Source organism: Molothrus ater, chromosome 8, assembly GCF_012460135.2.
Source record: "Molothrus ater isolate BHLD 08-10-18 breed brown headed cowbird chromosome 8, BPBGC_Mater_1.1, whole genome shotgun sequence".
NCBI lineage: Eukaryota > Metazoa > Chordata > Aves > Passeriformes > Icteridae > Molothrus > Molothrus ater.
Genome location: NC_050485.2, coordinates 1,649,350 through 1,774,861, shown reverse-complemented (window position 1 = coordinate 1,774,861; position 125,512 = coordinate 1,649,350). Strand labels below are relative to the sequence as shown.

Sequence of the window (125,512 nt, the reverse complement as noted above, 5' to 3'; positions counted from 1 at the left end):
AGCCCCAGCGTAAGGTACAGTCATACTCAGCAGTCAGACCCTCCAAGGCCAGTCAATATTCTCTCCCCAGCAGGGGTGTAAAGCAGGTACTCACCTGGCACAGTGGGGAGCAGCAGGAGCCAGGGACATCCACAGCATTGGGCTCCTCCCGTGTGGCCATGGCAGGAGCACCACTTGTTATGTCACATGGCCATCACAGGGCACTGCCAGCAAGAAAAGAGGCAGAATTGTAGGTTTTCACAGCTCCCTGCACAGCCTCAGGATATCTCTGAAAGCCACACACCCCACAGACTGCTCTGCTCTCTTAGAAACCCCTCCAGCAGCTGGGCTACAGCAGGTGCACACTCTAAAATCAGCTAAAACCACCCCAAGAAAGAGGGGAAATAGGGGACATATGGGCTATGGAGCACAGGTGTGACCCAGAAGAATGATGGGAACAGGGAACATGTCAGCTGGGCTCTGGCCCTCACACAGCCCCAAGATGCCCTGAGGTTCTGCCACACACAGAGGAGGAGGGCTTAGCAAGCTAATGTGCAACAAAACACCTGAGTCCTGTTAGCAGTTTGTTACACTAATTAAAAGAACCCACAAAGCCTTTGAAAAACCAAAACATGCACATTAAAAATCAGTGCAGGGAGACAGTCACAAATGCTGGGCTTGCTAAGCATCATCCAGGGACAACCACAGACTTTGAGCTGCTTTGTGATAATCTTGTGATACTTTTTCTTTGGTTAAAGTCCAGAGCTGTCTTAACAGAGGCAGGAGGCAGATGCAAACAGCAGCACCACTGAGCAAAATTTTGGCTTCTTCAGCTTTACAGGCTGCTGTCATGAAACATTTTAGAGTGGAATAAGAAACCCAGTGGGTCAGCCCAGCCAGGTCCTTGGGCATCTATGTGGTGTGTGTGGGGTTGTCCTCTCTCCCTACCCCAATATTTCTTCTCTTCTCAAGCCACTCTGGCTCTCTCAGGTTTTTTGGGGTGCAGTGGAACTGAAGGCTCTCTGTGAGGAAAAGTGGGAACTGCCCCAGGCTGGGCTCTTCTGCTGCTGGAGTTCCATGGGGAGGCTGTGGTGGCACAGGGTCCATCCTGGGGCATACTGGTGCACACCAGTGACACTGCTACACTGAGGAAGGTGTTCATTAGTTTTGTCTTTGTTTCTCACCATCCAAATCCATCTTAATCAATATTCCCCAAGCGGAATCACTGCTTCCCATGGTGAAGATGGGTGACCCATCTCCCATCCTTATACCCACCCATGAGCTTCTTCCTCTTATTTTGTGCCCCTTCTCACTCAGGAAGAGACTGCAGCAGGCTGGGTGGGTGTCAGGTAGCCATACCAGGTCAAATACAAATCCAGAAGAGATTCTGGACCTCTATCTTCATTCTCAGATTTTCAGACACAATGTAGAGGTGGAATTAACCATTTTCAAGAAACAAAAACTCATCTATGTGTCAGAAAGCAGGTTCTTGTTTCAATTGAATAGGTTTCTCCATCCCCCTGACCCATTCCTGGTAGGAAACCTGAGAGTCTGGCTTCACTGCATAGCTACAAAAGATGGTGATGGATATTTTTCTAATATAAAAAATCAGCTTTTCTTGTCATCTCAGTCCTTTAAATGGGGAACTCAGCTGTACTGACTTCCTGGTGAACAGCTCTGCCCCCAGATTTCAGCTGTGGTCCCAGTACTCACTGCAGCAAGAGATAACCCCACCCTGCTTGTCTCTCCCTTCCTTTCTTGAAGAAGATAGAATTTTTAGGAAAGCAGAAGTTTCCTCACAAGATCCCCTGTATCTTAGGCCCCTGCAGCTCATCCCTGCTGGCTCCTCTGACAGCTGCAGAGTCCACCAGCCCTGTCTGGGACCTGACCCAGCACTGACAGACCCATGGGCACCCCTGTGTGCCAGCAGGATATTTCTACTCTGACATTTGACATCGATACAAACAAATGTTTTAATCACAAGTTTTATCTATAACCTTGTTTTTGGACAGATGACAGCAACACCAGCCTGTGGCTACCAGTCAACATTCAGACCCAGAAAACACCCTCAGCTGTTTCACCACCTGCCTCTGTATCAGGTGCTGCCCATTCAGGTTGGCAGCCTGGGTTTCAGGTGTGGCACAGGTGAGGAGCTCTCATGCTGAGCAGGCCCAGCCCCTTCCCTCCCCTCCCAGCACTGTCATTGCACGTGGCTCAGTGATGCTCCCCTGGCTGCTGGGATCAGCACCCTCCTTGCAGGGATTTGTCAGCACCCCAGGTGCCCCCAGGGGACTGGTTCCACATTCAGAACAGCAGCTTTGGCTTGGGCTCTTAAACTTTGACCAGAGCTGGGACAAAAAATCCAAACGACTTTCAACTGCACAAGAGGAATTTGCTTTAAAAAAACCCCAAATTTTTCACATACCCTTGGCTTTATCTGGAGAGCAGTCTGGAAAGTAAGACACAACCACCAGCACAGGATCCTAAACATATTTGTTTAGGATTTGTTTGTTGTTGATCCAAACAGGATCCTAAGTATATTTGAAAAGCAAAAGAGCCTCTCTGCAGTGGGATGGTGGTGGTGCTTCATTTGGCTCTGCTTTCCAAACACTTCCACAGCAGCCCCTTCCAATCACAACATGCCACTTTGAAATGCCAGTACCACTTAGCTCCTGAGCCTATTGGACCATGAAGCAATAACAAAAATAACCCAGATACCTACTTTAGCAGCCAGTTGAGTAGACAGGTGCTATCCCGAGGGTTCCATGGCAAAAGCATCCTCAGAAATGCCATACCTTGACCTTTGCACAAGAGGTGGCATGAAGCTGCTCTCCAGAATCCGTGGTGTCTTCCCAAAAGGTGCTAATATTAACTCTAGCCCTTTGTTTCTTTGCACTCAAGGTTTCTCCCCGTCAGCTCTCTGGCATTTGCCAGCGTGGTGCACGCTTTACTGGGCAGATATTGAGCTGCAAATTCCTTCACACTTCTCTATCCACAGCATTCTGCAGCTAAAGCTCTAGCCGGCCAGCAGATGAAAATGCCACTTACTGCTTATTCCTGCTGCAGTTTGTTGAATTAAAACCTCTTTGTTTGCAAGCTGTAAACAAATTCTTCTTAATCTTTCAATAAAAAATGTCAATTATGCTCCCTAACAATGTAACTTCATTGTGATGAAAGAAGGCATTGCTATTGCTCTAATCGTGATAACATATCAGCTGCTTTTAGAGTCAATTCCTTTTTGTGCAAAATTTAATGACCATGCAATTATTCAAATTTCAGACTAACACACTGAGCTTTAGACCTACAGCTCTGAAAACCCTTTTTAGACCTTGCTCTGAAAAACACACACTTGGAAGCAACAGAAAAGGCTGGAGCAGAATTTCTGAGTTCAGAGCACCTTTACAATTCCTTCAGCACAGCCAGCCTCGGGCCCATATTAAACATTGCTCCTCCATGGGAGAGCCAGGGGAAGGAAGCCAAATTCCCAGCCAAATTCCCAGCCAAATTCTCAGCCAAATTCTCAACCAAATTCTCAGCCAAATTCCCAGCAGTTACCACAGGCACTGCCCAGGCCCTCAGCTCTCATTGGGCTTCACTGGGAACTCTGTTCATGTCCAGTTTCCTCGACTCTCTTTGGTCTCAGTGCATTTCCTGCAGAATTGCTGGCCACAGCAGATGTGCAATTCAGGCATTTCAATTTTTTTTTTTTCTTTCTCATGCCAGTATTTATCCCATTTGTTTCCAGAATCAGCTGCTGCTCCCAAATCAGCGTCCGTAACTTTCCGCTTTGAAGTGTTCAGGTGGTGCCTGCTGGGAAAGCACCTTCCTTGTTTGCCTGCTCACACCCTCCATGCCTTCCCAGCACCCATTTTCTCCTCCTGCTGCTCAGAGCTCCCCTCTAGGCCTGGGTTGTCCATCCCCAGCTGGTCTGCTCCATTAACCACTTCCATCCCAATCCTTTTTTTGTGCCTCCCTGCAGCCAGAGGTGCCCCAGGAGCTCAGCTCACCCCACAGGTGAGCCCTGGGGGCAATGCCTGGTGTGAAAAGTCCATATTATATGGCTCTATGCAGATATTTACTATATGTATTTTGTTGTATTGATTAGTAGTGCTGTATTAACATTTTAACAGTATGGTAAAGGTAGTTTTGTCGTTAAAAGGTAACTTTTGTAGTTAAAATAGGAACTTTGTATGTGGGATATATTTTCAAGAAAGGAATGAGGTACTCACACCAGATAGCAGCCACAGGACATCTGAATCTTTCAGAGAAAGAGAATTTATTGTTCCATTATCGAGTTCTTCCTGCCTCGCTCAGCCCTGAAGACTCAGTCAGGATTCAGAGGAAGAAGCTGACACTGACCAGACAGAATCCTGGGTTTGAATGGAATTTATGCATCATGGATGGGGTGTATGAATATGCAACAGGCTGTTGCTTTTAAGGGTTAATCCTTTGTTAATGTGGGTCCTTTTTCGGGCTTATTTGCCCAGAAAAGGTACCTGGACTGTCCTGTAACTCTTTGTTTCTATTGTCTCATTATATTGTCCTAATCCAAGTTGTCCAAATTACTATTACTCTAATTATATCGCTATTTTTATAACCATTTTATTATCATTAAACTTTTAACATTTTAAAGACAAGTGATTGGCGTTTTTCACACCTGGGCTAAGCTCAGCCCCACAGCTCCCATCCCCTCCACACCTCCCTGCCCTCCAACTCTCATGGCAGCACAGAGCAGCCTTTTTTTAGCTCCCAGGAGGGGACAAGCCTGACACGATGGGGACAGTCCTCTCTCCAAGGGCCTGGCAGGCAGCAGTGCCAGTGCCACACTGAACAGATGGCCCAGCATCCCTGGCCAAGGCAGCCCTATGGGGACGGGGCTTCCTGGCTGCACACAGAGCTGAACATCCAAGCAGCAAATTGAAAATAACAAAAACAGTCCTCAGAAAAGCAAAGTGAACCAATAACACCGGGGGGTTTGAGAAGAGAACCGTGTTCTGAAATGCCTGAGGCTGGGAGCTACATCTCACCTCCAAGTCCAAATAAAATGGAACAACCCTACTGCCTCCCCCCCATTAACAATAAACACATTAACCACTAATTAATGCCCTTGAATTGTCCTTGTAATTAACAGCTCTTAACGTATCACACCTTGCCCTGCTGTCATCCCTTTTCTCCAGTATTAAGACTTAGTTTAAACTTTTCCTGATATGCAGTAACAAATTTATGGAGAAACTTTCACTGTTGATGTGCCATACTCTTTACACATCTCTCCCTCTTCTCCAAACAGCCTTTCTCCTTTCCAGCAAAAGAAGAAAATAAAAAAAAAATTAAAAGAAAAAAAAACTATAAAAAAATATAGTGGCAGTGAAACAGACTCAGTCTCCCCCCCATCTCCTTTTGTTTCTGTTGGTTTTTTGGTTTTGGGTTTTTTTTGGTTGGTTTTTGTCTGGTTTTAACTTATACTTTTCTAGATAAAAGTCAGAATTTGGGTTGTTTTGGGAAGGTTGAGTTGTTTTAAGTTTCAGATTTTTAAGTCAAGAAAGATCAAGACTGAAAGGACCTCCTTCCACTCCTCCCAACAAGCTCCTCCTTGCCAAGATCCCCCAACATTTGCTTCTTTAGCTCCTGCACAGGAATCCTCCCACCTGGAGCCCTTGGTCCATTTTCCTGTAGCCCCAATTCCTTGGGCCAGTGGGAAGGGTTTTCTGGAGGAACCCAGATCTGTTCTCTCTTCACAGAACTCAGCTTTTCCTGACTCCAGAGGTGCCTGCGCTGTGTGAGGACCCCAGACACAGATGAGGTGTAATGCTGGGCAGGGATGGGACTGGCATTTGGAGGGTGTTAAAAAAGCACACAACAAGATCCAAATTATTTTGGCATTCCCCTCGCAGACAGACATGACCCATCACGTTTGCAGCACTTCAGTGTGCACATGCAAGGTGATAGTATCAATGAGAGAAAGGAAAACATTAATTAAAATTTTGGTGGTTTTATATCTTGCTCTCCACATCAGTTTACAGAGTGGATTCACTGCTAGGACAAAGAAGGTATCTGCCTCATTTCCCTTCCTCCTCCATCTCAACAGGCCACCTGTGTGCAAGAATATATTATCTTATATTATTTTATTTTATAATTTTAGAATAGTATAAAATATTATTATATTATTATTTTATACCTACATGTTATTATTTGTTATATTATTATGTCTATTATATATTATTATTTTATATCTATATCTGTATTTATCACTTGACAAGCTACTGACTTTACAAGTCTGAGAGATGCTCTGGATAAGCCTGCAGTGACAGTTCAAGGCAGTGGTGGCCCTTTCTAGAGAACCTGCAAGTTTACCCAGAACAGGACAACATTCACCAAATCTCCTGCTCTCCCTCCTCCTAATTCCTGTGGTGACCTCAAACCCAGACCAGTTCATTTCACCAAGCACAAAGAACCAAATCAAGGAAGATGGAAGGAACAATACTTTCATTTTAGTATTACCTACGTGTCAGCCTCAAACTCCTTTACACTAATCTGCTAATACCATATAATATTGACTTCTCAAGAAGGGAGATCATGCTAATCAGGATTTCTGAAGGATTTCCACATGATCCTATATTTACTTTTGAACTTTGTCAGAGTGACAAAGGGAATATGTCACCACTGAGCTGCTACTGCATTTTCTGTTATGGATTATGAGTCAAGGGCTGTCCAAACCTGCAGCCACCAAAATGTGTCTCTATCTGGCAAAACAACATATTTAGGATTATTTTTTTTCCCCGTGGATGAAAAGGTAACCATCTACTGGGAATTTCTGAAAGGCACAAACCTAATTTCCTTCTCTCAGTAATACTTCTGTCATTATACCACATCATACCTGTGATTTAAAGATCTTTCAACTTTCCAAATTACATGTATCACCTAGATGTGAAAAAAGATGTTCACGTCTTCAAGAAGCATCACAACAAAATTGATAAATTCAAGCACCAAATGTATTAACTAGAGGGAAGGCAGGTGGAAATAAAGCATCACACAGGCTATCCAGGAAGCAGTAGAAAAGTGAAAGTAGAAAAACAAAAATCTAAGATGCCATTTTATTTTATATTGGCTGACCATGTCATGTGATGAACTGCAGCACATCCTGTTCTATTAAATGTGCTACATTTAATAAAAGGCCTCTACTTTTATTGTGAGCCAGAGCTTTAAGCTGAATCACCGCCCATGATGGGACAGATGACAGAGAAGTGTTGTGCTGCAGCAGTTTAGTATCTGTACAAGGGAGACAGCACGTTTGCCCAGTGGCTGAGCTTCCATGTGCTGACATAACCAGGAACTTGCTGCTGCATCCTCCCCCAGATGGAGAATGTTCTGGGTTGGAGAAAGCCAAAGCCCTGTGTGGTTATGGGATGTCTGTGAGCCAGGAGTGGCCTTAGGCTGGAAGGTGTGGCTGGGGGTGTGGGTTCTATCCCCATCTGTCAGAGCTGGGGCAGTTCTCTGCTGGTCATGGGGCAGTTTGCTTTATCTCTCCCACAGCCAATCCTCCCTGCAGGAGATCTCTGCTGTCCATGGGCCATTAATTATTAATTATCTTCTGTCCATGGCCAGTGAGTGTCCCTGCAGGGCTGAGCCAATTCCATCATCCCATGGGGAGATGCTGCGCCCAGGGGAGGAGCCAAGCATTCCTACCTGGATCCAATCTGAGGTTTGGGACAGCCCAGCAGCCTTTGCCCAGTGCATTGCCAGAGGAGCAGCTTTCTGCTGCCCTGCATTGCCAGAGGGAGCCCAGGCCCATCTCCAGCAGCCCTGGAGCTGCAGAGGAAAACTCCCCCCTTGTGCAGGATCCCTGCTCCAGCAGAGCCACAGCTGGCACTGCAGGAGGGCTGAGCCCCCATGGGATGGGGCTGTGCCACCCCCTGACACACAGGGGGACAGGGCATGCTCTGACTCTGGCAGTGCTGTTTTGTTGTTGTTTGTGCTACTACATTTGTATTTTTCATTTTCCTAATAAAGAACTCTTATTCCTACTCCCATATCTTTGCCTGAGAGCCCCTTAATTTCAAAATTATAGCAATTCAGAGGGAGCGGGTTTGCATTTTGCATTTTCCATTTCAAGGGAGGCTCCTGCCTTCCTTAGCAGACACCTGGCTGTTCAAACCAAGACACAAGTGAAGGTTGTATTCCTGCTATGACCCCACAGTGGCCAATCCTGCCCTTCTCCAGGGCTGCCCAGCCAAGCTTTGCTCTTTGCCACCCTCCCAGCCCAGCTGCCATCTCCCTGCCCAGATGTGCATGGGGCCAGATGTGCAGCCCCAAAGCTGCCTGCAGCAAAGGCAGGAGCACCAAGGCTGGGCCTCAGGGAGCTCAGCAAGAGCTGCTGAGCACTTGGGGAGCAGTTTCAGGTCCTTGTGGTTGGATTCCATGACACCCACAGATTCACTGGGAGAAAAAAAAAACCTGCACATGCAAAAAAATATTATTGTGTGGGCCTAATCTGCTGCAGGAAAAGGAATAACTGCAGCTGAGGTGTAAGCTGAAACTGTGTGAATATTTAATTTCCCAAAAAGACTAAAAAAAAAATCAAAGCAAGACAGGATTTCTTTCTAAATGTGAGAGGTTTACCTTGTTTCGTTACAGATTTGCATTTCAGTTGTGCAGAACAGGCTTTAGAATAAAAATTCCAAATGTGTTCTGCACCATACTCACATGGCCATCCTGGGGCAAGTCTGCATCACCTCATTCCAGATGTACAGGGACATACCTCATTCACAGGAGCATTTTTGCAGATTTGCAGAATCCACTCCCCCAAAAAGGCCCAAAACCACACAGATAGTACAGGATTTCAGGTGCCAAAATACCTGTTTCTCTCATTGGGGCCTAAAACAGCCTAGAAAAGCTATTCTAGGCCTCACATAGACTCAATATCTGATTTGTTTGTTTCTACTACACCCAGCCCCTCCAAATTTAACCTGTCCATCACCAGCAACAAACTTCCACTCCAGATCACTGCCCTTACTACATAGGAAGCTTTGGTTTCTGCAGCTCTGTGGATTCTGAAATATAAAGAAACAGTAAAATACTAAGTTTCTTGACAAAAGAAGAAAAACATTAAATGTAATAGGAGTTCACAACTTGGTACAGTGAGCTCAGCACTATGAGGAATTCCTTCAGGAGTGAAAATTATTTGCAAGTATCTTCTACCCGTCCAGTAACTCCAACACAGACACAGAGCTGTTGACACATTTTGGGTTTTTTAAAAAAACTACAAAACAGCAAAAGTCTGGTGTAGCTTCCAATTTTGAATTTGGGATTGCTAAATTTAAACCCAGCAGCAGCCTTGTTACAGATCATTACATAAACCCAACTGCTCATCCCCCTGCACCACAGTTACTTTTGACCTAACTAGGCTTAAAGCACATTTCTTGGCCCCACTTTCTGCTGTCAGCCCACAAGGAAGCAAAGGAGGCATAACTGCTGTCACAAGGAATCAAATACCCACAAAGAGAGGGTTAAAAGGGATACAGGAATATTTGAGAAGAGAGAGCAGACAGGACACAGATTTGCAGCTTCTCTGTCCCATATTATTGTTTTGGTTTTTCCTGGGTAGATCAGGTCAGGGACATTTGGTCACACAAGGCCATGAGCTCTGTCCACAAACCCCCTTCACAATCACTGAAGTGCTGCTGAGCACACATACACATTTAGATTTAAAGGAAGGTTTAGGTTTAAAGATTTAGGTTTAAGAAAGCTCCCACTTGCCTGCATGTTCTTCCCACAACTCAGAAGATGCACTGGACAGAGGAGCAAAGGCTCACAACAACACAGATTTATTTACAAACAGGCAGAGCAGCAGGCAACAGAAAATGAAAACCAAGGACAAACTTCCTTTGCACAAAATGGAAACAATTCTCCCAGGAACATGCAAGAAGATAACAGAGGGAAAACAAAGAGGAGACTTTCAGAAATGTAGGTGATTTTTTTTTCCCTCTACACACTATTTTGGTGGCCTGTTTGAAACCCTCTGTGTAGCCCTGACACAGACTTTGCAGACTCTGTAGCTCCTCCCACATTCTCTGTTTCCTTCAGGATCCAAAGAATCAGTCACAGTCAGAATCCATGCAGTTTAGCTTTATGTGTCAAAATATGTCAGTGCAGCTGAGTCACAAATTGATCTTCTGTGCAATCACATTTTTTTTTCCTTTACATTCATCAATTAAACATGCCTCCTGTCCTCAGGGAAGTGTTGCATTACACCTGCAACCAGTGCAGCAGCAGGGGGACCATCACTGACCACAGTCCATTCATTTAATTCACCTCCAAATTTATTGTAAAATCTGTGAAGCATTGAACAAATACGTCCACTAGATAAGATGCAACATCAGAATCTCAATATTCTTTGAGCCAGGACAAGACAAAACTAAGCACACAAACCCTAAGAAACTGGTGATAAACTCATTTCTGGTGCAGAAGCTTAATTAAGACGTTGTAAAAAGACAAATTTGGGTTGATTTTGTTTGTTTTGTTTTCACTCTCCCACGTACATTGGAGATGCATTGCAGGAAGTACAGAACTGAGTAGGCCGTGCCATGCCAAGACATGATTCCAGTGGGGAGCAGAAACACCAGACCCAAGTTACCAAAAACCCACAATCCTGGTTGGTGAAAACCAGCTGCTCCCCCAGTAAAAGCCACCTGTGTGCTGGTGTAGGCAAAGCTGTGTGGAATCCCCACCCAGCAAACCCCTGCTGCACACGCCTGCCAGGGCTGAGGTTACTTGACCTCTCATTTCTACTTCTGTCCAACATTGTGCAATCTTTTTGCAACTGCAGTAATGAGGGCAGCTCCCTTCCCACTCCCATCTTCAGAAAGCATGAAAGTCACATCACACTGAGGGGCCAGCTCCTTCACTGTTTCCTGCAGGATCCTAGAAAAACTGAAAGGGAAGGGAGAGAAGAACAGAACGTTTTAGCAGCTGCTTTCTGATCTTTTTGTATTCACCTATAAGCAAGGAACCTCAGCCATTGCTTTCTTTTGCTTTTTCTCCTATTCATGAAAGATGGAATATCTGATTGTGTACAGAAATTTGTAATTTTTATTCCTCCACTTGACTTTTGTTCAGCATGATGCCACACACTGCCCACATCTTCAGAGATCATGAAGGAGGTTCTCTTCTCCCAACTCAAAAGCATTACTGCTTCTAGGCCTTGCTCACAGAATACTGACCCAACTCCAAAAACTCAAACAGCTTTCCATCTGGGAGACTCAGATATTGTAGAAATCTACCAAAACACTGGGAAATTTAATAAGTATTAGGTTCATTCAACATCCCAGAGAAAAGAGCCTCCCAGTGGTAACTGGAGCTGACTTTACAATTTTTGATCCTCTGGCTAGGAAAGGGAAATGACAAAATGCAGTGAAATGTGTTAGATCCTTCCCCCCTCTCAGGTTTTTAATCATCTCAGCAGAAAGCTGGCACAGGTATGTTCTCACAGTGAAAACAAGCAAACAGCAGAGGGAAGTGGCACCAAGGCACTCACTGCGGATGGAGCTTGTACAGCGTCCCATCCACTCCAACAGTGATCTGCAGGCGCTCCACACCTCGGTTCTGCCTCTTCTTCTCCACAACAGCAGCCAGCCCTGCCCCACAGAGCCGGGCAGCCCTTGTGGACACAGCTGCACACACCTCCTTGACGATGATGCTGTCCTCACAGGTGCTGTCCAGCCCCAGCTGCTGCAGGATGCGCCGCACCTGCAGCAGGGCCAGCCGGTCACTGCAGGGACACACAGAGCAGCATTCAGGGACAGCCCCACAGCTCACACAGCTCTGGGCCAAAGGAAATGGGGCCACCTCAGCTCTAACACCCCCCAGTTCTCTCAAGGCTGGTTTCTGTCTGAATTCAGACGGAAAAGCTGCTCCTGCCATGCCCTTTGCCATGTTAGGCTGCATCTCCAGAAGGCACGAGCAGTAATTATCCACCTAACCCCAAAGCCATAGGGAAGCAGACCCAGATCAGCCACAGGACTGTTACTTTCCTGAGACCCTCCTTTCAAGGCTTTCCACAGCAGAAAGGGTTTCAAATAGCCTAGGGACCATTGTAATCATACAGATATATAGGTATGCACATATTCGTGTATCACTGACTTCTTGCTTTCTTAAATAAATGCTATTTTAAGTCACACAAGAAACACTTAGCTTGATGGCTAAGGCATCCAAGATAACCCAGTTGTGTGGACAGGAAATGATAATTCATATAATTACAACAATAATTCTGTAACTTCCCCAGGTTCTTGTTTTTAATTTTTATTCTGGAGGTGGGGAATGCACAAAGAAAACTGTAATTGACTTAATCCACTTCTTGAAGGAAAGGGCTCCACACACTTTCAAAAGACTGTGTTCTAGGTGTCTCAGAAGACTTTAAGGATTTAAACCACGTAAATCTAACAACTTTACCTCTCAATCTGAGACAGGAATTTTGTTTCAAAGATGCCTCTTTTCCTGAGTGATTCCGAAATGTGTCCTCTGAACAGCAGTCCTTGTTTGGTTAAGTCAATCAAAATTTGCCTTACTATTTCACCTAGGTACATTCCACTGGTCATTTTTTCATACCTGTTGGGTCAAAAGAGGAATAAAAATGTTCATTTAAGGAGATAGCTCTGTTTAGCATGAGTGGTATGTACATGCCCTGTGAACTCAAAAAAAACGGTCCAAGCTTGCAGAGCAATAGCCATGAAACTCCATTTTTCAATCATAAAAAATCTTTTGCAGAGACTTCAAGTGCAAATACTAATTACAATATATTTACCTATGCCAAATGGTAACAGAAGTAGAAAAAAACCTTTGCAATATTAAACAGAATATAGTGTTAAAGCCAGAGTCCACACTGAAGTGAAACTCCTGCCTGTCCCCCATGCATTCACCAGTGAGTCACATCTAATCAATGCTGTCTTTACCCAACAAGCTTGAGTCTGAAAATCACCCTAAAAGTAGGAACAAAGCATGACCTAGACTTTGTAGGGAAATCTTAAAAGCTGCACTGTTTGGTAATGCTTTAAGATGAAAACAGTGCTGTGGTAACAATGTACATCTTTGGTTTTTTCTTTTTTTTTTTTTTCTTGATATCTAGGTTACTTACCAAGCAACAAAAGAAATGCAATATTAAAATTTCCTTTCTGATTATTCATTCATTCATTAAGCACATTTAAAAAGCAGCCAGTGTCTCTTGAAGACTGACTTCATCAGGCTCTTGGCATCAGGACCACCACGTTTACCTCTGTTTCCCTGGGTTTAGGGAGCCTTCATCTACTTCTCTGTCATATTTTGTCCTGATGTGGTCAATGCAGCCATTGTCACCAAATGCTCCCCATTCTGTATTAATGCACATTTTTCCTTCATTCCCTTCCACTATTTCTATGTTTTTCATGTCCTCCATGTAGCAAACATTGGTGCCTGTTCCTAGAAGGAAAGAAATGACAAGACTTCAGCTGGAAAAGTGAAGCAGTGCCAGAAACTTATGGAAGATGATTGCAGTGCTCATCTTAAGTTCTCTTTGCCTCATCTCAAATTTCAAGGCCATTCTGTGATTCTATGCTTAGATATACTTCTGGATCAAAACTTGGAGGAACATATTGGGGGAATCATCTAAAAAGCCCAACAAGAATTCATTCCGATTTTTAAAAACATTTGCTTGTTCCATGGTCTATGACCTGGCTACACAGTAACTATGCATGGATTTGTCAAAACAAGAATTGATGCTCTATCTGCTTGTACTCTTTTACCCTGCATACACTTGTTAGGCACCATCAGAGAGATGATCAAAAATCCAACAGGTTCAGGAACTTATCTGCTACAGATGTTGTTAAGTTTCCTGCTGAGTACCACACAAATCTGCCAAGAACCCCAAGCAACTAATATATCAATATACATATACTAATATATCAATATATATGTACTAATATATCAATATATATACACTAATATATCAATATATACTAATATATATCAATATATACTAATATATATAAATATATACTAATATATCAATATATACTAATATATATATATATATATATATATACACAAATATATCAAAACTCAGATAAAAGGTGCTGGTTTAGAGATGCCAAAGCCCAGCTTTACATAGGTGCTTCCTTCTCACAGTGGCCACTTGACCACCACTGTACCTGCAATAAGGCCAATTTCACAGTTTGGATCCTCATAGCCACAAGTCATCATGGTCCCAACAGTGTCATTCACCACTGCTACAATGTCCAAGTCAAACTCCTAAAACACAAGTCACAATCAGCAGTGGAATGCCAGAGGGAGGGTGCATTAAATACACCAACATGAGCAGAAAAAACAGCTCACATTTCTTCTCCTGATGGCCTCTCTTAGCATATCAACAACATCTTCCCCCTCACAGTCTGTTGCCTTGAATCCTTTTGTCCATCCCACAAGTGTTCCCTGAAACAGAAGAGAAAGAAAGCCACGAGTGAAGACAAAGAGCAGACTGTACATTGCAAGCATCAGCTTTTTCTTGCCTCCCACCCCAATGCTTTTTTTCTTTTCCCAAATAACATATTTCCCTGGACAGGTTACTGTGGGTGTCTAGTGCAGGCTGTGCTCGTGTATCTTTGTTACTCCACTGCTGGTGGCAGTGGCTCCAAGTTTACTCAGCTTTTTGTCAAGGCATTGCACTCAGTACCTTCTAAAACTCATTTGGAAAACAATTTTGCTGTAAATCATCAAACACCCATCAAACATCAATGAATCTATTGTTAATTTTTGGGTGGTTTCCTGAAGGACATTTGATATGATCCCACAGCTCCAGGCAACACTAATTTATTTCTTTTCAGACAACAACCTGGCCTGACAGAAGTTGTTTTCCAGGTTACATGAAGTAATTAGCTTTACACCTCCTAAGTGGCTCTGGACTGTCTGTCCAAAGGAAAAAAAAAAAAAAACATAGAAGACAACTGGGAGAAAAAGCTGCTATTAAGAAACACCCTCAAGCTCTAGAACAGTAGAAGACCAAACACACAGAGCAACATATCATGGGACACATGATATAGATGTGTCTCACTCAGTTTGCCATCAGTACTGTGGAATTTGCTTCCTAATCATTTGTCAAGACCTAAATGCTAAGCTGTGGGTTCAGAAGGCACATGAATTCATGTTTCCACAAAAGGCCAAGTCCTATTGCTATACTCTCAACAGTGAGCTGAAAATTGAGACAGAGCAGACTAACTTCCAGGTTTAGAAGCTATTGTGAACCCCACCTGGACATAAAAACATTCAATAAAATAGCAGTCTCTCATTTCCCCAATATCTTATATATTTGACTAGAACTAAGCAGCACAACATCCTCTGCCTCTCTTGGAAATCCATAAATCTTTTCAGATAAGATAAAAGATATCTGTCAAAAAGCCAGCTCCAAATTGAACAAGTAAGTTCAGGTCTGTCCACCGCCACTCAGCAAAAAAAGCTAATGTGGTGCAGAAGTTACACAGTCAGAGCTGTGCAGTACAGCTTGGAAAACAACCTGGGATTGTAGCTGAGCAAGCAGAAGGAGCCATTTGTTATCTCTTGCCACTGAAGAGTTAAGGCAGCATAAGGAGGTTGCTGGGTTATTAAAAATATGCACTTCATTTTGCTGTCATGAGGGCTTAGTCTTTATAGAACAAAAACAAGCTCATGTCCAGCACTTACCAGAGACAAGAAGTGAAAGTTCTGCCCCCATAGGCAGGTGGATAACATGGGATGATAATTTTCTCATGAAACACACAACTCATTTGCAAAGCAAAGTAATAAATTCTCTAAACCAACAAGTCAGCCTTGCCCAAAATGATGTCATTTACCAAGCAGATGCAGAGCTGCTACAGCTCTTACCTTGTCAATGCTGGTTTGCCTGCAGGGGAAGGAGAAGGTGAAACCCAGAGGAAGCCGAGCACCCTTTATCCCCATATACTCCAGAAATTCTGCTATGCACTGGACAATATGGTCAAAGAGCTGGAAGGAAAGAAGAGGCATAGAAATATCACAAGTAACCCCATACAATGGACCTTGGCTGCATCAGTTAAACATTCATTTCAGATTACCTCTTCTCCTGTCCCTTGCATGATCTCCAAAGGAATGGCAAAGATTTTGTTATACATTTGCACTGATCTTCTTCTCCCGCTTTTGATTTTGACCAACAGAACCCTGAAATTTGTGCCACCAAGGTCAAGGGCAAGGAACTTTCCTTTCTCTGAAGGAGAAGAAAGTTATTTCATTTTGGTGCTCCTCCTAGCACGTTTGCCAGTCAGAACAACATACCAATGACAGCACTCTGTTCCCTATGGCATTTATCCCATCAAGCCTACCAGCATGGGGCTGAAGATAACAGATAACACAGCAGGAAGCACCAGTTGGGCAACATAAATCCCCCTGGCCTGTGCCAAATTAATTAGCATACCCCTTCCCACCAAAAACAGAGAAGCAGCTTTCCTGCCCCGCCTCCAGGTGCTCATGAGCCAACCTCACCTGTTCCATCCGGCATCCCGCACACGTACGTGGGCAGCATCTTCACCGTGGCCTGGGCTTGCGTCTCCCTCTTCAGCCCATACTCCAGCTCAGCCCTCATGCTGTCCCTCACCTCCTGCAGGATGCTGGGGGGCAGCAGGAAGGGGGCGAGGGCGGCGTCGAGGCGCCGGCGCTGGGCTGCCAGCCTGTGTGCCACCGCCGTGACCACGGCGGCCCCGCGGCCGCTGCCGCTCTGCGACAGCAGGAACCGCACGTCACACGTGGGCACCAGCCTCCTCACCACCTTGTGCAGGCGCTTGGCGTACCTGGCAGGGACACAGAGTTCCTCCTTGAGCCTCTCACAGGCCTTTGGGGCATGGTTTACTATTGGTGTCACCAATACTGTGTGCAGGACGTGCCTTGGCTTGTCTGACCCTGCTGCTGAACCAAATAGCAGCACTGTGGTGTTTTGTAGCTATGATATTTTCTGAAAAGTCCTTTCCTGAGGATTTTTTCTCTTGAGAAGTTGAGAAGCCTCGGGAACAAAATGTAACCAATGGTTATCTGCTGCTGTGGAATGCAACAGGTGGATCTGTGATTGGTCTCATGTGGTTGTTTCTAATTAATGGCCAATCACAGTCAGCTGGCTCAGACTCTCTGTCCGAGACACAAGCTTTTGTTATCATTCCATTCCATTTCTATTCTTAGCCAGCCTTCTGATGAAATCCTTTCTTCTATTATTTTAGTATAGTTTTAATATAATATATATCATAAAATAATAAGTCGATCCTTCTGAAACATGGAGTCAGATCCTCGTCTCTTCCCTCATCCTGGGACCCCTGCGAGCACCGTCACAATGTTTTCACCCCACAGACACTTTTGGCTGCCTGGGTGTGTGGTGTTTCACCCCAGAGACACTTTTGGCTGCCTGGGTGTTGTGTCTGGGCACTTGGGGACAAGTCCAGGCCTGCAGGAGCTCTGGTGGTGCTGGGACGGAGCTTCCCCCCATAACAGGGGCTGCTCCTCAGGTTTCCCTCTGGTGGAGAAGCTTTGAGGTGATGGTGAAGGAAAGGAATCGGTTCTGATGGAGGGTTTGGATCCAGAGCTTTATTCTGGCCCACAGGCCTCTGGATCCAGCACCAGCTCCAACAGAACTCCCAAACCATGTGGTTGGGTGATCTTTTACCCCGGGGAGAGGGGCAGGGAAGGGGTAGGGAGCCACCAAGCAGGTACAGGAGGGGAGGGACAAAGGGACAAAGGACACCTGGATGGCCCAATGCCCCCCCAGGGGTAGAGGGCATCCTTTGAATCTGCCAATCACTCGAGGCCCCTCTGGAATGCCAGGACTGACAGACAGTGCTGGGAGGGGAAAGGAGAGGAGACTGACACACCTGGGAGGGAATCTTCAGGGGAGGGACCCGAGGTTCTGAGGTAAACCATGAAATCACACCATGACAGTTTACTTCATCTCTGGCTGCAATCAGACCTTCAGCCAGTTTGGGGGAATGGTTGGAGGAGGTTTCCGGTTTGGGAAAGCACAGGTGGAAAAACAGGGAAGTAGTAAAGGGAGAAAGGGAAGGAAGGGAAGGGAGGGAAGGGAGGGAGGAAAGGAAGGAAAGGAAGGAAAGGAAGGAAAGGAAGGAAAGGAAGGAAAGGAAGGAAAGGAAGGAAAGGAAGGAAGGAAGGAAGGAAGGAAGGAAGGAAGGAAGGAAGGAAGGAAGGAAGGAAGGAAGGAAGGAAGGAAGGAAGGAAGGAAGGAAGGAAAGGAAGGAAAGGAAGGAAAGGAAGGAAGGAAGGAAGGAAGGAAGGAAGGAAGGAAGGAAGGAAGGAAGGAAGGAAGGAAGGAAGGAAGGAAGGAAGGAAGGAAGGAAGGAAGGAAGGAAGGAAGGAAGGAAGGAAGGAAGGAAGGAAGGAAGGAAGGAAGGAAGGAAGGAAAAAACCCATAGTGAACTGCAAGTGTCCTAGGGGCCCAGGAGTCAGTTGAGAAATCAGCTGCATTCCCTCCAACACCATTATTCCAGGTGTCATGTCTCACAGAATTCACAGAATGATGAGGTTGGAAGAGACCTTCAAGATCATCGAGTCCAACCCAGCCCCAACCCCTCAACTAAACCCTGGCACCCAGTGCCACATCCAGGCTTTGTTAAACACACCCAGGGATGGGGACTGCACCACATCCCTGGGCAGACCATTCCAGAACTTTATCACTCTCTCTATGAAAATTTTTTCCTAATATCCAACCTATATATCCCTTGGTGTAGCTTGAGACTCTGTCCTCTGGTTCTGTCAGTGCTGCCTGGAGAGAGAGCCCAACCCCACCTGAGCCACCTTTCAGGGAGTTGTAGAGTGATAAGCTCACCTCTGTGTCTCCTTTTCTCCAGGCTAAACACCCTCAGCTCCCACGCAACCCCAAATTCTAAAGCTCCTGGGACATCTTTGCAATACCGAAGCCACTTAGACCTCACCCCAAAGCTGAAGCAAAACCGGCACTTCTCTGAAAAGCCACACACACGTGCAGATGGAGGCTATTAGCCATTATCAAATCCTCTTTGTTACTCACTTGGGGTGTGTTTTGTAGAGTCCCCCATCAATCCCAACAGTGGTTCTCATCCTCAGCAGCTTTTTGTTGTCCCTGAGGCGGGTCAGGATGGCTGCCAGGGCGGCGGCGCACAGGTTGGCCGAGCGGAAGGAGACGATGGTGCAGACGTGCTGAACAGCAACACAGTCCTCCTCAGAGGGAAACAGCTTCAGCTCTGTAAGGATCTCTCTTGTGTTGCTCAGGCCTTCCTTGTACCTATCCCCAAAACAAAAGAATACATCACCAAATGCAAAAACATACAAATCAATACCTTGGCTCAAAAAGAAATGAGAGGAGACCACGACACAACCCATCAGACAGTATCACAATTGATTCCCATAAACCAGCAATGTGCTTCCCACAGCATTCCCAGAAGTACCCAGGGGAGAGAGTTCAAATGCTGAACTTCCTGGGGTTCAGCATTTGGTGACACCAATCAATTAGTCAAGAAGAGAAAGGGATAAAACAGCCCAAAGAAAGAGAGCACAAGGACAGATATACAGCTTTACTCAGTACAACAAAGAAAATAATTCCTGGAGTGACAATGAGGACCAGCTTCCCAGTTTTCCATGCAGTCATCCATTAGCTGTTTTATAATCTGTACTGCATCTCCACAGCCCCAGTATTCCCACATCAGAGAGGCTGAAAACTGCAGCAGTCATCCCACACACTCAGGTCTCCAAAGAGGTTATTTGAACAACCTGTGATGTTTACCAACACACTTGCGACTGTGGCACTTTGCTAAAACTATCTTACACCAATTCCCACTTACAGAAAGGTCAACTTTTTTCCTGGGCAAAAGCAAACTCAAGCTGAACTGTTCAGAATTGTTCCCAGCACTCACAGATTTTAACTACACTTTCATTATTGCTGCTGTGCTAGTGAAAGACTAACTTTGAGAGTGGCTACTCTCAAAGAGTGTATTGCAAGTTCTTACTTTTCCATTGCAGACACGTGTTTCATTTCAATCTTGCCCTTAGTAAGCAGAGCTGTTGACACTTTCCCATTGAAGAGCAGACCTTCCTTTGTCATTTTAAGGAGAATGAGTCTCACAAGTTCCCCCAAATACAGGCTGCTGATCATCTTCTCAAACCTGGAATGGAGCACAGGAAGGAATCAGGAGGTGTTCACCAGCTCCTCTCTTTAGCCCTCCACAGCATCATAGCACAGCAACCACCTGGATTTAGCAACACATGGGCAGCTATAGCAGCAATCTCTTGGCCTGTTATATTGGAATTTACCAATATTGTACAGGATGTGCCTGGGCTTGTCTGGCCCTTGGCACTGAACCAAACAGCGGCACTGTGGTGTTTCACCCCACAGACACTTTTGGCTGGCTGGGTGTGTGGTGTTTCACCCCACAGACACTTTTGGCTGGCTGGGTGTGTGGTGTTTCACCCCACAGACACTTTTGGCTGGCTGGGTGTGTGGTGTTTCACCCCACAGACACTTTTGGCTGGCTGGATGTTGTGTCTGGGCACTTGGGACAAGTCCAGGCCTGCAGGAGCTCTGGTGGTGCTGGGATGGAGCTTCCCCCCATAACAGGTTTCCTCAGGTTTCCCTCTGGTGGAGAAGCTTTGAGGTGATGGTGAAGGAAAGGAATCGGTTCTGATGGAGGGTTTGGATCCAGAGCTTTATTCTGGCCCACAGGCCTCTGAATGCAGCAACTGCACCCAACCATGTGGTTGGGTGATCTTTTACCCCGGGGAGAGGGGCAGGGAAGGGGTAGGGAACCACCAAGCAGGTACAGGAGGGGAGGGACAAAGGGACAAAGGACACTTGGATGGCCCAATGCCCCCCAGGGGTAGAGGGCATCCTTTCAATCTGCCCAATCACTCAACGCTGTGGAATTCCAGGATTGATAGGCAGTGCTCAGCAGGGGTCAGGGTGGGGAAAAGAGAGGAGACTGACACACCTGGGAGGGAATCTTCAGGGGAGGGACCCGAGGTTCTGAGGTAAACCATGAAATCACACCACAACAGCCTGCAGCAGGGAGCTGTGAAAGGGACTCAGCCTCTCCAGAAGGGAAAGATCTGGATTACACAGAACCAGCACCAAGTCGTCTCAGGTTCACTTAACATAATTCCTGTTCCAAGGGGGCAAACACTGGAAAAGCACTCTGGGAACTCAGACAGGGAATCACTTACAGCTGTTTTCCAGGGTTGAGAGATCCCAGATCCAGCTCCCGATCGAACTCCGTGCGGAGATCATCCAAAGCACCGTCGTCCCCGAAGGCGCCCCACTCGGTGTTAATGCACATCCTGCCCTCATCCCCCTCCACCAGGCTGATGTGCCTCATCTCCTCCATGTAGCAGGCGTTGGTGCCAGTCCCTGTGGGTATTGGACAAACCACTGTTTGTTCCATGTGTGCTTTTTGTTTGGGAATAAGTCAGTATATTGCCTTTGGAAGAAAACACAAACACATAACCCTGTGGCACAGGATGCTCATATAGGCCACCTGCACCCATGAAATCATCATTTCACAGTGAATGGAAAAAACCTGAAATTATTCTAAGGTTTGACTTGTTTAAAAACATTTTTTTCTCTTTCAAATGTACTTCTGTGTGCCCAATAAAAGGCATCATAGTGCATGAAATGGAGAAACTGTGGAAAGCATAGCTGGGACTAACTACCAGACGTGAGGGGAATTCAGCTTTCTCTGGACAGACACAGTAATTTTCTATACAGTCAGCAGAAAAGTTTAGTATGCTGGTCACAACTGAGCCCAGACAAAATGGGGACTGTGGTATTTGATGGCAATGTGATCAGCATAAAAACAGCTGCTTTACAGAAGGCAGCCAGGCTTGAAAATCCAACCATTGTTTTTTCCCATTTTCTTTCTGCTCTTTCCTCTATTGTGAAACTCCTTCCTACTTCAGATTTGTAGTAATTCAACAAATGAGAGGGAAAAAAACCTTTCATGGTGAACAGAAAAAAATACCAATAATGAGTCCAACTTCACAGCGCTGGTCATCGTATCCACAAGTCATCATGGTTCCCACCGTGTCATTGACCAGTGCCAAAACATCAACATCTATGTCCTAAGAGCATAAAGATGGGTGATTAACAGGGAGAAAAGCTCAGAAAGCCTCCTCTGTGATAAAGCACCAGCATGCAGACATATTCCCTGGTTGCACTTTGAAGGCCTCATTCAGGAAAACTCCTTGGTTGGAAGACACTACTTCCTCTTACAACACTCTTCCCACAGCCCTGTAAGGTTACAAATATCTCTGAATTCTCAAGTGTTTTGCCAACCTCTTTGTTTGAAGGATTTGTTTTTCCCCAACCCACCTCATTTGCCAGAAAAGTGACACATTATTGGTGTGAGTGTTGTGATACTGTGCTTACAGGCTGTGTGAAAGGACAACATCCTCTACCACCTGAGCAGAGCCCACCAGGTGGTTCAGAAACACATAGAAATGCAGCTACAGCTGTGCAGCAATACCACACTCAAGCAGAAAGTCCTTCCATTGAGGCTGCGCAGTTTCCTCTTTGCTATGAAGTCATCAAGATATGGAAAGATGCTTTGTTTTTCTTGGCTGGTGTTACCAAACATGAAAGGCAAGGCTTTCCAAAATATTAAAACACAGTGTTATTGAAAGGCTGTATGCTAGTTCAAGGGCAGATTTAATCATGTCTTACTGCTGACCTTAAAACTTGCCATCAATGGCTCCATCGTGCAGACTGAAGGGGATAGGCAAGCCCTGCTGGGGTTAGGTGTGCCAATTTGAGATGGCAGTTTCCTCCTACCAACCCTCATCCCATGGGCCAGGTTGTGAAACACAGTGTGTGAAATTATTGAGTGTTTTATATCTCACTGTTCCAGATTGCAATGCAAGATGTTTTCCATTCCCATCTGTATGGCAGATTACCTTTGTCAAGTGGGCAGTTTGCCTGATCTCTCTCTTTGAGTGACCACATTCACACCTCCCTGGGAGGGGACATCTGCTGATAACAGCTATTGAATGTCCCTGCATGGCTGATAAGAACTGTAACATCCCATTGGGAGATGCTCTGCCCAGAGGGAGGAGCCAAGCATTGCTACCCAGATATAATCCAGAGGTTTTGAGACACCAGCACGGCTTTCTCCACGGGATTCCCCAGAGGAACAGCAGCTGTCTCTCCTTCCACTGGATCTTCAGAGGCAGAATCCATCCTTCTCTACAGGACCCCCTGCTCCAGCAGAACCACCCCTGACACTGCAGGAGGGCTGCAGCCACATTTCCAATGGGACTGCCACCAACACCCTGACCCACAGGGTGTCAGGTTGGGTTCTGACTCTGGCACTGTTGTTCTAGTGCACTGCATGTTTATTTTATCCTTTTATTTTTTTCCCTTTCCCTATTAAAGAACTGTTATTCCTGCTCCCATATTTTTGCCTGAGAGCCCCTTAATTTAAAATTCATAGCAATTCAGAGGGGTGGGGAGGGTTCACATTCTCCATTTCAGGGGAGGCTCCTGCCTTCCTTAGCAGACTCCTGGCTTTCCAAACCAAGACACTCACCCTGCAGTTTCACCAGAGGCTCCCTTGGGCTGAGACAGTGGGGCCATTCTGGTGAGGTGTCACAGCCTGGGCTCAGGGTGCAGCTGCCCTTGTGTTATCTGGGCAGTCTGAATTACAGCTGTGAGAGAGACACAGATCTGCCAGATGTGCAGGCATGCTGGGCACTTGCTACTGCCCGTCCCTGAAGGATTCTGACAGCTCCCAAAGGAACCCACACACCAAGAGATGGATTCCCAGGAGGACATTCTCTGCTCCTGCAGGTCCAAGACTTGCCTGGTGCTTCTGGAGGGCCCTGTGCAGGGAGCTGACCACGTCTGTGCCCTGGACTCCTCGGACCCTGAAGTGCTTTGTCCACTCAAGGAGAACCCCCTGAAAAGAAACAGTGCAGTGACCCAAAAGCACACAAAGTTTAGCACACAAACCACAAAGCCAGTCAAGACTGAAGTGTGTGGAGAAGTCCATGATTAAAACTCAGCCAAAATAAGTCAGAGTAGAACATCTTACCTTGGGGTGCCTATCAGTACCTATAGGAATGTGCCCCCCTGTTGAGGAGTGACAAAACTATCCTTTGTCCCCTTAAAAGGGAAATAAGCCCAGAAGTTTCTCTCCTCAATCAGGTAAAAAGCCACCTCATAGGACCTGGGGGACTTCACCTCAAACTTAAGGAGAGCCAATTGGACAGGAGCCAAAAAATCCCACCTGGGAAATTCACTAGAAAAGGAAGAGAACAAAGAAACCAATCACTTTTGTGAGGTGTTTTACCAGGAGTAAGAACCTCCTGCACCTGGCTCGGTTTTTCTCTGTTTGTTATTTTGCCTTTTATTAAACCTTTTTGTTTCCAACACTGCAACAGAAGCCATCTTGCTGATTTTATGCCTCCAAAGGTAGCTGCTATCTTGGGTGAGTAACAGATCCCCAAGAGCTCATGGGACCTGGCTCAAAGAGGCTCCTATTACTGTACCAACATGTAAGTCAAGTTACATCTTACCTTGGGGTGCCTGTCAGTACCAACACAGCCAAAAAGGTACAGTCATAAAGTCCCAATTCTGTAAATGTGTCTCCCTGTGCTTCATTTAAAGCACATGTGGCTTTCCTATGCTGATCACAGTCTAATAGCATTAAGCAAAAAGCGTTTGCAGGACTGGAGCCCAAAGCACAGACCCCTAGAAATAAGAGAAGCTAGAATGAGAGAACACAAAATAATTGCAACCAGCCCTTTGTTTCCCCAAGAGGTGTCTCAAGCAGCTCAGCTACAGGTATTTCCTATTCAGAATCAACTGTAAAAAATAAAAAATTAAAAAAAAACCAAGAAACTGAGAGTGAATAAAACAATAAAAATATTTCAAGACACAGAAGTGCACATCTGTTTCTAACAGTGTTAATACAGGGGCACATGGTTCCTGTGGAATTGGGCACTGACTGAGCAACAGAATAGCTTTTGATTAAAGGTGGTGATGCCTTGAGATGAGAAATGAATCACTGAAGGATAGTCAGGTTGAGTTAAATACTAAAAGTCATCCATGCCTTCTTCAGAGAGCTATGCAAACATGACCCCAGATAAAAGCCACAGGGCAGCACCTGCACTCAACAGCTGCTCCAGACTCTGCAAGGAGCTCAGCTTGACAAGAGCATTTCTTATGCATCTCACCTCATCCAGCTTGGTCTGTTTGCATGGAAAAGAAAACGTAAAGCCAAGAGGCAACTTCTTCTGCTTCAGGTTTTTGGTCTCCATGAAGTCTGACAGACAGTCAGCAATGTAATCAAAGAGCTGCACAAGAAGAGAGGACAGTTGGGCAATGTCCCACAGGCAGGCACAGCAGCAGCAGCACAGTGTGGTGTTTGTGAGGGTTTCTAGGACGAGGTGAGAGATGAGAATCTGACTCTATGTTCTCAGAAGGCTGATATATTATATTATATTATATTATATTATATTATATTATATTATATTATATTATATTATATTATATTATATTATATTATATTATATTATATTATATTATATTATATATCACATCGTATTACATCATATCATAGAATGCTATACTAAAACTATCCTAAAGATAAAGAAAGGATATATCAGAAGGTTTAATAAGAATGATAATGAAAGCTCGTGACTGACTCCTCAGAGTCCAACACAGCTGATGGTGATTGGTCATTAAGTTAAAATAATTCACATGTTTGGATAAACAATCTCTAGACCACATTCCAGAGCAGCAAAACATGGAGAAGCTGAGGCTTCTCATCTTCCCAGGAGAAGAAATCCTGGTGAAGAGGATTTTTCCCAAAATATGACAGTGACAGCAGCAGCATCAGTGCCCTACCTCAGCTCCATTGCCCTGGGTGACCTCCTTGGGTGTGGGGTAGAACTTGCTCTCCAGCTGGCTGCTCTGCTTCCCATCATCAAACACCTTCACCTGGTGGGCACGGAACTGGGAGCCCCCCAGGTCCACAGCAAGGAACTCCCCCTTCTCTGCAACACAGGGGACCACCATCACTGGGCATGGCCACAAACCCTGGCTGCTGACAATTTGAGACTTTGTGTGCTGACAAGCACTGACCCCAAAAGAACACTACATTTAACCTATGGCTGTATAGAGAAGACTTCCAAAATTAAATGATAGGACTGAAATCATTGGTGTGTAGTTTGAATAGAAATGTGTAATATCACATAGTAGAAAACTTAGAGTTTAAAGTTTTAGAATATAGTAAGATATATAAAACAAGATAGAATATATATAAAACAAGATAGAATATACATAAAACAAGATAGAAGTTTTAAAACAGAAGCTAGTCCTTCTTCTTCACAAGTTTAAGCAGTATTATGTAATTAGAAAAAAAAAATCCACATTGCGGGCCACATAAGTTAGTTATTAAGTTAAAAGTAAAAATAATTGAAGTGTCATTTCTTAATTAGACAGTTTATCCTTAAAAAGCCTTGTAAAGAGAGAGATAGGTCTCCATTTTTGAATAGAAGTATGTAATATCACATAGTTGAAAACAGAGCTTGAAGTTTTAGAATATAGTAAGATAGAATATACATAAAACAAGAGAGAAGTTTTAAAACAGAAGCTAGGCCTTCTTCTTTACAAGTTTAGGTAGTATGCAATTAGATAAAAAACTCCACATTGCAGGCCACAGATAGTTAGTTTTTAAGTTAAAAGTAAAAATAATTGTAGTGCCATTTTTTAATTAGACAGTTTATCCTTAAAAAGCCTTGTAAAGAGAGACATAGGTCTCCATTTAGATAGGTCTCCATTTTTCAGTTTATTAGAGTGAAGTGCTGGAGAACTCACAGTTTATAAAACTGCAATATAAATAAGAACTAACTGACATCTGAATCTGAACAAGAAATACCATCTCACACATTTAATCCTGACCCTAACAAAAAGAAAGCAAAGGCTCAACAAGGTGCCTCTGCTGCCCCATGATGGCAGATCCTGATCCTGGATGGGCCTGGGAGCGTCAGAAGGACTGAGAGCTGGAAACCCTCAGCAAGGCTATCAGGTCTCTCCTTTCAGCCTGCTATGTAATAGTTAATTCAAATTTATTTGGCAGTTTGGGTTGTTCACCCTGCTCCTTCCACAGCAGCACACTTGCAGGCTGCAGAAGGATGAGCTTTGCAGCAGGAAAGGCCCTAAGCAGCTGCAAACCAACCAAGGGGCTGCAAAACCATCACCTGAAATGCGGCACAAGCAGAATGTGAGGTCATTGCCTGTATCCAGTAGAGGATGCAGGACTTGCAGACATATGTTTAGACTCAGCTCTAGTGCAGAAATCAGGTTCCAAGTGGGAAAAAGCCAATTTGCCACCCAAAGTGAACCAACACAGTCCTTTTCCTTTTCTTTTGGTGTTTCTGTGAAAGTACCATTTGGTTTCAGAGGCTTGCTCAGACACACACATCTCCAGCAGCAAACCTCAGATGGAAGGACAGCGTGGCCTCACTGCTACAATAAAATTTGTTTCTCCCTCACACAGGAAAATGCCCTTCCCAAAAGGAAAACATAGTGGGGTATGTGCCTAGCCCTGCATGATCTTTGTTCCACAGTCCAAACATTATTAAATCTGGTCCTGAAAGGGAAGGAAGCAGGAAATTCTACCTGTAATACCATGGTCTGCTATCAAAGGTGAGGAGGCAGATTGGGTTACTCAGTAAACTGTGACATTAGTCAGACTGTTAATCCCTAAACTTGAAAGATGCTCTATATGAGTCATTTCAGTCAGCAACACTGAGGGCAGCAAAAAAAACCCTCTAAGATAATAATAGTAATAAAAGAAGAAGGAGGAGGAGAAGAAGGAGAAGAAGGAGAAGAAGGAGAAGAAGGAGAAGAAGGAGAAGAAGGAAAAGAAGGAAAAGAAGGAAAAGAAGGAAAAAGAAGGAGAAGAAGGAGAAGAAGGAGAAGAAGGAGAAGAAGGAGAAGAAGGAGAAGAAGGAGAAGCCAATAATAATAATAATAATAATAATAATAATAATAATAATAATAATAATAATAATAAATAATGGGGGAATAACCATCCAAGTTTGAGCTGTTTAAACCTGCTGGAAGTTTTAACCAGTCTGGCAGCAAAATAACCAACAAGGATTTTTCCAGAGGGCAAAAATAGAAAAATCAATGTGATACTTGGAGTGGGCAGTGTGTCAAAAGGATACAGCCCAGCTTGATGCTGCAGCATGTCCTTGGCACACAGGAAAGGCCACACAGGCCAGGAGAGCACCATCCAGCCTTGGCCTTGGGGGACATCAGCTCTTGCTGATGACACCACATGCAATTTTCCAGGTCTCCTGGGCTCAGGGGCTCCCTGCTGTTCCAGAACAGCTTCTGAGACCTGTGAGACCTCAGGAGCAGTGACTGACACCGAGACTGCAAGGGTTAAAAAAGTTCTTGTTTCTCTTTGACAAAGCTAGCAGCAAAGGAAGAGTGCCCCCTTCCATCCAGTCAGCTTGTGTATAATTTCTCTTAGACATGCCTTGTTTCAAGGAGCTTGCCTTCAAATATCTTTTTTATGCCATGAAAGCTGTTATTCCTCATTTAATTGCAGGGAAATTACCATCAGAGGGAACAAAGTCATGTGGAAAGGTACAAAGCTAACATTTCAATTTTCTGCACAGCTAGTTTACACCAAGTGCTGATCTTGGTGAGACACAGAATCCTGAACAAATTAACTTGGTTAAACGTGGGAAAAATGCCATTTTCTGTCAGGCTGCACTGCCAGGAGCCAGCTGAGGAGTTTTATTCTGGATGTGCATGCTTCTCCAAACAAGATGAGCTTGGAGTTCCTATCTCATGTCACATCCTCCCAGAGGACACCACTGCACTTTCTCTGTTCAAGTCTCAGCTGAAGAAGCAGAGCAGCTCCTGGTAGACCCCATCCAGGAGCAGATTTTCCCAGTGGAGAAGGCAAGGAAGGGATCACTTTTTGGGGAATTAGCAGAAGCAGTGCAGACTTTGTGGATCCCAGCTCTGAGGATGCCATGCTGCTGTTCCTTGGCAGGTTGAGGGGTTTCACTGCAGCATCCTGCCCTCGCTGCAGCTCCAAGGCCAGGCCACACATGGCAGAGCCCCAGCAGAGTGCACTGCAGGCTCTGGGCTGTAGAGGCTGCCCTTGCCATGTCCAGCCACAGCTCCTGCAGCACGGCCTGCACTATAGAACAGATGGGAGAAGCTGCTCCTGAGCACTTCCCGGGTCCTCTCCTCAAACAAGCAGCTCTAGGTCAAAATCCACCAGGTGCAAGGGAAAAACCACTCTGCCAGTGTAGGAGCTATGGGGGTAGGACGGTCGGGATGGACGGAGACAGAGATCTCTGCAGCCAGGTCAGGAACTTGGGGTTCATTGCAAAGGGCCTGGGGGCAGGGCCCTGCTGGGAGCTGCCAGGCACAGCTCAGAGCAGGGCTGAGAGAAGAGAGGGGCAGAGAGGATGAGAGGGTGAGAGAGTAAAAGGGTAAGAGAGTAAAAGGGCAAGAGCGTAAAAGGGGTAAGAGAGCGAGGCTTCCCGTTACAATAATAAATCTTCTGTGTTGAATATTCTGATTCTCACTAACCAATCTAGTACAAGATACAAATCCTATAGCATTTACACACAGCCTATAAGAATCACTACATTACCATACTGTGCTACATTTAAACCCGTAAAAACTCCTCTTTGGGCCCCTCTGCCAAGCTGTAGGGTCTGCTCTGACCCTTGGGCCTGTCTGCAAGCAGAGGGTGTTGTTCCATCAAAAGGGGATTACTTTCAGTTTGGCTACATCGTTGTTTTCCCGTTGTTCAGTAACTGAGGTATCTCAAAGCTTGCTTTCATTTCAATCTCACTTACAGTTTCTATATTCTCAAAATCTTTTGCCAGGCAATCATATTTATAAGGCTTTCCTGTTTCATCTTCCCCAACATGCCAGCACTCCCCCAGGCTCAGTATCAGTACACACACGTGCTTTCTCAATTAATAACCCCGAGTCTCTGGCTGCCCTGTGTGTCTGGGGTGCTGTGCTGGGGTGCTGGCAGCAGCTGCCCTTGTGAAGCAGCAGTGCTGAGCAGGGACTCACCTGAGCCATCGGGCAGCGAGCGCACGAACGAGGGCAGCATCTTCACTGCTGCCGTGGGGTTGGTGTCCCTGGCCAGCCCCTTCAGCATCTCAGCCTGGAAACGAGCTGTCACATCCTGCAGGACATCATCAGAGAGGCGCAGCTGGTGCAGGAACCTGTCCACCTGCAGAGAGGGAAGGTGGCACTCAGCCATGCAGGCTCCTTGCGCTGCTCGTTCGCTTCATTTTCTGTCACTGACATATTTTATTAAAATCCTTTTGCCAGGATTTTTCTCCTGAGAAGCCTCAGAAAATAAATGTAAAGAATAATTATCTGATTGCTTGGAATGTGGTTTGGAGGTTGCTCACCAACAGGTACATGTTTGATTGGTTCCATGTGAATTGTTTTTACTTAATGACCAATCCCAGTCCAGCTGTGTCAGACACTCTGGTCTGTCAGGGATTTTTATTATTCATTCTTGTCTAACCTTCTGATGTCTCCTTTCTCTTTCTTTAGTATAGTTTTAGTAGGTCATTTTCTTTTAATATAATATCATAAAATAATAAATCAGCCTTCTGAAACATGGAGTCAAGATTCTCATCTCTTCCCTCATCCTTGGGACCCTCAAACACCACCACACATTTTCGACCTCAGCGCCAAAGTTCTCACAACTGTCAGTGCAAGCAAGCTCCAGGTCATCATCAGGACATTCACTCTTCTCAAAAAACTTTGCTTTGGAAATGTTTAGTGCAGCCTTGGTGAATCACTGCCCAAAAGCTGCCCATCTTCTCTGATGGCTCAGTAACTTGACAATCTATGTAAGTCATGAGATTTGCCTGAGACCCTGACAAGCTGTTTTCACACCATCCTCTCCTGCTAGAGATGTAATGAGCTAGAACTGCAAAGTGTGTCAATCTGGTGAGAGTTTGACCTCTCTGAGGCAGCTCCAGAAAATGCCATCAGTACCCAAGCATGTCAGCCACAACCCAAAAACATCTATTCAGCTACTGCTTCACTCCACAGACAATTAACTTTGTTGGCATGCCAGGCTGGAACTCAAAGCCTTTTTCCCACTCCAGCTCTGCTTTCCATTCTCTTGTGATTCTAGGATTACATCTAAAACACATTTTTTGGGTGCAATCAATACCCTTTGTTAAAGGTCTGTAACTCACAGAATACATCAAAATAGAAGGCAGTTGAATAGAAAAGAATAGAGAAGAACCTGGCAGAGAAGTTAATCAGTGTTTATGGACAGCTTCATCAGGTTTTTTTTTTTTCCTTAAGGACCACACACTGCTGGGACTGACACATACCTGCAGGGCTATAAGCAGTGTGGCCTAGAAACTACACAGCTGGGTACAACAAAGGATTAACACAGGGAAAAAAAAAAAGAATTTGTCAACATCCAGAAGCTTTTCCACTGGGTAGCCAGAGTTTGGTGCTGTATGAACACGATAATAAATGTGTGCTCCAAGTAGCTGGGTGTCCGCTGAAGGGTCATTGGTGTTTGCTGGTCCCCAGCACACAGGACTTGGGGCCAGAGGAGAGAAGTGGGACAGCTGCCAGTGCTTTGCTGCTACAGACACTCAGCTCTTGCACCTTGGGCTGTGCTGTTGTGGTGCTGCATCTGCTCAGAGCATTTCATCAGTGCCATTTACACAGGGAGGTCTGGAGGGCTGGAAGGACACAAAGTCCCACCACGGTTGGATTTAGAAGGCTGCATTGTTTAAACAGAGGGCAATGCAGGTTGTAGATAAGTTGGTCTCTGCTGCAGTTTGGACTATTTTACTACCTGTTTTAATGAGGTACAAACTAATTACCTATTCACAGTCCCATTTTAAACTGATGGTCAGCAATGACCCACCAGAAAGAGCCAGGATCCTGAAAGTCACTCCAGCACTCACTTAACACACACAGAAAGAGAGGAAAAAGTGTTAAATTACAACATACAATTGTCCCAGAGCAGCAGCTGCCTTTGGATACAGCTGTGCCTTGAAAAGGCTGTTATTCAGATTTGTATTTGTAGCCCTTGTTTGTGCAAGTACTTGATTTTCTCCAAGGGTTTTTTGAAGCTCCACCACTGTGTAGGATGCATCATCTTAGCCTATGCACCTGTACTGGTTTTTTGGAGAAAATACAGTGACTGGAGACATGCAGCACTCATGAATTCTGACACAGACCCAAATAGCCTTGTGACAGAAACCCCTGTGGGGGGAAAAGCTCTCAAGAGTAATAAAAATTACCATGTCTGTTTGCAGAGAACATGCACCAGCTCCCTGCTGCCCAGACACTGCATTCCCCACCCTGTTTACCTACAAACCAGAGGAGCAGACAGTCCTTTCCAAGGAACCAGATAAGGCAGAGCCCAGGAAATCCTGCTGGCTCTCCAGCCTGATTTACAGCCTGAGCAAGGCCCTGCTCTCATAACCATTTACTGGTAAACACAGGAATGGCCAGGCTGTGCTAAACCAAACTGGTTACCCCCCTCCCATGGCACAGGAGCAGGGCCTTGCCTCATTTATGGAAACAGCTCTGTTTTCATGGCAGGCAGGCTCTTGGCTTTGCCACCACAGAGTAAATAAGCCTGGGGAGGGAAAGGTGGGAAGACATTCCTTCTTTCTAAAAAAGGAGTAGTCAGCTCTATTCTGTAAATCCTACCCTAGGCTACCTGTAAGAGAAGTCTGAGGAGCATGTGGTTTCTTGCCTTCAGGAAGGGCTAGTTTGCATCTTACAGAAAAACTTTTTGATTTTTTTTTGATGCAGCCTTGAATTTTTTTTTTTGCCAGAATTCCTCTGCTTTGTTTGCCAGAGCAGCAAAATTCTGTTTGCCAGAATTCCTCTGCTCCCTTGTCTCCACCGTCCTCACTCAACTGCAAGCTGGATGTTTCCCTGCAAAGCCCACTACACGCAAGCACTGCTCCACAAGGTGTTTCTCTTTCTTAGTAAAAAGAATGAAGAAATAGTTCTGTCTAGATAAGAGATAGCTCCTCACAGAGGGGAGGGGCAGTGAGGCCTTTTTCTGATCACATTAAATCCTAGGGATAAAAGGGCTAGGACTGAGTCAGGGACATCTGATTGTTGAGATACCAGTACCTCTCTCAGAATGCCCCTCTCCAAAACAGAATTAATGGAACAAGTCCTCCTTGGAACGAGCACAGACAGGAGAACCTGGAGCTGGCTCCCTTTGCTGATGAGCTCAGTGATGGAAGCAGATCCAAGCACCAGGACCTTGGATCTCCCACCACATCCACAGACAGCCCCACCTCCTACCTTTCCAGCCCCTGGCAGGGAAACCAGAGGATGGAGCCTGGCAGCACTCAGTGAAGACCCCAGGAATACAGAGGACCTGCAGGGGACATGTCCACAAAGCAGAGGACCTGTGACCCATGAAGCTCACAGGTCTCACGTGGTCTCATGATGGACATAAGCCCAAAAACCCATTTCAGCAGGGCATGGAAGTAGATTAGGGAAGAGCAACCATTAGGCAGCTCACTCCCAGTACTGATAGCTCCAGATCTGAGCCATCTCAAGCTTTTCCAACTGTAATTAAAGGTCACACCTATAAACATCAGAGTGATTAGCCAGTTTTGGATAACCAGAGAGGAGGCACAGGAACTCCAACACCAGTTGGAAATCTCTCCTGAATCTCAGGAGACCCAGACCAAAGACCACGGGGGTTTTCCCTGTCCCTGCTACGTGACTGACTCCTGATTCCTGCTCAGCTCGAGAAATCCCATCACTCATGATACATTTGCAAGGCAACTCTGCCAGAGCCATCCTTTCTGTCCTCTGGGCTGTTCCACACCATGCCAAATAAAGCTTAAGCACTTTCCCTTAGTGCAGAGAATTTGCTCCATTATTGGGAGAGCACTTACAACTGTGCAGGGAAAACCACTAACCAGACCTATTTTCACACTCATCAGGTGGTTTAAGGTCTAAACACCTCCTACCCCATCTGGCTGAATGGTTTTAGTGGATAATGCCATTATATGGTCTGCATTACTCACTGCAGACCCCTCTGTATCTGGGTAATACAGCTCTTAAAATAGCAACCAGCTAATGCTGCAACTTACCTTTTTTATTTGATCCTCTTTTAGCTTTGTGAAATGGAAAGCTAGCAAGTGGACAGCAAACATTTTCCTGAAGCAGATGGATGAGTCAGTAGTGACAGAGCTGCTGTGAGTAACTCCAAAGCCACAGATCTTTATTCACGAAACTGGAGCTAGAGAAACTTCAGCAGAGGCATTTTCCCCCCGTGTGGAATAGCAGAGTTCCTGGGAAATTGAGTCCAGAAATAAATCCATCCAGTGTGATCGGGTCAGTGATTAAACTTCTGCCTCTTTGTGGCACACCCCCCCACATCACCCCGAAGTCCCTCCCTCCCTCCCCAGCCACACACTTCATTGTGCCAGAGCAGGCACCTGGAGAGCTGCCAAGCTCAAGGGGAGAAAAATCGATTTTGTTGCTGCCCCACTTGGGAATTGTTACCACTTCTCAAAGCAGTTGCTACGCAGCCTGCCCCGCTTGGTGCTTCATCCCAGGGGCTGACAGGCTCCACCACGGCCGGGGGCTGCAGGGAATCTGGGAAGCTGAACGGATTTAGGAGACTTCTTCCCTCTGCTCAGCTCTTCTGCATGGATTAACTTCACTCTAGCTCTGCACAGTGCACCCTTCTCTGCAGCTTTGTACCAATTAAGCTTCAGCTGTGTAAAGAGCAGAGACACACGGACCCCTGCCCCCAGCTGGAATGCTTCTTGTGCAATTCCCAGCAGGGAGGTTTTGGGCTGGTTCTTCTCCCTTCTCCCAAAGCTCCAGACCACTGAAGATCCTCAGTACTGCAAAACCTGGGGAGAGAACAGATTTAGCTGGCAGGCAGCAGTGTGGGTATCACACTGCCCCACTGGAAGGATGCAAGAGCAGCTTCCTTACACCATCACATTCTGACACAGCCTTTAACCTTCAACTCTCAAATTCATCCTGAATAAACCAGTGGTTCCAGGATTGTGTCAGTGTATCAAGTGATATGGACTATGGAAACATCATCCCAAGGAAACAGTAAAATGCTGACACAAAGGAGAGGAAGAAGAAAAAAAAAGGCATTCTCATGGGGTAATTAGAGGCTCACTCTCAAACTACACCTACACAGAATGTGTTTCCCCCCAGTTACTGTTCAGCTGAACTGAGCACAGCTACTGCAGACAATTGTCACCCTGAATTTTGCAGAACAAGGTAACAATTAAAAATTATTTGATAGATTAGAAAAACAGCAGGGGGAGAAGAGGAAAGGGGAAGGGGAGTACCAAGTAATGTGAGGAAACACAAAGAATTAGTGAGTAGTGGGAATTGTCTAGAGATCCAGAGAAGGGCAGAGGCAGCCAGTCAGTCTGGCCACATCAGTTCATAGCTTAGAGTGGACCCAACCATCTCATGCTACTGTAAAAAGAAAAAAAGTACAACTGATCATGGTGGGCTGTACCTACAGGAGGAAAATCCAGAGGCACATCCACCAACACTCAGCTCCATACTCAGCAGCAGCCCTGGAAAGAGGACTCTGCCCAGTCCTGTCAGCTGTGGCAGGGATCAGGAGGAGTTTGCTCTGCTGAACATCAGGAGCACTCACAGGGCACATTTTTCAGCTTCTGATCACGAGGAAAGATTGAAAGAGCTCAGGGAGGGGAACTCCCTCTGCAGAGACAAATCATACAGAACCTCTGCTAGGAAAGGTCTTTTTCTTTTTTTCTCCTCCTGCCTTGCATCAGGGATGAGCTCTGGACACTGGGAGATCCTGCCAGCTCTATTTATTTTCCATTATTCTAGAACAAGAGTAAAGCAGACAGAGTGGCTGAGCAGTCCATAAATAGGGCTTGTTCTAAAATTAGGCCTTTGATCTTTGAGAGAAAGAGAGAAAAGAAAGAAGAAAATAAGCCCCACTACCAGGCAGAAAGCACGGTTCACTTCTCCTCTATTCATCTTTGAATAACTGCTGGCTCGTTAAGTCAGACACTGACTCCCAAAGGGACTGTCTCTCTCCTCATTGTTTACCCATGCCACCCGAGTCACAACCCCTCTGGCCAGCAAAATTGAAAACATCACCTTTCAAGCTCCATCCCTCTTTGATCCAGAGCTCATTGTGTCTGTAATACAGTAGATTTAATTTTCATTCTCTCTTTTCTTTCTTTCTCTGACAGACATGACTGGAAAAGGGTCTCAGAGATCTCAGTGTTCCTGAACTGGCAGCAGGCTCTGTGAAATACCTGACCTGTCAGAATCTCTGTGGAAGCTGTTCACTCACCCTTGGTGCATCCCAGCTTCCAGCAGGATGCTGTGCAAGAGAACACAAGACATGATCTCATTTCCAGCCAGACAGCACTCAATGTACCAAGGGCCCAACACCCAAAAGTGTCACAGCCATTTTGTACACATCCTGGCCAGCACAGGGGAACCAGCCCAGGCCCATGGGAATGCATCAGCTCCAACTGCATGCAGCTTGGAAGCTTGTGGGGATGCTGTTTTTCCCTTTTGTTAGACCTGCACCAATAAAAGTTACTCACAAACCTTTCCTATCTGCTTTGCAAGGGCCAACAAGACTTTAAAACTGTAATGCCTCACTCTGTACTTTCTTCTCCTGCAGTTGTGCCTCCAAATCCCATCTCATGGCACAATGGAGAACCCTGAAGAGTCTGGTGCTCATCTGCCTCCCACAGCCTTGCAGTCAAAGGCCTGCAGAGAAAAGGAGCTCATAGCTACAATGGGGAAACTCAAAAAAGTCTTGAGTCCACCAGCTAAACGTGCCCTTGTTACCTCCAGAAAGAGGTACCATACCAATAAGCATTTTATTGTGAGGTGAACTCACCTATCTTTGTGAGGTATCAAAGGCAGTAGCAATGCTGGCTGCTAAATTTGGTATCCAGGTTAACAAGGAGACAGTGGACACAGCTACTAGCGAGTCAGCAGGGGAAATCCTTCTTTGTTACAGTTTATGATGATGCCTCAGGTTTTGGCTTCTATATTTTTCAGATTCTGTTCTGCTTTCGTGTGTACTTCTGAGCTTCATATTATGGGATGGTGAGCTCTGTGCACAGAGCAGGGAGACAAAACAATTCCTGCTCCAGCTGGGGACCAAGGACAAATGATCCAAATCTCAGCCCCAAGAGCACAAACAACGTGGGCTGGAGAGAGAAAAACAAGCAGGGTGGGACTGCAGGGGCTAAAGCTGGAATGGGACAATGAACTGCAAGATGCAAATGGAGCAGAACTTATAAAAGTGAGAGACCCCATGAGCTTTTTTGTGACCATTTTGGTTCATCTTGGGTGCAGCCCTGGCTGGGCTCTTGTGCTGCCCAAGGTAGATCTATTGAGGCCTTTTAATAAACCCCCACTTCATTTTTTAATATTGTCCAGCCTCTGTTCTAGGTCAGCTTACACAAGGCATCAATGATTCCAAAACCAACCCCTAGAACACATTCCCCCTTCCCTGCAGTAGCAGCAGGTTCATCCCCCATTATATTCCCATAAATTCATCAAAGTTCAGGAGAGAAAGGGGTCCCCATACTCATTCTTCTGCATATGCCACTCCTAGTGCAACATCAGGACATAAAGTAAGGCAGAACACCTGAGGGGACTGAGGAAAAACCAGAATAGAGATGGAAACAGCACAGACAGAGCATACTAGGCTTAAAAGACAGAGGATTTTACCAAGCAGTGCTGTTACAATCAGCATCTTACATTTGAAGGACAGCAATAAACAATTAATGAATAAACTTCCAAACATCTCTAATTTTGATGCCTGAAATTAATCTGGAAATCTGAACACCTGAACTAGTTTTGCAGACGTGATTCCCAGATCAAGAGAACAGTGTTGTTGTTGCTTAAAAATGAAGCTTCAGCACAGCCCTACAAGGCAGGTTAAAAATGGGTAGTTGGGGTAACTGCACCACAGCAGTCCAGATTGTACCACATGGGACCAATCTGGCAGCCATTCTAATGGGAGTCAATGACAGCCACACCATTAGCTCAGAAGAAAAGAAAACTTTCATAAAGTCAGCCTGGAAACGCCTGAATAAACTTCAGGGCCTCTAAAACAGTTACTATGGAGTCACTATGGAAACAAGCAGCGAGTTAAGCAAAGTGCTAATCTCAGCAAAATACAAAAAAGAATGCTTATAGTCATTTAGGTTCTTTATTGCAAGGCTTGGTGCTGAAACACAAGGCTGGCTTACACCCTGAAGTCCCAGACACTCTTTCCTTGCTCAGAAATATACACTAGCACTCAGCTTACTGTGTGATTAAAGCACAAATTCAGCCTAACAGAGCAAAGCACACTATCACTGTGGGTCTCCCACAAGCCAACCTCACACACTGGGCAGAGAAAATGAGAGTTGTCCATGGTGGACAACCAAGGGGGTTTCAAACAGTGGTTTGCACATCCACCCTGGATCTGGGGGAAGTGCAGTCCCACGGGTAAATGGAACAACACAAGTGGGCAGAATGTGCCTCAGCTTGAGTAACTACTGCTTCCTTTACAGTGAGTGCCAAGAGCAACTGATGGCACTCCATCACACAACCCACATCACACAAGCAGTGTGACAGCAAATACAGCACACCTGGAAGGGTTAATGCAAGCTTGCACTCTGTGCAGCTTGCTGTTCAGCAGCACTCTGGGAAAGCAAAGCTAAACAGCAAATCTGCAGAACAGAAAATCCACAACACTCACGTGGCCACTGCCACACACATAGAGCTGCTTGGTTTTTCTTGGGGAAGGAAAAAAAGATGTGGCTTTGCAGGGAAAGGAGCTAAAACTTTCTCTTCCCACCAGCACTGTACTGAAAGCAGCAGGAGATCACACTGGCTAGAAACATTTACACACTGCCTGCTTTTTAGTAAACAATGAGGAAAGAGTATATGAGCTACACTGAAAACAGCTGTAAAAACAGTTTTCAAACTGCTGCAGATTTCTTTCTGAACAGCAGCATAAGGGACTGGTACCAGGAGAAAGAAAAGGGGATGCAGAGCAAACTTCAGCCTGCAAAGAACCACAGCTGATCATTTCATAAAGTCAGGTATTTGACAATGAAACTCAGCCAGGATCTTAAAGGTTTCCCAACAATGACACAAGCAGGACCTGTGCACTTGTACACAGCATTATTCTCCTCAGGCAGCCCAGCAACATGTACAAGTGCTGAAACCCATTTCTGTAAACACACAGCAGTTTCAGCATCTGATTCTTTCCACTCTCCAGCATCCAAACTGGGAGTTCCAAAGCACACCTTAAAGCTGCTCATATGAAAACCAAATCACACAGCATCACAATTATCCCTCAGATTACAGAACTGAAATTCACTCCAAAATTCTTGTGGCCAGAATTCCATCACTCCTGATACATTAGCACAAATGCTTTTAACCTCCTTACACATTTTCACAGGACACAATGGTTAGAGGCACATGACTCCTATCACCATTCTAAGCCAATTTTGTTCCAGGCTGTTCATCACTTGTTTGTGGTCTGTTAAACTCTGCCCTTTGGGAAGGGGTGGAATGAGTAGCTAATTCATTACTAGTGAAATTTCTGACATTTATTGATGATGAGAGGATATCTTGCAAGAAGACACCAAGTTCAAATTTTCACACAGCAGTAGATCATACACTGATGCTGAACACCATGATTGAGAGTGTACAGCTACGTGGTTAAAACAAACTTATGGCCTCTGAGCTTTGAAGAGTCCAGTTCTCTGAGTGCTTCACATTACTGGTCACAGGAGAAGGAAAAGCATCAAGGAGCTGCAGCAGTGTAAACATGAAATGCCAAAGAAGTTATTAAAATAGTATTTTATTTCATGAATAAAAACTAAACAGAATTAGGGCACGGTTCTATTTTCTCTTTTTTCTCGTTTCCTTTGAACTATGCTGATCATCTCTTTTTGAGCCAAAGCCATATCTACCATTCCTGTGCTGATCCTGCCACTCACTCTCCAGCTGTCTCAGCATTTCCTGTGTCAGAAGTCCCTCCCTCAGCAGTCTGTTGGCAAGGGATCCCCGTCCATAGCTTTTCAGCTCCTCCTGCCTGCCCCCCAGCCGGGAGGGTCTCACGTTCTTGGCTCTTCTGAGCCCTGCAGCCTCCACTGCGGTGGACAGAGCCTCTGTGGAGGCTGCACCGTGGCGCTCTGACACCGCCCTGGGCTCCCTCTGAGTCCTTGAGAGAGGAAAATCTTCTGGCACCACCTCAGCTGTGCCAGGGGCAGCTGCAGACTGGGAAGCTCGGATCAGCTTTGTGATGTTGCAGACACCAATCTGTATAATGTCATCCAGTTTCTTCTGGATGTCCCTTACAAGGGCAGCGTCAGGGAACATGTCCATGAAGCGGTAACTGAAGAGAGGCAAAAGAACACACAATTAAACCTTCTCACTGGGACAAAAATGGGATATGTACTAAGTAAAATGAATATCCATTACACGTTGCATGGGAATACATATTTTAATTTGCATTTCAGCTTCTCCAGTCCTTGTTTCTACCCTTCTCCTTCTGTCAATCACAAACTGCTGTCTGCAGAACTCACTCCCTCAATACTGATTTGTCAAGATCCTCTAAAATGCCAAAGGAGCCCATCCTGCACCACCCACATATGGGCTTGTAGACACTGCACTTCTAGGACTGCAAGTCATAAATAACAGGAAAAAAATAAACAGTCTTCAAGCACAAAGACAGTACCTTAACCACAGATAGAGGTCAAAAACATCATGCACAGCTTCGAGGTGTACAAGTTCCTTGATGTTCTTTGGAGCAGCCAAGGGCCACTTGGTGTGCCGGCAGAGCCAGTCGAAGGTCAGCGGCTCGTTTCTACTGAACTGCCGTGCAAACTGAAAAACAAACACATTCAGGCAGGTCCTCCAGCGGGAAAGAAGAGATCCCCAAAGAGTTAAATTCCCCAGAGTCTGCACAGAATACTCCATAAAACACCTGCTTTGTTTTACACAACCCAAATGCCACACATTCTTTTACTTAATTACTCAACACAGGAGTCACCTCTCCTTTCCAGGGCCTCATTAACACAATTTGTCCATGGGCCATGCACAGAGTTAAGCAACAAAAGCACAGAGCTATCCAGAAAAGTGTAACACTGAAGGCATTTGACTGCATCTAGCAAAGCAGATGGACTTTGTGTCTTTTTTAATCCTCCTCTCCCTATTTGGTTAATTATCTTGTTTCAGGGTTGCCAGAGTTTGGAATATTAAATGTATTCCCTGGTTTAGGAAACACACTACCCACAGATTAATCTGCCCTAGAAATCCACTCTTCTGAAACCCAGACACCTCAGCTCTTCAACTAACAGAAAAACAAGTCAAGTAAGATTTAAATCTAAAATTTTCAAGAGTACTCATGACTTGGAATAAGTGCTTCCTATCTGGCTGACACTAAAGTGGGTTTTCTTGGCCAAGGAATGGGGCTTAAATTCACACAAGCATTCACAACAGCCTCTAACACTGCATTATGCCCTCTGCACCTTCACTACTTGGAATCCAAAAGCTCATCATTTTCCTAAGGAAGCACTTCTTTCAACTCTTTATTAAATCACTCATTTTTTAAAGATTACTAGCCATTTCTGAAAAGCAGGGTTCTAATATTTGTAACATGAGGGCACCACATCAGTTTCATTTTTATACTATTTAATTTTAAAAGTTTAATGCAGTCTTTAAAAAGGGAACAATGAAAATACTGTCTAACAAAGCAACAGTCCCAAGTTATGTTATTATTAAACCTGCAAAACTGAAGTCAGCTGACTAGAAATTCCTCAAAATAATCACTCCTGGGGCACAGCAAAAACCAATTCATCCAGGCCTGAAAAGCACAGTGACATAATTCTGAGAGCAACTTACAGCTCTGTGTTTTCTGAGGTTTAAATGCTGTGTAACTGTATTATAGCATCAGCAATCACCCTTAATCCCACATTCTCTTCTTCTGTTGGCAAGCCAACAGCTCAAAGGAGCAGTAACTTGGTTTTTAATGACTGATTTTAGGAACATGCTGGTGGCAAAGCTTAACAGTGCACAAGTGACCAGGAAACACCACTCTCATCATCTCTCCCAGTTCAGAGCTCACAGACAAGGACAAGCAGTAGGATTTTCAGAGGCAATCAGCAGAAAAGCTATCCCAACTTTAATTTCCATCATGAGAAGCAGTTTTCAGAGGTTAAAAGCTCTGGTCAATAAAAATAGTGAAGAATTCAATACATGTCTAGCTATTTGTTATCCCCTCATACTACCTGTAAGCACTTTAAGAATGGTTTCAAATGATCTGGTAGCAAAGCCCACAACAAATCCAGCAGCTAGATACAGTCCCAGTGCACCAAAACCCTCTTGGTACAACATAAACACCACATTTTTTTGAGGGAAAAAAACTAGCTGACCTTCAGCAAAGTGGTACACACAAAAGGCTCTTTCCTGTTCAAGGGTGCAGTGCAGAAGACGTATCGTGATCTCAGATTGAGTGGAATGTGCTGAATCATATCTGCCAGAAATTTAAAGTCATCAATATTGCAGACAAAGTACATCCCATCGACCTGGGAGAGGCTCACAAAAATATCCTGGGAAAATAAAACCAAATGTAAGAATGTTAGTACAGGAGAGGCTTGTTCAACTTTGTCTTACCAAACCAAAAAATTCTTTAGAGTTTGAAAGACTAGCTCTACTGAAAGAACAATTAAAAACCATCAAATTTGGCAGCAGTAATAAAAAAGTGGGCAGGGGAGTTCCCCCTGCTCTTTTAGCAGAATTTGCATTAAATTCTCCAACACAGGATCAGAGGAGAAGACACAACACACTATACTTTATATAAACACTTTCAATCAGTCTCCTAAATAACAAAGTTCTGGAAGGGTACATTTTAGTTACAGAGAACACTATCACAGGAACCAGTCACCACTATGTTTAGAAAGTTCTCCAGGTTTGTCACTTAGCATGACCCAAAAAGCTACCTTTACAGCACCCAATTCAATAATTGAGGTATTTTTAGCTCAATGTCAGGATCAGATCTATTTTAGGAAGAAAGAAAACAAGCTAAATCTAGTATTGCAATAGAGGAGTTCAAAGAAAATATGAGACACACTCAAGGTCTGGAGAAATGGAAGATGCAGTGCACCCTGCAGGGGGAATTTTATGGGCCCCCAAAATAATTTCTCTAATGCAAATCTTTGAAAGATTTTTTTAAAACATCTTTAAAGAAACTATGAGCTTTTAAATTAAATATGTGTCTGAATATTTAAGAGATCAAAAACAACACAAGGTTTTTATCTTAACACTACTATACCAGCCCAGAATTTCTAATTTAAATATTTTAAAGATGTGCTGTTACCTGACCAGGCTAAGTCTTCCAAGAAGTCTCCAGGTTTAATCTTTTATTTCAAGGTTAGAAATCTGCATTTTGCTACATAACAGCAGATCAGCAGGAACAATAATGCACATTTAAAACCATGAAAGCTGCCAAGGATTTCTCAGTTTACTAAAAGCTGTGATAATGTTTTTTCAGTACAGTATTGGAATCTTAATTTCTATTTTTTAATGTTTTTGTATATCCAAAAGAACTGGTATCTATTTAAAGAGGAGATCAAATCAGTTTTCTAAAAGTTACACAGTTTAACCACAAAATCCAGAGAAACAGGAAAAACAATCAGGTAACTTTCAGATGTGTAGAAATCTGTCATGACCAGTTTCCTAGGAATTTTTAAATAATTTATCTAAATTTAGATCTCTAATATTTTCAGCCTCAGACCTAAAGATCTACATTTAAAATTCAGAAAAACTGGAATGAAAAAGCTGCTGCACAGTTTTAAACACATGTAAAAATGACTGACACGTTTCAAAACTTCCAAGTTTAGCATAGAGAAGTTGAACATCCTAAAGCTATCTGCAGTCACTTGTGTGGCAGAGAGAAGAATCCAACTGATAAAAAAATACACACAAGGCTGTCTGTCAGGCCTCCCAAGGGCAGGTTTGTACAAAGCAAGGACTATTAGTTATACTCCATTTTTAAAGCAGAAGCTAATATTTTGATCATCCTTACAATTAAGTTGGATAGAGTGGCATCAGGAAGATGATAAGCAAACATTTCTATCTGCTCAGGAGTAGGATGTAGGCCAGCTGCCTAAATGGAAAAGAAAGAAAAAACTTTCATTAATTCTTAATATTGTTTAAAAGTTAATGCACCAGAAGTAACACATTGAAAGACAAAATGCAAGTTTATTTAGCACACTCAGCTGAAACTTAAAGAGCTTTTGTGCTTGAGCTTTTAATTCTTAAAAGAGCAGATTTAATATAAAAGCAGCACAGCAAGTCTCTATTGTAAATGCAGGTCCACTGATGAGGGGAGAGAATGATGCATCTGACTCCATGTTCTCAGAAGGCTAATTACTTTATTATACTATATTATAATAATATAATAGTATAATAATATATATATACTATTGTGTAGTATTATTATACTATATTATATATATATATTATGATACTATATATTTTATATATATATAATAGTATAATACTATACTATACTTTAGTATAGTATAGTATTAAAGAATACTATACTATACTAAAGAATACAGAAAAGATACTTACTGAATGCTAAAAAGATAATAATGAAAACTCCTGACTCTGCAAAGTCTCAACACAGTTTGGCCCTGGTTGGCCAAAGAATGAACACAACTCACAGCAGAATCCAATGGAACAATCACCTGTGGGTAAACAATCTCCAAACACATTCCACATGTGAGCACAACACAGGAGAAGCAAATGAGATAAGAATTGATTTCCTTTTCTCTGAGGCTTCTCAGCTTCCCAGGAGAAAAACCCTGGGTGAAGGAATTTTTTCAGAGAATGTGAATGCCACAAGTCTCCAAATGGGACGTATATCCAAAATCACTCTGGCACAACTCATTTTTATGGGTTGCAAACAGAAGGAGACATAACATGGGATCAGAATATCACAATCCAGCCCCAGAGCAGAGGTGTTTAGGCTGGGTACTGAGGTTCTCACCTGGACAGGAGGCACAGGCTCGCTGAGGATCTCCTTGAGCTGGGCGAGGTCGTCGCGGTGCATGGTGGTGACCTCGCCCTGCTTGAAGGAGGAGCCGAAGCGCCCGGCCCTGCCCGCGATCTGCAGCGCCTGAGAGGTGGTGATGGTGTCTATTTCCTTCTCCCCCTTCTCATTCACAGTCGGCTTCACTATGGAGTTAAAAATTATTCTTCTTATACACCTGAAATATTTCAACAAAAACAAAGAGGAATCCTTTTTTGCAAATTATTTCCAATATGAAGAATTAAAGCTTTTGCTTTTTTATAAGGTCTTTTCTCCTCTATAAATTAGGGTATCACAGATAGTACTTAGGGACATAGCATATTCTAAAGGGCAGGAGAAGGCTACTGGCAGAAGAATAATCATCCCTGCACATATCAATTATGTCCTAATTGCCTTCCAATCCATTCACCAGCACCTGCCACAGTAGTTTGTAATGATGTGACTGCATGTCCTTCAGCATGCAAGAGAATGGTAACTGACAACCCAGCCCATTTGACTCCAGTTCATCCAGCAGGGCCTGTCATCCACGGCCAACCATCACACTGAATTAGGCCCAGGGAGCCAATCAGTTCTAGGAATCAGTTTTAAAAATAAAGCTTAGTTCTGCCAACCATCACACTGAATTAGGCCCAGGGAGGCATTTAGTTCTAGGAACCAGTTTTAAAAATAAAGCTTAGTTCTGCCTAACCAAATTGATCACTACTTCAAAACTGAAATGTATGTACTGTGTTATCTAGACACAGCAGATATTTAGATGAGTTAACAACAATCAGACTGGGGACACAAAAAGCAAAGAAATTAATGTGGCCATCAGACCCAAAGGAAAATAAAAGTACCATAACCTGCTGCAAGTACTTACAAATTGAGTCCCATTCCAATTGCATCTGTAGCAACTAAAATTTTGCATGGATCATCAGGATCATTGAATTTCTTTGCCTGTTCAAGCTTTGTTCCTAAAACAGAATGACAGAACACTTCACATAGCAAACTTCATACATAATAAAGACAACACATCACTAAGTCCAATTATAATAGGCTGAGAAAAAAAAAAAAAAAAGAAAGAAATTGGTATTGGATTGATATTTGGCCACAGATGGGGGGAAGAGGCAGGAGGGATTTAAATCATTCCCAGAGCTGTGGATAGACCTCATTTAATTACATCTATCTGAAGATCAAAATTAAGTACATAATAAAGGTCTAATCCCAAGATTAAAACACCAGTCAATGAAAGCTGATTACTTTCTCTAGCTATATAAAGAAGCAAAACTAGGAAAGTAGCACTGCTTTATTTTAAAATAAAGCAAGCAGTACAAGGGGGTTTTCTCCTAAGAAAAGCACAAGAAGCAGAACACTCCCTTAACAATAAAAGCACAGTGCTTTACCTGGTGGCAGACTGCCATAGATGACAGCACATTCTAATCCTCTGGCTTCAATCTGGCGGCTGACAGAGTAAATGTCATTCTTACTGAAACAGACAATGCAGTCCCCAGCACGGAGGTTATCCAAGGACTCCAAGGCATAATCCAGCACAGCCAGAGGAGTCAGGCGATCGTAGCTTCGGACCTACAATTCAAGTTGTCAAAAAGGGCACTTTTTAAACTCAAATTATATCATGTAGAGAGTAACCAGCAACACATCCTGCAAAGTCAGCAAACTCGAGAGCACCGTGTCCCCCTGGAAGATGAGAGCTGTAAAAATCCATAAAGAGCTGTACCAGCTGCAGCATCCCCTAAAGGGAACTCAGCAAACCACTTATCTTCTTACAGAAAAACACTACCACTATTTAAAAAGGGAAGGAAAGAACTTTGCAACATCTTTGCTTTACAGAAATTGAGAAACAGTTTAACAAGACTGTAGCCATGATATTTTCTGAAAAATCCTTTCCTTAGGATTTTTTCTCCTCAGAAGCTGAGAGGCCTCAGGAACAAAATGTAACCAATGGTTATCTGCTGCTGTGGAATGCAACAGGTGCATCTGGGATTGGGCTCATGGGGTTGTTTCTAATTAATGGCCAATCACAGCCCGGCTGTCTGGACTGTCTCAGTCAGTCACAAGCCTTTGTGATCATTCCTTTTCTATTCTTAGCTAGCCTTCTGATGAAATCCTTCTTCTTCTATTCTTTTAGTATAGTTTTAATATAATATATATCATGAAATAATAAAGCAAGCCTTCTGAAACATGGAGTCAACGTTCTCATCTCTTTCCTCATCCTAAGACCCCTGCAAACACCATCATACAAGACTTCCTGCAGGACAACTTTGAGCAGTGATACTCCTAAAAGGACCCTACATTTTTTTCCTGTTTTACAGGAAAGCAAAGAGAACCTGATGTTGTGTTCACAGCTTCTCAGAATTACTTACTTCAACTTCCTCCCCTGTAGTGTACATGAGCTCTGTGACCAAGTCAATAGCAGCAGGTTCTCCACAAACATGGATTTCTTCTGCACAGAGGCCTGAACAAAGCCCAGTAAAATAAAAAGCAAAATATTACTTGTTTATATACAACAGTAGCTTTAGCTGGCTCTTAAGGTATCAAAATATCATATTTTGGTTGCTAAACACAATAAAGACTGTATTTCACCTCCTTCAACAACCCAAACCTGCACCTAAAGCCTCTCCCACAATACACCATTTCCCTAGAGCTGCTCTTGATCTCTTACCAGCAGGTGATATTGACAATTCATCCGTGTGATAATGAGAGCAGCCAATACCTCTCTGCACCCTCTCAGCCAAAACAAGAGGTACCCTCAGCCACTGAACAAATGGAGCAAAGCTTTGGGGATGTTTTACTTACTACTCATGCTTTACTAACTCCCAAACCATAGCAGAACTGAGGAGTTTTGTTTTCTGCATGAATTCACCTCTAATTCAGTCAGAACACAAAAGGGAAAAACAGAGGAAGTGTGACAAATCTGCTGAACTTAGAATCAAAAGCAATGAAAGAAAGGGTCAAGAGGGAATCAGATTCCAAACTTCTGTTCCAAATACAAGGAAAACTGTTTCAAAAATTCCTCTAGAAAAATTCTAAAATTATCAAAATAAGCATTCTTGTAAGAACAGAACAGATTGATGCAGCTCTATAAATGAGACATTTGAAATTAACACTATAAAATATTTAAAGTTACCATTATTTAGCACAATCTCTACAAAGGTAGTATCTCGAAAACTGGTGTTTTAATTGAACAGAAAAGCATACTTCTTGGAAATAGTCAATGTAAAAGGACAAGGTAGTAAAGACTCCTTATTATCCAAGGAAGGAAAAATAAAAGAGGCATCTGAACAAAATTTTAAAGACCCATTTGTTAAGCAAAACATGACAGGTAGCTTCTTGTCATGCAGACAAATCCTTTGAGGCAGAGTATCTCTCTAACTTGCTGTGAGAAGACATGAAAAATAAATACTTTTATTTTGTATCACATAACCACTAATGACTCTACTGACTGCTAAGTTTGTATTTCATGTGCCATTAAGGTAATTCACTGCCAACACAACCAAGCTTACCTAGAAGGGCTCTTGTCCAAGCCCAGCCTCTGGCAGGATCTCGGATCATCTGAATTTCATCAATCACAGCAACTTCATCTTAAAACAAAAGAAGAAAAATAGATGCACCAAGGAAGAGCATCTAGAACAGTAGTACAAGACATGAAGGAATTGAAGGAATTTTAAAGGTTTCCTCAAAGTGGTTGCTCAGACAAAGCTAATCCTCTATCACCAAAAAGCTATTCTGAGATGATCCATGTTTCTTGAACTGCCCTATCATAGTTCAGGAATTGTTGAAATAAGAGTGAAAAAGAAGAGCTCAGCTACTTTTGAGTCCAAGGAATAACACACACAATAACACACAAGGATACCAGAGATAGGACAGAAACAATTCTGTGCACTTACAAGGTGTATTAGTGCTGCACATTTCAATGGTACACGCGACATGAGGAGCCTGTCTGGAGTCTTCATTGGCAAACAGACGCTCTTCTCCTGTCACCAGGTCACAGGGCACGTTCTAAAGGCATTCAGAAATCTCAGGGTAAGATTCTTGAACATGAAAGAATCCCCTTTCCAAAGAGGACAAAACCAGTTTCTTACAGTAGTTTCAGGACAGTGTAAAAGAAGCTATCCAGGAAATAACTACTCAGCCTTGAGAGACTTGTGCCTTGTATTTAAGTCCTGTCAGAGTGAAGGTTTAATGAAGAGATGGTATCTGTAATTTGATACCTTCCCCTACTCCTGCAGGAGGTGACATCTTCCCCTGAACATTTCAGAGCTGTCACATCTGCCACCAAAGAACTGTTAGAAGAGTACAAGGGGCTCATAAAGCAAGGCCCAGCAGTGAAGGAGCCTTGCAAGCTCCAGTTCCTTTGGCGATTACCCTGCTGCCTTACGCTCACACAGCAAGAGCTCGTGAGGACCAGCTGTGAGACACAGCTGAGGCCACCACCCTGCCTGCCCTACCCTCCTTGGTGCTGATGGCTGCTCCATCCATACCTAAAGCCCCCTGCAGAGCCCTGTTCAAGCTCCAAGGGCCCAAACATGATCCATAATCCAGGAACCAGCCACTGAAAAGTTCTCACACACACTAAACACAAGGGAGAAAAGTTCAGTTATCCCTAGCAAGGAACATCACTGACTGTACCCACAGTCACTCTGTGAATACATAGCACATGTATGTATGTATGTATGACAGCATTACAGCTGTCTCCTAGGACTAAACAATCTTTCTGATGTGCTGCTTGGACAGAGTGATACTAGGAGTTACAAATTCTACATCAAAAAAGAGAAATCACAACATCACTACTGTACTGTACTGTACTGCTTGCAGTGCTTCAGAACTGGTCTGGCTCTCTGCAGCTGGAAACACACTGTTGAGGAGCCCCCAAAATATGCCAAAAGCAACATAAAACACTAATGAGAATTTCCTCTAGGTGAGACCTGATATACAGCACTGCTCTTCAACACATCTAAATCTGCAGAATTTTTCAAGGATGGTGAAGTGAAATATATTTATACATTGAAGCAGAAGGCTGAGGGGAGTTAAGCAAGAGTAAATTTTTGTGTACAAGCTATAATAAAGGTCATGGGCAAAAGAAGGCATAAAAAACCTAATAGCAGAACCTGGCTAATCCAGGAAGCAACAAATCCCAGAAGAACAGAGGCAGTTACAGGGATGATTGCACAGCACAGGCTCTGGGGACAGCACTGGTCCATTCTGCAGCTAAAGCAGAAATGCACAACTGATTCCACATGAGCTGACACCACTGCAGAGCCAAGGGCTCCAGGACCACCTGGGGCCACCACAGAACTTGACAGACTTGCATTCATGAGACTGTTCCAGTACTAAGGGTGTTGGTAAGTAATTTGACATACTGACAGCATCATTACTCTTTTGGAAGATCTCATGAGCCAGAAGTTTTAGTGGACCGCAGTATATTCCAGATTTGGCTGACAAAAATCTCTGGATAGCATGGTAAGTTTTTCCACTGTTTGTAGGACCAGCATGGAATATTATCTTTCTCTGAATAGCCCTGGCATCTGGATACCTAAAGCAAAGACAAAAAAGTATATTTCAGTATATTCACTCTGCTCAGCCTATTTGCCTACAGAACTTCTAAGTAAAAATGAGAAAAAAGCAGATCTGTTGAACATTATCTGGCTACTGACTCAGGAGAAACTTGAAATTATCTTAAGCGTTTATTTATTAATAATTTTAATGTGTGTTGAAAGCAGAAATATCAAGTTCTTAGAGACAGTATAAAGAGGTTACTGTGTCTTACACATTGATCTTCTAAGTCACACAATGCTTTCAAAGATTCAGAGTGAAATTCACACACTGTGTTCAAAATAATTCTCATTAGTCCTGCAATTCTCTCTCCTTGAGCTTATCAATATTTTAATGTTTTGATGTGTTACCTCCCAAACACATTGTCAGAAGACATTCTCCTGGAAAAACCACACCAACTCAGTGACTTTCATACCTAACATAATCTTATTTTTTTTTTAATCATTGTAAAAAATACAAGAGTTCCTGACACAAATTATTGCAAAACCAGAGAAGAGCACTGAAACTGTTGAATCCACAGACTATGGAATTCCATGGCAGTAAGAAAAGGAACCAGAGCAGACACTGGAGCACACTGACCAGTTGGGGGGCAGCCTCAGGTCGCTGATCTTGCGCAGATCATCCATGCAGTCCAGCATGGGGAAGATCTGCTTCGCGTGCCTCAGGAAAAATGGGAACAGATCATCCACGTGACCTGGAAGAACAAATCCTTTTCAGAAAGTTTCTGTGCTTGTCTGAGTGTCTACCTTCATTAAAAGCTTTGAAAAGTATTTTCTACCATTTCCACCCCACACTTATGTACTCCTTGCAATTCTGGCTCTCTACAAAATTCAATAATCACCTCAGGGGCAGAAAGGGAAACTAACACAAGTACATGGACTCATTTAGCAATGAATACAAACACAATAACATGAAAAAGTGCATCTCATTTCAGTATATTCATTCTGCTCAGCCTATTTGCCTACAGAACTTCTAAGTAAAAATGAGAAACTGTGGAAAAGCTGGATGAGAAACAGCTCTCTGTCCTAAGAAGATTTTAGCCCCTTCTTCCCAAATCCAGGGGAGGGGAGGGGAGGGGAGGGGAGGGGAGGACAGGACAGGACAGGACAGGACAGGACAGGACAGGACAGGACAGGACAGGACAGGAGGAGAAATCTTTTAAAGTGCTTTTATGAATGAACAGAGAAAAACAGATTTGCAGCTTCTCCAAGCTACCAAAACTTAGAATGCTGGTTCTAAACTCTAAAATCAACTCAGAAGAGAAATCCAGGTTCATTCTTCTGAATGTTTGCACAGTAGACTTGTGGGTGTTAAAGGTCTCATCTCAGGTCACACTCCTACTGTCCAGCTCTCTTAGAATTTCATAGAACTGTCCTGATCTAAAAAATTATTATCAAACATACACACACAAAAGGAAAAAGCAGTGGTTTGGAGTTTGTTGGAGTGTCTTCATTTTGTTTGGGATGATGTTTGATTTTGGGGGAGGTTAAATTGAGCATTATTCAATTAATAAAAATTATTGTGGAAATTTTTTTAGAACTGTAGTATATTTAATTATCATCTTTGGACAAGCAAAATTCAAATTTAAAAATGTCAGTATTTCTGTATATGAGTTATAGGGCATAATGCTCATCTATAACCAGATAAGGAGTAGAAATGAGAAAACCCTGTGGAATATTTTATGCACAAGAAATACAATGAGACAATTTCCTAAGATGGCCAACATTTCAAATCGACACAGTTACATTTTAAGACAAAACTAACAGCCACTGCAACCTTTAAAATGCCATCATTAAATCCCACAGTGTGCAGCTCAAACCCTGGAGAAAGCTGATTCTGGGGCTCCCAGCTGGCCTCACCTCTCAGTTCATTGCTGGTCCTGCCAATACAGGATGCACTAAGCAGGCAAAGACGCCTCTGTGGGTGCCACAGGGAACAGAGCACTGTCACAAAGCTGTCCCCAGAGCCACCAGCTGGCACAGAGCTCTCCAGGTGCCCCCTAGTGACTACTGGATTTCAGAGAGAGGAACAAACAGAGCAGCACTGCTTTCATTTCAGCCCTGAACAGATGCTGTACAACCACAGGCTGCTTCTTGCTATCACCTCCACATCTTTCACTTCCACTTCAGAAGATTTCATAACTGAACATTCCCTTGGATGGGCACAGATGTTTCTGACAGGGAAGCAGGGATTTTTAATCTCTCTGACAGAAGTGAATTAATTCTCAATCATATTGAATAATCATTCTCAGTAGGGGGTTCACATGTACATAAGTAAGTATATAGGACAAAACCAAGTAAAAATTACATTTTATTTTACAAGCATTCCAGATACTTGCCTGCACCACAGCATATATCATTGAGAATAATATGCAAATCAGCACTCACAGAACTGGATTCCATGATATATTTCCTAAAGCTTATAAATGCCTGGTGAAAGAGGCGAGCTGGGGAAAAAAAAGAAGAAAGAAAAATAATAAAATTAATGTGGCCAGGATCAGAAAATTCTATTTGTAAACACCCAATAAAACACTGAAGCAGTTCATTAAAAAGCTGTACCTTAATACAAGCTATTAAAAGTAAATATAAAGGTTTTTTGAACTAAGTTTTTCTCCCAAAAAACTCACTTCCTTATCAAACCAGGACACAGAGACAATGTAAAGAAGCAGTGCTGTGATAAAAAGATCACATCTAATACCATATTTGAAGTAAAAGAGATTTCACATTAAAGTAATATAAACTTAAAACATTTTCTTACCATCTAGTCCATTTTCAGCTCCTAGTCTTTGAATTTCTTTTCTTTTGTAGAACTTATTTAAGTTTTTTAGGACTTCACCTGTAGAAAAAGAATAAATTTTTTTTAGCTTCCTCAAAATTTAATCACATTCTCCTGGCCCAAAGATCCTGGTTTATACTCTGGAGAAAGGCAATCTTTCCATGCTCAACAGACACAAATGAACTCCCCCTAAATCAAATAAAATCAAGGAGTGAGACTGGGGCTATTGTGGAGGGCAACCTTCAAATGCAGCAGAATAAGAAGGTGGTGCCAGCCATGCCCCCTGGTACTTGAAAGGAAACCATAAAGATGGGAATGTGCAGCTAACAAGTCATGGAACAAACTAATTAATGTTTTGGGGTGGGTTTTTGTTTGCTTTTTATCAGCACCCATCAGGAGGTTTTAATATGAAAAGCAAATCTGCTTGAGCTACTTGGTGACAGCTTTTAATCAACATCCTGAGCTATGTTCTTCCCTCCACTCTGCTTCCAAGACAGACTCCTCAGAAGGATCAGGTAATCCAGACACAGTACTCTTTCTTGTCTCAGGTTAAATAAATGGAAGGAAGAAAAAAAAGAAAAAAAAAAAACAACAGAGTTTCTTCAGATGTATAACAAATTACTCAGCTTTCTTTGAATAAAATCCTATAAACTTTTTAATAAACCCTTTTCCCTCTCCTAAAAGGCAAGTTTAGTGTTACAACAAAATTCTACTTACTCAAGCACACACTGATTTTAGTTCATTAAACGTTAGTTAAATGACAGTACAAAAAGATGTGTCCCTTTTCCATCTACAGCAGATCAGAAATCCACAAAAAATCTAGGAAATTTCATGAACACCTATTCATGACCTTACATTATTCTTAAAACTCGAGTCTGTGACCCCTGCATTATAAAATGCTGGGAGTGACAAATGTAGCACAAGTCACTGCACACAACACTGTCAGGCTCTGCTCTCTGCAACTCACTCTGTAACTGCCTGACATGACATGGAAAGCTTCCCAGGAAATCAACTTTAAATTATTGGAAGATTGCCTCTCTAAAAAGCTGTGACAGAGACATTCCACTTGGCACAAGGAAAATCACCAGCTGACAAGAATATGGCAAATTTAAATGCACATCCATGTGTTTTAATGGTTAACTCGTGTTCTGAAATGTTCCCAAAGGCAACAAAGAAGCAAGGGCACCAGCAGGATTACATTTCCTAGGAAGGCATCCACGCCCATGTTTCAGGGCCCTGAAATCCAAGACAGACTGGAAAACAGTGCAGCACAAGCAAGCACAGGGCTCAATGCTCTTCAGAGCTTCCCCAAGAAGCTCGAGCAAGTAACACATCATCAGCCCTGCAGCTCAGCTCACAGCGCATTGGCCTGACTACGAGATTAAAAGGTCAGTGCCAAACACGTTTCTATCCAAGGCCTGTGACATTGGGACGCGCTGCCCAAGGTCAGGAGCCTCCCTGAGCACAGACACTTGTCTAACAATGAGGAAAATCTGAACAAAACAAAGCTGGCACTGCAGCCCATGTGAGCTTATCCAACTGCACATGACACTCAGAGCATGTGTCCTGTCTCAATCACCACCCTTTTACCACCCACTCCTGCTTTGAGATTTCCCTTTGTTTACCTCTCATTCCAGAGCTGTGTTTTAGCTCTTATCCCTCAATTACTTGGACTTCTCAGCAGCATTTTTAAGGTTCTCTGTAAAAAGACAGCCCAACTGCAGTGAAGCTCAGAAAACATTCAGTTAGTCTCCAATGTATCAGACTCATTTCGATGTTTCAACCCTGTTTGCAGGAAGACTTTGGAGTCATTTCCCTGTATCTCTGATGCCAACAACCCACTGCAGTCAGGCTGTCTGTTACCACTGGGCCAGTGAAGTGCTTTATTTCAAATTCCTCCCCAAATCTTAGACTCCCATTGTCCACTCCATGCAACCTGGGCATCTACCAAGCCCTGACATTCAGTGACGACTGATACAGAAGATACACCGACCAAAACTGAAAGCATTCATCAGCAAGTGAAAGCATTCATTCATCACAGGGATACATTTCCTATGAAGCTGTGGAAAACAGAAGCAGTGAATTAATTTCAGGTCTGCTATGAAGTTTTTACAAAACTGGCTTTACAAAAGTAAGCTTCTAAAAAGATCTTTAGTCTTCCTAGCAGTGTTTGACCAGCGTGAAAACTGTAATCACTCTCACTGGAGCAAGTTAACAAGATGATTCACACTGCAGGTATGCTCACTAACAAAGTTTCTGCACAAGCTGCAACCAGTAAGCTCAAAAATACACATCTTGATTGAATCTAGTCAGTACTTAGCAGCAGAATCTGACAAATTATCTTTATTTAAAATATAAAAATAACCAGATGCATAATACTGTGTGTGGTCAGAACCTGAAGGGGGAAGCAGAGGAAGACTACTTATTTCATTTTTTAACATTCTCTAACATTATTGGGTTTCAAAATACCAATACTTTTAAAATACATCATTGTTTTTTCAAGATATTGTTGACAGCAACAAAGAGAGCCAGATGAGCACCCCACAGGTCACCTGGCTGCTATTCCTTGCCTGGCTCACAGGGAAGAACATCAGGCTGTCTGAAGTAGTTAATTTCCACATAATTTTAGCCAATCTGTTCTCAACGACTTAGCATAGACCAAACAGAATCTATACTTATTTTCCCAGAGCATTTTAGTTATAGCTTTGAAGAAATCCACCATAACTGCTCCTCTAATAATGAGAGAACAGGCAATGGACAGGTAAGAAGCCATCATTCACCTTTATTGGCACCTGGAATGCACTACTCATACCAAAGACAAGTTTGACAACGCAGATTTTCACATCACAGCTGTTCAGGATTCTTCATCCTGACTGGGATTTTTTAGCTTTTAAGGCCAGATATTCTTCTCTCCACAGTTCTGAACTATTAAGATAATTTGCCCATCCTCCTGTACTGTGGAGTTAAGATAAATGTCATCACAACACTTAACGAGAAAATATGAAAGATTTCCATTTGCACCCTTAATGCTTTCAGATCAGCAAACTTCAAAAGAATCAAGACCTTGTCTCTTGTTTACCAGTCTTTAAAGATCATGGAGTCATAAGATCACAGAACTGTCTGGCTTGGAAGGGACCTTAAAGACCATCTCACATTCCAGTCCCCTGCCATGGGCAGGGACACTCCCACTATCTCGGGCTTCTTCAAACCCCATCCAACTGCCAGGGATGGGGCACCCTGTGCCAGGGCCTCACCTCCCTCACAGGAAAGAATTCTTTCCTAATACCCAATCTAAACCTACCCTCTGTCCATTTGAAGCCATTTCCCCTTGCCCTATCACTTCTCCCACTTCTAATCTAGGCACACTCACACACAGACAATCTCTTCGGTCTGTAACATCAATATTTGTGGAAACTACGTCTTTAAAGTTCAGACACAGCTATGGTTCTGGAATGCGCAAGACTGCAGTTTGGCTGCGGGACACGCCCCAAGCCAAGCACCTTTACCCTGACCGGCCAAACCAGGGGATGGAGGAAGGGCCAGCGGAGTTTCCCGCACACAGAGCACGCCCACGGGCCCTGGGCAATCACAGAACAGCCTGAGCTGGAAGGATCACCCCGCACAGCACAGCTCCAAGAATCCCAGTACATGCAGATGCCATCTCATCAACAGCCTTCGTCCCACTGCACCTTCACGGGCCCAGTGAGCGACAGGTCAGACACGCTGCAGGGAAGGGCTCCCTGCTCTTAAGGGAGAGGGCGTTTCTGAGCCAGGAAAGGACCCCAGAGCAGCAGGGCCCAGTTCCCTCAGCACGGTCACAGAATCAACTAAGCCGGAAAAGACCTCTCCAATCATCGAGCCCAACCTATGACCAAACACCACCTTGTGTGCCACAGTCTGTCCTTAAACACCTCCAGAGATGGTGACTCCAGCCCTTTCCAATGTTTATTCACTTTTCCTGTGAAGAAATTCCTCCCACTGTCCAACCTAAGCCTCCCCTGGCACAGCCTGAGGCTGTTCCCTAGGAGCAGAGTCCGACCCCCTCCAGGCTCCTGGCAGGGAGCAGTAGACGGCGAGGTGTTCCTTGAGCCTGCTCTCCTCCTGGCGAGCCCCAGCAGCTCCCGCAGCCGCTCCTCATCCGATCTGTGCCCCAGCCCCGTTCTCCGGACGAGCTCGAGCTCCCGAACGTCCTTCCCGAGCCGAGCGGCCCAGAACGCTCGAGGTGCGGCCCCAGCAGCCTCCAGCGCCGGCGGGCAGAGGGCGGCCGAGGCCTCACGATCGGAGCCCCAGGACCTCCGCCCCGTCCCCTCACGGTGCCGGCCCGCACTCACCCTTGTCGAGGGGCCGCGTGAGCTCGGCGCCCACATCTTCTTCGGCCGCACCGCCGAGGCCGGGTTTCAGCGGCACGGGCACGAAGAGCGAGGTGTCGGGGGGGCGGGAAGCGCCGCCGTCCCCGTTCGCTGAGGACGAGGCGGAGGAGGCGGCGGGGCGCGCGCGGGGAGCGGAGCCGCCGCCATGGCGGAGCGCGAGCGCCGCGCGCGCCGGGAGCCGCCGCAGCAGCGGCCACGCGCAGCGACTCATCCGCGGACAAGGGCGGCGGCGCGCGGCTAACGCGTCATCGGCGCGCGCCCCGCCCCGCCCACCCGCGCGTGCGCAGCACCGTCCCCCACCACACCCCCCCCCCCTCACCCTGAGGAAGCGCAGCGCCCCTCACACACAGACCAGGCGCGTTTAGTGAGAATACAGCTGGTTTAATAATTCAAATAGCAGCTCAGGATGCCTTCCCCCCGCTCGTTACACATGGGTGCGCAATCTGAGGCTGGGTAAGTACAATCAGGTTTTTCAAAATCATCGTTCCCAGGTTTACGACATGCAAGTGACCATGAAAATATTTGGTTGGTTTGGTTTTTTTTTTAAACTTTATTCTTTTAAGTTTCTGAACAGGCACTTACATGAGGGAGTTGGATTTGCTCTCAGCCGAAGATATCCGCGTTAGGAGTATCCTAGCATAAAGTACACAGAGTCTCTGCTTTATCAAAGTGCCACAGTAATAAAACAGTTCTTACAGAAATGTAATTTGATTATTTACTTACTCATAAAGTAAGGTTACCAATGACACTTGCACTGAGCTGAGAAGCCTTGGTTTAAAGGCCAAGAGAACTACGAGTGCAAGTTGCCTTCCTCACAGCAGGCTTCCATTAGTGCCAAGCCACAGGTGTGACACAGAGCCACGCTCCGTGTGAACACACCAACACTTCACTCCTTTAAGCTACTTCTTCAAACACTACATGCCTACGAGATGATGATAAAGACAAACAATCTGCTGGGCCAGACAAGCTTTTCTAAGTTTTAAGGCTCGCCTGGCTTTGAATACCTTTGCAGAAGCCCACAAGAAGCTCGTTTGCTCTGAGAGTCCCCAGAAGGATGTCCTTTGGGGACATTTGCCTCTCCTGTCAGGACAGTTTTAGACATTGACTGTGAACACAATGGAATCATGAAGCCAGGAGGAAACACAGTTTCACATACTTGCAAAATAATCGATGTTACCAGCATTTACTTCATCAATAAGCTAACTATGTTCAAATACTTTACCCGCTCACCACCTGAGGGTGAACTCATGACATCCCTACAGTCACTAATTACTGGGTAATGAGCCCTCAAAAGTCAGGAGCAACTGGTGTGAAAGACTTAGAGAGGTTTGACAGAGAACTGGGGCAGAGAGGGCAAAGATGCTTCCCAATATTCTTTGTTACTGCCAGGTGCAGAGCCTCTTAGATCTGCTGGTCTGAGGGCTCCAACCATAGTGCACGTACATGCAGCTTCAGTTAAACCCTGTCTAATGTAGTAATCAGGAGATTTTAGGACAAATGCACCATAAACCTTGATTTTTAGTGTGATTTAGTCATTGTGTCTTAATGCAGTTTCAAAACAAAACAAAGCAAATAAGCAACATTGGAAACAAACATGCAATAAACAACATGAGAGACAGGAAATGCTTTAGTCTACACTGTAGAGGTGAGCAGCAAAAATCAAATACACCAGCCTACCATGCATGGAAATAACTAGACTTAAGCTTCTGCATACCCAAGTGCATACAACATTATCAAATAAAAGTAAATGTGCAGTATAAAATAGTAGCTTAAGAAAGTTCCAGTGTTTGAGAAAGCACTTTATTTTAAATGTATATACATACTTGAATGTTTAACTGAAGAACGCTTTAGTAGCATGGTAAACGCAGCACTGCAAGATGAAGGAAGACAGTTGTAATGGGAATTCTGGCCTTCTTTTCCCACAGGCTGCTGCCATCTTTAACCTGCTGAAGCACTGCAAAGTTTTTCACCTTAGACCAGTTCACATTTCGGGTTGCTCAGCAGATGCTTGTGACTCTGGAGATTCAAATCGCTGGTGGAAGTTTGTCCGTTGTTTCCTCAGCTTCTCAGGAGCTTTTCTCCATAAAATTATTTCCTATTTGAGGAAGAAAACCCTCTTGAAACCAACAGTTGCCATTAAGGCAAGAGCATCAAGTTCCTGATAAACTAAAACTTTTGGGAAAATAAAAAAGATAACCAAACACAAGAGCCCACAAAAAATGCACCCCACTACTTATCAGTGCAGTTCAAAGTAACAGAAAGACACCACCATTAAATTTACATATTTAGTTACTGCTTCAATACCTGCAATCTTGAGCAGTTGCCCCTTCCTTAACTACCCTACCCTCAATTTTAAAAGTATTAAAGAGTTCAAGAAATTTTTATTCCTCCATTTCTCAAAATTCAAAGCCTAACCATAGCTACTGTATGCTCCAGCTCCCTCTTGTTTTCCATGTTTAATTATGCTGTCATGTCTCTGCTGTAGTAGGAAGATTTTGATCTAATCCACACAGCTTCTTCCAGTGACCTTTTTGGCTGCCCCTTTCCTCAGCACCACCTCATCTTCTCTAACATTTTCAGGAAAATTTCCTTATTAACACTTTGCAGTTTTGACCCCAGGCTGGTGCAGGAGGGGAGTTTTCTCTGCAGGAGTTTCAGGAAGCAAACAAATGCACCAGTAGCTCATTTTACCCAGCAGAGTTTTGTCTGGGTATGCCCAAAGCAGGTTCTATGGTACTGAGCACCCTGTCCTTTGCTGGAATAGCATCCAGCATCCCCCTTGGCTCCTTTTCTGCAAGCTCACATCACCTACACAGCTGTGAGCACACTTGCCAGCACAAATGCTTATGCCACACATGAAGCACAGGTGAAGGTTCCAAGCAGCATTACAACAGCCCAGGTAATTCTGCAACAGGCCTGCCATGGAGCATACCTGCTGCTTGAAGTATCGTCTGTCCTCTTCATCCACAAGCACCAGATTTAAGAAGTACCTCACTGAAAATTTTTTGTTCACATCCCTCATTGTTGGAGTTGGGTCGTAGCCTGCTAAGAACAATCTGATAGGAATCGATTCACCTGCAAAAAACCAGAGAGCTTAAATTAGTTCCTTCCAACTGGAATAATTCATACAGTTGTAGAAGACATGCAAAAGAAAAGCAGTTTCCCAAGCACTGTCTGTGCTGCTCCTTGGTTAAAAAAACCCAAACAAAACAAAAAAACCAAACGTGCACAAGACAAAAAAATACCCACCAAAAAAATCAGAAAGCACAGAAGCAAGTATGAAATGAAAAGTGAGAACCCTTTCTCAGTGCAAGCAGGAAAGCCACAAGGATCAATTCAAAGTGTTTTGAACTCTCTAGAGCTGGTCTACACCATGGAATCAGGTCTGATGAAAGAATCAGTCATAGAATTTCCATGGTAAATAAGGGTTAAAGTTACTAGGATCCCAAGGCAAAATGTCTTCTCCAAATAGAAAATGCATCATCATTTCAGCAAACTAAGGAGAAGTGTGGTTTCTTTAGTTAAAAAAAATTGTGTAAGTCCTCTCTTCTGTCCCAGATATTTTAAAGAGGATTTAAATGAAATTAAATTTAAATTAAATAGATCTTTTAAATAGGCTTTTAGCACTAAATGCTCTCCCTTGAAAACAATCACAGTTACTTACCTTTAACTGGTGCCCCATCCATTATTTCATACTTTGCAATGGTTTCTGTCTCTGTTGTGGTACTGGGTCCTGGTGAAACAAGTTTTCTCTGTGAGAACACACACTTCAGTTTTAAACATTTACAAACTTTTATAGCAACAACTTCCATTCTGCAGCTTTTAAATTAACACAGCACTGCCTTTTTGCCTTTGTTTTGCATGTAAGTCAGCCATGGCTGAAGGAAGCAAAACCCTCTCCCAGGCAGGACATCTCTTTCTTGCTCTCCCCCCACCACCATGACACAGCAGAGGAAGGCACCAGAGCTTCAAGGAGCCCTGGATATGCAAACTTTAAATAAGGGACAAGCAAGAGGGTCTGGGATCCTGAAAATGCTCTGCTTGGTGGGCAGGGCTAGCCCAGCAACTGGTACTGCTAGGCCATGCTCAAACTAGAACATGAAGGCTTATCAGCCAGCTCAAGAGCCAGAAATAAAGTGGAGATTTCTGCCCTTCCTCTAGTGGAAGCTTTCTCATTCTCCACAGAAGAAGCTCCCAAGAACCCCAGCTACAGGGGAATGAAGTCGTGAGCCACAGCCTCTCCCAGCCTTGTTCCACTGTGTACAAACCCAGTCTGCAATAGCCAAGCTGCTTCTGCTTCAAAGCCACTTGATGTTTCCATCCCATCCATTGCTTTGGATGACAGAAAATGACACATTTCTAGAACATGACTGATTCCTGCTGCTGTTTACCAAGCCCCCTTAACCAGTTCATCCCTGTAGAGGCAAGGGGGTCTCCAGGACGCATTTTACACCTCCTCCCTCACTCTTATCTATTAAGGCTGATTAAGCTACTGTGCATTTGTGCCCAAGTTCCATTTACAAGGGTTCACGTTTGTGAAGAGTCACAAGAGTCACAACCCCAGAACAATTAAAAAGACTGGCAGTGTTGACTATGAAGTATTATTGCCAAAGCACAAAATGCCAATGGTAGTCAAACAGCAGTGAGAAAGAAGCTGGTGGAGCACTGGTTCAGCCAGCACTGCAACCACTGACTTCAGTCTCCAGGTCTGCATGAGGCCCAAGTGGCACACAAGCTACCATTTCATTTGGACTTTGTTTCTCTTACCAATTCCAGTAATCTCCTTTTTGATCAGCTGCAACTCCATGTGCTGAATTTTTATTCTCACTAAGAGGAAATAAATTTTTCCAACAATCACATCCTTTAAGTGATACCTTTAAGAGAACAAAATGGGGGGTTTTGTTAAAGAATAAACACAAGTTTTGCACTTTCTTGAAAACAAGTCACACAGGCAAGTTATCTGCCTGGAAACTACTTGGAGCTCACTTCCCCAGTGAACTAAGCACTTCAGCCAGACCAGAGCAAACTACAATATTTCCATCATTCCATCAGCATCAGTAAAGGAAGTGCTATCAGTCATACTGAAAAGGTGCAGATGCAAAAATTGAGTCTTAAATTTGCTAGTGACTTTTCTGTTAGTACTGAAGACAGAACAGCCAACTGTATCTCAAAAAATAATTGTGTAATTAGTGTTTCATTTGTGTAATTAGTACTTTACATTTTAAGTCTCCAGAAGGTGAAGTTAGTCACCATATATTACATACTGGACCCTTTTACACCAAGTTATTTACTTTAAAGCATTTTGCTCTGACACTTACTTTGACTTATTGTATTCAAACTCTATATGGAGACAGTCCTCAATGCCTACTTCCATTTTGATGGAGTTGTTTACATCTGGATATGTAGCAAGCTGGTGAACAATCAGGTCATATTCTTTCACCAAGTCTGACAGCCGTCTCACTATTGTCACTTTTAGAAAATACCTAGGAAGAAAGCCACTGCATTAGCCAGAATTGTTCAGGTTTCCTAAGTAAGAGCCCTCACGTTCTGAAGTACAGCTGTTCTTGGAAAGACCAGTGTACAATCTGTAAAAAAGAGTAAGACACCAAAATATAAGACAAAACACATGTGGGAGTGTTTCCTTCAGTTGTGGGTATGGGTTTGTCTTTTAAAGGAGAGACATGGACTGTCTTCACTTGGTTGAACTGGAGGAATTTTATTTATACAAACAGCACTGAGCAATTCCAAATCATGTAGAAGAGACCACATTGTGTTCAAATCTCCACAACTCCAATCAAGGCACACTAGCTACTGGCTTTTACATGTTCTATGTAATAACTAAAAGGAGGAAGAGGGGGCAGCATAATTGCTAAATTATGAATTTTCTGCAGGGGAGGAGAGGAAGAAAAAGCTTTATCAGTTACAAACCTCAGTCTGACGTTGGCACCAATGTAGGATTCATATGGCTTTTCAACCTGCATGAATTCAAAGTCATAGTTTCTGCTTTGGGTCAGTTCTCCAGGTAAGGCCAGTTCTTTCACTAAGTTTACAAATTCATGGGTATTGCTTTTGTCATTGAAGAGTTCTAAAGTGAGAAAGTTAAAGGAAAATATATTTCAGTGTTTATTTTTAGCAAAGAAAATTGCCTCTAATTTGGCAGCAGCAGGTGGGAGAGTATAAGAGAAGCAATTAACTTAAAATACACATATTTGACCAAATGTTTTATTCAGATTTTCGAATTACCTTCAGTTCTAGCAACCTACAGTTAGCATCCCTAAAGAACGAAGTGGAATGAAGAGAACACATTGAGAGCTTCACTAGCATGCCATTGTTTGTTAATGACAGTTTAGCTAGCTTTCATAAGTGCTTCTTGCATTGCATGCTCTGGAATTGGCATTGCCTGGTTTTCCAGCATTTACTGCTGCAGGGACAAAACCTAAGCAGTGTCAGGGCTGCCTTATTGAGGACAGGCCAGTGAGCCTAATCTGGTCTGCAGATTAACAACATCTAGCAAATAATTGATTATTACTACTAGTGTACAGTAAATGGCTTATTATGACCCCTGGTCCAAGTCAGTCGCTTGGACACAAAGGCAGCTGCACAGCCACAGCATCTCCTGTCCCCAGAGTGGTGTCAGTGATTCATTCCTAGACATGTGTCATGCAATTCTCACCAAAAATCACCCTAAAATCAAAAGCCAAACACTTCAGTATCTAAAAATAAGCTTCTCTACCATTCAAAACTGAACATCAGCATTGGCAGTTTTTCAGAAAAGAATAAATGAACTAAACCAACTCCACGATTTATCACTGCCAATGTGGTAGAAACTGACACTAACTAGTAACTCCTCTTTTTTTAATATGACCACAAATGGTCTATAAACATATTTGCTTTGCTGGGACAAGCATTTATCTAATGCATAGTTTATCTAATGCTGCATATCAAATACTTTTTGTGCCAGTCAGTCAGAAAAGCTGTACCCTGCAGAGCTGGTTTAAAATACAGCTTTGATATGGAGTTAGTCTGCAAACAGTGCAAAGAGATCACACTACTGGAAGATTTTCTGCATTTCTACACTAACACTTGGAAGGGTGCAAGAAAACATGGACAAGTACAAAGAGCAGTAGTTTAAACCACATCTGCATTAACTCTGTGCACTTCCAAATGTAGAATAACAGAAAGTGCCAGAAATGCATGAATTTCAAGAAACACTACATCAAAATAAATTCACCTAGAGAATAAAATGTCTAAATCAAGATGAAAACCAATCTGTACAGCTGTTAGAAGACAACAAACTAAATGAAGGTGACATACCTGAGCTCTTTTTTTTCCTCTGTCTATATACCTCACTCTCATCACAGTGCTGCTTTATTCTCAAAGTTTAATTTTACAACCTTACTGATCAAAACCTCCAAGCATAAAGCAGCAGGTGCCAGGTGTCTCAGTCATATCTGCTACACAACACTTCAGACACAGAACACTGGAGCCTACTGAGTGATGAGAAATAGGGAATTTGTGAAATTCCATTTAAAGTCAGTTGTATGAGGCTGAAACTTGAGCAATTACTTCCAAGGGGGACAACAATGCAAAGAGCTCTCTGAGAGGGAAGGAACTTTAGCATCAGCCCAAGAGTGCAGAGAGATTGCCTGGACTGGTAGGAAGTTAGATGTAATAAAGATTCCTCATAGTTCAACTCTAAGCAGACTTTGGTAGTTATAATGAATTTACATTTTTAATACATTTTATAAAACCAACAACCATAAAATTTTAAAAAGTATTTTGCTATAGACTGCCTCTTAATTTCTTTTCTATGCCTCTTTTCTTTCAGAGAAGACCACAAGTTTAGTTTTCCTCAATCTCTAGGGTTCTTAATCCAACTTTTAGCTAGTCTTAGACAGACTGAATACTCACCAAGCCAATTCTCCCTCCCACACACATATATTTCTCCCAATGACTTTCTGAGCAGCACAAATTAGTACATCACTTGATTTAAAGCAAGAAAAACAACTTTCCTCTGGCTCTTATCAGCCACTGATCAGAACAGGTTGCATTGTCTGAGCCAAACTGCTGATAGTCACAATACCAAGTTTCAAAAAAGCACCTAAAATCCCCTTTATAGGTTAAACTCACCAATTTGTCCTACAAATTCAATTCTAATTCCTTGGTGCTCTAGTCTCTTCCCATGTTTAAGGGAGACGTTCACCTACCAAGGGAAAAAAAAAAAAACAAAAAAACAAACACAAGTTAAATTTTTTCAGCATTTTCACTCTAACACAATCTCAGTAAAAAGGAAAACATATCCAAGAAAAAGGAAACCAAGATCTCAAGAACTTAAAGGCAGCCAAATCAAACAGCTGATCATGAAATTAAGCATTTCCAAGGCACCACTAAAACGTTCAAGAAAAATCTAATCATCCACAAGACTGAATGTTATAACTAAAATTGGAACTTTCAAGTCCCAAAATTAAGTATCCAAGCCAGAGCTCAAGCAGAGCCAGTCGTGATGCTTCAAAGCATCTTCTGACAGTCACATCTGCAAGTTCAAAAATGAAATGCCTTGAGACTGATTCCTTTCAAGTCATGTGAGCTTCAGTCCCTTCTCTGGCAGACAGCTAAATACTGGTGTTGGCTAAGTCAATGAAAAAGAACAGATAATGAAACCTACTGGGAAGGCTTTCATTTGTGACTCTGATTCTCAAAATCAGACAAGAAAGGATTCCACAAGGTTACATTGCATTGAGACATGTAAATATATGTAAATATTAAGCATATAGAATGTTTTCTTATAAGGCAGTGATGACCAGAGAAATTTTGTACTGTACAAAAATTCAGTACATTGCCACTATCTGAGTTGGAAGTAAATCACTTGTTCCAAAGATGGAACAATCCATCTTTGTGGTGAAAACAAGGATGGGGTAGAGAGAAGCTGCCCAAAAAACTTCAGGTCTCCCAGACCTCCTTGTGCCACTGTGCCTGTGTTAGCCAAAACTCATCAGGCACTGAGTAAGCAGTGCTCCAGCAGGGCATCATAAGCTGCTCCCTCAGTTTCCTGGTTTCAGGCTCATCTTGTGGCCCTTCACATCCCTGCAAGGATCCTTCTAGGGGAGCAGGATCTCTGTGCAGAAAGGCATGGCCAGAGCAGGGAGATACCCAGGGCTATAGGTCAGTCAAGATCAAAGCAGGCATTCAGAAGTCAATCTCAGAATCCAACTCTTCTGAAGGAAGAGTGAATCATAACAGAAATACTCAGAGTGAGAATGGCTCCAGTGAAACAGAACGCTGGCAAAGAGTGCCTGGGTGCAACACTGAATGCAGGGAAATCCCTCTGGCAATCTCAACTTCATTGTCTTTTCTCCCAGTAAGTAAAACTCTTGTTGACTCAGCAGCCAGCTGAACTTCATATGTTGCTCCTCTGTTGCAATCCAGAAATCACTTCAGGACATGGAGAGCAGGGCTTATCTTCAGGGTATGCAAATTTTTGACCGTGCCAGCCAGAAATTACTGTTACCTGTATTGGATTGTGGATTTTGGAGTTCACAGGGAAGGGGAAGCAGGGGGATCCAGTTTGAAAGAGTCTTCTCATCAGAAGCAACAGTAGGATTGCACATCATTGCACAAAAAGCTTATTCATAAATATCAGATGACCAGAAATAAATAGTTGCCATTCAAAAATGTTGACTTCTATCAGCTGCCTGAATGACTGGGGTTAAAAAAAACCATACATAACAAGAGTTTCCTCTCTGAATAACAACACAAGCTGAAAATGCAGCTCTTAAGCAGTTTTTCATTTACCTTCCAATATGCATTTGCATGCCAGAATCAGAACAGTAATTAAAAGTCACTTTTAAATAAAAATTTACCTTTCCTGAAACAGATTCTCCATCGTAGAAGAGAAAATGCTTTTCCACTTTACCATCTTCTGTTTTGATTTCTGCAGGTTTCCGTGTTTCAGCATCATTAAGTACAACATCAATCTCACAAACAGGAACGAAAAGGTTTCCAAGAAAACTCTGGAACAACAAGAACTGGATAAATTACTACACAGTGGACGCTCCATTTTAAATGTGGTGCTTAGTTGCAGAAGTACACTATATGCTGTGCAAAAAACATTTGTGCTTCCACCAAGTTACAAAGGCATTATGTATCAGAGACTCAAGGAACAGTGGTGACAAAGGACAGCTGTTCATCCAGCAAAGAACTGAAATCGGGTCAGTAACAAGCACTGACAGCTCTTACTGAATATCACATTTATAAAATGTACTCAGCGTAATTACCATTGCTACTGCTAAAAAACCCAAACACTAGAGCAAAGTAGAATGGAAAGAAACAATAACATGGGATAAAATGCAAAGCCCAAAGCATCCCCCTGGCTGGAGAAAGGAACTAGGGATTTATTTGCTGCCTCTGCCTACACAGCACAGTTGTCCTAGCAACAGCACCAGCAGCTCTGAGAGGCAGCAGCTCTTCAGGCAGTTCTCAGCTGCACAAGGCTGCCACCCCAGAGAGGGGTGTCACAGGTGTGTGTGACACTGCCCCAGGCACAGTGTCACCTGTCCTCAGCATTCTCTGTGCTCCAACTTTTGACCGGCACCAAACACAAGAGCTCCTCCTTTGATCTGACACAAACACCTCTTCCAAGGAGCTCAAAACACGCAGCTCTTCGTGCTCTATGGGAAACTCAACAAGATTAGCACAGAAGCCAACATTTTCCTCCCAAGATTTGGGCATTAATCTGCTTTGATGTACTAAAGCAGACAACACTTCACTAATTCGGGGTGATTTTTCTGGGTTTTCTTGAGAAATTACACTGTGTACTCCGTGAGAACATCTGCTTCAACCAGATGAATATGGTGTACATGAAACCGTCCTGGTTTCAGCTAGAGTTAACTTTTTCTAGATAGAAGTTCTTCTAGAGTTAATTTCTTCTCAGTAGCTGGTACAGCACTGTTTTTTGGATTCAGTCTGAGAATAACATTGATAACACACTGAGGTTTTAGCTGTTGCTAAGCTGGGTTCATTCTAAGTCAAGGACTTTTTTTGTGCTTCATTCCCTGCCAGTGGGGAGATGCACTGAAGAGCTGGGAGGGAGCATGGCCAAGACAGGTGACCCAAAGCAGCCAAAGGGATATTCCCCACCTCAGAATGTCCTGCCCAGTGTATAAACTGGGGAGTTACCCACAGGGGGCTGACAGGGGGCTGACATCAGCCTGCAGGTGGTGAGCAACTCTATTGTGCATCACTCGTTCATGTTTCCTTTTTATTATTGTTATGTTATTATTTACCATTATTATATTTTACTTTGCTTCAATTATTAAACTCTTACTCAACCTGCAAGTTGTACTTTTGCTTCTCCTCCCCATCCCACCAGGGTGGGGAGAGAAGCGAGCGGCTGCGGTGGTGTTTTCTTCTCAGCTGGAGTTAAACAACACAATCACTGCCACTTCATCAATTTAACATTTAAAAAAAAAGGAGTGAGAACTCTTTCCAAGACACTCTGGGGACCTGAAGTTTGAAATGCAGAGCCTAGGGGAAGATTTGATCAGAATGCTACTGCTTAGCAGTAGGAACACTGAGCGACTTCATGCTCACTCCCCTAGAGAAGAGAGCACCCAGAGCAATCTGGAGCTATAGAACAGTGGTTCACACAAGACTAAACTGACTTTGTATGTGCTCAGCAATCAGCCCCACATCAACCCACAAAGGGGTGTGTGACTCCAACAGAACCCTGTTATATCTACTACACGTTCTGAGGTGAAAGCAGCAGCAGATGACCAACAAGGCCAGCAGACAGAAGACCAAAATGTACTCCAAGCCTCTGCCAAGCACAGATTTGTACAGACTGATGAAAAATTCCTTTTGCTGTTTTGTTTCGCAAACAGTGCATGCTAGAACCATTACTGATTCTTGGCTTCTGAGGAAGGGCAAGAGAAAAGAAGAAAGTTTCAAGAAGAATTCCAAATTGTAGACTATTTTAAACACAAGATACTTTTGAGCATGGCCACATTTTTTCCTTGAAACTGTACTTGTTTTCCAGATTAGTCTTATACTCCCCTCTAACTAAAGAAGGGAGCACTTTACCTTTAAGCAAACTATACAGGATGCTCTCACAGTACCTTCTGAATTACAAGCAGACCATTTAAATGGTCAGCCAGACCAAACATTGGAAACACGTCACTTCTCAGGAGACTGCACGGAAGTATTTCAACTGCACTCCTCCGAGATTAGCTATGATCTCCTCCAGAGAGAATAAGAACACATGAAATAAAGAAGGCAGCAGCAGGCATCTCCTCCAGCTGCTATCGAAGATACTGCTGCGGGGAAACTATGCAAAACAAGAAGTATTTTAGATAGCTATCACAGGGCTTATTATGTTACAGTTTAAGAGAATGCAGACAGAGAACTGGGGTTTCCAGAAACTGGCCCAATGCCAGGCAACGCTCCTGGTTTTGTGCAAAAAACAGACGCCGGAGATTCTGCCACATCAGGACCAAAAGCAAGCTCAAGTGCGAGAGCCGCACTGAAAGACTTGTGGGAATGCCGGGGGCTGACAGAGGCTACAGAAACCCCAGCCTCACACGGAGCCCCGAGCAGCTCCTGCACGTGTGAAGGAACCCGAACACCCCAGAACACAAAGCCATCGACCCAGAGACTCTTCACAGCACGTATTTTTTAACCGCTTCATGGGAGCGCCCCGAGCGCTTGGCCCAGGCTGCGGGCACGGTTTCCCGGAGGCTGTGCTCGGTTCGGAGCGGAGCCCGCGGCTGGCAGCGCTGCCTCACGGCACTGCCGGAAGATCCCGATAACCCCAGGGCGGCCCGGCCGCTCTCCCCGACGGCAGCTCCGCGGGGCACACGGAACCCGAGCTTCACCGCCAAACCCCGCCCTACCGAGGTCATGCGGGCACTTTTTATCCGCAAATAAAATTAATAATCCCTTAAATCCTTAGTTCTGGAAGGAAGGAGGGGGAGAGGAGGCACCGCCCTGCCCAGGCCGCCGCCGCCGCCGCCTCAGGCGATGGCGGATCGGCGCTGCCCCCCCCCGCCCCGCACTCGCCATGGTACGCGCCCGCTCCGCGCCCCCCTGCACTCCCCTCATAACCGCCACTACCGCGCCCCCCCCCCCCGCACTCACCATGGTACGCGCCCCCTCCGCGGCCCGACACCGGCCCCGCGCGCACAGCACCAGCCGCCCCCGGCCGCGCGCCCCTGCTCATGTGACCTTACGGCTTCCCCAGGCCACGCCCATCCCCTCCGGGACCACGCCCCGCCGCACGTGACCTCCCCCTCCAGCCCCGTGCCCGCCCCCGGAGGGCGCCGCCTGGCGGCCGGGAGGCGGCAGCGCTGGGGGCTCCCCTCAGGAAATAACGCGGGGATAAACCTTTCCTTTCGGCAGGAATTGGCGCTCATTTTCGAGATACGCGATTGGCTGGCTGCCGTAAGAGTGCAGGCGGCTCCCGGTGCACAAAGGGTTGGAATTTTTCCCCTCAGAGCACGATGAGTTTCCCACAGAGCTGACTGCGCACCCATCGCTGGCCCAGGCCATCGCTGTTGGCCATCGCTGTTGTTCCCCCCATTGGGATGGCTGCTGCACGCACACACATAAAAAGGCAGTTCAGACTGAACAACAATGCTTTTAGTAAGCGAAAGCAGTAAAGATCTTAAGGCAGAGTTTTTATTGTTGCTGGTTTAAAACCACTTCATGGCTGTCGGGTCAGGCTGTGGGGAAGAGGCGAGGGAGCGGCGCATGAGGGGCGTCTCCGGCCCTACAGGAACAAATCCTCCTCCGACAGCTTCTCCTGCAGCTCGCTGCCTCGCAGGCTCTCCAGGAGGGCAGGCAGCTTCACCTCAGAGAAACTGTCATTGTCACCGAGCCCCGACCCAGAGGCTGGCTCTGCTTCCACCATGGTATTGGAGCCAGAGCCGGCATCCTCACTGGAGAGAGGGAATATGTCATCCAGCTCCTGGTACCTCTTCATCCTGAAACACAGAGTGGCAATTTTCTCTCTCTGATGAACACATCAAGCCTCACATTACGGGCGAGCCACGCTGTGACAGGACTGTCGAGGCAGGAATATACATTTTGGGGTGCTAGTGGGAAAAAAGCGTATTTTATGGTTGGCTTTTCGCAAATATTCAAATGAATATTATATGTGTTTGTTAGAAAGTAATGCTGTATTAATTTTCTTTAGTAGTGTGTTAAATACAGTTTTAGGTTATAACATAATGTTAAAATAGAAACTATGCTATGTAGGATACTTTTTTTCTAAAGAGGGGACTCGCACTGACATAGCAGCCACAGGACACCTGAATCTTTCAGAGAAAGAGAATTTATTGCTCTCTTATCAGAAAAAATGAACTCCTTCCTGCCTCACTCATGCAGAAGATGCCGTTAGGATTCAGAGGAAGAAGCTGACACTGCCCAGCCAGAATCCTGGGTTTGAATGGAATTTATGCATCATGGATGAGGTGTAGGAATATGCAACAGGCTGTTGCTTTTAAGGGTTAATCCTCTGTTAACGTGGGGCCTTTTTCGGGCTTATGCCTCCCAGAAAAGGTACCTGGACTGTCTGTAACTCTTTGTTTCTATTGTCTCATATTGTCCTAATCTCAATTGTCCAAATTATTATTACTCTAATTGTATTACTATTTTATAACCATTTTATTACTTTTAAAATGTTAAAAACAAGTGATTGGCGTTCTGAACTTACAAGGAGGGGTCTGCGGCGGGGGGAAGGATCCTGTTGGTCCCACCAGAGGGCATGTGGAACCGGGGCCCCTGCTCCTCGATGCAGTTGGCAGACCAGGCTTCGGGCCGGCACTTCACCCTCTTGTACCTCGCCCTCTGCATGGGAGCACCTGGGGGAATGAGCCACACATTGTGCACAAGGACATTATTCACCAGCTCCTGTGAACTTTATCAGCACCTAATAAGGCTTAAAGGAGCGGATGAAAGCAATTTGCATGGCCCTGATTGCTCAACCTCCGGAAAAGTAAAGTAACCCTGAAGACGTTTTTTTTAAAATGGCTGTCGGCATCCTAAGTGATATTTTTGCCATCAGAGACATCAGGCACCCCTCGCACACAGCACCAGGAAGTCTATGGAAAATCCCAGGGAATCCCCTCACTCACAGCAGCAGGAAGCCCATGGGAAAGCCCTGCTGTCACAGCAAGGCTCATCCCCAGCTCACAGTGTGGCACAGCCATGGGGACCTGGGGGCTCAGCCTCCTGCAGCTCTCCTTGAAGGTGCAGGTATGTGAAAATAATGAGAAAACCTCTGGGGACAAGGCACCCAGCAGAGAGCTGTGCTCTCCTGTGCTCTCCTTCCTCTGTTGGCTCCAGCTCTGCCCCTTCGAGTTCAACAGGCTGAGTTTTGGTGGGGATGTGAGAAACTCAAAGCAGGTTTTAGGGTTTATGGAGGCTCTGGGAGCACTTGCCAGAGGAGACACAGTTCAGGTCTGTGTGTCAGGTGTCACACAGTTCAGGTGTCTCCTAGACACAGCAAGGTTTTGTAAACCCAGGGTTTCAGTTCTGGGGCTCCCCAGGTGCGTGATTGGGGCTGTCACTGAAAATGTGGCTCCTCAAAAACTACCAAAACGACAAAATAAGGATCACATAATAAAGATAGGAGCACTGACATTTCATCCTTCCTCTTGGTCTCATGTAATTAATTTGTTCAGAAACCTCCTGGTGCATTCTCAACCTGTTGGCATTTTATCTATTTTCTTCTCCGTTTCCTGGGAATATCTTTCTGTAATTACACTTCTCTATTGCCCTATATATTTCCATAATGTACTGGATGACTTTCAGCTACCTCCTACACTCTTCTGTAAAAGAGAAAAGATCTCACGGGTGTAATTTCCTGCTGCCTCTACAGGATATCCCTTTTTCATACTTATTTTCTTCTCCTCACCTATTATTAAGAAGGTTTTTAATGATAACAGTGGCAACAAAATAAACAGCTGCAGCTGAAAAATTTGCAAATAAGCAACACAGAACAAGCAGAACTTGTTTAATCCCTCAAAGATCAGCCTCAGAGTGGTAATGCATATTGAGAGCCTATCACTACCACAGCTTTGGTTTGTGGACAAATTATATCTACATGCTTGAAGAGCGGTTTTTCTCTCACAAGAAGCAAATCCACAGGGCAGGGCATCATGAATCAATATTTCCCTTTTGTCATTTTCGTGGCGTGTGTTGCAATGTTTTACGGCATAAACCGTTTAGTTTCCCCATACTTACAACCAGTTTCCTTTCCTGCTGCCCCCAGAACGCAGACTGTAGGAGTTATGACATGGGAGCTGTTACACACCGTGTCTGTAACTCACAACTGAGTAACAGCAGCAACCAGACCACTTTGAAAGGGACATTTAGAAAAATGTATCTTGAGATACGTAGACTGAAAGCATACACACACGCAACAACATATTTTGGTTTTGAAAAACTGAAATGCTCCAATTGCAAAAAGCACCTTTTCCTGCCATTTCCCCCCCAGCAAAGGAAACATCAGCAAACAGCCTTTCTGAGTAGATCTCATTACCCCCAAAAGAAGGCCAGTTTGTAAAATTCAGAGGCTGCTTACTCGGCCTCCATGCCTAGCCCAGAAAGAGGATTACTGAGAGAACAACCGCCCCGTTTTACCTTGTGCTGTGCATCCCACAAAGAGGATTAAACAAACAGCCAGGAAAATCCTCCCGTTACATCTGATAAGGAGCTGCATCTTGGCTGGCATCCCTCTGCTCCAACCAGCCTTCACCTCAGCGTCACGCTGCAGGAATAAGAGGAGCGAGGAGATCGACTTTAGAAAGTTTCCAAAACCTCAAACCCAACCCATAACGTGCGTCACCACTTCCTGATTGACGGGACTGAGACATGAAGAGAAAAGCCCAGCACTGGGGCCTTCCTGCCTCCATCAGCCCAAATTCAAGTTCCTCTGCCTGCATCTCCAGTTTTGCCCAAGGAGGAAAGCAAACCCAGGGCCCACAGGCTGGAGTGAAGGTGGTGCTGCCAGCAGCCCGTGGGCAAGGCACTCATCCCACCCAGCCTCTGCCCAATGCTGAGAGTGAAAAAGCAGTGCTTAATGCTCCCTGATTTTAGGTCAGCTGCATTTTTGCATTGGCACTGGCACTGCTTTTCCCTGCCTCAAGCCCTCACCAGCCACCAGATGGGTTAGAAGCCAGCTACTCACAGTCAGTACATGTTTCAACAACTGGGGAATCCTCTTTTCCCACGGAAGTGAGTAAATTATCTCTGGAATCTCATGCCAGGCTTGGGGTTTTTTTTGGTTGTTTGTTGGTTTTTTTAAGCAGACTCATAGATATTCACAGTAGAAGTGAAAACATGTATTAAGTTAGATAATATATATTCTGGTAGAAACATATCAAGTCCCTCTGGAAGAGCACAGGCAATGTGCTTGGCCAGATCACACCGTGTGGTGCAAATGCCCCCGGGAATGTGGCAAAGGGTTTGGATCACATGTGGCTCCACAAGGTACACATCTGAAAAGCCATGAAAGCTCTTCTAGAGACAGAAAAATAGAAGCTCCCTTTCAGCTGGCTCATACCTTTTGCTCACCTTTTGGCTGTGATTAAAGCAGGCTGGAGTTCACTTCAGAGGAAATGACAACAAGGAGGTTATCAAAGCAGGGGGGTTTTTCTCCCTCATACAGAGAGCTGCTGGATTAACTGGGGCACTGACTGCACGGCCCCGGGGCTGATAGTGCGAGTTGTCTGTGGTCAATCTATTTTTATGTGCTGGAAAGTCCACGGAGGCCCCCAGTGGGCTCTGGGCTCAGCAGTGGCGTTCCCCAGGGCATGGTGTTCCACCAAAACCCCAGGAAGCAGCAGAGGAGACGGCAGCAGCTCCTCCCCTCTCCAGGCTGGGATTTACCACCGGCCTGAGGGACTGAGTTGCATGTTCAGCTTCGTGAGCCTCTGCACATGGGGCTTTTCTCTGGCACAGGAAAAATAGGAACTCAAACCAAGCAGGTGCAGAAGGACTCGTGTGCAATGGTTTTTATTACCACCCTCATTTCTACTTGGTATTTTTAGCATCGGCTTTTTCTTTTCTTTTTTCTTTTCTTTTCTTTTCTTTTCTTTTCCTTTTTCTTTTCCTTTCCTTTTATTTTCTTTGTATTTTCCTTTTCTTTTATTTTCTTTTCCTTTCTTTTCTCTTCTTTTCCTTTCCTTTTTCTTTTCCTTTTCTTTTCTTTTCCTTTCCTTTCCCTTTTCTTTCTTTTCTTTTTCTTTCCTTTCCCTTTTCTTTCTTTTCTTTTCCTTTCGTTTCCCTTTCCTTTCCCTTTTCTTTTCCTTTCCCTTCTTTTCTTTTCCTTTCCTTTTCCTTTCCCTTTCCTTTCCCTTTTCTTTTCCTTTCCCTTTCCTTTCCTTTCCCTTTTCTTTTATTTTCTTTTCCTTTCCCTTTTCTTTCTTTTCTTTTCCTTTCCTTTCCCTTTTCTTTCTTTTATTTTCTTTTCCTTTCCTTTCCTTTTCCTTTCCTTTCTTTTATTTTCTTTTCCTTTCCCTTTTCTTTCTTTTCTTTTCCTTTCCTTTCCCTTTTCTTTCTTTTATTTTCTTTTCCTTTCCCTTTTCTTTCTTTTATTTTCTTTTCCTTTCCCTTTTCTTTCTTTTATTTTCTTTTCCTTTCCCTTTTCTTTCTTTTCTTTTCCTTTCCTTTTCCTTTCCCTTCCCTTTTCTTTCTTTTCTTTTCCTTTCCTTTTCCTTTCCCTTCCCTTTTCTTTCTTTTCTTTTCCTTTCCTTTTCCTTTCCTTTTCTTTTCCTTTCCTTTTCCTTTCCCTTTCCTTTCCCTTTTCTTTCTTTTCTTTTCCTTTTCCTTTCCCTTTCTTTCCCTTTTCTTTTCTTTTTTTCTTTTCTTTTCCTTTTCTTTCTTTTCTTTTCCTTTCCCTTTCCTTTCCTTTCCCTTTTCTTTCTTTTCCTTTTCTTTTCCTTTTCTTTTCCTTTCCTTTCCTTTCCTTTCCTTTCCTTTCCTTTCCTTTTCCTTTCCTTTCCTTTCCTTTCCTTTTCCTTTCCTTTTCCTTTCCTTTCCTTTCCTTTCCTTTCCTTTTCCTTTCCTTTCCTTTCCTTTTCTTGTTTCAGGCAGTGCTCAGCATCAATAGGAAGCTGGGCAAGCACAGGAGGAGGTGATGAGCCCCCACTTGCTGGAGGCAGCAGAAGCCACCCCTGCACAGCACCTCTCACTTTCCACTGATCACGGGTACACCTGCCCTGCTCCACAGCCTCCTCTGTGCACAGCAACCCCCGTGTGAGACAGCAAAACTCCGCTGCTATTTCTGCCCTGCCCAGCAGCCCAGGGCATTTTCCACCATGGAGCCCCGTGGGATGCAGCCAGAGCGATGCCCACCAGCCATGGGCAGCGGGGGAGCTGCAGATTGCCTGCATCTGGAGGGAGATCTCGAGTCATCTGCCTTGGACCATCAGCTGATGGGGAGCTTGTAGCACTGGCACTTTTGCCACACAGTTTTGTTGGTTTTTTCTGTGTCTGCAGCACGCCTCAGGAAATGAGATCGCTCTACAATTGGTAGCTGGGGGAAGTCCAAAGCAAATGTTTCACCCCTGGCTCACGTTCATCTGTGTAACAGGGCCCTGAAGCCTGCAGGGGGTCAGCCTGGGCCCATCTCCACTCTGCTGGTGCCCACACCTCACTGTGCTTGGCAAGTAAAGAGTTTTCCACCTTCCTACAAACAGGGAAGGGATTGGAGACCTGGATGTGACCCAGGCTGGGATGTGCAGGAGTTAAAGTAAAGCATGTCCTTTGTGGAGAGCCATGGATGCCCAAGGAGCGCTGTCTGTAAACCACTCAAGACACAGAATGAAAATACACAGCTCTAATATTAAAAAATCTCATCTTGGCCTAGAGGCCACAAACTGCTGAAAGTTGACAAACTTTCTTTTTTTAAACAGAGAACAGCACATGAGCTAAACTATATATGAACACTAACCTTGAAATGTGCCATGGCATGACTATCAGAGTTCAAGAGAAACAGGATTTTAAGTTAAATATTTTAAATCCACAGAGGATAGCTCAGTCACCATACCAAGGTCACCTACCTCAAATTTGCCTTCTATAAACTGTGAGAGAGATTCACAGGATAATGCTCTTCCTGCCTAGATCCTGTGCATGCAAACTGAAAGATTAAATATCCCAACAGAACAGGCCTATAAAAAGAAGCCAATAAATGAGGAGCAGGTCTTTGAGAGCACAGTTTGCTCCTGGAGCCTTCCTTCCTTACAGCCCCTGCACTGAAGTGCTGCCATTATTTTCAAATCACATGCAAAGCAGGTTTCTTAACCTGCAAAGCTCTTGCTTTGCATTTTTGTAAGGCATTCATTTGGGGAGAGGGGAGAAGGCTGCCTTGACACTGAGCACCCAGACCCCTGAGCTGACACCCAGGGAAGAAAAATCTGCCTGAAAAATCTGGGAGTAGTCTTGAACTACAATAAACTCTAAAGAGTGGAACTGCTCCTTAGCATAACCTTCAGAGCTGCTGTATCTCCCAGCTGACTCAGGAATAATCACACACAATAGCCTGAAAAATCTGGGAGTAGTCCTGAACTACAATAAACTCTAAAGAGTGGAACTGCTCCTTAGCATAACCTTCAGAGCTGCTGTATCTCCCAGCTGACTCAGGAATAATCACTCATTTATAGCATCACTAAATGGGGACCACCCTGCAGGAGGGCACAAGGACATTTACTGTGCTGACCAGGGCAGAATGTGGGGCAAAAGGAAATGCCAGCAGGAGCCAGAGGGGCTCCACAGGGGTGTTTCAGCCAATTCTTTGGACACCAACCCCTTCTCTGCCTGAGCCAGGTGAATGCTGGGGGAGCAGAGTCTGGCACAGCAGGGTCAGGCCACTCCCTCAGCAGGCAGCACAGGTTTACTCTGCAGCCTGTGTTCCTGACAGATGGACAGATGGACTCCCATGGGTGCAGGGGCACCCTCAGGCCTGGTGCTTATCAGGGAGGCTCAAGGCAAGGCACTATCTGTCCAGGCAGGGAGAGATAAAGAACTTTCTGATTGACAAGTGCTCAGGAATCAGATAAACCCCAACTGCTGTGGGGCAGCTCTGCTCCCAGGGTCACCTTCCCCTGCCTTAGCTGACAGGACCTGAGCCCTGGCTCCCATGGGACTCCAAGCTGAGCCCTGCACCCCTCCAACATCCATCCCCATGGAGCAGCAAAGCCAGCAGCCAGCTGGGGGGGTCCTGAAGCACTGGGCCCTGCCTGTGATGCTCAGCTCTTTATTTGCTCTGCTGAGAAAATAGAAATCCATATTTTTTACAGGTCACTGCTCTGGGGAGCAGCCAGTACAGAAAAGGCTACATCTGTTACAAGCAGAGCTGGAAACAAGAGTGAAGACAGAATGATGGCAACAGAAAAAAAACAGGATAGACAGAGCACAGGAGAGAGTGGCTGAATGGCAGCTGGGTCCAACACAGGGATCATTTGTTTTGCCCATTGCCTTTTGGGAAGGCAGAACAGTTTTCTTCCCTGACACTCACTGCTGAAGTGGGATGGGATTCATGAGACCTGGATATCCTGGATAACCAACAAGGCCTGGGCACATGGGTCCATCTCAGGGAGTAGCCATGAGCTGCCCTGTTAAATGCCCCAAATCACCCTTGATGCCCTTCAGAAGTGAGCTCCCCTCCAGGCAGGCAGTCCAGCTAAATTTAAGGATGCCTTTTTCCACCAGCTCATGTTCAACCAACCAACCTTTGGGGACTGAAAGCCAAAATCTCTCCTTTTCAAAATAACAAAGACCTGGCAACCCAGAGAGGGAGGTGTGGATCCAGCTGGGGGATTTCTAAATCCAGCCCTGAGTAAAAATTAATTTTTAACCTGGGCCACATCTGAGCTCAGCACCTGGGCCGTGCTCACCCCTGCACCCAGAGCAGCACCAGGCATCCCTCAGCCCCTCGTGCCACCCTCTCTCCTCTGAGGGCAGCACCGGGGCCTGGGCCCTGCAGATAAGATTTGGATCTTGTAAGAAAGCACTGAAGACATTTATCACACAGAAATCAGGCACTCCTGCCATCTAGATCTCACAGAAGAACAACTCCTCCCTTCTTCCCATGGTGGAGGTCAGCAAGTGCAGGGGGAGATCGTTGCTGGAAAGCCACAGCTGCATCAAAACTGAGCACAGACAGGAAGCTGCCAACGACCTTTCCCCACCAGCACTCTCCCCTCCCTCCCAGAAACCTTAGCCAAGCACCAGGCCTGTCCTTCAGGTGGGACAAGCAGCTTTCCTTGCTGCTGGGAGTGCTGATGCTTTCTGCTTCCACCTGCTGGAGCACAGTGCACCAAAGGCTTTGGCTGGCAATTGCAGGACTACAGCTTAAAAGCAACAGCTTGTTGAGGCATGGCACTGCAGCCAAGCTCTGGTTACTGATTAGGGAGGCAACTTCAGCAGCTGGGTGTCCTTTAGAACTCCATCCAGAGCAGCAGCAGCCCCACAGCACGAGCAGGACCTGCCCAGTGGAGCAAGGGCTCACACAGGAGTAGCTGGGGAAATGCCCCTAAACCCAGAAGGAATGAACAAGGCAGAGAAGGATGGTGCTACAAAGATGTTTTCAAAGCAAAGCCTGGTTCCTGCATTGCTTCTCAGGGAATGTTTTCACTCTGAACCAGTTGGTGTTGCTGCATGTTACTGGTTCAAGCCCAGCTACCCAGGATTTAGACACCGCTATTTTTCCATCAGCTGCTTTCTCCAGCACAGGACAGCCTCACACAAGTGAGCTACTCACAGCTTTTAGATGCTTTTGTCAGCCCTAGGCTCTTGCCCATAGATCCACCCCAAGCAGCTCACCTTGCCTCCACTGCCTGCACAAGTGCAAACTTATTTCTGTGTACAAGCACCACTGGTGACACAGACAAACTTCACACCATGTGTGGGGAGAAAGGACCTCAGTAAATTTGGGGAGATGAAGAGGAGCTGGAAGCAGTGACTCTCCTGTGGAGGTCCCCCCATGAAGCAGACCTGTGTGCAAAGTGGAGCAGAGCTGGTGTTTGGGCCCCAGTTAACCAGCCTGGAGTCACAGCCTTGTGATCTTCACTGAATTGTTGGGCAAATAGGTGAATTTGTGTTTACATGAAAAGAGAACTGCATTTTTTCCCCTATCAACCAAAGGAGCTAGGCATTTCTTAGCTAGCTTTAAGCACATTTGATTTAGTAGAAGCATCCTTTCATTTCAAAGTGTGACAGAAGAGAAAAATGAGGAAAAGCAGGAAAATCAGCTCTGCCAGGAGCCTCTCCCAGCAGGACTGGCACTGCCCAGGCCTCCCAGCTCTTTTTGAAGGATGTGCTCCCTGCTCTCTGGGGGGATGCTGCTGCAGCAGGAGGCAACAGGCTCCAAACTGCTGCTCCTCAGGTTCAGAAACTGCAGTGCTGACAAAGCTGCTCTGCCCCTTTCAAGATGAGCACATCCCCTTTGAAAACATCATTTGCATTAACTAGGAAAAAAGATTTTTTGTCTTTTCTTGCTTCAAGGACTCAAGGGTCAGCTGCAGGGAAAGCTGAAACCTGGGGCAAAGCTCACCTCATGCAACATTTGCAGCAAAGGGAGGCCAGGACAGCCTGGCCTGGGAGGTGAGAGTCTCAAGCCCCTTGTGCCTTTGCAGAGAGAAGCAAAATGTGTTTTTCCATGAGCCCTTGTAACTTGGCAGCTCAGTTCCATTGGAAAACTTTAGGGCAAAGCACATGGAGACACTAAAAAGTGTTTGACACCCAATTTGCCAAAAGCTCCAGATGTGGACAGGCAAGATGGACAGCAGTGTCTGATACTTACCAGGTATCTGCACAAGCCATTGGCAAATATCTGATTTCAAAATATTAACTTTGCTAGCAGGGGATTATGTTGGTTTTTCTGTCCCCTCCTTGTCTGCAGACCATATGCTGGCACGATGCAGTATCTCAATTTCTGTCTCCTTGTCTGCACTAGAAATCACTTCTAATGATTCATCACTGCCTCTGTTATTTAAAAAGTCCTGGAACTGAGGTAGGAGGAGGCTCTGGGCCCACCTGACTGCATTCTCTCATGGGCTGCTGTGAAAATCCTCTGGTGTTACCTGAAGCCCACTGCCAATCCAGAGATGGCTCAGAGTGATTTGAGACCCTCCCTGGGAACTTTTTGCTCTTGCTCCATTCCAAGACACTTAAGTATGCAGAAAATCATCTTGTTCATTCCTTTTTTTGAAAAAAAATGCTTTTCACCCACAGATCTCAGAATAAGTCTGACACAAGCACTTTGTACTCCTCTTACAGTATTCAGAGACTAGCACCAGCTCAATCATCACATGCCTATCCCAGTCTTTCACTGATCACTCATCCAATTCCTCTTTTTTTCTGCAGAAAATTGCATTAAAAAACTCAGATAGAGAAATCCTTGTATCCTGGTCCAATGCCAACCAGCAAATCTCTTTCACAGCAACAATGAGCATGTAAAAACACTTTGCTCTATTTTGTGCACACCAGATGCCAAAAACTCAAGCACTAGACACTTAAAACATTGCTATAAACACCCAAATCATTAAAACCTTTGGTGTTAAGGGACCACTTTATCAGTAACTTCAGTATCAAAGAGTCAGTATCACAGACATTTTCTCTTCTGAATGGAAGCAACACGTTTGCCAAAGGTGCTGTGCTTCATATCCCAACAGTCTGCCTGGCTCTTCAGCTGCAAAGACACAACCAAACAATGGCTTTGGAAAAAAGGCAGCCAGGCAAATGGTTCTCATCAGGAAACCACTGGTTTTGCCCCTACCTGTGACAAGGAGGAGTTAGAAAGCACCAAACTGCAAAATGAAACAGCTCAAGGAGGCACTTTGGACAGAGTTCCCAGGAAATACGTAAAAACACTTTTCAAAGTAAAAATTAATCATTTGTAGCCAGCTCTAAAATAGCCACAGATGTTGCAATAGAAGAGGAAAGAAAGTTGACAAATGCTTCTCACCACAACTTTATGCACTTGGCTTTCTCGTTACAGTCTCTAGTTCTGTAATTTTGAGACTGCAGAAGGGTTTGCCAGACAAGCTATATCCTCCTTTGCAGGAGCACATCTGGGCATCTTCAAATGAACAGTTCCTCAGAAAACATCCAGGAGACACCAACTATCTCAGTCTTTTTGTAGAAACACACAAGCAAAGGTCACCTGTGCTCCCTCTGTGCTGAGCAAAAAGGAAACCCCAAACAAAAGTGAGCTGGGTAAAGCCACGTGTTGAGTAAAACTCAACTGCTGTTTCTCATTGCCTGGTGTCAAGGCTAAGCAGGCTCCCACAGGGTTTCTGGAGGTGGAAGCACCATCACACAGACACATCTGATGTGTTCACAGAGCAGGAAACCATCCACACCGAGCCTGTGAAAACCTCCTGTGAAAAATGAGCATTTTCTGATTGGCTTTTCACAAATATTCAAATGATATTAGATGGGTTGTGTTAGAAAGTGATGCTGTATTCATTCTCTTAAGTACTGTGTTAAATATAGTTTTAGGTTATAACATAATGTTAAAATAGAAACTGTGCTTGGTAGGATACTTTTTCTAAAGAAAGGACTTGCAGTGAGGTAGCAGCCACAGGGCACCTGAATCTCTCAGAGAGAATTTATTGCTCCATTATCGAGTTCTTCCTGCCTTGCTTGCTCCTGAAGACTCAGTCAGGATTCAGAGGAAGAAGCTGACACTGCCCAGCCAGAATCCTGGGTTTGAATGGAATTTATGCATCATGGATGAGGTGTATGAATATGCAACAGGCTGTTGCTTTTAAGGGTTAATCCTCTGTTAACGTGGGTCCTTTTTCGGGCTTATTTTGCCCAGAAAGAGGTACCTGGACTGTCTGTAACTCTTTGTTTCCATTGTCTCATATTGTTTTAATCTCAATTGTTCAAATTTTTATTACTCTAATTATATTACTATTTTCATTACTATTTTTATTACTATTAAACATTTAAAATTCTAAAAACAAGTGATTGGCATTTTTCACAACAACCATGCCCATCACTCCATTTTATGACACCTACCACATCTCTAGCCAGCATAAGAATTAAGCTTCAATTAAACCCAAACTGGTTTGAATCAAACCAAATCACTTCTCGTGAGTGCTGCATGCCATTTGAAGAAGTACACTGAGGTTATAGCTCTGATCTCACACTTGACAGGAATTCTGCAGAAACTTGGACTTCTTGTAAATCTCGCTGCTTTGTGCTGGCTAAGGAGAAAAAACGAGTAGAACAACAAAAAAGGGGTTTCAGTTGTGAGACGTTTTTGCTGTACAGAAAGGAATAGAAATGCAGGTTAAACAGAGTTCACAGGAACCTAATCTTCAATTAATCTGTGAAATAAATGCCTGACCTCACACATACTTTACAGTTAAAACTCAACATTCCTGAAGGGAGCTTTGCTGCCTAATCCAACAAGCTCCCCACCTCCTTTTTTTTTTTTAACCAAATACAGAACCTTACATAAGTTCATTCTCTCAAATCATTGAACAAACAGGAACTACTCAAAGGGCCTTTTTAAAAAGATATGCCTTAAAAGAAGCACAGCACAGTACTTTGTGCTGAGCATCTGGCACGATGCAGTCTCCAGCAATAAAACAGAATCAGCTGCCAGAGCCTTGAACATTTAGTCCAGGAGATGAACTGGCATCATTGCTTTCTGTAACTCCAGATGCATTTATATGAAATGTATTTTTTTAAAAAGTTGGAAAGCCAAAGTGTTCAGGGTATCTCCAGAGGAGAGAGCTCTCCAAGCCACAGTGCCAATCACACTGATTGTGTGGAAAAGCTCTGATCCTGCTTCTGTCAGGCCTTCTTACCTCTGGACCTACTCCTACCTGTCTCACTGTGGTTCTGGTGGATCCAGGGTGCCTCTCTGCACACCTGATGATGGTTAAAAGGGATACATCAAATTATTAGAAAGGACACATCACCCTGCACTTCATTCAGCTGTGCAGTTACCTGCAGGTCATTTTTCACACTTACTTCAGACCAGTATTTGAAGGGGGAAAAAAAAAAGATTTTTTATGCTAGGATAGCCCACAAACTGTCCTCCTCCAAATTACAAGAAGACTAATGATGGTGCTTTACAAAATTTGCTCAAAGGCAAAAGTATAGAAGGAAAAAAAATCCCAAACAACTACTTCAAACATGTTTTGCTGCCTTCTACTTGAACATGAAACTAAAAGTCAGTAGAAAAAATTTTAATCTTTTTGTTTGTGGCAAAGGTGCACACTAGCTTTAACTGAAATCAGACAAAAACAATGTGCAATCGAGCCTGCTGAGAGATGTTTCACTGAGAAACTAGGGCTGTCTTATTTTCAGGCACAGGAAAAGCTGAATTAAAGATCTGACTGCAAAAATGAAACTCCTAGAGGCTGACTAGACAACTATTTAGTAAAACAGAAAAAACACACACAGGCACGTGCACTCTCTCTCTCCCTGACTCTACAGGCACACAGGTAGCTGGTCTAGTTTTGAGTTTTGCTGCTGCTCGTTTCCAGCAGCCATTTTTTGCTGGCCTATTTGTTTGTGGTTAGCAGCCTAGCCTGCAGAAGGGATTCTTACCATTCAGCTGTGCCTGCTTTCCCCTCACACCCTGTAAGCAAATGAGATGTTTCCCCCCTTCAGCCTCCAGAAGGATCCAGCTGTTTGACCATTCTCCTTCCATGCCCTCTGGTGCTGTGAACACGGTCCCACCCTGTCAGCACTGCTGGTGCACTCCTGGAGGGGGACAGAATATAAGGAAATAAAGATAGTGTAGAAAGTAATGTTACCCCTGAGGAGCTGCAGCTGGGCCAGTTATCCAGGATTAGGACAGGCCTGGCTTTACCAGGCACAGCTGTGACCAGTGAGAAGAAGATGCTATAGAAGAGTGGGGTGGTGTTGAGAAGGGAACTGGAGTCAGTGGCTGCTCTGTGAGGAAGGAAGAGCCAGGGCTCTGAGGAGCTGCCCATGAGAAACACCAAGAAGGTGTGAAACTTTTGAGATAAGGATACAACAAGAGACAACAACCTAGTGCACCAAGTCCCACTGTCCCTGCCCCATGTCCCTGGAGGCTCTGCCATCACCTCCTGCTCTGCCTGTGTTCCATCTCTAACAATTCAGAGAGCTCCCAGTGCAGCCCCTGCTAAAAGAGCTCCCTGAGCAGCACAAAGAGAAGCTCCCGTGGCACCAGGCTGTATCAGGCAAATGTCTGGAGCAGTAGAGCCCAGGCCTGTAACCTGTGATATCCATGGTGTGTTAGAAGCATTGTCTCCCACCACAAAGAAATTTGGCTGCTTTCTTGCTCTGGCTCCTGGCACTACAATTGCTCAGGTGTTTTTACTGAAAACACTCATGGAAACACATCACACCTACTTCTTTTGGCCAAAGTTAAAATATTGTATCTTAGTAAGACACAGGAAACAGAATTCCAAGGACTCTGAAGAAACATTTAGCCAAGCTAGTCCATTTATTGAGCCTATATCAACTGGGTTTTGATTAACAAGGGAAAAGAACAACAAGCAACATACAAAATAAATACTGAAAACAAGTTCCCTTCACATTGATAAAGTTTTCTGGGGACAAACGTTAGAAGAGATAAAATGCATTCTAGCTGGAAGAACGTGCCTCAGGTTTATAAGAAAAAAATTTCTTAGAGAAGAAGATTCTCTTAAAAGAAACTATTTTCATACAGCACTACACTTAAGAACTGAACCATACACCAAAGAAAAAGCTGTGAGGGAGAAAAGGTTCATATTTACATATAGGACACACAGTACAAAGCATGAGCTGGACTTACACTTTACACTGAGAGTTGATACCATTAGTGTGGGTGAGCTACGGAGCAGGAGAGCTCGGAGCTGTTCACAGGGTTACACTAGGGCAGGCTCTGGGTGGGTGCCCCTGACCTCTGCCAATCAGTAGGGAAGCTGTGCCACAGCACTGGCCTGGACAGGGAACTGCTCTGACAGTGCCCACTGCCTCCAAGGCAAGCACTTACACAAATGAAGACACCTTTGCTCTTAGCCTCTCCATGCTTGCTGGAAGAAGATTCACCATCTCCTTACTGAGTTCTAGTTCAGTCTCAATGGCAGGGACAGCATCTGGATACTTCTCACAATAGTCTACCAGAAATGTGTAATACTCCAGTGATGTCTGCATATTTTCCAGTTGCTTTTTGCTATCTGAAGTAATGAGCTTACCATACAGCCGTGCAATGTGAAATTTAGCCACCATGGCAGGGCGGAGAACATCTTCCTCGAGTTTTTCAGGAAACACCTTATCAGGGTTCCTCAAAGAATCCAAGAAGAGCTCATAATATTTGATTGCAAACTGAGCCAAAGAATTAATTTTTTTAACTGTGTGTGAATCTAGCTTCTCTAACCTGTTCCCAATAGCCACCTTCAGATCCATCATCTCATAGTAGGTGTCAGCCAGCTCACACTGCAGCTGCCTGCGGATCAGCAGGTAGTACTGGGGGTTCAGGTCTGTGTAGATGGGCTCCAGCATGTCTATCCTACGCTTGTGCATCTTGCAGCGCCTCTCATAGTCCTCTTCAAAGAAAGCAAGGACCTTAAACAAAGCACTGTGATCCTGAACAATCTCAATATGGTCAGTAACATAACCATCCACCTGAAAGAACTCTTTTGCCTCCTGAACATAGTTCTGACCAACCAGGAAGACTTCTCTGGCTTCTTGAAAATCTAAAGGATATACGCTGCTCACTTTCTCCTCCATGGCTAGGACAGAGTCACAGATATCACTGGTCCCAAAAAGAACAGCTTTCTTCCTGCCCTTCTCATTTTCATCCTCTTCTTTCTTCCTTTGGGCTTTAAGTTCCAATTGCCTATCTGGATCCAGCTCTCCTATGTTATCCTGAAATGAGAAAGCATGCTAATTAAAACAAATCTGCCTTATAAAGAGAGACTGAATCATTTTGAGTCGCCTTTGAAATGTAAACTAGTGAGCAACACGACAAAAGAGAAATCATTGATACATGAAGCCTTATATTAACAAAAGAATCATCTAAATTACTTTATCAATTCTGAAGAGACATAAAATTAAGGTGGTTCAGTCTCCCTACCCTGTGTGACAAAAGAGCCAAAGGAATAAATGTTAAACCCAAGGGCTCTGCTTCACAAAGCATTTCAGCAAATGCTGGTTTAAACACCCTGAAGAAATACTTAAACAAATTAAGGGAACTGAATCAAATCTGAATGAATCCAATGCTTGAATGAATGAGAACATCAGCACAGAAAACTGCTGCATATTAAGACAACATTCTTACTAGCAGTTAAATAAGAAGGAATCTGTCAAATCAAGCTGCATGAAAATGCAGCAGAGAGGAGGAAATTTTGTGAAGTTGCACAAGATTAAATAATTCCATAATTAATAATAATTAAATAAAATTTAATTAGTAATAATTAAATAATAAAAGCAATGCACTGATCACTCTGCAGAGCTGATCCCCTATCAGGGGATATCTGTGCTTACTCTTAAGTGCTGCCTTTAAGTCAAACCATACCAAGAAGCACCTGCTCCATTGCAAGCATTTGCTGTTTTGCTCACTGGGCACTTGCTTACTGCTTGTTACCAACTGCAAACACCAAAGCAGATTTAGTTTGCTGTTAGACAATGACAGATACAGAACAATTTTCTGTTACCTCAAGCAATTTTCGAGCACTTTGCAGAAGATTCAGGCAATACTTGATCCAACACCTTGCAATTTCAGCTTTCCTCTCTGGAAGGTCCTGTTGGTCTGGCTCTGTTTCATCTGCTGAATGGACATAAACACATAAAAACTTTAAGAGAAGTCCAGCACTCCAGCAAGACCCTCAGATGTTCCATCCAAAGAATATACTTGTATTTCATTTTCCTCGTGGGTAGACAGAAACAAGTTCTCCATGTTAGTTTATGCAATAATTCTGTAAACTGTCATTCCTGGTAGAAACCCATACAGATTAACAAGGATTTGTCATGTATGAATTCTGAAAATAAATAGATAATAATTTATCTTTAAAAAGACCTTTCATCTTCAAGGTGTTTTACTGGAAAATGTTTCCAGGTCTCTTTGTAGTAAGAGAAAGAAATCAGGATAATTCATTTTCTGAGCTTCAGCTGCCTGCCCAGTGATGGTAAAGGCATTTGCATTGCTATGGGCCCCAGATTTGCTACCAAAAAAGGAAACAAAATAGGGGAAACTGCCTTTGGTTAAGCTACCTGGTACAAACATAACATTTATTAGCTCTACAACTTCTGTATTTTTCTCCCCAAAGTCTCCCCACTATCATAGACAGCAGCACTGGTGATGTCCCAAGATAACATTTTCATACACCAAACAGATTTCAGCAAAAACTCATTTCCCAGTCTCCATGCAGAAGGCAGTGAGTTAGCTGAACAATGAGAGGACATTCCTACAGGACAGCAGCACTTCTGATCACCAAATAAAAAGCCAACTTCACACTCAGACCCACTGCACTCATTACCTTTCATTAGAGCAAACGAATTTCTTATTAAGGAATTAAGAATTGCTGCTAATCTAAGAAAAGGCACATTTATTAATCATGTCTGTGTTAGTTTATATTCCAATTAACGTGATAAAATGAAAGTGCTTGAGACTGGCCAATGCTGACTGTGTACTGCTCCTTGTGTAAATCAGAACTTTCTGCAAGCCCACAGCCCAGCTCTGTGCCATGCAAAGCCAGGCAAGGTAGGATAAGCAAATATTCTCCAGAACAAATGGGATTATCACTCCTCCTCTGTGGTGCAGGAAGAAATGAAGATACAACTCAGCAGGCTCATACTTGCTCCCTCTCCATGAATTAAAGCTTTACCAACTGGAAGCTTCCACTTGCCCAAGACAGACATAAACAGTGCTGTAGATAAGCAAAGCCCAGGCCTAAAACAGAGCACTGACACTACCATGGTCCACAGGTCCCTAAAACCAGGGTGACATCTCTAAAGGTATCTTCTGCTGCCACTCACACTGGGCTGCCAAGTGATCCTTTGCACCAAGGCCCAAAGAACAAGGAGGGCAGCTACAACCCCAAAAGCAGCCACTGATGAGGCTGCAGCATCCAGGAGAACACCAGCACCCTCTGGATTTGGGGTTTTAAAAGCTGCAGGTTTGCTCCCTCTTTAAAAGCCATTCCCAGGAAATATCAGGTTTGGTTCACTGTATGACTGCCCTCTGACCACTGAGGAAAACTGCATTTTTAGCACTTGTACAAGGCCAGATGGATGAACACTGCCACTGTTGAAGTGGATATTGTTTTAAATTTCACTTTTACGAAATTATTGCTTTCTGAAACACCAGAAACAAGCGCTCTTTCTCAGAGGGTCTACACACAGCCAATCCTGAGCTGTAGTAGCAGTCACTTTTCAGAAACATTCAACTCTATTGAAAAATATTTTAGGAAATTAACACTGGGGTAAGTTCTGTACATCTTGTTAAACTTCAGTTTAGTGATGCTTAATTCCCAATCAATCATTTTATTTCAAACATTTTTTATAAACTTACAGTCTTCAGCAGATGGCACCTGTCCAGCTTGGCTGAAGATGACACTGGCTGCTGCTAGGCAGTGTCGAGCCTCCATAAAGCATTCCTGGGAGAAAGAGAGCAGCATTTAGCAGGGTGTGAGCAGCTCCTGAGAGAAACAGAGCAGCATTTAGCAGGGTGTGAGCAGCTCCTGAGAGAAACAGAGCAGCATTTAGCAGGGTGTGAGCAGCTCCAGCACTGCTGTCACTAGGCCAAACCCCTCACCTCAGAGAGTGAGCACACATGACCACAAGGGAAATGACAGAACTGAGAGGCTCTGGAGCATATTGCCCAGGCACTGGAAGAAAACACAATTTTTCCACACCTACTAGTGAACACAATATTTTCTATTGTTTGTTCTGTTCCACAGCCACAACACCAAGCCTTTCCTTTCATACTGGCAATGCACACTGAATCTCTGACTGTTGTGGCTGCCCTGAGGTGAAGGAAATGATGCCTTGTGGCAAACACTATCACAGGGTGCTGGTGGGAACAGCCTGACACACAGCTCAACACCATGAGTCAGATCTAGATTCCTTTACCCATATTTGGCAGTGCACTGTCAAATAACTGCTGCTGTCAATGCATCAAAAAGATATGGAAATTAGGAGTTACTATTGAAATTAGCATTAACTGGTTTAGGTAGGGCAGGAATCTTTTTAAGCAACAGAAAAGAGCATTTGAATAGGCTGGAATACAGAAATTCTGAAATAAAGCTGAAGTCCATCCTAACAGTAGATTGTTTAGAGTCAACACGTGGCAAACAGCTGCCAACTCACATATTCACTTTCATGCTCACATGGGTTCAAACAACTCTTGAGCACATGCTAAGGCACAAGGAACAATCATTTACTGTAAACAAAAAGCCATAGCTTGGCCTTCATGAGATGCTTTTGTTTTCAAACTTCATAGTAAGAGAACAACATAACAAAGAATTTTAAATTCAATTATTATAACCCCAAAGTTTACTTATGAACATGACATCTCATCACTGCTAATATTTCCTTAACTATAGAGCTTTTCTCATGTTTACAGCCATCAGAACCCCACAGGAAAGCCACCATGTCCTCTTCAGAAAAAACCTGACAGATGCTTCGTGTCAGAAGACAACTTGTGGTTTTATAGGTGCACATTTGTCACAGACATGAAAAAGCCTTTCCTTAGGATTTTTTCTCCTGAGAAGCTGAGAGGCCTCAGGAACAAAATGTAAACAAAATGTAACCAATGGTTATCTGCTGCTGTGGAATGCAACAGGTGCATCTGGGATTGGGCTCATGTGGTTGTTTCTAATTAATGGCCAATCCCAGTCCAGCTGTGTCAGGACTCTGATCAGTCACAAGATTTTCTTATCATTACATTCTTTTGCTTTGCTTGCAAGCCTTCTGATGAAATCCTTTCTTCTATTCTTTTAGCATAGTTATAATATAATATTATAATAAAATAATAAATTATTATTTTATGATATCAATAATATTATATTAAAATTATAATTAATCTATTAATTTATGTAATCACATAAATTAATATATTATTATTAATATGATAAAATAATAAATCAGCCTTCTGAAACACGGAGTCAGATCCCCATCTCTTCCCTCTTCCTGGGACCCCTGTGAACACGGTCACACACATTTTCAATTCATTTGGAGCTCTGTGTCCAGGAGCTGTTTGAACAGTGAATGAATGGCCCAGTGCCAGCAGGACAGGCCTGGAGGGTCACCTTGGAGAGGTAGTACTGTGACAGAGTGGCAGCGTTGCGTGCCCATTCCACGGGGTAGTAGCCGCAGTACTCGAGCTGCCGTTTCAGGGTGGTGTGGCAGTACTGAGCAGCCTTCTCAATCATCTCCAGGTGCTGGTACACTTGGGCCAGGTAATACAGAGTATGTGTGTAGGCCTTTTCAAACCTGGAAAAACAACAACAGTCTCTTCAGATGGTTTGTTTTCCTCCCTAAATACTTACTCATGGTTATAGTAGCCTCCTCAGGCTGGGTCTAATAAGCTCTTGGAGGTCTATAACACACCTAAGATAGCTCAGCTACCCTTGGAGGCATAAAAATCAGCAGGATGGCTTCTGTGGCAGTGTTGGAAACAGAAAAGGTTTAATCAAAGGCAAAAAGGTTTAATAAAAGGCAAAATAACAAACAGAAAAAACAAGCCAGGTGCAGGAGGTCCTTGCTCCTGGTAAAACACCTCACAAAAGTGACTGGTTTCTTAGTTCTCTTCTTTTTCTAGTAAAAAGAAGAGAACTTGCTCTTTTGCTCCTGTCCTCTCTTGCTCTTTTTGGCTCCTGTCCAGTTGGCTCTCCTTAAGTTTGAGGTGAAGTTCCCTGGGCCTATGAGGTGTCTTTTTCACCTAATGGAGGAGAGAAACTTCTAGGCTTATTTCTTTTTGAGGGGACAAAGGATGGTTTTGTCACTCCATCAACAAGGGGCACATTCCTATAACTCATAATTAAAAAAAAAAAAAAGTAATAATAATAGAAGCATGCTGCTTAACACCCACCTTTTGGATCTTTCCTGGTCTGTGAGTTTTTCTTCTTCTGCCATGAAATGTTCACTGGGATCCAGGGGAGGATTTCCATCCTGCAAGGGTACATGACACATTCAGCAAACTCCATTTCTTACTCTGTGGCACGGTGCTCCCTCTCCTGGCTTCACATCATTGACCATTTGCCAGTCCCAAATTCAACAAAGCTTCCAATAACCCATCTCAGTGCCCCTTCTCCAGAGCAATTCCACAACATTCAGGAGATTTAGAGGATGAAAGTCACAATTCCACACGGAATGACAAGGCTCACAGCTTGCAGGAGGCTTCTGCTTATGCATTTTAAAGCAATCCACACTGCCTGCACCAGAGATACTCAGCCTGGAGTCTGCAGGACTCTACTGGGCATCTTGATCTGGTAGAATAGCATTCTGGGTTTTGAGGCATCCATTCAACACCAAGCTTTCAAGTGTGAAATCTCCGTTTGCCCAGCTGCAGCGCTGAGCAGCATGAAAACATCCTGCAGGAAGTCCTGCAGAGAGCAGCAAGTGCTGAGAGCTCAGCAGAGCTGCTGTGAAGATTCTTCTAAAGGGACTCCCAGAGTCCACAAGCTGGCAAGACCATTCACCCAACCAAACAAGTAAAACAACACAATGTCTTTGGAGGATGAAGCTGCTAAACCTTCCTATCAGGCGTAATCGACATGCAAGTATTAATTAATAGTGGTATTCCCATCATTAGAAGCACTTTTTTGTTCTTCAAGCCATGAGTTCTGTCAGACCCTTACACAGACAGGTACACACCTTTTGGCATTGCTGTGTCCACATCTGCCCTAAGACAATAGTCAATAATGTCACAGACAGCTCCCAGGCAGTCCCAGCACATGAACACTGCTTTTGGCAGAGCTTTATGAGCCTGGCCTTATCCCATTTCCTTTGCAACTGTGAATAGCTTCAGGTGCCAGTTCTAAAACGCTTCAAATGAAACCATTTTTTAAGGAGAGCTTTTCTCCCATTCCACACTGCATCCTGGAGGGTGCCCAACGTGTCTGCCAGCAACAAAGGCCAGGTCAGTCTGCAGCTTGTCTAGCCTTTCCTAACCCCATCTCTTTCTTGGCCAAAGAGAAAGGAAGGCAACAAATAAAAATCAGTTTCAATAAATGCTTTTCATGAGTTAATGCACTCAGGTAGGAACAGGACCAAGGGCAGAGAATAAACTCACTTTACAGAGAAGAACACATCCAATATTTGTACTGCTTCTCATTAAAAATCCCTGAACAGACTCTGCTTTTAACAGAAGTGTTTTACTCATCTTAAAAAATGAGCAAATGTACCTGAAACACAAACTGACAAATAAACTAAAGCATGTTTAACCTACCAGAGGCATGTAGATTTTTGTATCTGGCCTTTTAATCTGTAGATCTTTGTTTGCACCTCATTAGTTTTTATGAGGTGAATTTATAACTCTTCCTCTTGTTTTCTTTAGAGACAAACGTTCTAACAAGATTTGGAGTATATTCTGGCAAGCCTACAGCTATTCCTGCAAAGAAAAGAACTGAAATGACACAGTAAACAAAATTGTTGCCTCTTCCTGTATATCTACAGATCTATCTCTGATATCAAGCCTTATACCTTTTCTTATCCTCAGAAAGAGCTCTCCAATTCTCCTTTCTAAGTGGATTTCATCAGCCCAAGCTCTTTGCCTTGGTTTTGCTTTAGGGGGAGAAACCACCCTACTAAATTTGTAGGTTAATTGGACCCAGTCAGTAAACAACTAAATCCATCAGCTCAGGAAAATGCCTCCATCATCAGCAGTTTACCAAAGACTCCTTGACAGCCTAGAAAAGGGCAATGTCACAAAAACTACATTCACATATTTATAATTTGGGAAAGACAAATCTTGTCATTGTATAAACCTATGGTTCCTTTTAAAAGCAAGAAGACTTAAAGCAAAGCTATGTTTGACTGCATAATGCCTTGGACTGTAAGTGGTAAATAATGGTGGGGGAAAAGTGTGCCAAGTGATCAGCAGGTATGAATAACCCCAGTGCTTTGGTGTGTATGGGAAGTACTTACAAAACTGATGTAAGGTTTTTAGTATAGAGAGTTGTATATGTTTTTGTGGAAAAAAAATGTTAAAAACAAAAGAAAATCGGGATTTGTTTTTTAATTTGTAGTAAACGAACTAAAATGTTGGGGTTTGTTTCTTTACATTGTCAGTAAGAATAAAAAGTTGTAAGGAGAAGAGTGTGGGTACAGAGAGCAATGCACAACTTTCCCAGGCATTGTCCAGGGGAAGGCTGTGAGAAGATCAGAGGAAAGAATGAGGAACAATTCTTATCTCCACTCACTGCCCCTGATGCTGTGCACATGAGGAATGTGTTATGGAGATCTGCTTTCCAAAGGGAGGTTTCTTGGTGATGGTGTTTGCATTCCAGGCCCAATTGGGCCCACCTGTGTCATGAGTAAGGGTGATGGGTTTTCTTAATAAGTATTTCTTAATAAGTATAGAAAGTGATTGATCAGCCTTCTGTGAGTCATGGAGCCAATGCTAATTATTACCCCTTAGGGACACCTGGCAGCAACAGAAGAGAAGTATTCTAGAATTTTACTCTGTTCTTATTACCCTTTAATTACTATTAATAATTTTTTCTTTCCCTTTTAAACCTGCTTTACCTTTCTCCTAATTCTACCTCACAACAAGAAAAAAATACACTATCAATCAACCAACACTAAACCCCACCACACTGATTAATACATTAACCAAAAATCTCAACAAACCAAAGCCACTACACCTAGTCAGGCAGCAAAGCCCCAGAAGAAAATATTCAGTAACCACTATTAACAAAAAATGTCAAGTTTCAGAAAAGTCTACAGTGCAAATGTGAAGTACCTGGCAGCACTTTAATCCACTATAGCATAGCACCAGTTTAATTTCATTTCACTTTAATCCACTATAGCATAGCACCAGTTTAATTTCATAATAACTGGAGCAAGTGCCAGATGCTTTTGGAAGTCAGGTGATAGCTGGGGCTGGGTGTAAATATCAAAGCTGAACATCAGGAACTAATTAGAGAGATCTCTGGTTAGCCCAACTGATCCTGAGGGCAGGAAAGAAGCTGACAGGTGGGGCTCCCTTCTAGATCCCTGACCTCTCCCATCACTGTGGCTGCAAAGGTGGAAAGAGAGCAGTAACCTATCAATTAAAAAAAAATCTAAAGATCTCCACAAGTATAATCAGTGCTCTGAACCAATTCCATGGTAAAACCTGAACTGAACCTGTAATTTCATGAAGTCAAGGTCTGCCCAGCCCATTCAGCTGTGCTGAGACACAGCTACTGCTTCTTGAAGGCCACAAATGTTTTCAGCTTACTCCAGAACTGTCCCTGAGGCAACTCAGTGTAGGAACAGCTTTGCAAAGAGCTTAAAAATAGCACAAGGGAGTCTTTGTAGGATCCACAGCAGAATCCAGAGCTGAAAAGGTTGTTTAATATGCATGAGAGGGTTAGCTGTCTGTGAGATTGTCCTCTTGGATATGGAACTGAACCACTTGCCCCTGCAAAACACTGCACAGTCAGAGCTAACCATGCAAATATTAGTTTTGCTTCCTTTTCCCACTGAAAGCAATGGATATTTTTACTGCATTTCCAAGATAACATTTAATGCTAGTCCTCATTAAAATCCAAATTCTACCAGGCATCAACTTTGGATTATTAAAGGGCTTTCAAAAGGGACCATTATTTTTGAGCAAAATTTTTTCTAGTTTGAAATTAGCAAGTAATGCTCTAATTTGTCCTACACTGCAGTACAACTTGGATCACTTGCCAAAAGTATCACAGCAGCCAGCATAAAGCACAGAAACTCAAAATTCCATTGCATTTTGATTCCAAAGGTTCCTTAACCTGCAAGTGGCAGGTGAAAGTAAGAGCTGCCATGACATTACCACAGTACCTCTTTCATGTATTGGTTATACAAGGCTTCTGCAGATTCCAAGTAAGTTTGTGCAGTTTCAATTTCATCCCTCTGAGACCACAGGATCCCCAGATTGTTCTAAAGGTAAAGGAAAAAAAACCAATAGTCACATTCCATTTGAATTAGACATTTTTTTTGCAAACAATTGATCAGTCTTCATCCTTATATATGTGCGTGTTCTAATGCAATTAGGATTTCAAAAAGCAGAAATTGTGCCCACACATTTCACTGTGAGTGGCTCAAAAGGGAGGGGGTTTTCACACAGCAAATTTCACATAAAAATGCACCTCACAGTCCTTCTCTGTTTACTCTGCTACATAAGGACTTGTGTGTTCAAATAATGAGCTTTTTCCACAGAGCATCTAATTCATGCAGCCTTTATCACATACAGATATCAAAAAAGAGACAAGAAATCAGAAATTTGTTAACATGGCTCCATAGAAAAAAATTAACAAGAAAAAAAATATGCTAGGAAATGAATGCTTGTATATTTTCAACAATGGAAAGAGATTTAAAGCACCTCTGAGGTCCAAAAGTTATAGACTACTGCCTTCAAATTTAAATTAAAGCAACTGCATCTGTGAACCCAACTTTGACAAAAAGTACCTCTAATTTTATTGATAAGATGGTGTAAATAATGATCTATGTGCTAATTTAAATCCTAGGCAGTGCTGTTACAAAACTCAAGAGGGCTAAAAAAAAACCAACCAAAAACCTTCAAAATAATTCAACTGTGTAGCTGCATGCCAGCCCCGTGCCCCTTTCAGCTCCATTCCTCTGTTTTTATAAGAAAGCACATCACATGTTGTTTATGAGCTGGAACACTTTGCCCAGGGCCATGCAGAGGAACAGACCAGATTCCATCAGACAGAGCCTGGGAAACTCAATCTTATGCAAAAGCTCAGAAATCACAAGTGGGGCTAAAGAAAGAGGCCCAGCAGGAAAAAGGAATGCTTCTTCCTCCAAAACAGCAGTCAGGCCATGGTAACACACTGCAGGCATCCCAGGAGGTGGAGAAGTACTGCCACTGATGGCAATCACTGCTTTTAAATCAAAAATGGTTTAAATTAAGTACTCGAGGCTGCTGCAGCCCTTGGGACCGAGGGCTGAGGGTTCATTTCCCAGCCTGGGCTCAGCCCCAGGTCAGAGCAGAGCCAGCAGTGCTGCACACAGCACCCCTCATGCACAACAAACTGCATCTGAAGGCCCCAGGACTGGGAGGTCCAGGCAGACTTTGGGCCAACAGAGAGAAGAGCTGCCTTCCAGCACAGCAGTACCCTGGTCCTGAGCCACCAGGGCCCTATCTTGTGTGGGAAAATGTCATTTACTTCAGCTGGAGCAATCTCCTCACCTCCCCAGGGGTAACAGATTTGTAGCAGTGTATCCAAACCCACCCAAGGACGAGGAGCAGATGTAACCTCACTGTCCCAGACAACTCAGCTAATTTAACCAGTGTAATACAAATCATCATTTCACTTCCACCTTTCCATATCAGCCCACAATTCCTTGACAGTTTAATGAGGAAGCACTATGGAACCTTCTCTAATTAGGGCAACCATTTTTGACATAGATATCTAAATAACTGTTCTATTTCATGTATTAGAAGACTATTTCATTTTCTAGAGTCAGATGCCTAACCACCAGCTACCATGACAGAGTGATCAAGTAAAGGCCCTTCTGTGAATCTTCATGTAACAAGGACTAATTTTAATTATTCCTTTCTTCAGAATAAAGAGAAAATATTATTACTTCAAACACCAACAAAACTGTATTTATGCATCTGGGACAAAATATAATAGCTTAAAATATAACAGGCAATGCTGAAAAAGAAACAATTTATCGCTTCAGGATAATGCATCAATAAAAGCATCTCCCAGCATCACTATGACAACCAAGGAGTTACTGTATCACAAATTCTGGACGCTGTGAGGCCTTTTTCTAATTTATTCTCGCACAGTTCTTACAAGTTTTGCCTCGGTCTGTCCAGAAGAGCAGGCGGATCTATCAACAATGAGAACATATTTTACATGCGCTGCATGCCCAGAGGCATCAGCAGGAGGCTCAAAGCAGACAAGCATCCCTCCAACAACCACCACCGGCGAATGACTCCTTCCAGCAAGAACGGAAGGCCAGGGCTGCTGCGTTTATTAAGGTTAAAGAGCAGCATCTTTCAGGATGAGGGAGGCCCTGGATCTGCTGGCAGCGAGCGCCCGGCCCAGCCCGCGCAGCCCAGGCCCCGCTCGGCCGGGCCCCCGCCCCGGGCAGCCCCTGCGGCCTCCGCAGCCCACCTGGGCCTGGATGTAGAGGGACACGCAGTCCGGGGAGAGGCGGTGCGGCTCCAGGAGCTGCGTGCAGCGCTGCAGGTGCTCGTCGCCGGCCGACAGCTCCTCGGTGTCCGTGTGGTTGACGCCCAGCTCGTACTCCAGCACGGCCCGCCTCACGGCCAGCACCGCCTCGCCGCCCTCCTCGGCGGCGCTTAGCAGCTGCTTCACCTCCTGCAGCAGCGCCCGGGCGCTGTACTTGGAGCGGTACGGCTCCGTCTCGGGGTCCTTGAGGGACTCCACGGCCGAGAGCGTGCGGGCGGCGCGGAACTTCTCGCACACCGCGGGCCACCCTCCGCCCGCCGCCGCCGCCATCTTCCCGCTGCCCGCCCCGCCCCGGCGCGCGTGCCCGGGCCCGCCCCCGCCATGGCCCCGCCCCTCAGGGCGCCGTGAGGGAGCGCCCCAAGGACACCGAGCCCCGGCACTCCCGAGAAACCGTGCTCAGGGCGCGATGCCCAATTTTTCTGAAAAAAATTTATTTCAGAACCCGATTTTTCAGCGCTGCTGAAGAAGCAAGGAGTTCCCTTGCCTCACGGTCACTGTCCGTGTTTGGGTGAATTCTGTTCCCTCGCAGGGCTGAGTTTCCAGGCACACCCACTGGGTCACAGATGCCCTCACAGGCAGCAGCTACTTTGCTGGGCAAAATCTCCCAATACACCCAGTCACTTCAGCAAACGTGATTTTTCGCCATGCTCAAAACCAGGCTGCTTTATCAAGGAAGAAAGACAAAGAGGAGTGTCTAACAGGCTTTTACTGCCTCATAAAATTCAGCTCAGTCCCATTATCTGTAGCGGAGCTCTGTTAAAGTCCCCGATTTCCATTCTTGACCCAGCTGTTTCTCTTGAAGTCTCCTTGCCTGCTGTTCCCGAACCTGGAGAAGCCTCGTGCCGCCTCCTGGGGATATTCCTCCAGCTCGGGCAGCTCGCTGGCCACCGACAGCTGCCAGCGCCGCGTGTCCCTCCACTGCTCCTGAAAACACAGCAATGCAACCATGCTTTATGTGCTGCAGGGGTGTGCAAGGCATCAGAAGCAACACTGAACGCAAAGGCATTCCAGACAAAGCCCACTCCTGCCAAAACAGGCCACTAGATCCCCCTTGGGAGACACTCACAGCTCTGTGACAAAGGATAAACAATCGCAAGAGGCAAGAGGGAATGAAGTTGACAGAAAACTGGAGAGGCCAAAACACAGACTAGCCAAAGACCATAGAATTTTGTTTAATGAAATCAGGTAATATCATGGGAAGGGAAATGAGAAGAGGTATTTTCTAATGATTATGCTGTGTTCTTTCTAATCACTCTGTTGCCTATGCAAAATCCTTATTAAACCACAAACCTCCCTAACTGCTCCACACTCAATCTTATACAGCAGTTGCCAATTTCCAAATCACCAGGTCTTAAAGCCAGCTCTAGCTACACAAACATACCTGTATATTACTCAGCTCATCAGCAGGGATATCAAAGCACACACCCTAAAACAAACAAACAAACAAAAAGGCACAAATTTACAATGAAAGAATAAAGGCCTCAATAACCAATCCCACTATATATAATTGTGATGGTGTTTGCAGGGGTCTTAGGATGAGGAAAGAAACCAGAATGTTGACTCCATGTTTCAGAAGGCCTGATTTATTATTTTATGATGTATATTACATTAAAACTATACTAAAAGAATAGAAGAAAGGATTTCATCAGAAGGCCAGCTCAGAATAGAAAAGGAATGATCACAAAGGCTTGTGACTGACCAAGACAGTCCAGGCAGCTAGGCTGTGATTGGCCATTCATTAGAAACAACCCCATGAGCCCAATCCCAGATGCACCTGTTGCATTCCACAGCAGCAGATAACCATTGGTTACATTTTGTTCCTGAGGCCTCTCAGCTTCTCAGGAGAAAAAATCCTAAGGAAAGGATTTTTCATAAAACATGTCTGTGCCATATATTTATTTCTGATACTTTTTTTTAGGAGGCAATTCCTTCATTATCATTTAGGAGTAATGTCTCTAGTAAGTGTTTTAAAGCACTCAACTAATATCAAAGCCTTTTTTTCCAATAGCATATGCATAAACAGCATATCCAAGATAGGCTATCACTTCCTGAGAAATGAGTTTGAGTAGGGATAGTGCAGTAGCAACATTCTGTACCAGTAGTTCAGCACTCCAGCCTCAACCCCTGCACAAACTGGCCACATGTGAACACACACAAAGCCCCACATCCCCCCATCCCCAGGGCTGGCCCATCTCACCATCTTCCCCTTGAGGAAACGCATTGCAGACACTTTGTTATCAACCTCCTCCCCGAGCTGCTCCTTCAGCCCCCGCCAGGCATAGCCCATGCTACGCATCTCTATTGAGCACTTCAGCACCATGGTCACAAAGCCCTGCAGGAAACAGAGAAAAACGTTAAACAAGGCTAAACTTGCTGCTAGAAAACAGGTAAAAAACCCCCAAACCACAGTTCTTGCAAAACTGGGTTACCACACCATGAGCTGGGCCACATTCTCCCTAAATGCATTAGAAAACAGAAGTGCTGTACTTTCCTCCAGTCAAGATCTCTTTGAGATCAGGCAATGGCATGCCATGCTTGCAATATGACAAATGTAGAAGATTCTTATCAAGATTCTTGATAAAGAGGAAACTACAATAGCACAAACCAATCTATTTGCTTGTAAAACGTCATTAATTGTAAAATGTCATTAGTTAAACACTCTTAGAGCATCAAAGTCGTCTGTCACTTCAGTCTATGGAGAAGTTCTTTCAATTTTCATCACAAGAAAATGTACTGATTTCAAGTTTCTCCTGGGAAGAGCTGATTTCAGCTAAGGAACAAGCAACACAGCAGAAGCCTAGGGAGTAACAGCTATTCAGAAACTCAGCTGAAAAAGCCTGGGAAGGAGATGCCACACAAGCAATTCATGCATCCATCCCTGTCACCAGGGGAGCATCATCACTTACAGCTGTAGAGTTGAGCAGGGAGCGCTGCTGGATGTGAGCTGCCCCAGAAATGTGTGCCAGGGCTGCAGCCAGGGCAGCCACTGCCCCCTTCTCATCTATCAGCTCTTCAGCTGATTTTCTGAAGTAGTCCACTGCAGAGGGAGGAACGGCCTCCAGCAACCTACACAGTTACAAGATGGGTTTAAAGAGATAAGAAAAAGCCATTGTGAAGTGCAGCCATGTTCAAGACATACCCTAAATCAGTTATTTATGAAAAGGACAGTGGGGAAAAAAAGATAGGAAACTAAGAATAGCTCCTTCTGTAATGCTATTTCTGGTACAACAGCTCCCCCCATCATTTTTCAGGACACAGTGAACCTAACACCATGCCCATCATTGCTTTGTACTGGTCAAATCCTCACTAATTATAATAACCTGCTTCAAGGCAATTTCCACCACAGGGGCAGCAAATGTAAACAGAGCTGCATGGAATAAAAGCCACAACCCTCAGAAATAATACAAGGAAACACAAGCCAGGGCTAAAACACCCTCACTACTGCAGAGTAACTCCTCATTGTACCAAGTATTGCTTTTTGCACACTGCTTCCACCATGTCATCTGAGCAGACAAAATCAGTTTCCCCTCATGACACTATTTCCCTCTTCTGTCACTGATTTCTGATTTTATAAACAAAGTTAATATTTTCAAAAACTTAGAGAACATTATGTTCTATGAAAAGGTCTGCGTTCAGCACACAGACATTTACTGATACCATCTTATGTTGTCTATACACAGAGCAGCTGACTTCAACTACAACACAGGCAAAGCCATGCTCACATACAGGCCTGACCCCTTAAAACTGTGCATTAAGCTCTAAGCATCTAAAACAACAACATCTCTAAACCTTTTTTAAGAACAGGCAAATAAACTTACTTTTTGGCATCACTACTTGAAGCTTTAATTACATCTGTAGCAGAGGGAACGCCTACACGCCTAAAGGTAATACCCTGAAATCAAGAAAAGAAATTAAAGGTATTTCCAGCAGTCTCCAATTCAATCCTGTCTAAATCACATCACTGAGATCTCTACTTACTGTTTGCAAGATCAACATTCTCTTTGCTAAGTCATTTCTAAAGGTAAAATAAAGCTTTTAAGTTGCCAGCTTTGTTATCTGGAGCTACTTTACTCCAATGAACATGCAGACTGTGATGCAAGGGATGGTCTGCCTTAGGCACTCCTGTCCAGCCTGCCTGCTGCCATCCACAGGGGACTGCCAGCATGGGAAAACTCAGGCAATGCAAGAACAGCCCACACAGAAACATTTCCAAACACCAAATATCAGCACTTTAGGCCTCCTCCTTTTATGGGACTGGAGACTCCCGTTCTGCACTCAGCAGCCCATGATTGCAAAGTCTGAGGGTGGCAGGGTCCTTTTAGGAGCTGATTGATTTCCTTAAGCAAGCTCTGAGGTACAACTCACCGCTTTGTGCTCGACCTGTTTCAGCAGATCTTCTTCTCTTCTCTGAAACAAACAAATGCAGATGCCGGTCCGGCCCGCTCGGCCCGTGCGCCCAGAGCGATGGATGTAGGAATCCACATCCTTCAAAATTCAGGGCAATGTGTTACTCAAACTGCTGACATTTCACATTAAACACAAGCTAAACTCAAATTCAGAAGCCTAAGGAGTGATACATTATGTGTTTATACCCAAACTTACACATAAATCACTCAGGTTTGCATGTGCTCCCCTACCCAAAGTAGGCTGCTCAGCTTTAACAAACACTGCTGACAAACATTTCAAGTTTTTTAAATAAAAACCTCTACTGAAGTTTCAAAAGATGAAAAAAGCAGCAGAAATATTTTAGAATTTTTAAATGAAACTCAGCAACATTCAGAAAGAATTCGGGAAAGTTTCACAATGTCAAAAAATACCTTACGAGTTTCCAGAGTAAACAAAACCCAAGACTTGAATCAAAGCTCAAACTGTAAAACTGTAACTACAAAATTTCAGGCCAGGCATTTACAAAAAAATCCATGAATTCAAAAATTAATTGGAACAGAACATACTTCTGGTGGGTTATTTCTCTGTTTCATCATTCTGGCACCAAAAAAAGTTAGTCCAATTTTAGTTTCCTCTAATGACTTACTTTTGGTGGTGAGCACTGTATAACCAGGTCAACCTCAGGAATATCCAAACCACGGGCAGCTACATTTGTTGCAATCAGCACTTCAAACACACCATTTCTGAAGCCTTTTAATGTGATTTCTCTCTGTTTCTGTGGAATGTCACCATGCAAGGACTGGGCATCCTGTCAGTAAAACAAGCCATTAACATGACATTTCATGGGAGTCCAGGCTGCAGCATCTAAAGATTAACTGCAAACCCCAAAACACTATGCAGAGCAACAGAAAATAATTACATAGCTGATAGCAACGGAATATAAAGCATCCTACTTTGCTGCACCCTTCTCTGGGATTTACTGTGAAAGCAGCATGGCCAACAGGCAGAAATTATTGCTGCAAGTTTTGAATGGGGATGGTACATGAGATTTCTCTAATACCAGGCAAACAGTGTATTCCCACCACTGTTTGCTCTCCATAAATCAGCACTTAGTATCAAACAGGATTTTCTCTGAAAAATATGCAGCACTTCTCACATTCAGAAAAAGGGCAGTAATTCAAGCAAGCACAGGAGACCTGCTCAACAGATCACCTGTGTTCCAAACAAACTCTTGGCAAACCTTCCAAGGGCAACAAGGCATTTCATTCTACCATATCAGTTGGATTTTCCTGAATGACTGTTCAAAGACCAAATGCCATTAAGAGATGGGAATCCAAACAACACACTAATATTAGATGGGACATGTCCACTACACCAGCTCCTGTTTCTTACAATTATTACTATCTCCTGGTTGTTCAGCATAGGCTGTGTATTTCCTATTGATCCGTGTCCTGCACTGTTTTAAAGCTAGAGGAGTAATTTCATAATCTCTGTCAAGAGGATGTTTTAACTTCAAAGCTGAATTTTTAGAAACAGCTTTCACAATTCTTAAAACCATACATAGAAACAATTATCTCCACACCACTGCAACCCCCTATTTATTTCAGGGCATTCCACCCCTGGCAATCCCAACCACTGCTCTCCACTCAGCCCCAGTACCTGTTTGAGAGAAGCATTCATAGCCAACTCATTTGCTTCCTTTTTGGTCTCACAGAAGACAATGGTCCTCCCATGGGTGCCACTGTAGACCTGGATGATGTCCCCAAGAACTCCTGCCCTCTGAGATGAGCGGCACTGTATGGCCAAGTGCTGTTTGGGAAAGAAACAAGAAACCTATGTTAAACCTAAGCCATGCACAGGACAAACAAAATGAACAAAACAGCATTTTAATTTTTTAAGCTTGCAAATGACAGGTCCCACATGAAAGCTTTGCTTACAAAATCTGTCTGTCAACCATGTGCAAAGTCATTCCACACACCCATTTATAAAGTCAATGCATAACCCATTTTATCAAGGCCACTTGCTCTCAGGACCTGCAGCAGAACTCACCTCCACAGTTGTGGCTGTCCTTTGAGTCTTCTTCCCAACCAGGTCAATCTGTTCATACTCAGCTCTCATGTACTTTTTTGCTACATCATAAACCCATCGTGGACAGGTTGCAGAAAAGAGCAGCGTCTGCGGGTTGTTCTCGGAGCCTGCAAGGAAAGGCCATCGACTTCAGGAATCCCAACAGACCCTGGCACTTGGGCACTGACAAAAGAGCAAGAGCTGCTCTCACACTGACAGGTTTCTGTGTGCACTAACTCTGTACAGGATGTGAAGGAAGACTGCCAGCAATCAGCTTTTCATGGCTTTCAAAGCCACAGTGATTTCTATTTCTAATAATTCAAGCCTTTTCAAAACTTCTGGCACTAGTGCAATGTGGCAAGGAGTTCCACACATTAAAATAACCTCCTTCTGCACCATACCTGGTACCTGACAGCTCTGCTGAACACCCACTACATGAGAAAAGAACAAATATTCCCTTGTTGTCAGCTTTGTGTGGTGACAAGTGTACAGACAGACCATAACGCCAAGCCTCAGCCCAAGTCCCCTCACTTAGGACAAGGAACACTAGGATAGGGAGTTGGGTTTGCTGCTTTTTTCCTTTTTTTTTCACTGGATAGGAAGTTGGGTTTGCTGCTTTTTTCCTTTTTTTTCCACTCTACTCCTTCAGAGATGCTACTCCACCCCTTCAGCCTTGTGTCACCTCTCTTTGAACCTTTTCCAACTCTACCTTCCCCTTTTCTAGCATCACACAGAGAATTCAAGTTAGAGGTGCACCAGAAGTTTCTAAAGCAGCATAACTACGTTTTCTGCATTGGCCCCTATTCCTCCCCTGATGTCTCAGTTCACCTTTCTTATAGGATGATCCCAAGATCTCTTCCACTTGTTCAGCAAAGCCCATGTCCAACATATGATCCACCTCATCCAAAACAACGTGCTTCACACTGGAAAGTTCCAGCTTGCTGTTCTGAACGTGGTCTTTGATCCGGCCAGGAGTTCCCACCAGAATATCAATGCCACTTTTAAGGACATCAACTGGAAGACAGAGAAACAGGGACAGTGTCAGACTGCTAAGAGACAACATGATAAAAAGTCAGCAACAGCACACTTCTCACTTCAGAAGCAAAAAGCTGCTGCCCTTTACATCAGAATAAAGCACAACCTCCAAAGTAACAGACACAGAAGTTAACTGCAGTCCTTCCTGCTCTGTCAGGAGTAGCAGCCAAAGCTCACTGAAGTTACAGGAAATACACCAATCCCCAAGCAACAATCATTTGGCATTAGAAACCTGCAGAGCTCTACTACATGGAAACACTTCTGTTTTCCAGCTAAACTTTGTCACAGAGCCACAGGTACATACACAGCTCTCCCCGTTCTGTGGACTGTCACCTAGTCCTGGTCTGTGTCCACACAAAAACACAATAAAGAAGAAATTAACGGGACTAGACACTTCACAGAACCACAGCCATTCTTTTCCCTAAAGATTTACTGAACTAAAATAATTCACCCAGGTTGTGTGCTTCCTCTGAAAGCCACACTAACTGAGTTCCCCACTGAAAGTCTGAGGGGGCAAAAAGGCCATTTTTATTCCTGGAGGGCATTTAGAGAAAGTCAGCTCCAACCCATCAGTAACTCCTTGGCAGTTACTTACGCTGTTCTTTGTATGGAGCTCCTCCATAAAAACAAGCAATTGACAGCTTCTTTGTGAAATTCTTGAAGTCTTTGGCTACCTGAATGGCCAGCTCCCTGGTTGGAACAAGAACCAGCACCTGAAGGGAGAGAAAACCAGACAAAAATGCAGCTGTGTTGGGAGAAGGTGTAGGAGAAAAGAGTTTACTTCACGTCAAACAGCCTGCACTCCCATCTTCATTCTACACTTGCTGCAGAGGTGCCCACAGCTTCCCAGCAACATTAACACTCCCTGCCACAAGGAGCCTCAGAGCCAGCAACAGGGAACAAGGGAAAGTGCTACAAGATAACCAGGACTGGAACAACAGTAATTTTATTTCTTATGTTAAAGTCAGATAAAAGACACTTCAGCAACAACATTACCAAGGGCAATGAAGGTGCAGCTCAGTGTTAAAGGGTAAGAGCAGTCACTAAATCTGGTGTAGTTAGATTTTAAAAGATACAAACACAGCATGATGCACTCCAGCCATACATCCCTCCTTTTCTCCACCAACCTGCCTTCCTCCAGTATCTACCATTCCCCAGAACATTTAAGAATGAACCAATAGCACAAAGAGCTGAATTAATCTCTTAAAATCTTTCAGGCAGTAAAATTTTTAAATTCACATTGCCCTTATGGTTAATAAAATAAACAGATAAAGCAACAAATCTGCAGTGTGTATACAGCTCTGCAGCCTAATGATAAATACATGCACTGCAATGCATGGGAACAGGGATCTGATCACTGACATCAGGTTACCAATTCCATCCCTGGTAAACTCCACTTGCATCTCCTGAGGATCCAGATATGAGAGGGAGGGAAAAAAACCCCAAAAGCCTTCAGTTATCACCGTGGAATTTAGAGTGGGAAACAACCTCAGCCAACAGGGACAATCCAGGTGACTCAAAGAGCCCTCAGAAGAGGCAGGGGACTGAAGCCCAAAGCTGCAGGCTGTATGTGCAGGGACAATCCAGGTGACTCAAAGAGCCCTCAGAAGAGGCAGGGGACTGAAGCCCAAAGCTGCAGGCTGTATGTGCAGGGACAATCCAGGTGACTCAAAGAGCCCCTCAGAAGAGGCAGGGGACTGAAGCCCAAAGCTGCAGGCTGTATGTGCAGGGACAATCCAGGTGACTCAAAGAGCCCTTCAGAAGAGGCAGGGGACTGAAGCCCAAAGCTGCAGGCTGTATGTGCCCAAGGACAGCAGCCTGGGAGCTCCTGCTGCAGTGCCCTGTTTGCCCAAACACAGAGTGTGTCATTACTGTGATGCTGCTCAACTCTGTCACATTCTATCTTCTGATCTGAGCAAAGCATTCGCTATCACAAAAACCAGTAAAGGACAAAGAAGTCCCCAAGAGAAAATCCCAAAGCAAGAGTAAAATCACTTTCAAAACCTGCCATGCTCTAAGGTGTTGGTGCAAAGCCTGCAGTGTGAGTTACCTTGGGTGCACGGCCTCTTCTCCCATCCTGGGAGACGCTCTGGAGCTTTTCAATCAGTGGAAGGGCAAAGGAAAGGGTTTTCCCAGTTCCTGTTCGAGCTTGAGCAATGACATCTTTGCCATCATATATGGGCTGGAAAGTCTTCACTTGCACAGGGAACAGGTATTTTATACCTCGAGCTGGAAGATAATTGAAAGAGGTTTCACTAAAAGGTGAAATAACAGTCAGAAGTCCTCATACATAAATTGCCCAAACACGAAGGGCACACCACCTCAAATCCTGCACACAACAGAAACTGCAATTTAGAAGAAAACCACATCTCTTTGTGTTTTATTCCTACTCTAGATCAAAAGATGTTCCACCCACACAGTGAGTGTGGAGCATCCACGATGAAATACTGTCTTCTTTGTGATGTACAGTTTAAGGTAACAGGAGAGGAAGGAAAAAATCCAACAAGTATTTTCTGATACTGGTCAAGATTTTGTGGTAGCTGGGTTTTGAAGGCAAGAAGGTGATGTAGCTTGTTTCAAAACATTCTAAAACTTCAAAGAAATTTTGCACAGTGGAAGTGAAACAAGCCATCCAAAAGAAACTTCAGAGCAGGAAAACAGAAAGCAATAAGGAGAATTTTTTCTGACAGACAAGAATTGCACATTTACCCAACACAGGGGACAAGAACCCTACAGCAATTACATCCTCAACAAAACTAATCACAAAGAGAGATGAAAATGCCCCAAACTATCTGTGAGAATAAACAATCTGTTTAAATAATTGAAAATCTGTTCACACAAGGCAAATATTCTTCATAATCAAAACTCCATTAGGCTTGTCTAAGAAGTAATATTGTAGACAGCAGACTCAGGAACAGAAGTAAAGATACACAGAATGATGCTGATGAGAAATGTGTCTCTAGAATGTCTATCTAGGAATAACCACTCCATGAAGAATCATCTCATATTGAGGCATCTGAAATTAAACAAACCAGAAAATTTTTCTACAAACAGTGGATTCTCTGAATCCACAGTGAGTGCTCATGCCATCCTTACCATACAAATGTAACACAATTTAGGAACATTTACCATTGGCTTATGCAAGTAACAGAGCACAATTCTGACCAAACATTTACAGAAATGAACTAACCTGTGAGAAGGTTGATAGTGTTTTGTGAGAGAGGGAAATTAGAGAAGGCGCCTTCTTTTGCTTCTTCTGTCAGCTCCTAATATGATAAAGAAAACCAAAAAACAGGAAAAAAAAAGTAGTATTCCTCCAAGATGAGGGTAGAACATACCCTACAGAGCCACTCAATAAAAGCTGTGCATTTGCTTTACAAGCACAATTTAACCAGATACCTCCTTTCTATTCAATGAAAAAGAAAACCTTTTTGATGTAGGCACTTGTCCATATATGCTTGGCAAGTCAGGAAATAGAAACTATTTGTTCAAAATCTTAATTAAAGTCGACTGAAATAATGAGAAAACTGTTTTTCACAATAAAACACATCTGGTGTCACAATTCACTGTGCAAAGCAGGATTTTCCCTCTATGTGTTACACCATGCAAAGTGCTTTACACGTGAGTAAATACTCAAAACACAAAATTTGGCTTTTACTTCAGAGGTCCAATAGGTCACATCGTTACACCTGAGGTACAAAAAGCACTCTCTTGATTCATGGTCCCACCTTAGACACAAAACTACCCACAGAAAGGCCCTTGCACGTTTGTGTGAGAAGTATGAATTAATGAGCATAACTGTGGTTATAATAACCATTACAGAATACTTGGCCAATTCCTCTTCTTAGGCGCTGCCATCAGAGAGAGAAAAAGCCATCACAGCACAAAGCAGAGCACGTTTCTGGACCGTGGCTGCCTGTGCAGCAGAGAGAAACCTTTGTGCTGGGGGACACCAACAAGGCGTGACACGAAGAGCAGCACACACGGAAACTGCTCCCTGGCCAGCCGCCTTCCCTGCAGGACATTCACCCGCTCGGGATGTACCGGGAAGGGGAAGCACGTGGGGAGCAGCTCCCACGTGTTGGTGCGTGCACTACCGAGCTTCACTCCCCGCCCTGGACCGAGCCGGATGCCGGGCAGGACGAGAGGCGGGATGAGAGGCGGGATGCCCGGCATTCCTCCATGCCCAGGAACAAGCGCATGTCCGCGGCACAATGTGCCTACGACAGATGCTTCGTGCTCCCACAGTCCCATAACTCAAGTCTCAGCCCACTAATTTCTAGCAGAACGTTAATTAACCAAGACAAAGGCTCTGCCGGCAAAGCATCCCTACCTCGGCATCGCTGCCCTGCTCTCGGGCAGCCGGGGATGTCACGCTGCTGCTCACAGCGGCGGCAGATTTCACCGCCTGCTGGGACGCGTCGCTCTCTCCTACCAAGTCGTTCCTCTTCTCCTTGACTGTTTTCGTCTTCTTGGGCACGGGAGGCTCGAAGTCGTCATCCCCCACCCCGCTCTCCTCGGGCTGCGCCTGCTCGGCCTCGGCCTTACCGCGCCGCTTCGCCTTCACCGGCTGCTTCACCTTCTTCCCCGGCGTCTCCTCCTGCAGCGGGAAAGCCGCGGTCACACGGAGGGAGGGAGCCCCTTCCTCCCCGCTGCCCGCCCCAGCGGCCTTCAAGCCCCCCAAGCCCGTACAAAATGGCCGCACCCGCGGCCGCACGTGGCGCTCCCACCTTGACCTTCCTCCGGCGGCCGCGCCGCACCGACTCCGCGGCGGCCGGCGCCTGGGGCTCGGCGGGGCTGTGCTCGGGCTCGGCGGCGGGCATGGCTGCCGGCTGCTCCCCGGGCAGGTGCGCGGCAGCAGCGCTGCTACCACTGCCAGTGGCGGGACCGGTCTCGGCGCGGCGGCCCCAGGACGCGCGCCCCGCCCCGGCGCGCAGGAAGTGAGGCGGGCGGGCCGGCCCGCGGGGCAGCGCCGCCAGCAGCGGCAGCAGCGGGCCCGCCCCGGCGCCGCACAGCCAGCCCAGCCGCCGCCCGCCGCCGCTGGCCGGGACCGCCGCCGCCGCCGCCGCCGCCGCCGCCCGCGCCGCGGGGAGCCCGAGCCGCGCCGCCCGACCCCACACGGCCCCCATGCGGCCGCCGCTCCCGCGCCGCCCCGCACCGCCCCTTCCGCCGCGCCGCCCCCGGGCCTTCCGTCAGCTCCTCCGCCACCGTGAGCTCCCTCACGGCGCGCTCCACAGAGCTCCCCTCACGGACCGCTCCAGGGCTCTGCTCCACACGGCTCCACTCACGGACCGCTCCTCACGGTCCGCTCCACACAGCTCCCCTCACGGACCGCTCCGGGGCTCTGCTCCACAGAGCTCCCCTCACGGACCGCTCCTCACGGCCCGCTCCACAGAGCTCCCCTCACGGACCGCTCCGGGGCTCTGCTCCACAGAGCTCCCCTCACGGACCGCTCCAGGGCTCTGCTCCACACAGCTCCCCTCACGGACCGCTCCGGGGCTCTGCTCCACACGGCTCCCCTCACGGACCGCTCCTCACGGCCCGCTCCACACAGCTCCCCTCACGGACCGCTCCGGGGCTCTGCTCCACACAGCTCCCCTCACGGACCGCTCCTCACGGTCCGCTCCACACGGCTCCACTCACGGACCGCTCCACAGAGCTCCCCTCACGGACCGCTCCTCACAGACCGCTCCAGGGCTCCCCTAGTTGCCCACCAAACCGGGCTCGTTCCCCGGTGTGCAACAAGCTGATAATGACACACTCGAGAGAGACCCGAATGATTTCCGAGCTGCGCAAACCCGGGTGCTCGGTGGCGTTGTACAAGTGTGGCACCACCATCATTTGTGCACAGAAATTCAGGATTAGGAACGTGCACAGCCCCTCCATAAGAGTTGGTTAGTGCTTTCCATACAAGTAATCCCAGATAACATCTCCACGTGCTCAGGAGAAGGGACTTGACCCCCTAGGAAGGTGCCTGTCTGACCCATAGCCCTGATTTTTAGTTACTAAATATTAAAATATAGTTCACCCATAGGATATGTGGACCTTGAGTACTTTGCCAACCCAACAATGTATACATGGATATACATAAACATACTGATTCACTTTATCCTTAAAGCTTGTTAGCTCCAGGATGTCCTAGAGTAAGGGTTGCTGCTATTTGTTCCACTGATTAGGCTTGAAAACATACAACGATCTTACACTGAAGAACATCCTTACCTATGTGATAATCCTGACATATTCCACATTTTGCAACACTCTCACAGGGTTATGGGTCTCCCTCAGTTCCTGCTCCTCAGGGGGCTTCCCCCCCATGCTTTTGAAACTGCATTTCCTACCCCCATTTTATAAGGAATGATAATCTGGGCCAGAAACTAAAAACTACTATGTTTTAGGGAAAGAAGAGCTTCACTACAAATCCACAAAATTAAAACCAAATGGATTTCTTTTTCTTTCAAGTTTTCTCCTGCTGCCACGCTCCCCAATCCTCCCCACATCTCCATCTGCAAAATACTGCTTCAAATACGTGACAACAAAATATGAAGTTGTAAAATAATATTTAATTTTATCAGAAAATGTACAGGTTTGAGCAGCAATTCAGATCTATGTATTATACAGTGAACCAGGCTACAGTTTTGAACGCAACAGACATATTATGGAAAGATTCAAAGAGCAATATGAGAAACAAAAGAAACAATTATTTTTTTCTTGCAGGTTTTTTGCATTTTTTTTCCTTTGTACTTTTTTTTTTTAATGAACAGAACCTTGTTTATGAGCAAAGTAGTACTGACAAAAAAAAATATCTTAATGAAGTATTTTCTCCAATGGTACGAATACACAGAAACAGCCTAGTGTAATGTAATATAAAATACTTCAGTCCCATTTTTTTCTCACTTCTGGATTGTTGGAAGTTAATGTTCAAAGGCTCTGCTGAAACTTCGTTTCTGGCCTCTGCTCCTGAACCTGTTTCTACCAGAGCCGCCACGCCGACCGTTCCTGGAGCTGGAGAAGCTTCGGCCATTCCCTCCACCACTCCCTCCTCCTCCTCCTCCTCCTCGTGCAGACTCGACCAGCTCTGGTAATTCAGTGGCCACACACAAACGCCAGTGTTTTGAATCTTCCCACCTTGCCTGTGGGAATGGAGTCAGACACAGCAAGTTAAATTCTAGGAATACAAATACAGGGTATGTAATAATTATTAAATCTGCTCAAGTGAAAAGGTAAAATTGTGAGCTGACGTATGGGGTTCAAGCTTCTAACTGAAGGGATCAATAATTTTGGCATGGTAATACTAATGGCTACCAAGCAAAAATATGAATTCACTTTACTGTGGAGAGAATTCTGGGTGAAAACCGGAGGCAGGGAATACAGAAAAGGGGATTAAAGCTTGCTACCTACAAAGATGAATCCAGCACCACTTTTCTCAGTGCTAATGTTTCAAGTTACAGACTTTTGGTCACAGGGGAATGCCTTAGAAAAGAAACACTGTGAGCTTGTTCTGTTCTTCCACCAATCCCTTCCTAGCAATCCCTTTTGCCACCAGGAAAGGCAGGATAAAGGCTACATAATGTTTTCAGTCTAACCCAGTCCAGCCAGTTTCACCTTCAGCCTGCTGCACCCAGAATTTCCAATGAACGTACCTCTATGTCTTTTTGGTCTGCCACAGGAACATCAAAGCACACACCCTAAGAAGAAAGACTCATTTTAATGCATACAAAGTAAGCATTTTAAGATACTGCAACTAAAAACAACAGAGCCCACAATTCCACACCTGACAGGCACTTTTAGAACTCACTGTCCTAAGAAAAGCTTTTCTGTTTTGTCATTAAGGCAGAGTTAACACACTTCATACCTTATACCTGTTCTGCTATCCCCACAGCCATGCATTATCCTACCTCCTGAGCATGCCAGCAGAGCCCTAAGCACTAAAAAAACAGATTGAGCCCCAGCATCAACAGTGCCTGGAACAGAGAAAAAGACCAAACAGCTCCCCTGACGATTGCTAAGAAAAGGCTGCAATCACAAGAGCCCAGTATCAAAGAAAGCAAACAGCAAGTTACCATTTTTCCCTTGAGGAAACACATCCTGTTCACCTTCCGATCAATGTCATCACCCAGCACCTCTCGCAGTCTCCGCCAGGCATAGCTCATGTTGCTTATTTCTTCAGAGCAGCGTAGGATCATTGTAACAAATCCCTGAAAAGAAACGGGGCATGTTCCACTCAGGCAGAGGAATAAGCTTCAGCACATATATCAGACAGGAGAAACCTGCCAATTTACTGTTTAGTAATTAAATCTTCAAGTAGGTACTGTTACAGGGCATCAAGTATCCTTACAGCCACTATATTATTGCTTTTAACAAAATCAGTAGTTCCTAGTGGTTTAAGTATATAGTTCTTAAACAAAATGGTCAGGAGATAAATAATTCTCTGTTCACACAACACAGAGGTGTGTTGCTTCTTTCCAGTTCCAAGAGAAGCATTAAGGCATAGCCCCTTCCTTACCACATCCGAGTTCAGCAGTGAGCGCTGCTCAATGGAAGTAGCACCCGAAATATGGGCCAGGGCTGCAGCCAGAGCATTAACTGGTCCCTTCTCTTTTATTAGCAACTGAGCAGATTCTCTGAAATACTCAATAGCAGTCTGAGGAACAGAATCCAGGCACCTAAGTGGTTAAAGCAAAAAAAATATGAACGATTTATACACCATTAGGCTCTGGAATAGAAAAAAATCACAGTAGTCCAAGATTTCAACAGTGCTCAGGAAGTTCAAAGAGACAGTAAAGAATAATTCAAACAGCCCTTCTGAAGAAGGCAGGAGGATACAACAGGGCTTGAGTCCCACACACACCTCATGGCATCTTTGCTGGAAGCTTTTATTATGTCTGTTGCAGTAGGAACACCAACACGCTTGAATGTAATGCCCTGAAATTTGAAAGGCAAAAGACAAATAAAAATTGCAGACCATAAATAATTCAGTTCTAAAGAAGCAGTGCTGAACTCCAACACAACAAGCATTTAATTCTGTAATTTTTCTTCTTATTTTCATTTTTAACGTCCAATTTTTCCTAGTGAAAACTGTAAGGTTAAGATTACAGGAAAACAGTAACACTTAGAAGGATTTTATGTAACAGATCAGTTTAAATGTCTCAGTGATCTTAGACTGAAAACAGAAACCACTTGGGTACATTTCTGGGGAAAATAGAGTCCTACAAATTCTAAATTACTACTTTTAGTCTAATAGATTTGGATTTAAGTACAAATTCCAGAGCCTTAGTCTAAATGTAACACTGCTTTATGTGCCAGGAATAAACCATATCATCACAACCACATACTTAATTGTTGAGGAAACTAGCATATGGAACACTGAACAAAGTGCAAAAATGCAAGTAACAGCTCTCAGGGAAGCTGCACATATGAACATCACTGATCAGATGATACCCAGGGTGAACACCACACAGAAATACTGCGAGTTTTTCCTCATTTCCACAAGGACAACCTTAGTGGCATTTGCTGAAAGCAGTGGGTGTTAGAATCTGCAGTGCTCTCCCTGCTGCACAGTGACACTGCAGCCACCCTCCTCAAGGCACCCAAAGCTCCTTTGGGTGCTTTATGATGTGCAGTTGAAGCAATGAGAGTTTTGAGTGAGAAGCAAGCTGTACTGTACCGCTTTCTGCTCCACGTGTCTCAGCTGGTACTCCTCCTTGCGCTGGTAAAAGCAGATACAGATCCCGGTGCGCCCAGCGCGGCCCGTGCGCCCCGAGCGATGGATGTAGGACTCCACATCCTTCAGAAACAGAGGGCCTGTGAGTCACCTAATTCACTGGCATGTCATCAATTCATTGCATCCACTCCCTTGTGGCAGCCATTACAGTTAAGCCTGAACAATGCACAGTAAGTGCATCACAGAATTAAATCACAAAACGTTGTTTCACTAGTATCGACCAAACAGGCTTTTCCATAATAACCATCTAGGAATCATGGCTTGAAAACCAGAGCCATGAGCATGGATCAACTTTGCTTTATGCATCTCCACACATTTGGAGTGTGTGTACTTCTGCAACAATCCCATTCCCTCCTGCACATGCACAGGAGCGTTTTTGCAAGTATTAATATCTTATTCACTGAAACATTACATTGTTTCTTTTAAACCCTCTTAATTTCAGCACCAATGTTCTCACGGTTGTGGTCCACCCCTCACATTCACCCCCATTCAAGAGAATCATTCCTCCCACTGCTCCCAGCCTTGCAATCACCACACCCAGCTTCCAAGGAAGGCTTTGAACAGCCTCATAAGATGACATTTTAAGGAAATAATCTTTAAACATACTAGGGACTAACACACTCCCAAAAAATCTTTGAAGAAACTGCTTCTACATATCTGGATGTTTCTCTCCCTTAAGCACAAAGCTGATGAACTCTGTGTGATCAATACCATCAGCTGATAGCATTACACCACTTGAAAACAAGACACCAGATTATTACAAGACATGCAACATAACAGTCTCCTACCTTTGGTGGTGAGCTCTGCACAACCAGGTCAACTTCTGGGATATCTAAACCACGGGCAGCTACATTGGTTGCAACCAGAACTTTAAATGAACCATTTCTAAAACCCTTCAGTGTGATCTCTCTCTGCTTCTGAGGAATGTCACCATGCAACGACTGGCAATCCTGAAAAACAGTATTATTTTAGAACCATACCAAAATCCAAGACAGTGCTCCATTCTATGGTCAGTTTTGGGTACAAAATCTTGGTGTTTGATAGGCACTGAGTGGCAAGGTAAAGAAGAAGAACTGAATTACTCAAGTGCAATATATAAATATACCCAAGTATATTTTAGGTGTCTCACAATATGTACTCAGTAATTCTTATTCATATACCTCAAAGGCCTTTAACAATGGCAGGAAAACAGAACTGCAATGTGTGTCTCAGCTCACATCTAATTACTGTGACATATGAAAACCCTGCCCTGACTTGCCATCCACACACTCTATGCAATGCTTGGCTGTTTCAAAACAGTCATCTACAATTTTTGTTTCATGTCCACGAGAAAGAATGAAATCCTGTCTGACCACACACAAAAGCCTGCCCTATGCACTTTGAAACTCTCTCTTTAAAACTTACTCAGCATGGGTCTGGTATCAACGCGGGGTTGATACATCTCTGACAGGTTTTGTTACTTAATACACCTGATAAAATACCTGTTTGATTGAAGCATTCAGAGCCAGTTCATTTGCCTCCTTTTTGGTCTCACAGAAGACAATGGTCCTCCCATGGCTGCCACTGTAGACCTGGATGACATCTCCAATAACTGCAGCTCTCTGAGACCAGTGACACTCTATTGCCAAATGCTACAGAAAGAAATTCCAGTGATTAGCTTCTGTAAAGTTAAGATTCTTTTAAAATACATTTGGAACTGTTAAATACAGAAATAGTAAAGAGTTACACAGTTCCCTAATGGGAAAAATGTGCTAACTCACGACCCTGGAACATCCAAAATCCATAAGGTTCTTATTTATGCTCACCACAATTAGTCTAATGTTCAGCAAAATAATTACAGTAAGAGAAAATCAGGCCTCGAGCATATATGTATTATATATGTATTATATTCCATATATGTATTCTATTCCTTGCTATGGTATTTACTGCACAGCAAGCAAAGGGCTGCTGAGGTGAGATACTACAGGAAGGTTGAAACAAAGAATCTTGTATACAGAACAGCAGAAGGCAGCTGGGATGTCCATGGAGAATTAAAGCAGCAGCCTGATGTTCATGTGTGCTTTTTGCTTACAGCTAGGATAAATTCAGGTACTGCTTTTTTCTGAAAACCCACAAAACTGACAAGAAAATCTTCCCTCTACCTGTGATGTGAGAAGACAGATCCTAAACCTAAAAACAACTTGACCAGCTGTAACAAGCCTTATGCTTGGAAAAAAATCTCAAAACAACTTCCCACATCACTGTGATAATGCACCTTAGGAAGAGGTGACCTTTTGTAGCATAAAAGAAAAGGGAAAAAGCCTGAAAACATTTCACATGAGCTTACTCACTTCTACTGTTGTGGCAGCCTTCTGAGTTCTTTTCCCAATAAGGTCAATCTGTTCATATCTGGACTTCATGTATTTCTTAGCCACATCATACACCCAGTGTGGGCAAGTGGCAGAGAACAGCAGTGTCTGGGGATTGTCTTCAGAATCTTAACAAAAAACACAAAACAATGTTTCACAAACCTCATATATTTCACCTAACAGATGTACACAAGTTGATTATATGGGTGATTAAAAATGAGGATAAATATCAGTACCTAACGTAAAGAAGAGAATTGAGCTTTTTAAATTTATGCATTACCAACACCTGGAGTAAAAAACATTCTAGAAAGTCTAAATCATTTCAAGATTATGAAAAAGTTACTCCAGTCTGTTTTCAAGCAGTGAAAAGGGTAAAAAGCTAATTCCTTTTAATTTGAAGAAGTCCAAGCACAACTTAAAGATAGGTGCCAAAGACATTTATTTACAGACCTGGACTTCAAGCTTTGCACATGTTCTGTGAATGACTCCCACATATTCACAATACATTAATATTCAGTCATTTCTAAACAAAATCACCTTATACCTGAATTTTTACCAACTAAATTATTACTAATATTTCTTACTATTTGCTTAAATATTGAGATTACCCTTCTTGTATGCAACTCTTAAAATGTCTTCCACTTGCTCAGCAAATCCCATGTCCAGCATCTGATCAACTTCATCCAGCACAACGTGTTTGACCTTGGTAAGGTCCAGCTTGCCATTCTGCAGGTGGTCCTTGATCCGACCAGGTGTCCCCACCAAAATGTCAATGCCACTTCTCATGAGGTCAACTGGCAAACAGGGAACACAGAGGTAGCAGTGAACCAGGGAGCACTCCCTGCAATTAACTCATGGTAATTACAAAACAGCTTCTTAAACCATTCATAAGTACTCTCCTTACAAAAGTGAGAGTAAATGATGAACTGGAAGAGAAAATCTGGAAAAAATGTAAGGTAGGAAATCTACTTCTCTTCCTGAAGGACAAAAAAAAAGAACTTACCACCCTCCCCTCTCTCTGTGCTTTAAAGTAGCAATGCTGAGCTTCTTTTATTCTTTAGAAATAGTAAGCTCTTCCCAAACGATCTACTTTAACTGGAGACTTTTGAAAAAATTATTTATTTAACTATCCAAATTACTGAAATCAACTCCTTCCTGAGGTTCTGTAGTAGAAAAAAAATCATCCCTAATGTCTCAAGATGTATCACAATGAAAGAGCTCACTCTCATTCCTTGTTTACAATCACCAAGGCAGTAAATTATGCTATCACAACAATTTCTTCTCCACTTTACAAATCCTCTGCATATCCCTTATCACATGAAAAAACACAGTCACAGCTGTAAGACTAAACTTCTTTAATGGGTTTACAAGAACCTAAAATGGGTTTACAGGAACCTAAACCCAGATATGAGTTATATGCACAGCATACTCTGTTTCACTTTAATTTAAGGTATATGAGTAGATAAGTAACACCAAGAACATAAACTGAGAACCACAGCTATTTATCTCCCCAAGAAGATACATTTTGAACTGCTGAATTTCCCATGAACAGTCTGCAGCTCTTGAGTTGTGTGTGTCTGCAAAGACCCAACTGCACTTCTTAAATATGGCAGTCAATCAATACTTAAATTATTAGTCCTAAGAGTCACTTACTTTGTCCATTATAGGGAGTTCCTCCATAAAAACAACCTACTGACAGCTTCCTTGTGATATCCTTGAAATCTTTGGCAACCTGATTTGCCAGCTCTCTTGTAGGACAAAGAACTAGAACCTGCAGAGAAAAAAAGACAAAACTGATGATTTCTCAGCATGGCTTCTGCCAAGAAACCATTAGACTTCTGATCATGAATTTAGATCTGACTCTTTGTAAAATTAAAAAAAAAATCTGTTTACAATAATTATCTAAGCTAAGGCTGGAGAAACACACTGCTCTAGTTTCTTGTAGAGAGACTTGACTCTTGTCATTAAACTCTTCAACATACACTCATTTAGGACAAGCTAACTTCTTTTTGAACAGGATAGGTGGGACTTCAATCTCATTTAGCTTTGGCTCCTGAACAGACAAGCTACAAGTTTTCTTCTCCATGTGCATTTGCTGTTTGAACACAAGACTGAAGGACGTGGGTAACAAAAAGGCTTTGCTTCACAGTCCTGTGAGAAGGTGCAAGGAAGAGCTGTCAGCTGTCTCTCAGCTTCCCTGGGGCTCAGGGAAACATAAGTTCAGCCTGAGAGCTGCTGTGCTAATCCATACCCTGCAGAGGCACCCAGGGAGCCATCCTCCCTTGCAGTATGCAGCCCTCCCTGCAGGCAGGTGAAATAACTGTGTTCAAAATGTGCCTGAAGCACTGCTCTCCAACCTGGGATCACCTCACAAAGGGACATTAACATCCTTATCCCAGTACCTCCTCCAACACCAGAACTCATTACCAAGAGCAGGCATCAGTGCCTTATGGTAAAGTGAGGTCTGGAATCTTTTGCCAGGCTTATGTCTCCCTTCCTTCTCCAAAAGACTGTGCCAAATGTAGAGACAGCATTCTCAGTCAGCCCAGCAATGTGATGGGCAGATGCACACTAACCTGCTAGTGCTACTTTTGGAAGGCATTTCAGGTGATCTGTGAGATGACTGACAAGATGAAACAAACTGACAAAAATTATTAATGAGGATGAGCTCAGCTTTGGCCTCTCTCGTTTTTTTGGAGGCATCATAAGAATTCAGTGAAAAACCACACATGGTATTCTTAGCAGAATGAACACAGCTCATAACAAATCTGCATTCTCTGGAGCAGAAGCTTCAACATTTGGTGGTGTTCCTAGTGAAAACTAGGTCTATTTTTAAAACCTCCCACTGTTTACATGTTTTAGAAAGAAACATGTTTGAGTAGACAGCTTTTAACAAGCTGTCAAGTTACAATTAGTAACTAATCTGTTAGCAATTTAGGAGAAAAAGAAGCATCCAGGAGCCACTAGCCCTGAACTGGTAACGTGACTGAGCAAAATTATACAGGAACACGTTGTACACCTGTAGTTTTGGTCTCCCTGTGGCAGAAAAAGGAACTGACAAGTGGATAGAGCAGTTGTGCTGCTTGTTCTTCATCAGAGGCTGGGAGGCAGCACAGGATGCAGTGGACACAGCTTTCAAATCACCTTTAATGTGGGTTAGCTTAGCCCTGCACAGACCTGAAATACCTGAATCATTTAGATGTGAGACAAAGCAAATCCCCATCCTAGGCAGGCACTGTTACCTTTGGTGGACGGCCTCTTCTTCTTTCCTGTGAGTCTCCCTGAAGCTTTTCAATCAAGGGAATGGCAAAAGAGAATGTCTTCCCTGTTCCAGTTCGTGCTTGAGCAATGACATCCTTGCCAGAGTACACTGGGTTGAAGGTCTTCACTTGCACGGGGAACAGGTACGTCACTCCTCGAGCTGTGGCAATTTCAAGAGATTTCCTTAATATGGTCATTTTACAACTGTTCTTTTAGACTCTTCAGTGGAAATCACTGCAAGAAGAACTCCCATCAACTCTAGAGTAAGTCAGGAGTGTATCATCACCTCCACTGATTTATTTGATCACATGAGTCATCTGCAAAGAGTGCCCTGGGACTGTCGGTTTTATTCTGCCACTTCACCCCAGCAGACACAGTGCTAGCTAGGATAGAGGAAGTTATCAGCCTTTATGAGAGACTGTCAGCACTGTGCCTTTATTTATGCAATACTCCTTAGCTATCTGTGAAAACCTCTTCCTTTCAAATAATTCACACCTCAAAACCCCTTCTGTTCTTAACTCGTACCAATTCACATATAAACAAACACCAGATACTAAATATAACAGGCTTTCCTTTATTCACACCAAAATAACATTTAATTTAAAAATTCTCACACATCTTTATTTTTCCCTTGGCTCATGTTGTTTAGAAATTTTTGCAAAGGCTGAACTGGACAACACTGCAAACAGGAAATTGTGTGTTCAAAGGTGTATTTAGAGCAGGCAATCAATGTCTGCTGCACAGCATCCGTGCTTGTATAGGCATGAGTAGAGCACATCTCAAAGCTTATTGATCCAGGGGGTTTGAGCATAAAAACACAACAGAGATCACTGACATTCCATGGTCACACCTTACCAAGAAACTTACCTTGAAGAAGCTGGACAGTTTCTTTGGAAATAGAAAAATTGGAGAAAGCACCCTCCTTCTGTTCTCCAGTCAACTCCTGTTAGGTAAACAATAACTCAGGTAAGATTCCACATGAGCACCTCATGACTTTTAGTAAATTCAAGGTAATTCAAGTAAATTCAGCACAGGCACTGGTATCATACTCTTCAGGGACAGTGTCACAGCTGCAGCTAAAGAGCCTTCTTTGTTTTAACATCCTATTTCAAATTTGGACAAAGCTAGCAAAAGTGATCTGTAGGTTAAAGCTGTTTCATATCTAACAGCACAGTAAATGCAAACCACTCAAACCAAAACTGCAAACAGTGAATTAGAATCACACAATATCATGAGTTGGAAGGGACCCACAAGGATCAAAGTCCAACTCCTGGCTTTGTGCAGGACAACCCCAAAAATCACATACACCTTGTGATGCTGAATCATAATAAAGCTGTATCTCAGTGCAATCTGTCTGTCCAGCAACAGCCACCACAGCACCAGGCTGCTGAAGTGAGGAAACCACGATGCACTGATCCAACACCTCAGCACTTTCACAATTCAAAATTCTTGAAAATTCTTGGCAGATTGAACAATTCAAGAACTTTAAATCTTGACATTTTACAGCCCTTTCAACTGATTAGGAAAGGGGGGGAAATGGAATATAACCCTTCTAAATTTGGCCGTGTTACATTGCAGGAGTTAAAAGCCCCAACACATCACTACAACTAAAACCAGCCATGAGCTTTACCTGATCCTGCTCGCTCTCACTTTCGCTCTCACTTGACGTTTCACTGGAACTACTCTGCCGGCTTCTGCGGGAGGATTTGCTGCTAAGGGACAATCTCGATTTCTCCAGGCTCTCCTCTTTCGTGTGACCGTTCTGTTTACTGACACTCTTTGATTTCTTGGGTTTCGGGGCATAACGCTCCTCATCCGATTCCTCGCTGTCATCTGTCTGAGTCTTTCCCCTCTGAAACTTGTCCCGGCGTTTAGATTTCTTCTCCTTTTTCTCCTTCTGACAAGGCACAGAGCAAATGAAAACACACGCTCGTGGATCCAAGCGACACGGAACAGAGAAGAGGGCGCAGAACAGTTAAAGCTTCAAGTGCACGTTCTAGTTACTGACGGGGGCGGTGGTGACACAAGGCAACAGATCCCTGCCGGCCGCCGCCGCTCAGGAGACACGTTACCGACCACGAGACAACCGGGCCTTGGCTTTCGGGGCGCTGCCCCGCTCCGGCTGCCGGGCAAAGCGCGTCCCGGGCTCCCGGCCGGCTCCGGCAGGCCCAGCGCGGCCGGCGGGGCCGCCCCGACACGCGGCGAGGAGGCCTCGGCCCGGCCCGCCCGCGCACGTGGCCGCCCGGCCGGGGCCGCCCCGCGGCCGCGCCGCGCACGCCTGGCCCGGCTCGCGCCACCGGCGGTGCGGGCGGCCGCCACCCGAGGCCGGACTCGCCGGGCGCCGGCCTCAGCGGGCGGGCGCGGCCAGGCCGTACCCGGAGCCCTTCCCTGGTACCTTGTGCCGCCGGCGGCCGCTCTCCGGGACCCCCTCGGTGTCCATGGAGCAGTCGGAGCCCGACTCGGCCCCGCTGCTGCTGCTGCACCGGGTGGCCTCGGGCATCTCCGCTCGCCGCCGCCGCTCCGCCACGCCGCGCTCCGCACCAGCCGCGCGCCCGCCGCGCGTCACGCTCCGAGCGGCCCCGGCGCACGCCAGCCAATGGACGGCGGATCCGGCAGCGCGGGGGCGGGGCCACGCCGTCCGGCAGCCAATCGCCTGTGGCTGTCGGCGTAGGACCACAACTCCCGGCGTGCCACGGGAGACAACGCGAGGACTGCAAGTCCCGGCGCACCCCGCGCGCGCCGCACGCCGGGAGGGGGCGGCCGCCATGACAGGTCCGCCATGACGCGGCCGCCATGAGGGCTCGCCATGAGGGCTCGGCCAGTCCCGCCGGCCCTGGCAGGGCCCTGCCTTCCCCAGAGCAAACCTCCGGCAGCTTTACGAGCTGACGGCTTCAGCCTCCGTAACTACCGCAGAGTAGTGAACTACCGTTCAGTAGTAGTGAAAAGTCTGAAGTAGGAAAGGGCACTGTGAGCAAATGACTAAGATTTAAAATCCACAAGCGTGTGGTGATACGCAGCATGAGCCCAGCACAATCTGCTTGTAGATAAATCGAGAGGAAGAGGTCAAAGTTAGCCTTGGGAAGTAAAGTGTGTGAAGCAATCCTGACAGCTGGCGGGATGTGGATTCCTTGGGGAATGGGAAGGGCAGGAGTAGAGCAGGGGCCTGGCCCACAGCAGTGGCACCGGCCTCAGCTGCTGCCTCCTGCCACCAGCGTTTCATTTGCAAAGCCTAAACCCTGCTTGACAGATACAAACACACCAGGCAGACTGAGGATAGCTGAGAGTGCTGCAGGACACGGGCAGAGAACCTTGGGATTGAAGGAATTTTTGTAGTACCAGGTGCGTGTCTCGTTCATTTGTTCTGTTTTCTAGCAGGGAAAGTGAAGCATGTGCTGATTTCACAAGTAGGATTTCACGCATGTTGCCTGTTTCACACTGTAACTTTGCAGAGTTACACTGTGAAACAGCCAACAGCAATTCCTATTGGAGAAACAAAGCCCATACATATCAGTGCTCAATGAAG

At 44.4% G+C, this 125,512-nt stretch overlaps 7 protein-coding genes across 9 annotated transcripts; all 7 read right to left on the bottom strand.

Annotated features, from left to right (window-relative positions):
* Positions 1-9,784: 9,784 nt before the first annotated feature.
* Positions 9,785-34,370, bottom strand: LOC118688348 (hexokinase HKDC1-like). The gene is made up of 18 exons (XM_036385855.2): positions 34,141-34,370; positions 30,089-30,251; positions 25,874-26,022; positions 25,201-25,320; positions 23,826-23,921; positions 21,990-22,089; positions 21,196-21,379; positions 19,986-20,141; positions 19,031-19,264; positions 16,492-16,796; positions 16,068-16,216; positions 15,859-15,978; positions 14,338-14,433; positions 14,154-14,253; positions 13,242-13,425; positions 12,424-12,579; positions 11,510-11,743; positions 9,785-10,905 (listed from the first exon to the last, which is right to left on the bottom strand). Exons 1-18 carry the CDS (start codon positions 34,201-34,203, stop codon positions 10,761-10,763), a joined length of 2,754 nt encoding a protein of 917 aa, XP_036241748.1. The 5' UTR covers positions 34,204-34,370; the 3' UTR covers positions 9,785-10,760.
* A 5,247-nt stretch (positions 34,371-39,617) lies between these two features.
* On the bottom strand, positions 39,618-58,005 carry SUPV3L1 (Suv3 like RNA helicase). Of its 2 annotated transcripts, XM_036385743.2 has the most exons (15): positions 57,788-58,005; positions 53,439-53,516; positions 53,020-53,127; positions 51,261-51,375; positions 50,493-50,661; positions 49,016-49,127; positions 48,632-48,709; positions 47,492-47,583; positions 46,514-46,694; positions 45,991-46,084; positions 45,090-45,309; positions 44,121-44,201; positions 42,469-42,645; positions 40,773-40,921; positions 39,618-40,430 (listed from the first exon to the last, which is right to left on the bottom strand). In XM_036385743.2, exons 3-15 carry the CDS (start codon positions 53,081-53,083, stop codon positions 39,935-39,937), a joined length of 2,028 nt encoding a protein of 675 aa, XP_036241636.2. In that variant the 5' UTR covers positions 53,084-53,127; positions 53,439-53,516; positions 57,788-58,005; the 3' UTR covers positions 39,618-39,934. The 2 variants fall into 2 exon arrangements, with proteins under 2 accessions (XP_036241636.2, XP_036241637.1); XM_036385744.2 differs by lacking the exons at positions 51,261-51,375; positions 53,020-53,127; positions 53,439-53,516; positions 57,788-58,005 and having other exon boundaries at positions 50,504-50,621.
* A 181-nt stretch (positions 58,006-58,186) lies between these two features.
* Positions 58,187-71,039, bottom strand: VPS26A (VPS26 retromer complex component A). Its single transcript, XM_036385805.2, is given in 10 exon segments — positions 58,187-59,921; positions 60,759-60,901; positions 61,491-61,559; positions 62,594-62,700; positions 63,145-63,309; positions 63,755-63,911; positions 65,957-66,029; positions 67,687-67,836; positions 70,958-70,987; positions 70,989-71,039. Coding segments are annotated over 10 exon segments (1,059 nt in total). The 3' UTR covers positions 58,187-59,807.
* A 436-nt stretch (positions 71,040-71,475) lies between these two features.
* On the bottom strand, positions 71,476-74,829 carry SRGN (serglycin). The gene is made up of 3 exons (XM_036385823.2): positions 74,465-74,829; positions 72,534-72,681; positions 71,476-71,802 (listed from the first exon to the last, which is right to left on the bottom strand). Exons 1-3 carry the CDS (start codon positions 74,553-74,555, stop codon positions 71,589-71,591), a joined length of 453 nt encoding a protein of 150 aa, XP_036241716.1. The 5' UTR covers positions 74,556-74,829; the 3' UTR covers positions 71,476-71,588.
* Positions 74,830-86,258: 11,429 nt separating this feature from the next.
* On the bottom strand, positions 86,259-99,452 carry KIFBP (kinesin family binding protein). 2 transcript variants are annotated; one of them, XM_036385506.1, is made up of 7 exons: positions 99,094-99,452; positions 96,785-96,883; positions 92,853-92,932; positions 92,071-92,254; positions 90,333-90,417; positions 88,477-88,589; positions 86,259-87,688 (listed from the first exon to the last, which is right to left on the bottom strand). In XM_036385506.1, exons 1-7 carry the CDS (start codon positions 99,439-99,441, stop codon positions 86,810-86,812), a joined length of 1,788 nt encoding a protein of 595 aa, XP_036241399.1. In that variant the 5' UTR covers positions 99,442-99,452; the 3' UTR covers positions 86,259-86,809. The 2 variants fall into 2 exon arrangements, with proteins under 2 accessions (XP_036241399.1, XP_036241400.1); XM_036385507.1 differs by having other exon boundaries at positions 88,477-88,586.
* Positions 99,453-99,583: 131 nt separating this feature from the next.
* On the bottom strand, positions 99,584-112,497 carry LOC118688185 (nucleolar RNA helicase 2-like). Its single transcript, XM_036385613.2, has 16 exons — positions 112,432-112,497; positions 111,390-111,845; positions 110,993-111,259; positions 109,850-109,925; positions 108,710-108,888; positions 107,255-107,372; positions 106,453-106,638; positions 105,607-105,752; positions 105,217-105,366; positions 104,204-104,365; positions 103,537-103,656; positions 102,990-103,063; positions 102,078-102,237; positions 101,369-101,503; positions 100,553-100,597; positions 99,584-100,095 (listed from the first exon to the last, which is right to left on the bottom strand). Exons 1-16 carry the CDS (start codon positions 112,495-112,497, stop codon positions 99,928-99,930), a joined length of 2,508 nt encoding a protein of 835 aa, XP_036241506.2. The 3' UTR covers positions 99,584-99,927.
* A 702-nt stretch (positions 112,498-113,199) lies between these two features.
* Positions 113,200-124,521, bottom strand: LOC118688398 (nucleolar RNA helicase 2-like). The gene is made up of 15 exons (XM_036385921.2): positions 124,385-124,521; positions 123,620-123,886; positions 122,857-122,932; positions 121,971-122,149; positions 120,382-120,499; positions 119,337-119,522; positions 118,711-118,856; positions 117,862-118,011; positions 117,169-117,330; positions 116,324-116,443; positions 115,508-115,581; positions 115,163-115,322; positions 114,720-114,854; positions 114,300-114,344; positions 113,200-113,789 (listed from the first exon to the last, which is right to left on the bottom strand). The coding sequence occupies exons 1-15, from the start codon at positions 124,487-124,489 to the stop codon at positions 113,571-113,573; spliced, it is 2,142 nt and encodes a 713-aa protein (XP_036241814.1). The 5' UTR covers positions 124,490-124,521; the 3' UTR covers positions 113,200-113,570.
* Between the last annotated feature and the right edge of the window lie 991 nt (positions 124,522-125,512).

Excerpts from the sequence above, each read along its gene's own strand:
- LOC118688348 (XM_036385855.2), bottom strand. The coding sequence starts at position 34,203 with ATGTTTGCTGTCCACTTGCTAGCTTTCCATTTCACAAAGCTAAAAGAG. Across the intron at positions 16,217-16,491 it reads CGGGATGCCGGATGGAACAG|AGAAAGGAAAGTTCCTTGCC; the intron begins GTGAGGTTGGCT and ends CTTCTCCTTCAG. Across the intron at positions 14,434-15,858 it reads GGCAAACCAGCATTGACAAG|GGAACACTTGTGGGATGGAC; the intron begins GTAAGAGCTGTA and ends CTTCTGTTTCAG.
- SUPV3L1 (XM_036385743.2), bottom strand. The coding sequence starts at position 53,083 with ATGGAATCCAGTTCTGTGAGTGCTGATTTGCATATTATTCTCAATGAT. Across the intron at positions 48,710-49,015 it reads GTGCAGCACTAATACACCTT|ATGAAGTTGCTGTGATTGAT; the intron begins GTAAGTGCACAG and ends TTTTGTTTTAAG. Across the intron at positions 45,310-45,990 it reads ATTGGAATGGGACTCAATTT|GTGTATAAGAAGAATAATTT; the intron begins GTAAGTACTTGC and ends GAAATATTTCAG.
- SRGN (XM_036385823.2), bottom strand. The coding sequence starts at position 74,555 with ATGCCAGCCAAGATGCAGCTCCTTATCAGATGTAACGGGAGGATTTTC. Across the intron at positions 72,682-74,464 it reads TGTGGGATGCACAGCACAAG|GTGCTCCCATGCAGAGGGCG; the intron begins GTAAAACGGGGC and ends TCATTCCCCCAG. Across the intron at positions 71,803-72,533 it reads CCCGCCGCAGACCCCTCCTT|GATGAAGAGGTACCAGGAGC; the intron begins GTAAGTTCAGAA and ends TCTGTGTTTCAG.
- KIFBP (XM_036385506.1), bottom strand. The coding sequence starts at position 99,441 with ATGGCGGCGGCGGCGGGCGGAGGGTGGCCCGCGGTGTGCGAGAAGTTC. Across the intron at positions 96,884-99,093 it reads CCCTCTACATCCAGGCCCAG|AACAATCTGGGGATCCTGTG; the intron begins GTGGGCTGCGGA and ends CTTTACCTTTAG. Across the intron at positions 87,689-88,476 it reads GTGCTCGAAAATTGCTTGAG|GATAACATAGGAGAGCTGGA; the intron begins GTAACAGAAAAT and ends TTCTCATTTCAG.
- LOC118688185 (XM_036385613.2), bottom strand. The coding sequence starts at position 112,497 with ATGGTGGTGCCACACTTGTACAACGCCACCGAGCACCCGGGTTTGCGC. Across the intron at positions 111,260-111,389 it reads GCCGCCGGAGGAAGGTCAAG|GAGGAGACGCCGGGGAAGAA; the intron begins GTGGGAGCGCCA and ends TTCCCGCTGCAG. Across the intron at positions 102,238-102,989 it reads TCAAGTAGTGATGCCAAAAA|GTTGCTGGAGGCCGTTCCTC; the intron begins GTAAGTTTATTT and ends GTAACTGTGTAG.
- LOC118688398 (XM_036385921.2), bottom strand. The coding sequence starts at position 124,489 with ATGCCCGAGGCCACCCGGTGCAGCAGCAGCAGCGGGGCCGAGTCGGGC. Across the intron at positions 123,887-124,384 it reads GCGGCCGCCGGCGGCACAAG|AAGGAGAAAAAGGAGAAGAA; the intron begins GTACCAGGGAAG and ends GTGCCTTGTCAG. Across the intron at positions 114,345-114,719 it reads GTTTCCTCAAGGGAAAAATG|GGTGTGTGCTTTGATGTTCC; the intron begins GTAACTTGCTGT and ends CTTTCTTCTTAG.